The following is a 144179-nucleotide window of genomic DNA, read 5'->3' on the forward strand; positions in this document are numbered from 1 at the left end:
AGATATCAAGGTTACTTTCCATGAGAAGAGGACAACCACAATATCCTTCCTGTTCATTGAGTGTAGGTAATGTGTCTCTCGTTCTCGAAATGTGTTGATAAAGGTAGAAATATTCACCCTACTTTATGTTTTTTGCAGGTGTATTTTAATCAGAGTGGAGAATATTTTCAGATAAGTCGTGGGAGCTGGCAGAATGCTAGATTATGAAATTCACATTTCGCATAAATAAACTGTGAGCAGTTTAAAAGTTGTATTGCACTTTTATTCAATATGTAAAAAAAGCAAAACAAAACAAAACAAAGCCCCAAAAAGAAATAAAATCAAAACATGCAGATGAGTACAACCCAAAAGAGCTCTCAACCAATGAGGCTACATAACACAATCGGTTCATTCCCGTACAGAGCAGCTGAATTCAGCAGCACACATTTAAAATACAGTAACACACAATTAATATTTAAAAGTGAACTTGCTGCGTACGTGACAGAACAGATTTACAGTTTCAGTGCAATGTTTTTGTTTTTTCCATTGTTGTTTTATGATTCCTTTCCTCAAAAAAGCAAATAACTCACTGTGAAAAAATAGAAAATGTTGTTAAATTGAACACTGTGTAATGGTAATTATGGCCCGGTTTATAATATCAGAAGTTTATAGACAACTTTCCTCAAATATCCCGGACTCGTATACCCGCAAGGATGAAGCTAAGCGCCTCGAGTTTGGCAAACTAAATCATATTCAGCAAACAGTAAGGAAATGTTAAACAGGCAACGGCATTAACAGATCTCATTCATTATTAGCGTGACAGTTTAAAGATCAGGCACTATCAGGACTCTTTGTGACCTTTGGATATTTTGATTTCATATGTCCACAAAAGCCGTTTTTGAACAAACAATCTGATGCGCTGCAGAAAAAAAAATATGGAGGGATAAATTGGGATCTGAGAGACTAAAATAAACACTTCACATAAATGAAGGTGACCCATTTTCACTGCAACAAAAAGACGTACGAGTTGCCCGCTGACTGGTCAGGACTATCCATAGTAAAAAAATATGCAAATGAGCGACATTCTGCATAAATACGCACCACAAGTACGCACTTAAAGCCGTATAATGAAAAATGCTTTTCAACATCCTTTTCAACTGGTTAGGTCAGCATCCACAGAGAAGGAAAAGAGTGAACCAGTGAGCTAAAAAAAAAAAAAGAGACAAAAAAAAAACCATACACCTACACATTTTCCGATTGAATGGTCCTTCAGAAAGTGCTCATGGCGCTGGAAGTTGAGCAACATGAGTTCATGTTCTGATTTTACTTTTGTGAAAGTTGTGAGGAAGGTGCGTGGTAAAAAATAACCTTAAAAAGTTTACTTCTTTTTTTCTTTCTTTTCCTTTTATGTCACATGCAATTTCACATTCAGTTGTGTCGTCCACAGTACATGGTTTAAGGCTAGAATAATCTTTTCAGAACATTTCTGTAGAAGTCGATAGAGATTGTCACAATTTAAGTGCTAAAACACTTCGACCTTATTACATTCTGTACAAATAAAAATATATTTAACACAAAATTAAATAATATTATTTTAAAAAAACAAACTGATACAAAGTTACTTCAAATAAGCAATATTTTTCTTCTCTTTAGTCTTTTTTTTTCAACAGCAGCCATACGAGGCAAATGGTATGTCTTCATATCGTCCAGGAGCACAGCCCCGACTCGCTCAAAAAGTAAGTCAACTGACAGCAATTGATTTAGTAACTGGGCTCATCCATGTCTTCATCACTCCAGTCAGGCGGTGCGTCTGTTCCAAAATAACGATCTCCAAAGTTTCCTAAAAAACAACAACAAATGAAATCAATAAAAAATATAAATACAGTGCTAAAATGCTTTTTTTTTTTTTTTTTACATTTTAATGACTTTAAAATTGTCCTGTCATTCCTGCTTCCTCAGCATTGCTCACCTATTCCAGGTATGATGTGAAAGAGATCGTTGACTTTCTTGTCGACAGCCGTGGTGATGATTTTGACCTGCGGGAACGCGTAAGCCACAGAATGGACTCCCATTTCAGCCATGAGCAAAGAAACCAGCAGGATCTTGTCCTCTTGAACATCATGATCCTGAAATTGAAAACACAACTGTGAAAAATGATCTACATGTGCAATGCAATTCATTTGCACAGGAGGCATTGGTATTGTTGTGAACAACTGGGTGCACCCACCAGCAGGACTCGCACGGCCATCATGGCAGCAGCTCCAGTGGACACGGTGCAGTCCATTAGAATCACGTGGTCCTCACTGATGTCTTTCGGTAGACGAAGATAATGGAGCTAAAATTGTGCACAGACAGGATGTGGGTTCACGCTAAAATGTGACACACATGACCTACTGCTATATATATACATATAGAAAACCTCTAATATTACAAACAACTGCTTCATGGCAAACTAGGCCAAAGGAGGTTACTGTGAAAATGTGTAAATGTAAAAACTCATATAACCAAAATTGTTTTTGGTTATACGTTTTAGACAGCATGTGACATTAATGTGGTTAAGTACCTCTGGCTCTCCCGTGTCCTGGTTGGTCTGGATGAGGATCTTGCCGATGCGGACGTCTTTGCAGACGGCCCTCAGAGCCGGCTCCATGGTCTCCCCGGCTCTCAGGATGGACACCCCTGTGATCTAAAGCAAAACAAAGAGGGATACAAAAATTAAGCAGAGGTTAATTGCATCAATTTAGTTTCGAGACAAAAGTCTTCAGAATGTTTTTCTTTTTTTCTCAATTAAAAATAACGCACAGAGAATATAGCAGGAAGTAAATGGAGTTCACTCACCCTCTTTCCGTGGAAAGTCTTGCCTTCGTAATCCTCTCCCTGGGGGGTCTGCACTATGTGGACCTGAGATAATATTAAAAATCATAAGAGCTTTAGCACGATGCTATAGTCTACCACAGTAAGGAAAATATACTGTGACAAGCTACAGTGAATGCTGAATTGTCGGTCACGTGTATTTGTGAAATGCACACTGAATGTTACGATAAAGATATGGAAACTTTCCACTGTGGTGACTTGATAAGTTTCCATACTCATGTGGCAGGCCAATACAGTATGTCTATCTGATTTTCTTTGTAGAAAATAGATGGGGAGATTTTTTTTTTCCATTTATCAGTGCCTTTTCAGATTTTTCCCCATTTCGGGGCCACATACTGTAGCACGCTCTCTGTGTGTGACTTGTCAGCATCTTTCTATTGAGCGGTTATCTCATGCTTTCATTCTCCTACACCTCTCTGTCTGTGGTAGTTTTCCAATTGTTTAATGCCCTCCTTGGTATAAAGAACGTAACTTAATTAAGAAATAGTGAATACAATACTTGAATGTTTTTGTGTTTGTGTTTGTGACCTGTGAGGGGAGGAAGGAGAGGGCTCGTTCAATCAACAGCCGCATCAACCTCTTAGAGTAAAAGATGAACTCATCGCGACTGGTCTCCTTGTTTCTAGATGTGATGGTCGAGAAAAGAAGGATCGAAGATTTATTCGGCAGCTTTCCACCGTGCAGGTTTCCATGAAAACAAATCCAGCTATTAACGGAACAAAAATGTGGTTTCTTAGCTTTTACCTGATGATGGTGTGCATGCCCCTGACTTGAGGTGTGCTCTCCAGAACGCTGAGGGTCTGGGGGAGGGGTTGGGCCTGGTGTGCAGAAGCCAGGGCTGCCCTGTAACCACGGCAACAAATAGTAGCGCGGGGGTGGTACACGCCGAGAGCAGCGGAAAAGAGAAAAGATGGACAGACGCATGAGTGCAACACGTGAAAACCAGTGCAATTAAGACTGCTCTGCACGCATGTGTACAGTATGTGCAAGGTCTCACACACACACGTGCACATACACACTGTAACACACACAGACCTGTGTGTGCATGCAAGAACAGATAAACAAATAATTGCGCAAAAAAACCCACACAAATAATTTTTCAATAGCAGTTAGAGCAAAGTTGATAATGGTAGTGTACCCACTGTAATGGGAGTGCTTGGGAAGAAACACACACACAAAATTGCAGCGCACACAGGGCCAGTTTTGAGTATTTCAGTGGAAAATAACAACACCACAGAGACCGTGATAATGGAAAAATAGATTAATTTGAAAATTATAATTATACAGATACAAATAAAAGATTTAAATGTGCAATATAAACACATGCATAATTAGTTTCCCATGGTAGGGCTGTACTTCTAATATTTCCCCATGTTTGCATGAATAAATATTAGTTCTGAATGCCTTGTTAGCCTCGCTCTACCTTGGACTTCAGGGGAATAGACACGCTGTTACAAACTCTCAGTGATGCAGTGTTGTTCACACTAGACTAACTGCAATGCCACTGAGATACACATTAGCCAGATGCAAAGAAAAGAGAAATCATAGCATGTCTGCTCACATATCCCAGCGAAGTTTCCTCTATGGGGAGGGGTTTTTTCACAACAGAGCGGACACAGATAAACAAAAAAAAAACAAACCAAAAAAAAAACAAAACAACAGATAAGAGGAAGAAAAATGAGAAAAGACACAAAATCAGGTGGATGAAGAGATTATCGGGAACAGTGAAAAGTGTGACAGCCAGAATTGCAAATGTCAAAAGTCCTTGAGCTAAAGGACATCAAAATTGAATAGTAATAATAACAATAATAATAATAATAATAATGCAATGAGAAAAAGAAACCAACCAAGTGTTAGCTCCGATTTTGATATCTGTACCCATGCATCCCTTTGCGTGTACGCGTGGGAGGTGCACAAACTATCGTGTGGCTGTCACTCTTACACTGTGTAGAACAGTAGAGGTTGGTATTTCAGCTCACAGGCCCCAGCACATCCTGTGTCTAAAGACAGACACCAAGCTCACTTCCTCTCTCTCTCTGTCTCAGATACTGTGGCCGACATTCAATGGAAAAACTCAGCGCTTTGTAGTAGGGTATTGGAAACTTTCTCTGTGGCTGAGGTATGCGATAGTCAACAATAGCTGTAGCAAGAGCTTCCTCTCTCTCGTTTTCAGTTGTAGTCACTCTCTCTCTTATTCTTGCTGCTGCTGAAAGGAGGGGTCAGTGACTTGACTCATTGGTGTATTTTTAGACACAGAAGGCAGGAAGAGTGTGAGTTGTCATTTCTTTAAAAGGTAGAGAGAAGGAAAACCAACACCTTTACACTGAATGCTGGCTGCACCACACCACTTTCAAACTTCTGATCAGAGTGCAGCTTTTAAACGTTGACAGCAGTTTTCGCATATTTTGATCCACTTGTTCTTATTCTGAGCTGGTGTGGACCCAGTCTTAACCGTGTATTATGTCCCCACTGACAGAGTACTAATTAGCCATATTTGGTTAGGTACAAGATACAAGAATGCCGCCTGGTGACGTGTCATGGCAGCCAGCACGTCGGTGGAAGGTAGAGGTTGGTTTTGCTCTCTTCTGATTTGACATTTATTCTCGGTCTTCCAGTAAAAAAGCTGGCGCAGCAGGGGAACTGGGCAGATGTTGAGGAGAGAATGATATAAAGGATAAAGGCCACTCTACCTGACGCTGAGTTCCCGCTGCAAGCAATGGAGGGATTTGGTGATGAGGGGGAGAGAGTGAGAGAGCAGTCCATCAGCAGCATATGGGTTACAGTGGGTGTATATTGTGAGGGAACAAAGCAAACTGCACTGTAGGACAAAGTGCTCCGACAGGCAAGAGCGTGCCTTTGGTGGCCAGTGATTAGTGCATGTTGCACAACTAATCGCAAAGTGCATCTAACAGGCCATCAATCGACATTATGAAGTATGAAGATAGGGTGTCTTTTAAGGCTGTGTGACTAATGCTGCATAATTATGTATTAGGATGTAATGTTTCCACTGTGATCACATTTATTCCCAAACTAAATGCCTGGAGATTAGTTTGGTTTGAATTAATGCAGGACAAATAACCACAGCAAGAGGTTAATATGGTTAAAACACTGAAACCTATTTCTGTCAGCAAGCTCCTATTTTCTTTGTTTGAGGAAGCTACTTTCAGCTGCTCCCTTATTCACAAGGGGTCACTACAGTGGGGAGCTCTGCATTAGCCGGATGTCCTTCCCCAAAGGGATTTGAGTCTCCTCCCAGGGTTGAACCAGGGATTGTTTGTTTGTGTAAATAACTAAACTACGGAACGACACATATATGCCATATTTAAAGAGCTATATTCATATTCATTCTTCTTCTTAAGTATGAAATGATAAGCAAAAGAGAAACAGAAACCTTGTTTTCATAGAGCACATTTCAAAAAACATCATTTAGCCTTCTTGCTGTAAGTGCTTTGGCAGTAAATTCAGAAAATGTCTAATAATTACACACTTTTTAAAATCATGTCAAGTTGTTTGAGTGTGCAAATAAGCACATAAGAGAAGAAAAAAGTAGAAGATAAAAAAACAAAGCAACTTAAAATTTATGTTCTTTGAACAAAATAACTACAGTTTGTTACTGTTACTAGGAAAGTTAGCAAAACCAAAACCAGTTTAGAACAGTTTTTTCCATTGAGTGTTAATGATTAAACCTTTCCCCAAAGCACTTACAGACATTCAGCCTCAGTAAATTTTCTATCCACTAGAGGGGGTGATCTGCCTTGAAATTACAGGCACATACTGAAGGTTAGCCTCCGCCTACACCCTCTTATGAATGCAATAACATAACTAAATGTACTGAGCCGGAGGCCATTAAGAAAAAGGACAAATGAAAGGTTATAATTCTCCCCCAAAATTAACTATGTAAGTGGCATGACAGATTTTCTGCGTGTGTGTTTATATTTATGTCTTTAAGCATGACCTCACTTACCTCCTCCAACTGACTGTGAACATGCTGTACGATCAAATCGATTGCCACCATGTTGCCACCACCTGACCGGAAAAAAAAAGCATAGAAATGATGCTTTAAGTCAGTGGTTCCCAAACTTTTTTGCCAGGCCCCCCTTTTTATGTTCTGTGCCACCTAACCCCCCAAATCGATCCTGCCACACACCCATATTTTGTTTACAAACCCATTGCGGTTTATTTCACACTCAAACATTTAGTAAACAATTAAAAAACCTACTATCTTCAGGTTTTACACCTACACGCAGCTGTTTCTAGAAATGAAAACTCCTTTTTGCTTACGTTGGACGAGGATTACAGAGTTTAAATCTTTTAGGACTGCTTGCTGAATTGCAGAATGGCAGATAGAGACAAAATACTGTTTCTGTTAATCTGACTACTTCAGGTTTTACACGCACATATACAACGCAGTTACTGTCCCTCCATTTAGAAAGGCAGAGTTATGTTGGTTGTTTTTTTTCCTGTGTAATAATATTGCTATCAATACTTTCAAAATGTCTCCACATAAACAGCTGTGGCACTGTTTGTCCACAGCCTGATATTATTATTATAACTTTACTGCATAAAGAGCTAATCCATCAGTCCAGCCGCCTTGGCATGAAGTATGCTTCAACATATTTCCTAGTCTTTGGCTTGGAAGGAAGCTCATGGTAGGCTCAATGTATTGTTCAAAAGCTGGCTTAACAAACTTGTTATACTGCTTGATGACCCCTTCGATATCTCGGCCCCTTTCTGTAATGTCCCTCCTCAATCGGCGCACCAGGCGGATGTCAGAGTCTGTGTCCACAAAGATCTTCATGTCCAGCAACTGGAAAAACAAGTTGATTTGATCAACACAAAGTGATAAAACACACATTCACATACAGATGACATGAAAATAGCGAGCTTAAAATACCACACTTTATTCAAATTTTGTATTTTTTAAGGGTTATTGTGAAAGCCTGCAAGAAATTCTAGAAAAAAATTTAATGAATGAATGAATGAATGAATGAATGAAAGATCTGATAGCAAAAAATATCTCTGATAATGTCAATGTAAATATAGATGAAAAATTAATGAATATTAGATAACTAATGAAAATGTTTGCTTTTCTTTTGCTTATAATGACTTCTGATTTTAACATACATTTAAAGGAAAAATCCATTAACTTTACTGTGTTGCAGTTGGTACTGCAGTTATTCAGAATCATTAAGTCTTTTAAGTCAATGACTAACAGTTGAAAAACAAACCTGTCAGCGCCCTCAAGTGGACAAACTATGTAATGCAGATATTTTTTTCTTATCTTTAAATCAATATTCACTTCTTTGCATGTATTAGCTGACACACAGTGCATACAAACATATTAGGCTTTTCAATCTATTTACTTATCTTGGGCTATCATGCATATACTGAATATATTTTAAAAAACTGCAAATCTTGTCTATGTATAGACACAATATGGGAAAGAGAAAAAACTACCTTTGATTTAATAAAGACCTCTTACACCACTTCAGAGTGTTTTCATTAGGTAATACATATTTTTGACAACAAAGCTGAGAGTAGTTGTATTGGTTTGTTCAGGGCTAATGACCTTACCTGCAACAGTTCTTTATCTGCAAAGGCCATGATTCCCTCAAAGATGATAACACTGGCTCCATAAACTGTTTTCTGGGGCAGAGACATGTGCATGTAATAACACAATAAAATTTACATACCAAAAATGAGAACGAGGGCATTAAAGCACTACACACTAAGTGTGCATGAATATTCCAACAATCATCGTAAGCTCTCAAAGTGACTTGCTTCACTAATGTGTGAATGTCTGTGTGTGATAGGATAAATAGAAGTAGACAGATATCACAATAGTGGTCTGTTGGAGACCATCTGGAGATGTACAGCTTTACAATGCAGCTAAATCTATAGAAAAGAGGATTAAAACCCTCTTCGGTAAACAAAAAGGAGGGATTATATGCAAAAGTAACATGCTACTTAATAACTTAAATATACAAAGCCAAATGTTTGGGTCTGTGCATTCATCCTTACCCAGTCCTTTTGTCTCCCGTGAGTTGTAAAGTCATACACAGGGATTTTCACGCTCTTGCCCTGTTTGAGTTTGCGCAAGGTGTGTGTCAGCAAATCAAAGTCAAAGGCATCTGGGTGGTCAAAGTTATAGTCGTTACTGGCAGCCATTGCCTGCTGCTCTGGGGATAGGACCTGAGGATTGCCATGATACTGAAGTTAGAGTATCTCACCACTGCATGCTGCTTTTCAATGCTACAAGATTTCCTGAGAAAATGGCAGGAACACATATTAATATTTGCATATCAAAAGAAAAATCTCTCAGTCAACTAACATTACACACGTGTTTTGCAGTAAAACAAATGACACATGCTCAAATAATAATGCAAAAACACTTTGGCACAGATCGCTGATCGAGAGCAGAGAAGTTAGGGGACCTAAATTTAGGAGGACATCATGTGCCACAGTGACGTCCGTACGAGGTGGTATGTGCACGCACGTATCTGTCCTTAGGGTTGTTGAACATTAAAAACACAGTTCTGGTATTTGGCAGTTAATGAACAGCAACACCCCCTTCTCAAATGAACTGGTAACATACTTATGTAATAAACCAATGTTATACTGGAAAAAAGCAAAATACAAAAATGCATAGATTAAATGAAAATAAATGACAATCTTTTGTAAAATGTGGTGAGCAGACCACCACTTGCTGAGGGCTACAGCGGCACTGGTCACTGGTAAATCCCTCCTACTCTGCACAGTCTGATCTGCCGCTGTCAGATTTTGACAGGATTACACAACTAGAGAGTGGGTGGAGGTGTAGAGGGGCAAGAATGATGGCTCTTGCTATACTGTTCACTACATCTCTTTTTCTCTCCCGATAACACCCATCACTGTGTTTTCATCCTTGTTTTCAGCACTGCCTCCTTATATTTTATCTACTCTGTTTATTCTCTCTCTCTAGCCAAACCTCTTTTACTCATTTTCTGGGATCCAAAGGAAACCTTTTCTTTTCTCTTTCGCCCTGTTTCCTGCGCTCAGTCTCACTTTTCTTTAGCCTTCCTTTAGGCCCCTGGGTGGTTAACAGCCATACAAGACAAATAAATATAAAGTGATAAGAAAAGAGTTTCTCGGACCTATCACATGTCTTAATTATAACTCTAAACACTTATTTAGACATGCAGCGACATTTAAATATTCAGATAACTTTTAACAACTTCACAGATGCAGTGACAAATGTATCACTGCATGCAAAAAGACACATATGGTGTGATAGATACCATAGACATACCTTGTAAAAAGAGTCCATTGAGAGTAGTACAACCCAGGGTACATCTAAAGCTTCTATGATTTTCCTTGCTACAGTTGTCTTTCCTGAAGCGCTGCCACCACACAGGCCTGAAATTTAAAAATTGACAAACAGCCATTGAGTAATAACTTCCTTCAAGTTAAATTACAAAAAACAAAGAATTTCGGCAAGTCGACATGGTCAAGATGACCTGCAGAAGTTCAAAAAGTTCATCAGAATTGGGAAGAAAGTTGAAATGACTAATAGGTGTGGTTTTACTGTAATTATTTCACAAACTGCTTATCTACTGGGATTTTCCCACACAACCATCTCTAGACTTTACAGAGGATGATCCAAAAACAGAAAATATCTGACGCTACAGTTTCCAGGGGTTCAACAAAACCGGAAAAAAAGGAAATTGGAAAAATGTCTGCTGTGACGTTCAGATGGCAGAGTCAGATGTTTTCAGAGCTTAAGGCTATCTTGGAGTGAATAAATGCGTCATGTTAGGGCAACTGTTGAATCTATTATCTGTTGTGGTATCACTACATGGTTTGGCAACCTTTCTGTCAAGCTCAGATCCCAAATTCAAAATCTGATTAGAAGGGCTGGAAAGATAGTTAAAATTACTACGGACAAAAATGACATCCTTTATAATGATTATGAGTTGATGTCTTCAGGAAAAAGGTACAGGGTACAAAACTGTGAGTTAAATTGAGTTACATTTTCTCTGTGAGTGTTTGCATATGTGTGTTATTTTACATGATGTGTTTTCCTCGCTTGTCCAAGGTAAATTTCTCCCCGGGAGGACAATAGAGGCTAATCTAATCTAACCATCCTGCCTTCAGGCCGGAGGTGGTGGTGATATTTTCTTGACAAACTTTGGACTCCTTAGTACCAACTTGAGCAATGTTTAAATGCCACAGTCTAAGTATTGTTACTCACCATGTTCATGTTACAAATCTCAACTCATCTCAAAGTAGATCTTTAAACAAGGAGTTGACCTTACTCAAATTGCCTCCACAGTCACAGATCAATGCAAGAGAGAGAACACCTTTGAGATGTGCAGCCAACAAATCTGCAGCAACTGTGTGATGCTGTCATGTCAATGACAAAAACAAGCACTTTGAGTGCTGAGGTAAAAAAGCGCTATATAAGAATCAGTCTATTTACCAGTCCATGTCAATGTGGACAGAAATCTCTGAGCAATGTTTCCAGTACTTTTTTCAATCTATGCCACGAAGAATTAAAGCTGTTCTGAAGGCCAAAGGAGATCCAACCCGGTATCAGCAAGGTGTACCCTAATAAACTGTCTGGTAAGTGTACCTTCACTTGGTGCAAACATGCTATCACTAGTTTGACAAGACTTGTTTCAGTGCATTCTGAGGTTGCTTTAGGCTAATTTAAAAAGTCATGCAGAAACAGTGACAACAACATTCTTCAACATAAACATTCTCTTTAACCAGTTAACCTATTTTTCACAAAGTCTCTCACGTAATAGTTCAGCACTTCCTGATAGCAGGCCAGACCCAGCTTTAACATACTTAAAGATGGGTCTGCTTTGCTCCATTCAGTGAGAAATTATGAGTTAACGCCCTTTATCACTAGTATAGCAGGGGTTTCCTGTATTTAAAAGCACTCTGCCAAAGAGGAAGCTCTCCAGTTTGTGAAAAATAACGAATTTTAACCAGTGCATCTCTATCTGGGTTTAGGTTTCTCAAGCTTTTTTGCTCATAAAATGGTCAAATACGCCAAGAAAATGCCTTACCTTACCTTAAATAAGGTGATGACAACTTTGTGCCACAACTATATAGGAAGAAATTATGCTAATGTGTGCATTCCCTGAGTTTTCTAAACATTAAATATTTTAACTTATACAAAGTATAAGGTTAGTTTATAAACAATTATTCATTAGTTTCCTAAATTAAAAGGTATAACACTAACATATTTATAATACTTTAGATGAAAACTCACCACTTAATCTACTCTTGGGTTCTGAAAGTTCAAAGTTTGTGATATCTAAATGTCAAACACAGAAAGTTATTCTTCTTACCAATGACAAATGCCTCTTTGGACTGTGTGCCATGCTCGTTGTACCAGGGTGGGCGACCAGCAGTGTAGATCGTTCGTTTGGAGGTGCGTAGCAGAGGAGGCTCTGACTTACACTGGCTGGTTGTCCTTTTCCTGGGCGAGAGGCCTGTGCTTACCGAGGGGAGGAGACGGTCAAGTGATCCCTCACCACCTCCACTGCAGATCAAGAAACATGACATTACTCTCTGGTACACAGGAAGGAACTTTCCTTTTTTTCACTGCATTTTTCTGGGTTTCATAAAAACCTTTGCGTAGCAGTATAACGCCAACACTCTCCATCATTACATCTTCTCCAACTGTATATAGTAAGACACACTGAACCCGAATGTGCTGTGTCATGATTTCAACTTCTAACATCGGTGAGCGTTCATGGAAAGGTAATGAGGTAAAACAACAGAATCACAGCAATAACATACCAATGTAATATAAAGGATCAGTCCCACTGAAATGGCAATCTCTTATTTGGTATAGCCTGTTAAATGGTGTCATTGTGCCCCTTGTATCTAATGCCCGGTGACACATTAGACACAAAGAGACAGACATTGTTTGTGGCGTGTAACCATGCAATGGATGAACAGATTAACTAGAGAAAGGCGTCCCAGTTAGTTAACAATAAAACAGTAGTGCAGCATTTTCCCTCCTGTCACTGGTTAATGTTTCAACCTGTCAACTTTGTCCAGTCTTGTCCAGTGTAACTGCTGCAGGTACTAATGTACAGATGGTATAATATATTACATCTTAAGCTCCCCATAACCATATGAGAATTATAGAGTCAAAGTGATTGATTGTGTTTTCATAGTCCATTGTATTTTACCATTTGAAAGGATCAGGTATCCGCCACTGAAAAGACAGCATGCTAGAAAAGCAGGTGGTTACAGTACCTAAAAACACCTACAGAACATGTTAGAAGTGGAGAAATGTTGATTCAGCTAATCGAATAGAGTCCTGTGATCAGTTTTACGACCGAAAAGGTTGCTGCAATAATGTGCCATCACAACCAGCAAGATAAAAAGGCCCTCATAAACAAATGACAACACGCCAATTCAAAACAGGTACAAGGTGCTTCGGCGAGCAAGGCATGGAGTGAATTTGCATTGACTTATTCAAACTACACCTGATGGTCTCTCATCTGTTCTGTAAGATAGAAGAAATTTAGAAAGAAATTTATGTAATACCCATTGCAAGAGATTTGTGTCTAAACTGCAAACAGCTGCACATATGGGCTACTCTTTTACTATTGTAAGTTACTTAACCTATACTGACTAAGTTTGATGTTGTGCCTTTACAAATAGAAAGCAAAAAGGACTGAGCATTAGCATTCATTCGGCAGTTGTGAGTAATTGGAATTCAGAGCAGAGAACAAACTTGGTACAAAGAACTGGTCGAGCAGATTGGTGAGCAACCTCTCTATTACTTCCTCTAAAACAACAGCCTCACTTCTCTTACATAACTCTAGTTTGTCAGCGTCTCAAGAATCTGCTGTGCCTCTGACGTTTGAGAAACAAAATATTGCTTTTTTAGGAAAATGCCACTCGAAAATCATTAGCTGAGCAATCTGAAGTCGCTCAACGATTACCGCCCACAATCATCATCAAAACAACTGCTGCGTTCATTGTTTAACAAATACAACATAACATCTGTGTGCGGTATGCCTAACCAAGTAACAGTTGCAACACTTACTGCATTATCCGAGACATCCACACTTCACCCAGTGAAGACTGTAAAAAGCCAGCAGCCATAACTATAGCGGCCTGTGTAATAAACAAGTCTTAGATCTTCCTCTGTTTTCCAGTCAACTGTCAGGCTCCACACCTTTATATAGGTCATATACCTGCCCAGGTGGACTGCCAGGAGCTCAGAAGAGGAGCAAACAAGAGAGAACAAAGATTTATCTTATCTCACCAGGGTCACCTGGTTAGACGGAGCCAGGGAGCAGAGTGGGAGACTGCTGAGAGCGTGCGCGGGACATAGCTCACTGAAGTATGGTTATCAGTTAAAACCCAACTAGTGTGCAATAAAAGATTAGCTTAGCTGACTGTGCTGAATCATGCCCTTGTTCTGTGGTTAAACTTATAGTACCCAGTGCTTCAAAACATTACATGAATGCACCTTTGTGATAAGAAGTCATAGTGTGGGGTACCTCAGAAGGCCCTTATGAAGCAGACATCTAAGCCCTGTGGGCAGCAGATTGAAGGATAATATTAGCAGCAAATGAAGACACAACGTCACATCTAACTTCAGTAAAGCGACATGTTTTTCTTTACTTTCTCCACAATGGCTCACACAAAGAGTAAATTAACACAACCTAGCCGCATAAAGTGACTACTGTTTGACATCAGCTTGTTAATTTGTCCAACAAGATTTCATAAAAAAACGATAACAAGTATGTAACACTACTGTAATGTCAGCGGGAAATTCTCAGTTTAAAAAAAACTTTATAGTTCCTCACATCACATTTGCACTTAAAAGGTGCCACATTTCCAAAAGTATGTAGACAAAAACCTAGAAGGTATAAACAAGTGAGCTTCAACTTGGGGTTGTCTTTCCTGTTTATCCAGACTTTTAAAAGCATTAACTATAGACATTTTAAAGACATTTAAACTACAGACAGAAATAAAGTTGCCCAGGTCACCTAAGGAGTATATTAAAGGAAATAAAATGCACTTACCTGCCATCAGATCTTAGCGTCCAACAGCCAGATATTCTAGCTCCTGAGTAAGCTGGTAGAGTGTTCATAACTGGGAAGCTTCCAGTGTTTGTACTCCAAAAGTTGTGTTTTAATCCTATACTATTGTCAGCCGGTATACTCAGTGTATATATTCATATGCACTCAAACACACACTTAACAGCGCTCCTCTCTGGAGCATCACATCCAGAGAGGTGGCGACAGAAGGTGGTTAATATACATGGGAATCGGCTTGGATGAGAAACGAAACTTTAAACATTTGCTTAGCTTTCTATTTCTTCCATTCTCTCAACAGAGCGAGAGAGAAGGCACTGCAGCTTGGTAGAGGAGGCGCACTCAGTGTGAAACTACAGCACAGCTTTTCCCTCCTCTTTCACTAACTCGCTGCTCCTCCCATTAGTCGCCCAGCCAACAAACGTAAGAGGATAACCTGCCCTCCAGATTATGTTCATTAGGGTGTATTAATAGCACCGGGTTAGAACCAGACCTCACCACTCCTGGTACACACATGCACACACCCACATATATATAAACACACACAGACACATGCCAAGCTTGGGTCATCTGTCTTTGGCAGTCAGTGTCGCAGTATGTGGCTGGAGGAGAAAGAGGAACCAGAAGAGAGCGACAAAAGAAGAAACAAACTAGAGGGTGGAAAAAACAACCCAAAACAAGACAAAACAAAGAAATAAATAACAAGAGTGCAGCACAGTCACACAGCCAGCGATTATTCTCCTCTGATGTTGACGCAGTTGGCTGAATTCACAACAGAGACGCCTCAGGCTGTGTTGGGGAGGTGAAGAGAAGGAGAAATTGAAGGGGGGGCGAGGATGACAGAGGGGAAGGGTAGAGGGGAGCTGATGTGCTTTTACCCTGTGGGGACACGCAGTGCCTCTGTGTGCCTTATACCAAGTCTAGAGATGTCAGCACCACAGCAAACACACACACACACACACACACACACACGCCCGAAGAGCAAAGTCCCCTCCCTATTTTCACTCACAGTGAAGACTGAGGAATAAACAGCATGATGAAACCCAACACTACCTCTGTTGCTCTATCAGCTGACGGTCTGGGGAACAGCCCTGGGAAACACACACAGACACACACATGCACGCCATTCCACTCCTCCCGAGCCACAACTTATACAGACAAACAAATCATTATGCTCAGAGTTCAGAGGAGATGGACTAATTGTTTTCCAGTGCACAGAAAAACAAGCCAAACAGCTTAGAGAAGCTACTAGATATAATACAAACCAATATGAAAGAATCCATGTTCCAAATATTTTGGAACATGGATTCTGACCAGACTTCATTTCTCTTTATTCACTTATTATTATTATTATTATACAGGGGACCAACAGAGCAAAGAGAATTTAGTTGTCTCCTCTAATCTGAACTGTAATGCTTTGGTAGTGTCGCTGTTCCTTTAATCTTCACCGAGAGGACAGCTGCAGAGCAAGAAAGCCACATCGAAACAAGAAGCCTGAATTGGTTTCTATGCCAAACATTCAGCCACCTCACTATGGCGACAGTGATGCACAGCAGGCTTACAAAGTCTGCAATAACACTTAACCTAAAACTAATACTGTAAGCACACTATAATAAGAGCTAAACATATTAGTAACAGCATGTAATGCTGACTTTACTTATAAAATATTTAAACTTTGATAATTTAAAAAAAATTCAAATACATTCAGTGATAAAGGGAGGTTGCAGTGCAGAAGGGCCTTTTCCAGAAACCTTTGCCTTGCAGAGCTCTTGATTGGCCTGCTACTGCCTCAATTAACAGTTTATGGTGCCTCTGTGTTAGGTTATATTTTAGTTACCAACTGAGTCCTGTCATACAGCTATATTAATATCAGCGGTCATACATTTAATAATGTGACTATAACTTTAAAGCCTGTGAGTCACTAAGGTTGATGTCTAAAAAGCAGGAAATTATCTCAGCGGACACACCAATACAATACCGCCCTCTTGTGGAACAACGAGGTATTAAACTTCTAAGTCAGACCAGCAGCTGACCAACAACTGGTCCAACTGCTTCAGCTTGAGTCTTGGTCACCTAACCCAAATGTTATTCTGTTCCGTTACCTTATATATTCCATAGGAAGATGACATTTGCCAGAAATACCCGCTTTACTCACGCCGCAGTACCTCCAGAAAACACCAAGGCGCGTGCTTTCCACCTCTGCTAAAAGAGAGCTCTCTTACTCCACTTTCTCTGCTTTAAGCTAGCTCTCTAATTCTCTCTAGCGATTCCCGTTACACGTTAAAATAGGTGAGCATGTTTCAGTTAACAGTGACTGCTTTTGTAAAGACGTGTTTGATGTGATTTCTTCGTTTCAGAAGATTACAATGAAGTAAAGCTACGAGACAACCTCGTGTAAAATAAGATGACAGATCGTAAAGCCAAAGAGAGGGAGAGAGAGAGTGGACAAAAGGAGAGACTCAAAAAGCAGGCCTCGGGTTTATTTATATTTATATAAACTAATAATGATACCGTAACTAATAGACTGCTATTATAGATATTAGACGTATTATATATTAGTTACTGTACCACTGGGGCGTACAGTGTACAGTGTAACAGGTCGTGTTTCCGTAAAGATGCTTAACCCAACTGCCAGGGTAAAATGAAAAAAAAGAAAAGAAATAATAATAATGCATTCAGTAAACTCATAATAATTTACTAGAATACCAAAGGTTTCCGAAGCAATCCACAAACTCTATACCTGTTCGATACAGAGGAAGTTTTCGCTTCGCTGTCCATCGTTGAGCGCCTGTCTTCCACGCTAACCACAGACATTTCTGCCCTGTTGACAATCAGGTGTTAAGAGCGCAGTCACAGCTGAGGCATCATGGGACTTGTATTTCTTCAGTGGACTCTATTTCAGCTTCGCGCCTGCACTTGGACTTCAAGCCCCAGAATGCACGTGATCCGTTTTTTTGATTCACAATAAGCAGCATGTACTTTTATTTTAAGCTTACAGGGCCTTTTACAGGCCACGTGTAGATGGGAGTGGAGATGAATTTTTTAGTTAGCTAGTTAGTTTTGAAATTGTAGTTTTACCTCATATATATATATGTAGTAAATGTATATTTCTATATGACTTTACAGTGCTGTGGAAAAGTCTTGAGCCACCCCTATTTCCTTACATTTTGCTTTCAAGGAACCAGACTTTCCGGTTATTTTTAAAGCAGTCTTGAGCAATAGTTCTCTTAAGGTCATTCAGTGTTTTCCTTTGGACACTGGCTACCTTATAAATGATTTTCAGTTCAGTCCTTGTACCTTAACATTTTCAGAAGAATGTTATTTGCTTGTTAAACCACTTAACACTGACCCACTAATGGAAAACAAACAAACAACAACAAAAAAGTCACCTAACTCAAGGAATGAACCAGTGTTGTGTCTACATGTAACCGAAAAATTTGTTTACATTTCTTTGTTGAATCTACAAAAATGCCAAAGGTGACACAGTTTGACTGGCATAAAATTGTTCTTAAATTATTTTTCATCTTTTACTTGCTGTGCTGCCCTTTGTTCAACGTCTGTTGTGTTCCAGTGTACAGTATAAAGAAACTGGCTTGGCTTGACTTATTTGAGAAATTAAAAGAAAGCTTTCCTAACAGAGCTCAGGCTGTGTTGGTGAATGAAGGTGGACATTTCAAGCTCTTTAGAATTGTTTTCACCTTCTGCAGTTTATTTCCAGGAATGTTTGTACATGTTTCAATAAATCTCTGCCCCAAACTCCCACTTTCCTAGCAAAATAAAAAAGTGAGGGCTGGCTCCAGGCTTGTACAAATATATATTTCCTTTTTTCATGAGCACACTTAGTGACTACTTAGTGGAGCTTTAATTAACTATGCACAAGCATGATAAAAGTGATGTGGGTTTGAATATATAGTCTATTGTCTGTACTTGGCTAAAAGGGCCATTAATCTTATTTCACAGCCTTGTGTTTGTCAAAATATTCACCCCAATAAGTCTATTATATTCCACCCATTGTCTGTATATAACCATCTTCATCATCTTTACACAATCTACAATCCCATCAACTACATCATACATCGCAAAAGGTACAAAAAGTAACTAAAAGGTGACAGAAATGACACATGTTTAGTCAACAAACTTTTATTAATTAGTTAAGGGATACTAATGCACAGGTAATACAACAAGTTTGGGAGAAAAAATTGTAACAGTTCAGACTCAAAGGAGGTGTTGAATCCTCCAATGTTAGGTACTATACAGCTTAATTTCAGATATGGAAATCTTTAATACATCATTAGTCTCATTTAATTTGTTACCTATATACCATAAACAGTTATGAGCTACAACATCATCTCTTAAAACTCATCAAAATGACCCCAACAACAGAGCTGGATGCCATTTCCTGCTTTTGAACTAGGTAGCATACAAAACAAACCACTGTTGTCCAAATAAAAAGGGTAAACTTCTTCAGCTGTCTAGGGGAATTTCTAAGGAATAATCTTGGTTTTGGAAATAACATTGCTGACAAAGGGAAGACACTTGAGCCTGCTGTTCCCCCAGGTACAAAAGTCACACCACACACAGTCCAGGTAACTAGAAAGCTCCAACAACACTCCTATTTCAAGCCTATTTCATGGTATAGTAAGTGCACTAAATACAGAAACAAACACACATACATATGCCTTGTTGTCCCATACTGAATAGATAATAATAAAAGGACTCTCTCAATCTGTTTGCCATCATGTACTGAAAAAGCTCAATTTATGTGCATCGTCAAAATGGATAAAATAACAGTGTATGCCAACACACAGGCCCACAATGTTGTTTGTGGTCTACAAAGTTTCTCAACCTTTTTTGTGTAGATTTCATAATATGTAAAAAGCATTTTTTTTAAAGCAAATTAATAAAAGGAGGGGAGTGGGAAAAAAAGCCATACAATTTCGAGAAGACACATCGATATCAAAATATCAGCAAGCCAACAAAATCAGCTAAATATGGTGTATTGCTGTACTCTCTAAACATGTTGCAGTTAGCTCACACTGCGGGATAGATATGTGTTTTCCACATCGTAGGAAGACAGATAGTAAAGGGTGTGATAAAATATAAAATACCCACTGTTAAAAGCAGTGCTAAACTATCATATTGCAACACCAAAGCTCGTCAGGTAAACACAGTCAATGTGACGTCATTAATGAAACGAGTAACAAGCAGCTGATGAACTGATTCTGTGCCACAGCATAACACTCAACAAAAGTGTTACTATTTCTGACATCCAGTCATTACAAAAAAAGGTGCTAACTGTTTAATACACACGCACACACACAAAGTCTGGACAACTCATATTGAAAAGGTCCGAGGACCACTCAGTGCTTGTTCATCTTATCCTCTCTGTCATCTGAACCTGGGTAGAAGATAAAGGTTCATCCCACTGACAGAGACACGTGCATAATCATCCCCACCTGAAAAAAACTCCATCAGTTGATTAGCAATGGAGGAATTCAGATTTAATCTTTGCGTTACGTTATAAAAAGTCACAGCGTAGGAATGACACCACCTGGAAAAACACACATTTCAAATTCAATGTTTCTTGAAAATGTTCTGCTGACATCAGTGCTTGATTTTAATGATGACATTGACATTTCGGTGCAAAATTCAGAGGACTTGCCAGTAAGGATAATATGGACTTGAGTGAGTTGTATCAGGCCCTTAAGGTAGAGTGGCAAATAAAGCACCCTTATTATCTCACCAGAATATCCTCACATAATTTTATCCAAAGCTATCAGATTGCTATCTAAGTAACACACACCATAGAATATAAAATAGATTTATGATCTGTATTTTTTTACGCAAGCAAGTCGTTATTTTCATGGACATAAACTTCAAATATAAATCAAATATTCGTGGAGTTTTAATTTGCTCAAATTGTTAATACAACTGTGGATTCAAGTATCTACTTTCAACATGTTAAAGTGAAAATATTCTCTAATCTTTTAGATTTTGAAAAGTCATTTAATATTTTGTATATATATTTATATATTTTAAGCTAATCTAACATTAAGTGGCTAAGCAGCCCTAAACTTCAATAAGACCAGTTATGGCTTTGTGAGGTGAATCATAATTATACCATTGCGTTGGATTTCAGATACAATATAGAAAGTGTCAGTCATGTTGCTCATTACCCACATGAAGACAAACTTAGTCTCTTTCTCTAGTTTACCACCAGAGTTAAAAAAATAACAAACAAAAATCCCACTCCTGCACCAGACAGCCACTAGGTTAGGGTGAATAGTTCTGGAGTGCAAAACTACAAGAGGGGAGCAGGAAGGGTTAAAGGTTAAAGTGCAAGGCAATAACTCTGAACGTTCAAGAATTCATTCATTTACATTATTATATGTGAATCTTAATTAGCAGTTTTTCTGTTTAATAAAAGATTATTATCCTCAACCTCTCTATAAAAGATAGTATATTTTTTAAATTCCCTCCTCAGCTTTGATTCAAGCTAAAGCAGTAGCCAAAACGTGGCCTCATCATTTGATTGTGCTGCAATGGTGCAACAAGCTTCACACAGAATTCTTCCTTCTGTCAAACATTTAGCTTTGCTAGACCGATTTTAGAGTGTTTCAACATTGATTTTTTTTCTGTTTGTCTCTTTAAATCAATTAAACGTGTCTTGCTATTTATAATCGCAACTAAGTTGCAGTATGCCTTACAGATGAAAATATCAGTCACTTTTCTGGGTATTCTGCTTCTCAACTTCCGTGTAAAACAAGTCTGGAAATAATCTTTTCACACTTAATTATGGTTGTCAAAGCAGATACTGTTCACAGTCATGTGAAAAAAAAATCCTTGGAAGTAACAACTGTAAAAAATATTGTGAAACATGAACAACTGACAAACATTTTAGCTTATATGACATTTGCTTATGTAAAACATGAAAAGCAAGAAACAATAAAAGTCAAACTAGAAAAAAAACTATATTGAAACAACATTGCACTAAAGCACACACTGCAAAAAATTCTGACTGCTTATGATCCAATTGGATGTGTCAGGCTTGGAAATGACGGATGGCATCATTGCTTTGAGTATATAGATATAGATATAGATATTGTTCATGTACACAGTACAGTATATCTGTGAAAAAATGTGAAAACACTAGCTATTATTAAATGACTTCACCATGCTAATAGAATATCCTTTTTAAAACCTCTCAAACACAACACAAATCTTGCAGAGAAAATGACTCTCCATTGGTATTTAGAATACTAACTCTGATAAAAAAAAATCTATGTAAAGGTCAGGACTTTGACTTTGATTACTACTGACACCCCTGCTGTGAGTACAGAAATTGAAAAATGTGCCTTAAATGGGAGACAAAAGTGGAATGGGGAAATAAAACACTACTGTTCTGAGTACAACAGTATACACATTATCTCGGGGGTTTCAAAACCAAGATTTGAAGACTGGGTTTTACTTCATATTGGTTGATTTTTGGCTTTCTTCTCAGTGCCAAGTTCTTGTAGCGCTAGAAATGTCTTTAAGCTTCCTGGCAGATATTTTAAGAAAGAATCCTCTCTGGCTCCTAGGTCAACAAAAGCAGAGCTAGTCGGACAGTAACAGCCTCTTGGGTTTGTTTCTTCTGGTGGCGGAGGGAATTGGCTGTCTGTTTTGGCCTGAATTATCACTGTCCGTTGGGTCAGGGAACAGAGTTGGGGGCTGTGCTGTGCCAGAGAACAGAGTCGCGGCAGGGGTTGAGTTTTGAGTGGTAAGTGCCTCAGTTTTTGTTTCGAGAGGTGCATTCACAGGGGGGCGCTCTTTTGGTTTACGGCCCCTCTTTTTACCAGTCGTGGCGCCGTTCCTCACTTCGGCCTTTATCCCATTGTTCTCTGGGACTTTAGTTTTGCTACTGGACACAACTTGACTGGCAGCTGCACGGAACCAGTTCTAAGACAAAAACAAACAAACAAACAAAAACAGTAAACCAGTCAAAATCCAAAGAAGGCAAACAAGCAGAATACAACTGCATTTGTATACATTTTCCTCTCTAAATAACTGTATAAACCACCATGTCTGAATACCAAAGGTTAATGTTAACTGGGGACAGGATGGGGATGTTAAAACTGAAAAACAAAGAGGCTTTTTTTTTATAGGGAAAACAAACTGTATGTGTTATCTTGTAACTAAAGTAGTTGTTGTTGAAGAGAAAGGATTAGTTCAAGGAAGATATGTATAGACTTGTTGAGTGCAAGAGTATTATTACAAGGTTAATATACAACCTAGCCGGTTTTACCCACAGACAGCATAATAGGTGGATGTAGCCACCATGATGTCACTTGTTAGTTTAGAAAGTCTCATTATGAAGCCTAAAGTGTGTGGCTTCACTGTCTTGGTGTTTTGAAACTGGACATGACATGACTGACATGTCGTTAGAAAGTCCTCCTATCTGACTGTTAGAAGTATAGCCATAATGGACTTAATGTTCAATTCAAGATGACCTGAAACTAGCGTCTGGTCTCTGAGGCTATTTTCCCATAGACTTGCATAAAACTGCAGGAACTTTTTGGAGCAGTAGACATACTTTTGGATTTGCTTTGCCTTTTAGATAAAAACAAAAAAAACTTTATTCAACCAATCAGAGACATTTGAATGTTTCTCAAAAACAAACAAAAATACAATATGTAACTAGTAAAACAGTACAAATGGGTTCATTACTGTTACCATGTTGGTAACCTGGCCATGAATCTTTTGTGTTAATAACAACATTATAACATTTCATGGCAGCAGGAAGATAAGATCTGTCCTACAGTGCACTCAACCAAATTATTATAGACTGGTTGACTACTATTGCCAAAGGTGGTCTGCACATTCTCCTTCATACACTTTTCCACAACAATTCCCAGTGAGTACCAGTGACCAGCCTCTTAGTGCTCTTTTCTGTCATTCTGGCAACAACAGTCTGATAAAATAAACAGGATCTAAGATTAACCTATCCTCAATGCTGTTTATTATTTTATGATGTATTACCAGAAATGAAATTTACTAAGTGGGTCTTGTTAATGGCAACCTCTAAGTTTATACTGACAGTGACTCACCTGTGAGTGTGTCTTGCTAATATGGTATTTGACGCCACTCTCCGAGCTGAACTCCTTCTGACAGATCAGACAGGTGTACTTCCCCATTTCGCCACCACCCTGTAACAAACACACACAAGAAATGTTGCTAGTACCTGGTTGGACACACTTAAACTTTCCTCTGAGATTTTGGTCTGTGTTAACATGATATCATCACACGTTTGTTCCTGATTTGTGGGTAACGGCATCATCTGGTGAATCTCCTGTTCCACCACATTCCAAAGGTACTCTGTTGGATCTGATAGTTGTGGAAGACACCTGAGCACACTAAAGTCACTGTTTGGTTCAACAAACCAGTATGAGATGATATGACCTTTGTTACTTGGTCAATTATCATACCAGCTGTAGTCATTAGATGATGGGTACACAAAGGGATGGTCATAAAGTGATCGAGATGGTCAGCAACAATACTCAGTCTTTGGCATTTATGACACTCAACTGGTACTAAAATGCGCAAAGAAATTATCCCTCACATCATTACACTACCTGAACACCCTGATTTGTTGACACAAGAGAGAATAGATGCATGTTTCTATGTTGTTTACGCCAAATTCTAACTTTACCGTAGCCTCATTTGCCCATTCTTGACTGCCATGTGGACAGAAATGTTCTTGTTTTGAAATTTAACAAATCATTTTTACCATGTCCACCTGTTCATATACCGATTTTCTGCCACATGACTGATAAGACATTTGCTTTGATTACCAGTTTAAAGTTGCTGCAGCAGGTGCAACTTAAGAACCCATCAAAAACCATACCCTGTCAGCCTTTTACAGCGGGAGGATGTTAAAAACATATTCCAAGTTAAGTTTTTATTTAAATAAGCTTAAAAACGTATTTTAAGAACATACAGATCAAAAACAAAATCTTGGTGGATTCTGATAGTGATCAAGGCCATAATTTCAAATGCTGAGGTGAACTTGCATGCCATGAACGCCTATCAACCAAAAACTCAGGTTTCAGAATATTCGGAAAGTATTTACTATGCTTCACTCTGTATGATGTCAGTGAGAAGGGATATCCTTAATACGAGCGCAGCAGCCCCTCCCACCTGATGTTCAAACCTTTTCTTTCCAGAGCACAGCTAATCTAAAAAGGCTTGCAGTATACAGCGGATGAACTGAGAGACAGTTCATCCGCTGCACCCCACCCCTCAAGAATGATAGTAAATTGTTAATAAGACAAAGGTACTCTAGTAGAGACTGAAAAGTAGTTGAGATGGAAATGAGCATAATAGATCCTGTTTTACAACAGGATCATCAAGTTACACAAGATCATGCTGTGATTCTAATACTTCCTGCTTTCTCTTCATTTTGTATCTTTATTTGTCTTAATTTTGTTTGAACTGTACCATCAGATTCCACCTCTCGCTTCCTTTTGGACAAAGTTAATTTTTTCAGTTTGATTGTATTTTTGTGATGTCTGTTTTGCTTTGTTGTCTGTTGCAATATTACTGTATATGCACATGGAGGTAAAAAAATTGCTTCTTAGACATGGAGTTTTGCAGCAGTGTGGATTTGTACCTTGCTGCAGTTGGCGAGATGGGCCTTTAGTCCTGACACGCTGGAATAGACAGCTTCACAGTTCTAGGACAAAGCAGAAACAAACAAGGATTAAACACACTGACTTCGCATTTATGTTACATTCAACGTTAAGCAAATCCCTTTTGTTTTGCTCAGATATTGTAAGTTATTTTCTGTACATGGTGTACTTGAATATTCTTACTTCGTTTGTGCAGCAGATGAAGCCCTTCTCCTTGACTTGGTTTTTCCAAGCCTCTAGAAGCTCCGGGCTGAAGTTGGGGAGGCCAGGGCGGGTGTAGTTTAACTATGCAGAAGACATTTTTTTAATCTATCAGTATTCAAGTTATTAATATAATTCTACAGTGTAAAAAAGTGTATGTAACATTAAGTCTATTGAAGGATTTTTTTTTTTTATTCAGCTGAAGGAGTTTGTGTGGAGCCTTTGCATGGCCTTTGACATGGACTGCTAATGTACTGTATTTATTGTGGTCACCATGTGTACTTAATGCATCCACTTTTTATTCCTCACCCTCTTGCTGTCAGGAACCAGGTCATCCTTGATGCGCCGTTTTGTGCCCCAGTCTTTAGCCAGCTCATCCTCAGCTATTTCTTGCAGGTGGAACACCGCCACCTGAGCTGACCGCCGTCTCACCCTGCCACTGGGGGTCCTTTCAAAGTCCTCCCCCTGGCTCTCAATCTGTGCTGCTTTTTGTTGATCTTGTTCCCGCTCCCTTTCCTTTTCCCTGTCCTTCTCTCTAGCGTCTCTGTCCTTCTCCTTAGGGTGGCTAGATGGGGCTTTCTCTTGCCACCCTTTCCTTTCAGTTTGGCTTTGCTCCTTCTTGCCTCCTGTTGGAGATTCTTCAGAGATCACCTGAAGGAACAGTAAGACCTTTGAGTGAAAATATAGGAAAACTTTACTCATTAAAATCCAGTAAAATGTGCTTATAATCAGCATAAAAAGGAAAGAAAAAAAGGTTTATCTCTTATAACTGCTACTACAACCCTCATCTATGATGATCTCACCCTCTCCTTGCCAGTGTTGTTGTTGGTGTCAGTGATACTATCCATGAGGTTGGTGGTGGCTGCGGCTGTCATTGTGGTGGTGATGGCCGGGGAGTGTTCGGTGCGTACATGGTAGTCTCTGCCAGCCTTGGAGCGGTAGCTTTTTCCACAGTGCTGGCACAGAAACACAGGCTTCGCATCGTCAGAACACTCTCTTCCACAACGCTGCTGGTGATACTGGTAGCCCATCAGACTGGAAAAGTGGGCTGAACAGCCCTGTATTTGTGTACGTGTGTGCGTGTGTGTTTGTACACAAAATGTTTGTGTGATTGAGTGACGCCAGTGACAAAAATGAGACAGAATGAAAACAAACATTAAGCAAGAGACTGGGTAAGCGGAACAAAGTGTAGGTTTAATGGAACGCTGCATTTGGTCAATACTTTGTGGTTAATGTTAAAAAGACAGAGAAAACTGGAGAAAGATGCTCATTTTTCAATGTGAAGACACGTCACTGTAGAGTTTATTCTTCACAGCTCTTTTTATTCTTACTCTCTCTGCCTTTTGCACTCTAGTGTGAGTAATGCGAAGCAGGGTGTTGATGTGATTTTGGGCAACATGTCAAGAACAAGGCATAAAGGAAAAAGAGAGGGAAAAGGGAAGGAAGCGAGAAAGATAACAAGAGAGAGAGAGAGAGAGAGAAAGATGTAAAAGGAGAAAGGCACAAAAGAAGATCCTGAGGACAGGAGAGAAATGAAATCAAAACTGGCAGATGACGAGGGACATAAATGTGACATAAAAGACAAAGGTTGAGACAAATGGAAATGAAAGACACAGGAAAGCAAGAGTAGTATAGAATGAGAGACAGTAAAAGAGGAAAGGACCAGGGAAAAAGAAGAAGTGCATACCTCACTGGGACACTTGATTCGTCCCATCTGTTTGAGCACTCGGCGCAGCCTTTCCCTCTCCTCGTGCTCGTTGCCCGTCTGGCCTTCACTCCCTGAGGGCTGAGGGGGAACAAATACACTATCACACCACCACACACCCCACTTCCTCATGACTTAAAAAAAAAGCAATCGAAATGTGTTTTCTATCTCTAATGTTCACACGATGCCAGGATCATTAAATGGTTTCCTGGTGAGGCTGTTACTCAAGGCATGTTTATGACAACTGTCAAACTCGTGTTTTCGCTCGCATGTTGGCTGGTGCCAAACACCAGCCAAGACCAGAACAACAGATGGTAGGGCTGCCAGAGATGGGAAAGAAATGCAGGGGACTGGAGAGAGAGTAGACTAACTGAGGGATCCCAGTGGAACACATTTCATGTGCTTTCTCATGTGTTAACACACAGAGATGACTGACACACAACACTACAGTAGCTTTTTGTAAAGGTAGGAGGGAGATACCACTTGAGTACTTCAATAAAGCTACTGCAAAAGCCTGAGGGTAGCAGGACAGGCACCAGCAAGCCTTTGATATACAATGACAGGGCCAGCAACAATGAAACGACATCAGCTTGTATTCTTAATGCTTCTATCAGGGAAGGAGCAAAAGAGCAACCATAAGAGAATGAGGCAGCACTGTCACAGTAGCAATGCCAAGGTCAATCTCAGTGGGTGACCCCTGTCCTTCTGTCAGCCTGCTGCCTTTCCCACACTGCATTTGGATAAAGCCACATGACAACACTTACAATAGCAGAGCAATGGTCAGTGAAGTCTCCAAGTCGTACAGAAACCAAACACAGTAACACAGCTTACATGAGACTGAAGTGCAAATCGGTTTAATATAGGAATATTAATAAGAATTCAACTTATTGCAATAGTGCTGGACAAATTAACATATGTAAACTTAACACCTCTAATAAAATGTAGGAGCAAAAGCTTTTTTTCCATTATATGCTCATTTTTCTATTCTAAGGACACTGTACCAAGTGATTGGTACTGGAAAATACATTAGTTCAACATATTTGCATGAACAAAAGTTCTGCAGATTTGTCGGTGGAACACATGAGTGATGAAAAAAACTACCTTGCAATTCAAAGGCACAAAACACTGGCCTTGTTGATACTTTTGAATGAATAAATGCCTTAATATACAGTGTATCTAAAAGCACAGTAGTAGTAGTGCCTACTTCCTTAAAAACATGACTCTAAAAACGCTACAATGTATAACACAAGCATTAATAAATAACATGATTGATACTGTAGAAAAGTGAATGTCTTACTGTAGCACAAAGGAAACGTTTGCACCTAAACAGAAAGAGGGCTAAGGACACATCATACTTCTAAAGACTGTGATTTTAAGAAATGTGTTATCTCCTCCTGATCTTTCAATTTCCTGCCTATTAAAATTTCATTGGAAAGACAAGTAAAAAGAGTGTGACACAAGTCAAACCCACAAGCTAAAAAAGCCTTCTTTATTAAGGAACTACTTCAAGTCTAGAGCACACCAACACACAAACAGAGATTAACACAATAACGGCTTTCATTCTGTCACAAAAGTTGTAATTATCTAATCAGAAGAACAGAAACAGCAGAAGTTTAGATGTGTAGGAAGACTACCTTGTGCAACCTTTAAGCATTTTATTCTTCACACACACACACACACACACACACACACACACACACACACACACACACACACACACACACACACAAAAATAATGCACTAATGCCTTTTGCTCTGCTGGACTGGAATCCCGCCAATAAGGTCAGGACACAACAGGTCCCCTCTGAAGACAAATGGCAGCATCAAACAGTTTAACTTGGCTGACACAGATGGCACGGTCATCTATCAGAGCCCTTAATCTAGCAAACATTACACACCCAAAGCCTGTTAAACACATACACATGGATTACCATATATTTCATATACTATAACCATACACATTCACACAAAAACACAAACACACATGCCACAAGGTTTGCTGAGTGTAGATTCATTAATCTTTTATAATACTTTTTGAAACGGGTAGCTTTAAATTATTCAGCAAACTTCATAGTGGCACCACTGCTCTAATGCAGGAGTGTCATGATAATATCTTAATGAAGCTCTCTGCTGTCAGACTTAAGACAGCTGCAGAAAGAAATGTGAGCACTTCACTGACAGGAATACCAATAGCTAGTTCAAATGTACAATCACGATTTTTTAGAGACCCCAAGATCAAAGTTTGAGAGATTATCATAGCATCCAACAATACTTTTGCAACAGATTAAACATAGAGGATAGAATATATTTTTGACTCTATATGTTGATGCATATAAATAGATGGGCATCTACATGTAGTGAAAAACTGCCTTCCCTTACAAGGCCCTGTGTAAACCGATACTAGCAGAAGTAAATGTAGGATTTCCATGCATACTGTCACGACAAATCAAACTATTAGCATCATTTTTCAGTTCTTTGGTGTTGTTTGAAACTAATTACCATGTTCAGTGATGATCTGATCACCCAAACCATCTGCACTCATAATGAGTCATAGAGAAAGGAGCAAAGATCCGTCACAGGGTGTCATTTTTAAGTTTAAAGTTTTTAAGCCAGTTTACTAAGTACAATATCAGCGATGTACCTTGCTGTTGTGCTCAGCCATGGTGTGGTAGTTGAGGCCGGCCTTGGACCTGAACTGCTTGTGGCACTGCTGGCACTTCAGGGCATCCTGGAGCTGCAGGGGTTGAAGGCCAAAGAAGAAGCTCAGATAACATTTTTCTATGAGAGCAAACTAACCCACTCCTGCTGCCTTTGCTCTTTATTGAATCCATCAGTATAGCAACATTTCATCTGTAACCTAATAAAGTGTGTTACTAGTGCACGTTCTGGTCAAAGTAAAGGGCAAGGGACACATTAGGAACCTTAACCCCCCCCCCACAATTTATCACATAGTGTTCTTTGTTGTAGCTTCTCTCCTCGCCTCAGTATTGATTTGGAGACAGAGGTGTCTTGATGGTGAGTGACCCAGTGGTAATGTGATGATTCTGTCATTGCTTAACAGCAGACTGTCACTTTAATAGAGTCACACAGGCCACTGGGCTAAGGAGCCATTAAAACAGGCTGCAGGAACACTGTCTTTGAGGGCTGAGGCTACTGCACCACTCAACCTCATTCATAGACTAGACAAGCTTGATATAATACAACTGAAATAACCTTTTTTTCCCCACGCTTTAGCCCCACTTCATTTATTACTGCTAATAACCACAACTGAGTGCATTACACACTATATTTTCAGTAGCTTACAGGGCCTTTTCCTTCCCCTTTTATGACCATACATAACATTATGACCACTGGCAGGTGAAGCAAATAAAACTGATTATCTCTTTATCATGATTAGTGGGTGGGATATATTGGTGGGGGCAAGTGAACATTTTGTCCTCAAAGTTGATGTGTTAAGTGTAAGGATTTAAATGAGCCTGAGAAGGACCAGATTATGATGACTAGACAACTGTCAGAGTATCTTCAAAAACTGCAGCTCCTACGGGGTGTTTCTGGACTGCAGCAGTCAGTATCTATCACAAGTGGTCTAAGGAAAGAACAGTGGTGAATCAGCAACAGGCTCACGGGCGATCCGATAGCTTTATTTTCATTATCTTTACTAGAAAAGGTTCCCAGACTCCCCAGTTTTAACGTATTCAGTGCACAATAACCACAATTCAAGGCTTCTTCAAGCTTTGCTACTACCAGCAAAACAGTTTTACTGGTTTCACAGTTTGCTCTAACAGCTGTTTTGACAGAGCAGCCACCCCGCTCCTAGTCTGATGAACAGATGCATTGACTACTGACCTTCTGACAAATCTCCATGTGTTTCTTGAGGCCATGGATTGTTTTCCTGGTGACGATGGAGCAAGTGGGACACACCACTTCACCTCTCTCTGAGATTGCTCGCTGCCACTGAGTGTCAGGAACAGCTCCTGAGAAGCATTCAGAACACAGTACTGCCAATGAAATTACACTGGTAGGATGTCCTTATGTGTCAGTTATCTAGATGATCAGTAAGCACTTAAGTTTTTAGCTTCCCAAAAGTGAAAGATTGCTGCTTTTCTCAGTTTCATATGACTGAAATGAATATCCATGGGGTTTTGTCGTTTTTATCATATGCATGCATATCTCATTAAGATTTAAGAAATGCTCTTTGAAGAAAACATGATGCAACTTATAAAAGTAATAATTATATGTAACTGATTAATAACTATGTATGTTCTTCTGCCTGCGTGGGGTTTCTCCAGGTACTCTGGCTTCCTCAAGTAGTCCAAAGACATGCATGTTAGGTTAAGTGGTAATTCTACCTTGGTGGCAGAGATATCAGTGTATTTTCTAGTTCTAATTCTAGTTTCAGTTATTTTCCAGAATGGGTTTCTCATTTCAGTTTAGTATTTACTGTTTGAAAATGTATAGTTTTGGTTTTCTTTTAGTTAGTTTAAATGTTCAAACATGCCCATCAATGCCCAATCAAGGAAGCTATAATAACATTTATACCAAACTAACAGATCCTAAAACTAAGGCTACTTCCTCTGTATTTTTATTTTAATTAGTCTTTCAAGTTCACATTTTTTAAGATAGTCTTAATTTTTTTATAGATTTTTTATTTATATATATTTTTTATTTTAGTCAACTAATTTTTTTCACACCTAATTTTAGTTTTTAGTTTTGGTTTACCATAATAAACTTGGTTGGCTGTAGGTGTGAAGTGAGCATGAATGTGTTAGCTTCTGTGTTAGCCTTACGACAGTCCCCCCAAAACCCTGACTTGGACAGGTAGATACGAAAATGTATAGATGGACGGATGGATGTGTGGATGGCTACATAGATGAATGATTAATTTAAAAAAATGTGATCTTGGTGTTCACCAGAGCTTGTTGTGGCCGAGTCTTTTCTGGAGGGCTGGACTGACGAAGGTCTTCTCTGAGCCTCCTCAGTGAACCCACTCCCCTCTGGTCTCTTCACACGGCCTGCCTTCAGCTTCTCCTCTACCTTAGTCATACCTACAACACACATGTGCACACGCAGACACACACATATACACAGACAGTCACGCTACTGATTAAAATTCAAACTGAAAGTATAGAAGATAAAGTGAGAAATGCGAGTGGGACAGATGTAGGGCAAACCAAACAAGAACACGATACTAAAAACAGAAAGTTGATACTGACTATAAATTGAAAAAAGGAGGCTGAAAATGGAAGTTGTTTTGAGCTATACCAAATCAATGACAAGCAGACTAAAAGACAGCAAAAGAGAGCACCTGCAAGCTGCAGATGAATTGTCTGACAAGTGATAGTAAGTAGTTTACAGCCCTCTGTATGCTATGAGTCACTGAGCATTTTCAGCATATATGTGAATGAGACAACGAAAGGCTGGAAAAAATATGCGTATGTAATGTGTGCTTGGTGTGTGAGTCACTGATTAATATAGCCAGATATGAGACATCTCTACAGTTGCTACATTAGCACTGTATAAAAAACCAGCACCATTGATCAGTGGCAGCAGGGAGCAATCTCAGTCACTTACATAACTAATAATGTAATAAAGTTCTTTGGAGTCCCTACTCCCAGCAGTAGCACATTTGTCCACTCTGGAACTCAATATTTAAGTAAATTAGCAAAGGGCTCCTAACGTCTGTTGTAAATCAACCAGCATACACAAAAAAACTATTCTGTCTCATATTTTTATTATATCAGTGCCATGTGAAATTACATCACAAAATTCTTTGTCATGCTCAAGTTTTCACTCAAAAAAACATGTTTTCCTTTTAATAAAAAGGTATCTACCTTTCAATCCAAATGTTCCAGATATTGAGGGCTGTTCTCCAGTGAATTTCTTAGGTGTTTTCTGCTTTCGTCCTAGTGCAGGAGGAAAAACAGAGTGCATAATGGTTATACAAATATACTGGAAGCATATAATTGAGAACATTTCAAAAGGCATGTTGAAATCTTACTGTGCTTCATTCGCTCTGGGTCTTCGTCAGGAAAAGAAGGGGGAAGGCTGCCCCCCTCGCTTTCACTTCCCCCTGCATCAGATGACGTGCTTTGGGAATGAGATTGCTGGGAGTGAGGCTGGACTGGCAGGGTCTGGTGAATTTGTTGTGAAGGCTGGCTGTGGCTGTGCTGTTTCCTCTCATTTTTCTGGTAGGCCAGCTCCCCATTCTGAGAGGGTGTGGACACTTCATGGGTCTTTTTCACTTTGAAGAACACTGGAGAGGGGGGACTGATCTCCATGGGCCTGAATTCACAGAATGAGACAGGACAGTTTAGGCAGTTATCTTTAAGTGACTCAATCTGGTTAGAAATTTGAGCTATATCTCAGTCACCTTTTCTTAGTGTTGGACTTCACAAAAGTCTTTTGAAGCTTAGGCTGCTCGTCCTTGGTTTCCATGCTGACTCTGTCTGGGTGATTCCACAGTTTGTGTTTCTGCAGACGCACTTTTGTGGCAAACACGGCCTCACAGTAGGGACAGCCATGACTCAGCTTTTCAGCTACAGTGGCCTGGATGCAGACATACGAAGAGGAGATTCAAAGTGAGTTCTCTCCCTATCCAAAATCTAATGACAGTGGGTAGCTGTTACAAAAAAAAACCCGAAAAAAAAAAAAACCCCTCCAGCTGACTAATCTTAGTTTTTTGGAAAAGCCTTAATAATTGCTCAGGTTTGTAATAAGGCCATTATATATTCTCTGGAATTATTAAACGGTCCCCTATCGGATGGCTTTCTCCTATAAAGTGGTCCAGTGCTACAAGTCTACTCTGAAGCATAAAGGTATAAACAGCCTTGTGGCAGGAAAGAGCAGAGGCTAGTGACTCACCCCCTGGCAGCGCTGATAGTGGTACTTGACGCCACAGATGCTGGGAAACTCTAACCAGCAGCCTGAACATGGACATTTTACCCTGGAGCGCCGCTTAAACTCTTCCTTCCATTGTACTATCATATGGGCCTGATCAGGGGTGAGGAAGAGAGAGTTGAATGCACGCCAGATTTATTGCTATATAGCGCTGTATATTGTGAATATTCATGGGGAGCTGCCTACTGTGCAAGAAAAATGAAGCCCACTTCAAGTACCCACTCATTTCAAAGAGAAATACTCACAGGGATGCTTCTCAGTTCCTGCATTTCTGCTTTAGGACGACCTTTCCGCTTCCCCTCTGCTGGCTCATCACACACTGGACCTGGCAAAGAGAGAAAGAAAGCCACATCAGAGCTAAAAACAATCTACTGCCAGCACTTCATGCATTTCATATCCATGAAATAAAAATTTCTGTAATACCTAAAATCCTGAAGTTTCATTTGGACCTTCTTTGTTATTGACCCAACGAGCCTAGTTATATTTGACTTGCCACGTCTAGATATGCTCTTGAGATATCACAAAGAGATTTAGAAGAATAGACTTTTATTCACCAAAACTGCAAAATAAGTATGAACGCTAACACTTATGAAGAAAAACAAACAAACAAATGCAAAGTTATACAGTGTTTAGGTTTAACTGTGACCATTGTTCAAATGTTAGCCTCTTCTGTGGAGCGACACAGAATAGATGTCCACGATTGTGTGTGTAAGTGAGGGAAAAATGAGGCAGCCTGGGCAAAGGCCTTATGTAGAGCCAAACAGATCAGCTATAAATCGCTAGTGCCTGTGTGGACCTCTGACACAGCAGACTGCAGACCGACTGCCTCAGCTCTCTATGTGCTCTCTATTGCTCATTCCCTCCATCTCTCATACTGCTGCTTTACTTCTTTCTCACCCCATGTCTACTTTTCTCACTTTTCTTCCCTTTCTTTGCTCACACCCTTTCCAATCTCTCTCTACAGTTCCACTGGCTCATCATTGCTCTCTTCTTGGTGCAATTAGACCTCCACACTATCAGCCCTGCACTCTATTCCCTCTATACACTGCTCCTTGAAGAAGGAGAGAGGGAAGGCGGAAAGAGCTGAAGATGAGTGTATGCATGTGGAAGAAGGGGAGGGGGTTGACAAAGGAAGAAGAGGAGAGCACAGGATGTTGAGGAAGAGAAGAGAATTGCAGAGGTGGATAACTCTGATCAAGCATAACACTGAATCATAGTGCTCCAGGTAGCTGTACTTTGCTCTACAGAATGATATGGCTTTACATGTTCTCTCAACTTACTCTGCATTAATCTGACAAGACCCAACAGCAACAGTAGAAACAAGAAGGAAACAAAGATGCTTCAAGAGATACTTCAGTGACATAAAATCTATTTACAGTAGAGAAGATGGTATTGTGTTGTGAAGTGGAATGCACTTTTTTTTTTAGATCTCTTTCACATCACCATAACATTTTTTTTTCTGCTAACTATTTTCTTCTCCTGCAAATTGACAAGCCAAGGCAGCATGCACATGCCTAGTGCTGCCCATTTGCAGCAGGTCCCAAACTGGATCAGAGCACACCGTGTGCCTACCAGGATTACAAAATGGTTGGATAATTTTTCATCAGATAAATGAATTGACTTAATGCCATCATTTCTCTTACAAAAAACAGCTTGTGTTAGCAAAAGCCACCCTTTGACCCCCTCAAAAACAACTCTCTATATCAGGGATGTTAATGTGTATAAGAAACACACGAGGACTAACCTACTATGGCCTCCCCTGCTCATTTCCCTTCATGTTTTATTACACAGTATCAGCTCTCTCCCTTTTCCCTCATTTGTCTTCTTTTTCCTCTCTCAGTCGGGAAACACAGATACAAACTTATGCAGGCAGATTATATGTAATATTTTACTTCACACTCACAATAATAAGGTAGATTGAAAATAAAGCAAGACTGAATAAAATGTAATAAGAAGTAGCAAAGCAATACTGACTGTGTTTTGGAATAGTTGATGACACAAGGTGTAAACACACACGTCAGGGCACACTGACACGCAAACAAGTACACAAAACCATTACTACCGAGTGTGAGCGAGATGTGGTTGCATGGATATGAGTGTATTAATATTCTCCAGGCGACAGAGCATTTCTCTATTAGCTGTCTGGGTAGCAGCTGGAGAGGTGATGCAGTCGGCGGTGCAGCTCTTATGCTGAGGAGGAAATTGAGCATGCATTCTAATTCCTGTCTTAGAAAATAAAGGTCTTGTAAAAGAAAGGCATAATTAATGAATTCTGCTCTTGGGAAAGATATGTTCTTGTTGCTATGGGAATAAGATCCACTTGTCTTAGTTACCATTATCAGAGGCCTCTTTACAGCAAGCAGAACAATTAGGCCCACATGCAGCAGGCTACAGTGCAAACAGGCAAAAATCACACTGCAAAGCTACAGCAGTGCACATGCTGGCAAAAGTTAGAGCAAAAAGAATTTTTTAAAAAAGCTTGATTTTCTGGGTGAACTGTGCACACACAATAAAATGTTTTTATACATTTTACTTTGTTTGTATGACTATGGCTAGCACACTTGTGCTCAAACATTCAGGCAATCACAACCATTGTCTTGGTAGGAAACAAAGCAGGTCTATTGTGGCAAATCTAAACCCCAGTTCTCAGGCGCAGACCATAGGGATAAAACAGCTGTTCAACTAATGTCAGAGTGTGACTCGCTCCCAGCTGTCTGCAACTGTTGCTGCAGACTGGTTAACACTCACAGAAGCGAAGAGAATGGTTAACACTGACAGAAGAGAAGAGAAGAGACGAGAAGAGAAGAGAAGAGAAGAGAAGAGAAGAGAAGAGAAGAGAAGAGAAGAGAAGAGAAGAGAACCAGGAGTGTTGGCAGCTGTCTAATGATCTCAAATAACCTCTGAGTTCTCCTAGCTACGCCTGCAACTGCTCTCCCTGAGTGCAAGGGTTCACACATTACCCACAAATGTACACACACACATGCACACACAGAACAGTCATTTGTTTTCCTTGACAAACAGTCACACAGGAGCCTTTGTCTGTGTCTTCACAGTTGGTTTTAGACATACTGTAGTTTAGAAAGACAACACACAAACAACATCACTCACCACTCATGCTACTTCATGAAAAAAAGACAAGACACAGTACTTCCTCAATCTCAACAGACGCTAGATGTATAAACGAATACACCTGGACTCATTGCACAGCAAACGCACTAGCAGATGACTGTACAGCATGTGCAAGCTGTGCAGCTTTTATAGTGAATGCAACCACAGGGCCTTACTAACATTTCTGTTTCTGCTATAAATTTTTGTCTATTGTGCTTTAACTTCTTCTTGCTTACTGTTTCCTTCCTTCACACATTTGATTTAGCAACAGTTCACCGCTTTTATACAAGCACACGCACATATTTATATGCTATTTTACATTATGTTCTCTCATTTCCTCCCTCCTTCTTTCTGTCTCTCTCTCTCTCTCTCTCTCTCACACACACACACACACACACACACACACACACACACACACACACACACACACACACACACACACACGTTGTTCCATTTATATACACACCTCCTTTTGAAGACGTTCCTATATTCCCTCACAGTCAGGCCTGATTCCAGACAGTGAGTAAGGAGTGAGGTGGAGCAACACCAGACAAGTCTTACTACCCTGATACAGCTAACTGAAAAAAACCCCAGAGTCTCAGTGAGTCTGGCTCTCACTTTCCGTCTTAGTCTTTCCTCTCTCTATCTCTCTCTCGCTCTCTCTCTGTCTTTTTCTCCCCTCCCTCCTTTCTCTCTCTTGCTTTGTGTAACCATCTAAGCTTAAGCTTTTACATACATCCACTTGTTGAAACACACAAACATTTTTTAACTAATTTGTCGAAATTCATTATTTTTTTAATGGAAAGGAAACAGCAATTCATCAGTAGCAATGTTTATAAGTCTGTATAATTTATAGAGCATTGCAAGAAAACATACCTTTGCTCTGGCCTGCCTTAACTGAAAAGTGGACATAACCACAAATAAAAGAATCTGGTGGAGCTCCACTGGTTTATTTGCAAAATAAATTAGAGTTCCAGTTGGCAGCAATCTAGGAAAGGACCAGAATTTGAAAGTAGATGTCCCGCCTTCCACAGCCTTTCCTTCTCTCTTCTGAGACCTATTCCACCCTGCCAGTTTGATATGTATGTGTTGGTATGTATTAAAATAATGCCAATGTTGACTTATGGCTTTACAAAGAAATCAAATCCAGCTTTCCTCTAAGAATGCCCTCTCCTTAGCCCACTGCAACACAGTGGGGTGCTTTATACCTGAACTTTTTCTTCATACTACACCACACTATTTGACTGTTCTTTTCCAAAAAAGATCAGATTGGCAACATTTTCCTATCATGGGGCAGAACAGAGCCGAAAGCAGTTGCAGGAGTAAAAACTCCTCTTAGACAACTCGATTTATTATATGCTGAAAAGTTACTTTGGATTTTTGTCCAGTGGCACCACCTTCCTAATTGTTTCACCCATTTCCTAATATTAACCCATTCTGAGTGCCCGCATACACTGTGGCATTTGCTATCACTTACATTATTCAGGGAGAGTTGTTGGTCCAGTGGTTAACACTGTTGCCTCACAGCAAAAAGCTCCTGGTTTGACACCTCTGGAGGTCTTTCTGTGTGACATTTGCATCATCTCCCTTTGCTTGCAAGGGTTCTCTCGGAGCACTATGTTTTCCTCCCACCACCCAAACACACGTTTGGTTAACTGGTGATTCTAAATTGTCCATTGTTGCGATTGTGAGCTTGAATGGAAATCTGCCTCTCTGTGTTAGCTCTGTAATAGACTGGGGACCTGTCTGGGGTGGACAGCTGGAATAGGTTCCAACTATGACCCTGAATTGTGCAAGTGGAAGAAAATTGATATATAAAATAATTACATTTATTTCTATACTTGCACTAGTCACTCGGTCTTAGTGAAAACAGTTAGACTGGGAGATTCTTCAGTGACATAACTCTTAAAATTAGAACACCTAGTGTGAGTGAGCAAGTGTCCTAATGAATGCCAATTTTTATTGCCCGCAGACTTACTGTATGGGGAATCACTTTGTTTGAGAGGCCAGGGATCACTACACAGACATGTGGTAGAATATCAGTTTACTTCCACCACTAAACCACACGTAAAGCAGCCAAGAATAGAGCTCAGGCTTGAGATTTCTGCTACATAATCTGGTGACTCATTGTACCTCAACAGCTTCTTCAGGCCTGTATTGATTTTACAGCCTTCCACATCAACAGCATGCTTCATATTATTGGAAACTCAATGAATTACTTGATACTTATTTGGCCCACAGCCAATGCCATGTTTAGTGACATCAAATCGCAACAGTTTTAGATAAAACCTAAGGGATAATAGAGAACTCACCAATCATTGGAGAGTTTACAATTGATGCACAGCATATACAGACAAACTTGGAAGAAAAATAACATCAACAAAATAAGCTTATGCAACAGGGCATCCAGCACTTTATATGTGAGCCAGAGAGACAATGCCTGCTCCAGACTGTTTGCAATACCCTCCTTATGGACAGTGACTCACCAACTCAATCTCTCTCCTCTCCCATTTCCCTGTACTCCTTCTCATCAACCATCCACAAGCCTGCCAAGTGAAGGTGTGACAAAGATGACAAAGGACTCTCCTCAAAACGAGGTATAGCATCAGGCTGAGAATAGCACCAGAATTCAATTTCTACCCAAAAACAGTCTCAATCTATAGCTTTTTATTGATTTTATATTTTGTTATTTTACTGATTTGATGGACTCAGGTCATTATGAGGAAGTCCCTAGAAAATGTAACAAATATGAAATGTGATTAGAGTGAAGACCAGAAGTGAGGCTAATGGTTGGGAACAGGTTGGAGAAGGAATGGAAAGTGGCGGGAATAGTGAGGTTAAGTCACTGCTAATAGGTAAACAAGAAATAGTTGACGAGGCTGAGGAAGGACAGAACAGTGAGCAATGACAGTCATGTCTGGACAACAAGTAAGTGAGAGAAAGCTTGAAAAAGCAGCACATTTAGAGGAAAAGCAAGAGACTGATGGACGGATACTAATGCAGATATACTGGGTCAATAGAGAGCAACTGTGGACCTGAAAAGAAGGTCCCCACAGCCAGAGTAGACAAGTGTGGCATGAGAACACACATGCTAGGGCAAACACAGGCACTAACAGATGCATAAACATAAACACAAACAAATGGCACCAAATAGCACATTATCATTCACACACAGCCACAAGCATGAAACTTATCACGCTCTCAGCTCCCCTCCTAACCTACTTATGTTACCATATAACAACAAATCTGGAGCGCTCATCTCCTCTTACACAGAACATGCCGACTGGATAGTGTGTTCTGGGGTCAGAGAGGGCATGCTGCAACTCTTCATCAAAGAAGGGGGGTGGCCTTTCACACATATCCAAGTTTCACTCATTTAGACTTACGTTAATGTTTGCTGAAAGGTAACTATTTTCAGGGCCTACAGCACTTGGCAAAACAGAATTAGTTCTATCTAAATAGAAAAATGACTTAGCCTTAGAATCAAACAACACATTAATAGGAAAAATCTTGAAGCACAAAAGAGAGAAACAGAGCGCAAATCACCCTCAAGGACCACATTCTTTCCTGTGACTTCTCTGGTGTGGCAAGGTGACAGCTCAACCACAACACTCTAGGAAAGCACACAAACCCAGGTTTTGTTGTCACATATGAAGGCACATAGTGATTTCAGGAAACCACCAGTACAACAGCCAGACGGGATTTCTCCGCTATTACATCATGCAAAGTTTCCAGCTGGAGATTTATGGGCCAACATGAGAACTGATAACGCAACATAACAGGCCAAACTCTCCATGGACATAAAATGAAAAATGAAGAAGTAACCAGTGGGATGAGGGCAGATAATGAGGTTATCAGAAGAGCACACTGTGTGCAATGAGCATGGACTGAAAAACCTTCATAGGGAGCCTTAGATATTGATGCCTTTGTTTCCCCAAACTGAGGTTCATATCCCCCCTGGGACAGACAAGCCAGTGCCAGGTTCATTATATCACCACTGTAGCATTTCTCCTCATCATAACATCTATAAAATTTCTAAATAATAAGTTAAGGAGACTGAAAATCGTAAAAGATTGCTTGGTGTTTGAAACATAATTTGGCACAGTCAGTCAGTCAATGAATATCTTACTGGTTTATGAATCATATACCAAACCGGTTACTGTACAAAATTTAACTATATTCCTAAAATGGAAATGTAGAATTTCTTATACATTTCCCGTGTTGTATATTATGTCTATATTCATCTTTTTATTGGTCAGTACAATCTACATGCGCTCCAGGAGAAGATCTGTCTCTCTCCTTGAGGTTCTTAGAGAACATAAATCTCAACCAGCTGGCAATGTTACCAGCTAAGCTTCCTTAGACATAGTGGAACATAGATTCTTATCTTTTGTGCCAGAAGCTATTCTTAAAACAGACAATAGCACAGACTTGCAACATCAAAAATGATCACTTAGAAGCTCAACATAATTGCAAGTCCAAACAGATCAAGTGTAAAAAGAGAAAATGAAATAGACACACAGAAATAGCAGAATCTTAAGTAACCTGAAAAAGCCCCATAAAAACCAGGACCAATCCATCACCTGTTATAGTATTACTTTAAGACGCGCGCACACAGTAAAACGCGCAGTCATCAGAGTTATTCATTAGTGAAGCTAAGCCAAAAGTGTGTCTCTAATCTCTTGTCTTTAGTCTCACATCGATCAGAGCAGAGCCCAGCACAAACTTTCTGCTGATTGATTTATAAACTCCTCTTATTTACTGAGTAATAAAGTGTAAAAAATGCCCATAAAACACAAAGCTTTAAGAGGCTGCAGAGAAAACCATGTCATTCAAAAAACAAATGTACTTCAACAGCAAAAACAGCCAATCAGCTGCCAGACTCTACACAATGAGAAGTTGAGGAGTGTTTTATTTCTAACTATGGGAAGATCTTGCAGACAGTCATAAATACATGAAAGATCATACAAGAAAGATTTTAGTAAAGGGATTCCACCGTTTTTTTTTTTGTACCATGTGTCGCTGAACTCTCATTTCTTGCAACATAAGCTTTGCATTAATAACCACAACAAGCAAACATACACAGAAACACATGCATGCACAACGGTATGAAACTCTGGCCTACAGGGCTGAATAATAACATGAAAAGAAAATAAACCGAAGCACCTAGTCTAGTGTTTGTGCTCTGTGTGTCTGGGAATGAGAGGCTATTTTGTAGCAACCAAAACAATTGGGTCATATTAGAACAGCCCCAGTTTTCCAAGCCTGCCCAACGCTATTAACAAAGTCATGATGATCTACTGGTTATTGGATTGAAAAATAATTCCCCAGTCTGGCTCTCTCTTTCCAAAATCTTCCATTTCCATCCAGATGGCCTGGGGTTTCACTTGTGTCAGTGCTTGGCAATTCTTGTTTGTTTGCTTTTCTCACTGTAAAGCAGTCTCAGGAAAATTGCTGGAGTTTCCAGGCTCTACTGTGGTGAGAGGGGTAAAATTACACTGAACCTGAAACCATTGATTTCTAATAAAATATAATCCATTCAAAAAAAAAAAAAAAAAGCAGCTACAGAGACCCCTGCGTGCATGGTATGCTAATCAAATCCTTGAGAAAGCACACTAAAGTGCACTAGCTGGAATTACAAAACTTTAGCCAATGCAAACCCGCTGGATCTAAGAAACAAATATGCAAAAACAAAAAATTCAGTCGTCATATATGTGTTAGTATGTCATGCTGTATGCACCCAGTACCTACTCTTCACACTGTATCGCTTCATGAACTTCATCCTAGAATCAGTCCAGGAGCAAACTTGGGTCATACCAACAAAACCTGAACTCACACACTCTATTCATTCAACAAAATGTAGCGGCTCGTCACTCACTATGTTTGCTGTGGTTTTCAGGGCTTGACATGGTTCTAACTTGCTCCTGGGGATGTCCATGCTTGGGCGTTCGGCCCCTCGACAGCCCTGATGAGGACAGCTTCCCAAGCTTGGGCCCACTTGGGCTCTCCATGCCTGCAATGTACAAACGAGGGGGTACAAACACACAGGAGACATAGCTAAAGGTAATATCGGAAATGCTTCTGCTGCTCATTAATCCGAAACCATTGTTTGTCAAAACATTATTAGCAAAGTCTGCTGCATCAATAGCGTGTGATGATGCTGTCTCCTTGTTCAATAATGCAGCTTCTTTATGTTGGCCATCAGTGCTATTGGCCTGAAGGTTATCTGAGCGGAGGCACACGTGTGGTAATGAGGGTGTGACCTTCCATGTTTTCATTTCAAAATCAATACTCTCACTCGCACACTAACTTCATGCTCTGCCCATTAGACAAAAGGTGAGTCAAAGAGAGGGTGGGGATACAAAGCTACTCTCCTGAGCAGCTGTGCAAGCTTTCTTTACTATGAAAACCAGCGATCTCTCGTTCAGGTCAAGTGAGATACATTACATCCATCAATCCCCATGGCTATATAGTACATGTCAAGTTCAGACTCTCTGTGCTTAAACATCATTCCCCATCAGGAAGGAACAGCCTTCTGAATAGAGGCTGACAATTGCTAATTATGGTGAGTGGTACTGATTACAATCCAACATGGTTTCTCTTAGCACACATTCATGTCACTCTCCTAATGAATTACAACGCACACAAAGGGTCACTCAATGGGGGCCACTCAGTGTCCGTTTACATGCTGTGCAATTCACTGCGTGAATACCACAGAGATAAAACGTTCACAGTAGTTGTAAAGTTTTGATGATTTTGACTATGCACAGTGAACTTGCTGCAGGGTGCAACTTGATGAAATCTTTCACACATTAACACTAGGCATCTTCCTTTTCCGGTATGATGTATCAGAGCATGAAGAGATGCGCTACAGATCAGCTCATAACTACTTAAAATAAACAGATGTGGTGAGAAAGATATGGCTGATTGATGGTGAGTCTTGCTGTGCAACCCTATAATAATTACGTAGGATAACCCCCTTTTAGATTTGCCACAGTGTTTCAACAGCATCCTCTTATTAAATAAATAAATGAATAAATACATTGCAGCTGGGGTTTTCATAAACGATTAATTCTACATGTAAACACAAGCCTGCTACAGAAACTTTATTACCATACACTTAGCTAGACACAACAAAACCCCGTGACACCCACTCACATCTCCTCTCACAATCTGCTGAGAGACCAACCTAGAGATAAGTATTTTAACACCGCACGTGGCACACTGCCACGCTGTGTTTGACAACTACAACAAGGTCTGAGTTGCCTATTTATGTGGTTAACTAAAATACTGCTCTACTTTCTTCCTCCTCCCCGGCCACACCTACCTTAACTGTCGAGCAGTCACCCAGCACCAGAGCCCGGGTGGCCCCGGGTCATCCACGTGAGGTAGGAGGAGGTCAGGGGCAGGAGACAGGCACCAAAGTAGGCGTTTTTTTTCCCACCAACGTTATGTTACATGGCAATCACACCTGCTGTGCGTCAAGGAGCGGTCAGGGTGAGCTTGGGGGGCCTGAAAGGAAGCGGACAGTCGTCACCGTCGTCCTGTCCCCCCCAGTCTGCAGACGACGACCAGGTGGACGGTAAAAAAGAGCAGTGCAGGAGATGAGAAATTACAAATTCGTCTGAACATGAAAAGAAATCCAGGATACTTTCACCTTATTTCCAGCTTCCAATTGCCTTGCCCCCCCTCTCCCTCTCCTTTCGTGCATTAATATGTATACCACGAGGCACTTCTCCAACCCGTCTTCTCGTTAAACTCTCCAAATTAATAGAAATAGCCAGGAAAGACAGACAGGTCCTCGACTCCTTGAGAAAAAATATTAGAATACGGGATGGTTTATATAGGCAGTGAAGCAAAATGGCGACTTTATTACGAAGGAGGAGTAAAAAAAAAAAAATCCTTGCGCTGGCTGGAGCTAAAGGGAGGCACAAAAATATGTTTAGTGCAGTAATTTCGACGGCTGTGAGTCTGTTGGTTAGAGTAAAAGAAAACGAAGCGAAGGAAAATCAGCAGAAGCGCCAAATCTCGGTCGGGTTTGGTTCACTCCTCGGGTCCTTACCTCGGGATTATTCGTTTTTTTTATACGGATATTATCTCGGCGGCCGTGTACAGTATTACAGTAATGTGTGTTGGGTCATGCGCGTATCCACTCCACCTTTGACAGTTGCAACTACAGTCTTGAGGCAACTTGCAAACTCTCGCGTTATTATTATCAATTTTCGAGCTGAATAATAGTGGGCTTTCTGGCTAATAAACTCGCTGCAATACCGGTTCGTGCTACTCTTCCGACGTAACGGCGCTCGCTCCTGACGACAAAAAAAAAAGGGTCAGGGCTTAAATTCCGTATACAAACCCTTAGCGAATTATTTTAATCTAGCTGCAGCCAAAATGTTCTTCCCATGCGTCCTCCTGCGCAGCCGATAACGGCTTCTTGTCCAGTCTGTGGCAGGCTGTTCTAGCTGTCACACCAGGCCGGTGCTGTAGTCACTGCAAGTAGCTCCCTCCAAAAAAGCCTCTGAAATATCAAGTATGCCTATAATTTGGTAAAGCTATACATAAGAGCAAAAGGCTCCACATAAAAAAGTGAATTATTAATTGGCTCAGTATTTTGCATTTAAAACCAGACTTTAGTAAAGAATACAAGTCTTTGATGCTGTGTTTTCAATTCAAGGTCAGTATTTAGACATAAGCCATTAGTCCTTTTTTATGTTAATGGAAGCTTAACAGCACACAGGCCTGCAGTCAATAACACTGCTGAGTCTTTAATTGCTGTATAGCTGCAAGCTGGTTACGGGCTATATGAACAGACTGGCATTTCCCCATTTAACACAGAATAATAAATGCTTCACATATGGTGTGAGCCCACATCTTTTTTTTCTTCTTCTCTCTTTCTAAATTAATCATTCACGGCATCACTGCCACGTCACTCACTTCCAGTAAAACAACAGAGGGTCCCTGCTAGTCTTTGATTGGTGCCAGTCATCATGACCCGATATTTCCTATTAGTGGAAATCATCAGGAACCATGATGTAATTTATGTGGGATCGTTATTGCCAGAGGAGGGCGGTAGATCCTCATTTTTATAGCAGGTTTGACTAATGTGAAAGTATTACTGGTATTTCAATAATGCCTAATAAATATTTCTGAGAAGGGGAGAGATTAGCGATTAAAAAGTTTTTTCTTGATTAAAAATAAAATGACCTCAATGCGCTTGAGCATGAGAAAAGGAACATTAGTACACAATGGGACACTTTTCAAAACAAAATGAATGAAAAAGAATTAAGATAAAAAGCAATAATAAATACAAAGTAAAATTAACCTCATCACAGTCTCCAGCATTTTTGCCAACTCCTTTGCTGTTTCTCAGTATGTCCATATATACATCCTTCTAATCAAGATGGACTCCTGGAGTTAAAACTGAGCATCAGACTAGGGAGGAAATGTGATTTAAGTGACTTTGAATGTGGCATTGTTGCCAGACGGGATTTTATGAGTATTTCAGAAACTCTTACTGGGATTTTCCTACACAACCGTCTCTAGGGTTTACAAAGAATGATCCAAAAAAGAGAAAATATCCAGTGAGCAGCAGTCGCCCATGCAAATATGCTTAGCTGATGCCAGGGGTCAGAGGAGAATGGCTAAAATTATTCAAGGCTTTATATTGTAACACAGAGGTCCTACAATAATAATGAACCTCTGTGAGGAAAAAATAAGACAGTTCTCAAGGCAATGAGGTCCAAGACAGTCCAGCCAGTCCAGTCACCGTCAAGGTGTACCTAATAAGGTGATCAGTGAGGGTATATATGTCCCTATCAGGGCATGTATCCAGGAAGGGTCCCCAGGCTAGATCTGGAGCATGACACATATGCGGAACGTGACACTTATAGCTAAAAGCATACCAACTTGGATGTGACCTGGTTTACTAAAATCCACATCAGATGCTGGGAAACCAAGACAAACTCGTGAGAAGTGGGCTAGTGGAACAAGAAATACAACTACTGATACACACATATATATATGTAGATATATATATTTCAGTAGTTGTAGTCACTTTTGTGGTATTTAACACAAAGTGGTTAGGTTTCTATGTGGCTTCATGTTTGTGCATGTGCAATAAAAAGATGACAAGATAAACCCATGTGGGGAGTAGTCATAGATACTCATTTCACACGATTAGACTATATAACATTAAGTTATTACCACTAAAAAGCTTTCATAGGGTTTCATTATTCTTTTCAGTCAAGGGTCATCTGTATTCTTCCACAAGGGGGCAGTGCAGTCCTGTGGGTTAGAAACAATTCTTGTTGATTACTGGATAGAAATATTTGGGTTCCTGCAGCATCGTTGTCAGTATTTAATGTGTGACTGGACTTTATGCTCTGATCTGTTAGGCCAGAGGGGGCACTCAGCTGACAAACCAAGACCTTGTGCAATTGGCAGCTGCCATTCTACAAAGAATATGCAGCTGATCCTGAAATCTGCTTTCCTTAATGGCTGTTAATGAATAGTTCATACAGAGCCTAGTCTGACCCCTGATTAAGACTTCCAACTATGGCAGTGATTTATGTTCCCGCTCCTGCTCTGCTGAGTGAGCAAAAGGCTACTTAATAGTTTATAAAATTGGCCAGGTGGAGTGGTCTGTGCACTTAAAGGCTCTTGAAAAGTTGAACCAGCAGCTTACTGTTATTGACCTTTCCAGGGAAAGTCGGGGGAGCAGACATGCACTATTTCATGCTAATGTGTTTTGTACTAGTTTTCTGTATTAACATCTGGCAGATGCCAGTAAAAATTAAATTCTCTAGCTGTTTAAGTTTATTCCATAGAGGAAATTCACTCAAGCAACCGTTAAAGGGCTTGTCAACAGATATAGCTGATGAGAGAGGACAGAGTGTTTTTCATTCAATTTCAGTGCTGTCATATGACTAAGATCCATCTGATCAAAGTCACTAGCAGATAACGATAAACAATCTGGTAGAAGGGTGTCAGCTTTGGGGTATTTTAGCGAATAATCATAAAAGAGCAGCTTTCTGAAAGGAATTCATTCATCTACAAATGCCATACAGAGAAAGAAAAGACACTTAACAGTAAACAGTATCCAATTAACTGCACCATCCAACCATCTGCGCCAGATTTTTTTTTTTCCTGTCAAGCTTGAGAAAGCTACTGTTCACCGACTCTGTTTATCATACATGTGCCCTGTTATTAACAGGTGAGATGCTTCATGTCTCTCAGTAATTGGATGCCAGTGTGTGTGTGTGCTTGTGAGTGTGCGTGCGTGAATGCGCATGCAAGACACAGACAAAATAATCGTGTGTAGCACTGTTTTGCATTCACAGAGTCAGAGTTGTCACAGATGGACCCACAGTTCAGGAAGCACATGCAACTTCTGCAACAAATATTCAGTAACTAAAATTCAAATTGAGTTTATTTTTCTTAAAAAAAATTATTTCTGAACATTCTTACACACTTGAAATTATAAACACACTCCGTTTAAGGTAATAACGCCAAAGTATAATGTCTAGAAGCACTTTTTGATTCTGAGGGGAAAACTGCTAAGGTGAGTGAGTTTTGTGACCTTTTAAAACCAAGCGTTTGTGTTTGTGACTAATATAAAACCATTATACTTATTACAGAAGAGAGCGCTACGAATTATGCATAATGTTAAATATAGAGAACACACAAATAGTTTGTTAAAACTAGAAGATATAGTGAAATTACAGACATTATTAATTATGTTTAGGGCAAAAAATAAAACATTGCCTCTTAAGTTACAAAGATTATTTGTATTGTGTTCATAAAATGGGGATAGTTGAAAGAAGTTTTATTTTAAGCATCAGTTTGCTCAGACCACACAAAGGCAAATGAGTCCAACAGTTATAGGTATAAGAATGTGGAATTCTCTCCATGATCATCTTAAGAGTTGTACAAATGTTTATCAATTTAAAAGGTGCTATAAGAATAAAATGTTAAACCAATATGAAGAAGATTCAAATAACAGGAGTTAATTGTAGAAAGAATTATCCTTTTTAATTTGCTATTTAGTGGTATTGCTCATTGTTGATTATATTGTTTTGTTTGTTTTGTTTTGTTGTGTGTAGAATAGTGTCAGAGTGTATTTTGGTTGTCAGTGCCTACTTGCACTGTTATAGATAGGTGTTAATAAGAATTTATTCTTCTTCCTGCTTCTTTTCATGCATGGATACAGTGTTATTTTAATTGAAACAAAGGTTTGTGTGTAGGAAATTAATTACTGTTGTACCATGTGTGAAACAAAATAATGAAATGCAATGTTTCTATGCATTTTCATCTTTGCTTATGTGTAATGAATGTAGAAACCCACAAGTTGCATTTCTCTATGTTTAGCAAGAAAATAAAAATGCTATTTCACAGTTTAAGCTACATATTCATTTTTTAGAAGTCTTAAACATTATTTGACCATCATATCAACCTTTTTAAAAGCTTCAAAACTAAAAATGGAACCATGTTGCATTTATTTTTGGATGTGTCTGCTGTGTTTATTCCAAAATACCCAAACCATTTATCATTTCCAAGAGAGACTCGGGTTGATTTGTTGAAACAGAGAGGACAATCTATCATTTGCCTCTGTAGTCAAATTTGATAATGGGAGCACTGCTTGCCAAAAACTGTTCCAATCGATCAGGTGCTGCGTTTAAAGAAGGTTAGAGGAACCGATTGTAGTTTTGAAAATTATTTTAACTTAAAATATGTCTCTATCTTGGAAAAATATTGGATGTTATATTGTAAGATTGACTAAATAAAGGGTTGAATCATAGTTTTTGGCTGTGTATATTAGGCTGAAGTGTGATTATCTTATTCTGGGGCTTGTTTTTTTGTTTCTTTTCCATTCTTTCTTTTATGCCTTCCTTTGTCTTGTCTCCTCTTTTTAGCTTCATTTGTTGTGCCTTTCCCCCCCCATTGTTATTTTACTGTCAAATACATGCATTTCAATGGCTGCCGATTAAAAAGTCAACCAACAATTCATCTCAGTTAGTTTATTCAAAAAACATGATGACAGCTTTCATCATTTTCCATTCCATCCACTTTTGAATCTGTAAAACAGAGAAACATTTTCTCTTTTTGCAGGTCATAAATCATCAGTCAATGTAAACCAGTATTTACAGTACATTGTTTCATCTAAAAATAAAAGTGTGTTTTCTTCCCATTTAACAGTCGATATCTCACATTACTCAAAGCGTCCTTGTAAAAGGACAGTTGGAAGATGGTGGGTGCAGATGTTTTGGAAGTTGTGTTTTTTTTAACGTTTCATTTCACTGATTTAGTCATCTGTCTTGAGCATCACTGTCATCGTCGTTGTCTGCTGTTGCCTAGAAGGACATCAAAGGTGCTGGTTTCGTTCACAGTGGGAATCTCAACCGTATCTTGTTTTCTGACCATTTGACAGTACAGCGTCACATCAGGGACAGAAACAAGATGGAACACAAACAGAGGCTCGTCCTTCTTGTTGTATCTGTGTGTAAGAGGTGACATACAGTATACAGGATCACAGACAAAAGGACTGAAACTACAAGGCTTGCAAATACTGCCACTGTAGAGGGCAAGGTGTATATTTCCGTCAGCAGACACTCATGTCTTTTTCACCTTTTAGCACTTGCATTATTGCTTTATCAAGCAATTATAATCTCATTAACTCTGTGAGCCCCTTGCATCCATTTCATTAATAAAAGACCAAAGAACTGTTACAGTATACACACATTAAAGTGTATGTTACTCTACAATGCTCACACCGTATAATATATATTTCTAAATTCTCACTGAAATACTGCAGATTAGTCACAATACAAAAAACTTTATTGTGGGAATGACATTCAGCCTGAAGTGTTAATGTTCATCTTCCAAGCCTGCAAATTCTGAAACCGATGTCCTGAGAGGAAAATGCAGTGTGACACGTGGGTGAGGAGTTGATTAAACTGGCATTAGTCAAATGCTTTTAACAAAAGCTGTAATTACCTTTGAATAGGCTCATGGTTGTTACTTTACAGTGAGATAGAGATTAAATGTAAGGTTCCATTGTCTAAATTGTAGCTCTGCCTATAAATCTATGGTTACATCCACATTTCCATTGCCACTGGGCCAAATGCTTATTACAAACTAAGTGAAACCATGTCAGTAAAATAATTCATTCAATAACCGCTACTTATGTCAAATACGTATAATTTCAACAGCTTCTGCTGAAATTACTCAATCAGTGCATTCCAGCTGAGAAAGGAAACCAAAAGGAGATTTGCTATGACCGAAGATATACCCGCGCCAGGCAAACATCATCACAAAGATTGTTAATCTTTCATCTTTTCATCTTATCATCTTATCGTATGTTACAGGGGGTAACCCTGCCTAGAGCGGGGTTTTGTCTCTGTCTCAGTGTCTGTAAACCCGATTGGCCGTGTTGAATGAGAATCCTCCAGACTGGTTGGCATGTAGTCTATAGGCTCGTCCTCTCCCCTTTCACTCGTTGATTCTCCGCTCACATATTTGAAGACAGCAGCTCTTCCATGGCTCCTAGAGACGTATTGTGACAAGGGATGAGGGAAAGGGCCACTAAATGGATCCAGGGATGAGCTAAGAGAAATTTCCAAAGGAGGCTGCAGAGAGGGGAGAGAAGAGAGAGGGGAATACATAAATAGGATTCACATGCAAAACAGAGGTTGAAAGTGCAGCACTATTTTGTTCTTACATCATACTCCTTTGTGACCTCAGTAAATAGTTAATACACATTTCCCTCTGTTGGTATGCTTGTTCTGTATGCACTCAGTGCAAGTCTGTGCTGTCCTGAGAGCACAGACGCATCTAAGAGTCTTTCTAATATCCAAATATTTGGTTCATTCGTCACCCTGAAAGACGTGCTGCCAGAGATTTCCAGACCAGTTCTCGTGTAATTTGGAATCCTCAGGCTTTTTTTCTCACTGTTTTCCTTCATTAAGGATGCCTTATTGTCAGCCACCCTTTCATTGTGGTTTTGGTGAACTGTAGATGGATAAATGGAAGGACCAGACACGTCTCTCAAATGCTGTGTCAGATGTTTTTTTCCCCCAGATATTATTAATCTGCAGTGGATAGTATTTAGGCCTGGTTCAGTCTCCTCAGATTTTTTTGGGGGGGAAACTGCACAATGTATATACATACAGCATACTCTAAACTTGACTAATACCTCTTTGGGAATCACCATGTTGGTGTATAACTGCTATTTCATGGCTGTCAAACTGTGTTATCGTTTGCATTTTTCATAGGTTCAACTAAAGAAGTGGGGGGAAAAAGACAACCAATGAACAACAGAATAAAAGTCATGCTTGTTGTTCTGAGTACAATATACAACCACATTTACACTACTGTGAAACTTTTGTGATTCAACTCTGTTGATGTAATAAGCTGTACTCAGTCACAGAGCAACAGTCTCCAAAACAAACAGTAATTTGGACAAGCACTGGCAGACTGAATAAGAAGTAGAATAACGGTACTAAGCAGTGAAAAGGACAATAAAATGAAGATGAATAAATTATTAATAATTAGAGGTAGAAAAGGCTAAAAATCTTTACAAAAAAGTGATTTAATTAGCAAACCTTTTTTTATTAGAATTATCTATTCTTGGGTCTTTTCAAACAACAGATTCAACCAGGTGGTTTCCCTGACAACTAGCCAGTTTGTTGCATCCTAAAACGACACAAGTGTCAGCAGAACGGCGGACTTTTCTTTCCCAGACTGCTGGCATTTCAGCTCCAAGCCCTCCTCTTCTGATTGCCAAGGAAGAGACAATACCTGTCTGTGGATTTGCAGCCAACACAGACAGATGTAACGTAGAACGGTAGTAAACCTCGACCAGGAAACAACAGAGGGGCAAAATGGAAAAGCAGACAGGACAAAGAGGCGCTGATATGACTTGAGGCTTGCACAGACAAAGAGAAAACAGTTTCTGTGATAGAAATTCTTTTAAATGAGCTCCCTATGGAGTCGTCAGAGCCTAGATGAAGCAGAGGAGGGGAGGTGGGTGGGAAGAAGGGGGGATGGGGGTGAAACGCAACTGGGCAAAATTTGTTCTGAGGAGAAATGACATGTTCCTCCTTCTTCTCTGTCTGTCACGCTCAGAGTTTCATTCATATTCTAATTCAGCTGGCAGGCACCATAGGGAGCTCCGAGTAAAGCTGTGCAAGGATGGGCAACGTCACAGAATCGATTCAGAGCAAAAAGGTTACCAAGGCAGTCTCCTAAGGCAGCCAAAGTGCTATTGACAGGGTTTCTTTTTGCATTTGGGGGTGGGAGGGTGGGTGGGTGTCAGGTGTTTTGTAAAGGTTAATTGCAACTTCATCAGTTTTAGATAATTACTGAGAAGAGTCTAAAAGATGGCAGATGGCTGCATACAAATGCACAGAATGACTGATGAAAAATTGATATGTTGAAGAAGAAGGGGGGTTTTCTGACAGTATGTTATAAAGATATTATTCACAACCAGTGGCTAAGAGGAAGAAGGAAGGTGGATCTCCCACTGGGCTCTGATGTGAATCCTCTCTCCCAAAGCATTCAAGATGTTACAACCCCTGCATGGTTTACGTTGCCCTAAGAGAGCTGTGGCTCTGGGCTTTGAAAGACATCAACCTTACCTTTCACTTGCTGACTAAAATAAAGCAACCAATCCTACCGAGAACACTTGAAATGGAGTGTGTAAAAGTACAAATAAAAGATCCACACACACAAAAAAAGATAAGGCACCGCACCTTTCCCAACAGTAGCAGGGTTATATACATGAAGAGCAGTATTGTATACTGCATAGTACTGCCAGGATGGATGTGCTCATGTATAAATTTGCATCTAGCTTTGATGCTGGGATGTAAATCTACATTCTTTCAAATGTTTTGCATTTCAAACACTTACTGTCTGCAGACTTAAAAAGTGGATAAAAAGTTTATAATAGTGGATTCCAAAAGTTTTTCAGTCTAATATTAAACAATATGTGAATGAGTGAGGTGGATTATGCTGCAAGAGTCATATCATTGTGAGCTGGACTTTGTTTTTAACCATGAAATGGACCCTGACTATCAGAACACATTTTATCTCACTGGAATCGGCCTCTCTATGGTTGGATGGGTTAGATAGACATAATTCCCTTATTGTTCATTTGCCTGATCATTACTCATCACTGACAATTACTTGACTATTATTTACATGCCGTAAAACTAAATAAAGCATATCCAATATCTACTAGCTGTAGGCCCCCTTTTTTCCAATACAGATGCAAATTCTATTCCCTGTTTTTTAAGAGGTTTCTGTGAAACTGAACTAAGTCATTGCATGTTGTTTCTGGAGGGTAGGAATTATCATAGTGTAACACATTAAAGGGCCTGGTTTATAGCAAAGAGCGCAACAAGATTTCAGATAGGGGAACATGAATCATTTTCTTGCATGAACCAAACACATCTACCAACAATATGACCGCAGACCCCCTGAAAACAGGGAGAAGAAGCTATCAGGAATGATCTTAAAATCCCCCTTTCTTATGACTTCTGCTAGACTGCGGATGTCAGCAGCCCTCAGCCTCAGCGTGTCATCTGTCAGGAGAAGTTGTCTAATATGAACATGGTGCCAAATAAGGCAAGGAGGCACTTGGAAACCAAACATCCCCTCTGAGAGAAACTTGGCCAATTTCAAAAGAGCACTGGAGGGGAACCAGAAGCAACAAGACTCTTGGACTGCATGAACACATCTTATTAGGTGAAGGAGGCAAGTTGAGCTATTGCAAAGCAAAAAATTTGCAAGTGACTTGTTGTCAAAATGCCCATATATAACAATACAGTCAAAAGAATAACTGAAAACAATATGTAGTCAAAACACGAATAACTGAAAACATGCTGAAAACAAGTTCATCCATCCATATGATGTAGGGTTCTTTTTTGTCATAGGCCGAGAGAGGCGGGGTCAAACATGAATATGTATGTGGCAATTTAGATTATCCAATTAACCTATAAGCTGCATGTCTTTGGACGGTGGAAGAGTTTACCTTGCCTTCTTGCTTTAACCACCGTCAGTGTCTCAAACAAGTTATGTATTTTTAAAGCACAATGATAGGCTGCTTAGCACTGTCACCTCACAGAAAGAAGGTTCCTAGTTTGAATCGCCTGACTTGGGACTTTCTTTGTGGACTTCCTTGCTTTCTCTGATTCAGATGGATTTCTTCAAGGTACACCACCTTCACCCTAGAATCCAAAGACCCGAATTATAGGTTAATTGGTGATTCTTAATTGGCTATGGCTGCGAGGCAAGTGAGTTGTAAAGCGCTTTGAGTGGTTAGTAAGTAAGACTAGAAAAGGTCTGTTTGAATCAGAGTACATTACATGGATCTGCAGTAATGACTGAAAATGAGCTGTGTTTTCTAAAACATCAGTTTTATTTATTTTGTTTCCATTCATGTTTTATATGGTAGAAGGAAAGAGAAAAGAAGTCAATGAGAAAAATCTAGTGAATATCAGGAGTTTAGGGAGGAAAGAAAAGGCTTGTGAGGACTTTAAGAGATTATGTGTTCTTCTGAGGCTCACAGGAAGGGCTGCTATTACAGAAACCAAAAATACCTAACCATCGAAATCACCACAGCCAACCTTTAAAGGGCAGAGTAGCAGTTTAGTCACAGGCTTTCATGAAGTTGGGTGACTTGTGAAAGACACCTTAAAAATGAACATTCGCAGCTGGTGCAGTGGAGGCCAAAACATCCCCCTCCAACCATCCCATCTAGTGTTTTAGTCTATTTTTGCATTTCTGCACCTCCAGTTTTATTTTGCTATTTTCTCAGGGCAAGGAAATATCATGAAATGTTTTAATTTAATAATCAAAATTTCCGGATGGGGAACATCTTTCCACAATTTTTATGGACATCAAATAACAGACAAAATTCCCTTTCATCCACAGACAAGAGTTTTGTTTTTCACTGGGTATCGCATGCAGAAGAGCATTTTCAACCATAATTTGCAGCCAAAGTAATCTCATTCTATGCTGAGTGTGAAATGTTATTACATTGCTTTAAGCAACTGAGCCTGCTTTATGCAGATTAACAAGAAGCAGAAAAGTAGGGCCCCGTAGTCAGAGAATGAAAGTGAAATCAGATCAAGTATCAATGTCCCTTTATTAACCTCTTCACCTGTCTCATTTCTTAATCTCTGTGATCTGTTCATTTCAGTTCCAGTATTTTTCTCTGTTAAACACTTCACCTCCAGTCTCAGCTCTCTGTCCTCCTTTTTATGGCACACTAATCTTGTCTTTTTCACCTCTCCATATTTAAATCGTACCCTCCAGGTGTTTAGGTGCTCTTTTCTATAATTTGTCCCTTTAATTTTGTATCACATCTTTGTATCTGTAAGTTATTTTTTAATGAATTGGAGAGAGACAGAGAAAGTCCGCACTGCTTGTAAAAGCTTAAGAATTACTGAAGAGAGCCTTTTACAATCCTGACATCAATGATGTGAGAGCCTTGTAAGGGTTGCGTTAAAGTGTGCTATCGTGGCTCAGATCAGAGACAAGCTCCCATCAGATTCAGCTTTACTGCTGCATCTGTATTTTCACCCCCCCCCTTTTTTTAAAGTTATTGTGAGATCAATATTTAATTTTTGGTAAATCCACTGGAGATGAATCAGACCTGACAGCTGGTATGACGGCTCTGCTAAATCACCCCAGAATTGAAAGTGTATTGGGCGAATCATTCAGGGAGAATAGTTAGAAGTGTGTGCGGAGTGAGCAAAGATGAACAAGTCTAAATCCTAATATGCATTAACCACTGAGTGAGTCTGCTTCTTTCTTTCTTGCCTCCTGCCTCTACCTTCTGTTTCACCATCAGCATCCTTCTCCACATCTGACTCACAAGCTGAAACGTCAGCCTTGTTCCCTTTTCTCCTCACATCAGCATATTTTTTCCTTCTTAATCCAGCTCCACCTGGTGACTGATCCACAGAAACTTAATTCCATCAAAAATATATTTTACTAAAAACTTTAAATATATATTTTTTGGTAGGGCGAAAGGAAGAGTTATGGGACTTTTGGAAATAAGAGGATAATCTGCAGGCCATAAGTGTCTCTGTGAAGCTTTATGGCAAATGGTAAATGGACTGGTTCTTGTGTAGCGCTTTTCTACTCTACCTGAACACTCAAAATGCGTTTTCACCTAGTCACACTCATTCATACAAGCACTTTGTGCTTTGTGTCTAACATTCACACTCTGATGGATGCATTGGAGAGCAACCTGGGGTTAGTGTCTTGCTTAGTGTCTTGGTTAGGATTTTTGGCATGCAGACTGGAGCAGCCAATGATCAAATGACCAATCTTCTGATTTGTAGGTGACCTGCTCTACCACGTGAGCTACAGCCACACCAAAATCATACAAAAGCAGTGGGATCAGCGGTTTGGATCAAAATGGTCAGTTAAGTGACAGCCATTGGTGTCTTATTTCTACAGCCATGTTACTGAAATGGTTAAGATACAAGTTGGCTGAGGCGCTGACAATAAACTGCAACGTTTGACTTTAGTCTAGAAAACAGCTGTGCCTCTTTCTCCTCTACTTCTGAGAAGTTTTGACAATGAAATTGTGGATGACTTTGACACTGGTTACATGAAGTTGACTGCAACATTAACTTGTTCTTTAGAAAATGACAAGATTGTTATCTTACACTAAACCAGTTTCAGTCCAGACCTTCACCTTTGCCTGAGATCAGCACCTCATCAGCACCTCATCACACCACACCACCTCATAACACTTCTCATTTCATTTCAGCCACTGAAACATCCCCATTATCGCTTCTTCCAAGGGTTCCCACCTCGACCTGCCTTTATCACCTTTGAATACCCTGCAACCCTGTGAAACTCAGGTGTTTTATGAGAGCACCAAATTAGCTTGGCCTTATAGCTTAAAGTCAGAGGCTGCTGAACTGGGAAATTACATTTGCATTGCAATGCATTTTCCAGTTAATAGAAGTTTCCAAAAGCAATTCTGCCTACCAGTAAGTTGCATCACATGTCTCAGTTTAATTCAGCTTAATTTAATACAGCATGCTTGGTTGGCACGAATGCCATCAAATGCACTTTTCCATTCTATATCTGTAAGTGAAGTGAATGAGGCAAAAAGATGAGAGGAAGAACGAAACAGAGGGAATTCTGGTAATGTGGTCCATCCGTGTCAAACAGTATTGAGGAGTGCTAACCTGAGACTGATTTTGTATAATTACCACTTCAAAGAAAGAGCTGTTTGTTTCATAGTGTTTTGAATCTGCAGCACCTTTTACTGAAACAGATTAGAATTTTAGTCTTTAGTAGCCACCCATTTCAGTCCTGTGTGCTGTTTCTTCTCATTCAGTAATTACTGTAGGGGTTTTATACCACTTACAATTCTTAATTCAGCAACTCTCAAGCATTTTCTGCAACCTCAACCTCTCACCCCAAATATATCTACATTAGTGCTCTTTCAGGCACAACCTTTGCTTCTAAGCTCTAAAGAATTCATTTTTATTAATCGAGAACTACAACTCCAATGTTTTTCATTACTGAAACTCTCTTCACTGCTTCACTGTATCTCAAACTAAAGATGATATACGCTTCATCTTCGTTGTTGTTAGTTTGTTGTAGATGTTTCACTGGCAAACCTGTCCATGCCTTGACAACAGTGCACAACCATGCATGATTTTTGTACAGCTTCCTGTTGTAACCCCAGATGTGTAGCTCTTCCGTCTCCCTGGCTCTGTACACAGTTTTATGTATGGGCCACTGAAAGATTAAAATTCACATAAACATATTTTTCCCGCACTTACCTCAAAGTGGTCTGCAGCAAGTAGGAATATGCAGAAAACCAAACAGTAACTTCAGCAGCATGCATGATCAGATACTGAAAGTGGAGAGCTTGTCAAACTACAAGGGGTGTTTCATTTACTTGTTTGTATCTAACTGGTGATTATAAGAGCCCTTGTGCCATCAGTTCACGATGATCACTTGATGACAAAAACAACTTCACTGCTCAGCCTGATTTAACAAAATAATCAATTTTAGACAAAAACACTCATGTTAAGGGAGACTAGGCATTTTTTTTCTTGAATTTTGCAGAAAAAGCTTTGTTCTTCAGGATAAGCTGAAACCTCGAGACATTTTTTGTTTTAAGCTTGAACAATCTAGAAATGACTAAGGCTGTAAGCTTCTTGCAATTCCCCTTAAATGTTGCAGATTCCCTTTTATTCAAGGTATGTGCGCAGCCAGGATGTTGCTGCTTCTTGATATAGGTCATGATCTTGAAGATTATAGTGTTTAAACTGAGTGAAGGTGCCCCGCATTTGGCTCTGAATACAAACTCTTAAACCAAGAAAAACTATCTTATCATCATTATATTTGGCTTTTTGGATGAGGTAATTCTGCTAAAGTTGGAAAATAAAATGTATTGAAAATGTTGGAAGCTTTAAATAACGTTATAATCGTGTTCATACAGAGAAAGGAGACTGTGCACGTGTTTCCCTTTGATGCCTCCCAGTCATCAATGCGCACAGAAAACAATCACCGCAGCAGATAAAAAGAAAAACACTCCTTTTAAGACACAAACCACATCAACGGCTGAATCCAGGTCAGCAGTGCTTGCCTGAGCAAGTTTATTGATGGCTGGAAAATAAAGAGTTTACCGAAGTCACCATTCAGAGGCAGTGCAGCAAATCAAGGGCTCCCTTCAATAAAACCACACAGCCACAAACAATTGCACTTGAATGTCCAACTCCACGTATGTCACAGCAGGCATCAATGGTCTCACACTGCCTCCTCCCAATTTAACCAAGCCCAACTGCTCTTCCCCCGTCTCTCGTGATTGTTCCCTCTCTCACATCAATACACCAGCGCACAATTACAGGCACAAAACAGAAGTGCACAGCAGCGTGGTTATTCGCTCACAAAATCTTGGGACTTACTTCTACTAAGGAGCTGCAGGTTGCGGACCTCTTCTCTGACCTGCAGCTGGAGGACTTGTTGGAGGACCTCCTGCCTCAGTGTCTCCTGGACAATGCCCATCCTCTCCAGCTTCTCCCCATTTAAACGCAGCAATGCCCGTCCTGCAAGGAACAGAAGTGAAATGTCAGGATAGATTTCTCCACTAATTCAGAAAGTAGCCATAAAATAGATATTTCAGTGTTATTAGCTTAAAGTTTTCATTTAGCCCTTGTAAATGAAATATTGTTACATATAACCCTATGGGAAAATACTGACACATTTAACGACTACATATACATTTGATAAAATGTAACAGTAATGTAGCTGCAAGAACATATAAGGGCCCATCTGTTTGTTATAAAGCATCTATTAAATGTTGCAGTGTTGTCGCTGACATAAATAAAATACGAAAAATCTCAATCTCAAAAAAGAAAAAGGCAAATGAAATGCACATTTTTATGTACATAAATTAGAAATGTTTTTTCTTTTCCTGGTCAGCACTTCAGCCACCTGGTGGCTCACACAGGCAGACTCTTTCTATGGTTAAGTTTTACTACAGAGTTTGGCAGTTAACCCTGGGGACACTCACATTTAACATACCATTACCCACAGTAAACAGTTTTTACAACCAAGCCGCACTCCCATGAACACAGACACAATATCAAACACTTGTATGTGTGGAGGTGCAGCACACAGAGAGCTTACTGAGAGTAGGAGAGCTATGTCCTTCACAGGCGCAGAAAGAAGAGGAATCCATCATACCTGCAGCAGCTCTGTACGACGCCCAAATCATAATTAGACTCATTACTCATGCAGCTCTCTATATCACTCTATTCATTTCCATTTCATTGCCCTGCACATCAGCATATCCTCTGTACCTTTGTTTTTTTCATTTTTCTATACCTGCATCATAAGTATGTTCTGAAGAAGAAAAGTCACACAGGTTATATATTGCATGTACAACCAGTGTGTATTTCATAGCTTGTAAACACTTCTTTCCTTTCACACTTCCTTTCTATTTCTTTTGCTGTCACACTTACACTGAGCCCCATTTTTTTTCCTTTATGTACCCACAGTAATCAGTGAGCAAATCTGTAGGACGAGTGCAAAAGCAGAGGAGAAAGAAGAGAACACAATGAAAGCAAGTAAAATCAAAAGAGGGAACATGGATAGAGAATTAGACCCACATGCCCTCTGTCTTTTTTCTTAGCCCATAAAATATAAATACCCTTAAAGGACTCTGTAGTCATATTTTATAACACAGACTCTATGTTGGAGAAGAGATTTGATGGTGTGCTACATTACACTGAAGTAGGTCTGTTGTGACCCAGGCCCGGCCTGAGTGCCTCTAAAACCATCTGTTAAGAAAAATGTAACGTGCATCAACCCATATTCTTCTTTAACATCTTAATCACAGCAATTCAGGTAAGTTATACAGCAAAAACCCTTCATCTAACCTAAAACCAGTATAAAAACACTGATCTGGGATTGTGCAATTTTTCCAAATGAGTCCAACAGCTCTATATTTAGCTAAAGGAAACCTTTTGTTTCCATCAGCTCGTGTAGCATGGGCATCTTGACAGATTTCCATGTTTTTGGCTGCATGACTCAGCTGACTCATTTGCCGTTTAGTACACTCTCGCAAATACAAGCTGCTACTCGTTTGATTCCAGTCTTATTTTTATACTCTACTATGGATGTATGCGTGTGTGAGTGTGGTATGTAAACTGAAATACAATTTCAGACTAGAACAATGCAAAACAGTGAGGAAATATCTCAGCAAAAATGCTCTGTTAAAGCCGATTGATACTTTATATAACAGACAGCTGAATATGACATAAGAAAGCAGCAATGTGTGTTTTTTACACTTCCCAGCTCTCTGATATACGATATACTGCTCTCAATGGAACTAGCCAAGCCAAATGAGGACAGAACTGTCAGCCTGTCTTTTCCTTACTACCAGATGGGCTCCAACAATATAGACAATAGTTGCCTCTTCTGTGGGTATGGCTGCTCTCCCTTGGAGGAAAGGCCATGACAAACCAGTTAGCTTTTATAATGGTTGAATGGATCGTGTGTGTTTGCTGTGCATGTGTGTCTATGCACTTTTTGTTTAAAGGGAGATTATTTGCTTCTCCTCCGAGTCCAGGTGCTCCCTGTTTCGAGCACGCAGAGTAGAATTACCCAATTTGTATGAGAACAACTACCTCGAGGATACAACAATAATTTTCCATTTATTTTGTGCGGTATATCAGTATTTTTTTCTTTTACACACACACACACACACACACACACACACACACACACACACACACACACACACACACATTCTGTCTGCTCGTACACATTCGTCGGCCTCTTTACCCAATCCCCACAAAAGCCCTCTCATGTGCGCTTGCCAAAAGCAGGACCAGTGTGTCCTAGAAAAAAAAAACACTACTGCCCTTGCTCTGTGAATGTCTGTGTGTGCATGTGTACAAATGAGACAAAGCAGATGAATGGAGCTCAAATCAATTCCCCTCAGACAGACTTAATACAGCTCCTAATAATTGCCTGCAGATAGGGAAAGTATGCTGTCAAAGGCAGAAAAGAGACACAAAAACAAAAGCTGTTTCAATAGAGATCGCTTCTCTCAATTTGGCTTCAAAATAAATTGCTTATTAACAATGTCTCTGGGCAAATGGGAAGCAGTTCTGCCTTGGCTGGGACAATAATGACTCTTAAAACAGTCGGAAAAGCAATCCAAGGTGTGTGTGTGCATGGGGGGGGACTTCCTTATAAAAGAGCAACCTTTAGTTTAAATCTGTGATCAAACTGACCAACTGAGTTCATGCAAGCCCCGAGGCCCAACTTAAACTATTACATTTCTGTAAGCTTTTGTGTACTTATATTTATTATTTAACTTTTGCTTTAACTTTGTGCTTTATTGACTACATTCTTTTTGGTCTTTCTATATTACTAATCTATTGAATGTATCTGTTAATCATACTTGGTATAAAATACCAAGAATATTAACATAAGAAATAAATATAGGAATAAATATAGGAGCAACTTCAGGGGCAATCTAGTTAAAACCACATATAGAGGTGGTCTGTGTGGTCAAACTTCAGTCTGAAAATGCAGTCTGTGAATTATACAGCCATGTTATGAGAAAGTAACAGTACATGAGCTTTGGATAGAAAGTATCAATTTATTGGCTTCACACCTCTTAGCCTATTGTACAGTACATACGAAATACTTATCAAAATGTTGAGGAGAGAGTGCGCACAACTAAAAGAACTGGTCTGAATGCGTGACTCATCTGTGACTCAGTCTGACTCATCTCATCTATCGTCATATCAACTTTTTAATGCAATGCAAAAATGGCTTTCTGTCACTAACTCACATGCACATCTGCTAGAATCGAGTGTAATCACATCTATTATTTACTTCTCCAAACAAGAGCTGTCTAATGGAGGAAGTATTCAGATCCTTGACTTAAAGAGACATCATGTAACGTAAGTAAGGAATTTACTTGCTTTCACACTTTGCTTGTTTGAGTTTTATTTGCCCTGTTTTCCTCTCATTTGCAAAAGAGTTGAGGTTATTTTAGCCTAATATGAACTGTAGCATAGTTCTAAATTGCGGTGCAACATGCAGTATAGTATAGTTGCCGCTTGATGAAGCCATTTAAGTCATGAAGGACATGACTTAAACGTGCAGTATTTCTACTGTCCTGCAGGGGCTGACTCCTCTAGTTGCAAAATTGCTGTGCGGAAAACTTTGAGAAAATGACTCCACTTCTCATTTGATTTATGATCTTGATAAATATTTTGCAAAGTTTATGTTCTCAGATTGGAGTTTTAATTCTAATTGAATGTAGAAAAGTATTCACGTTGCAAATTATACTCCCATTAAGAGTAAATCAGATAATTAAGTTGTGTGTGCTTTAGAGTGTGGCTATTCTGTGCATCAAGCGCTTGTTTAACATTCAGATGTAAGCTACTGTTCAGCATTTTTGGTATCTACATGTCCACATTATTAATGGCGCAGGCACACTAGAATAAAAATATGACTACAGCCTCCTTGTGACCATGAAAATTTGCATTGATATTTTTTGCATTCGACAATTGATTGGAAGTACCCCACCACGCACCTATATTTTAACATGGAACACCCTCAGGCTCTGGGCGACCACTTTCAATTGCAAGGTGATTGCAGAGGTCACCTGGAGAGAGGCAAACTCCAAACAAAAGTCTGGCTCAGACTTACTATAATCACTCTCAGACAGATTGGCAAAGCTTTGCAAATAATTGCTGTCTAATTTACCAACACATTGCAATCAATCAGAGTCAGCCTGCACCTATAAGTGCAACTTGTTTGCGATGCTTCTCTTTGCAATAGGAGACTTACCTCAATGGTTGACGGGTGTTATTCATACATGAAAGCAAGGTTGCCTATGTTATTTTGCAGCTAAATTGCCGTACTGTAGCAACTATATCACTATTTGTGGGGGAAAGTCTTTATTTTCTGTTTTATAAGCAATTAATGTGAATTTCTGTAATAGACGCCACAGTTTTTGATCATTTATCACAGCTAAACAAAGCATTATCACAAACAGATTGCATGTAATTTCCAACTTTAACTGTAAACTGATAGCAGACTGATTCCATCTTAATACCATTTTATTGCGATCTTGATGCACTAAATCTGCTTTGAAGATGTCAGTTGACTGCCAGCAGTTGCAGACCTGGTCCCTGTCTTTGAAACAGCAGTTTCAAAGGCAAAAAGATTTGAAGTTTATTGCACACCTTCACAATAATTTGGATTCTGCTGAGGTCTCTAACCACTATTTTCTCCAAAAAAGCTATCCAAGCTAGCTAGTGCTAGCATTAGCTTATCTACACATCTATAGGACATTTTAGCATTTATTGTTGTCCTGTAACTACTCAAGTACTCCATTCAAACTGTTCCTGAAACTGTTCATTAATGGGATCATAAGTTTGACTCTCATTACTATGTGGTAATCAAATTGCTCATGCAGCCTACAGAATATAGATTATATAGAAAACTGACAAAATGCTATGTACTCACTTTTGCTAAAAACAGTAGAAACAGACTAAACGCGCTGATAAATGCACAATAACTCAAACTGCAGGAGAAACTATGAAAGCTACACTGATTTTTCTCAGGTGGCTTTTTCCAGTGCAATGGCATCCTGGCTGAGAGCAGCTTAGAGAAATATTTTCCTTTTGTTGCTTCAGCTAACATACAAACAGAATCCATTTCATGGCTGCTGATGAGAACCAGCATCCTTCAAAAAAGGCAAAGAATTTGTATGTAGTCTTTTCTAATGTTATTTTTTATGCTGACCATATGCATCCACAACACAAACACATATTCAACTCTCATTTGCACAAGAAAAATACAGCAGCTAATAACAGAGCCAAAATAAAATCCAGCTGGACATCTGCAAGTGAATACATAGGGATAATTGAGCTGAAGCCTCTATCTCACGCTCTCTGTTAGAGAATACATAAATAGAAATGATCAGATCAGAGCTGCTGCAGCTATGACGGTGGCAGCATTGTTAACCCTGAAGTCTGTGTATGCAATGCACTGTACGTGCCTGTGTGTGTGTGTGTGTGTGTGTGTGTGTATGGAAATGTAAGTGAGTGGTGGTTGACCCTGCAGCACAGACCAGCAATCTGTTCTCTGAGACACTGAAAAAGAAACTGCTCTACCGTCTGGTCTGTCAAGGACGGGGATGTGTCAACATGTACATGCTCATATGTGTCTGTTACTACCTTGGTTTGTGTATCTAAGCACTCGCATGCATTTGTGTGGGCTTACTAACAAATAAATGTGTGAGAGCGTGTTGTTTGAACTCAAACACGATAACACAGCACTTTTTCCACAGATTTGCCTTTCTTCTGCAAAAATAGGCTGCACTCCTTTCGTTACCTCACATGAATGCCTTTTAAATCTCCTTTGCAGAGATTTGGGTGTAAACCTGTTTCCAGTTGAGAAAGCTAAGCTGTGGAACCACAAACCTAAAAATAAAACTTTGTGTGAGATTTACTAAGCCTTTTATGGCTCTGGTTTGCAATGCCTTAGTCCAAATGAGCATCACTAGTATGCTTATTGAACGGAACAGAGGTCAATGAGAAGTTTAACACAAACAGCACCCTCTAGAAAACTAGATCTTGCGCATTTTACACTATTAGCAGGCATAGTGATTGACGTTATCTGCAAATAAAAGACAACAATCAAAGTCAGCATAGTTTCCGTAACAACTGATGCTACATATTCACATGTTGTGCACTGTACCTGTGATGGCGTGGTGGGAGAAGGCCTCTACATAGGTCAGGTAGTTGTGTGGACAGTGTTTTTTAAGCCACTTGCAGACATCCTGCTGAGTCCACAGCACCACTGGTTTGGACAGACTGGACAGCGTAGGACTGGTGTGGTACACAGTGAATGCTTCACCCGGACGTAACTGAAGAACACACAGGAAGCAGTTTGTCATTATGTGCATAATGTACAATATTGTGCAAAAGTCTTGGATTTCTTTATACTTTGCTGGTTTTGAGAAGTAGTTCTCAGGATTTCTGAAGCTTTTTCCAAGTTTGCCTATGTACATTGGCTGCTTTTTCACCCGTTTTCAGTCAAGTCCTTGCGCTTGACCATTTTTAGAGGAATGTTATTTGTGTTTGTATGTTAAGCTGCCATGAACATGAGGTTTTTGCCTGTGATTTGGTATTTATTTTGTGTTTTGTAATTTTTTCCTCATAATTTCTATTTATGTTGTTTGTTTGTTTTATTTTCTTGTTTCAGATTGGTATGAAGTTACCAGTCTACCTAAACAGTTCGCTTTTTGTTTGTGGTCTCTCTCTTTCCATCTTTGCCTTTAGGTCCTCACTACATCACTCTTCAGCATGACACTTAACACTAACCTATGAATCATTCAAGCACAAAAACACAACAAAATCCAGGGATGGACCAGTGTTATGTATATAGAAACCAGACAGCCAAACATAAAATTTGTTTCTATTTCTTTAATTGAATCTATGAATCTACATGATGTGCAGTGTGTCCTTAAAACTGAACAGCTGGAGGACAAAAGAATAAGTGGCAGGCCTAAAAAAAACTACAGCAGATGAGCAGTATCTGACAGTCATGTCCTTAAGAAATAGGAAAACAATCCTTTAAAGATCTGACACAGGACACATCTGGCCCTTCAGCTGATCCATCTACTTTTCACTGAAGCCTCAGTCTCAGCGGAAGAGTGAAGGGAAACAGGGAGAAAAGGCTGGGGTATGTGAAATTACACAAAAATCAGCGACAATAGCTTATAGTGTGACAAATCAAAATTTCTAGTTTGTAGTTCATATTGTATGAACAATATCAGAAGAGCCATTTAACAGTGAGCATCTACAGCCATCTGTAAAACACAGCTCAGTTGAATTGTGCAAAAATATGCTGCATTTCCTATGTTTATATGTAAATTGCTGCACCAATTTTCCATTTTCCCAGCAAAATATTTAAAAACCAGCTGTGGCTTGAGACTTTCACACATGTATGTGAGCAGACAGTAAGACAACACCAGTGAGTCTATGTTTGCACATTAATTTGTTGAGTTACTATATTATGCAATTTCAAACATTGTTTTTTTTTTTTTATTGCTTTTTCAAATAAACACTCTGTAATTGCTCTAGCTTACTTAAATATGCAGCATGCACGATTTTCTCATTAATGTGAACTCAGCTGGGATGACGCATTCTAATGCCAACAACTGCTACAAAATCAGTTCTGGTAGTAAACCACCCAGCGAGTGCAAATAAAATCATGTAATGGAAAGAAGCTTATTAAGTGTCCATACATTATTATTTAGCCTGCAGTGATACTTCTCTCATGCAAGCCAAACAAAAAAATGCACCTCATTTAAAATTTAGCAGGGTTATGACTTAGTATTGTACGAAACAAATCAAGTCCACATGAGCGCAAATGGCAAAAGAAAAATCAGCAGTTTAAAAGCTTGCAGGCATAGAAGGGTAAGCAGATGCTCTTCTGGATAAATAAACCTCACCTCGACTGAAATTTAGATATTTAATAATTTCCCTTGTGAAATCAATAAATATATCCATCCATCCATCCATCTAAATGTGCTGTTGGCACATAGCTTCAAACAGATTTTATTATTCTAATTTTGTACAATGTGGCATTTTAACCATCTGTCAGCAACACATATTGATAGAGTAATTACATTCCCCATTTTCTATGGGTGTTGATGTGTCTTTTTGTGACTGGTACGATCTTTTTCCAAAGGTAATTTTCCCTGACAGCAGCGCTTCATTATACAGTCAGCGCAGCATTAATATGATTCTGTCAACGTTGTCTTTCAGTTACATGAAAGCATGTCTCGTTTTGTTTCATTCTCCATTTTTTTCCTCTTCTTCTTCACACACCTTCCTATGATCCTTGTAGTTGTCAGAAAGTATATACATATATATATAATTTTTTTTTCATAGGCCATTGCCATATGCGGGGAATTAATAGGAACATTAATAAAGTCACAGCCAGTTCTCACAAGCAAAAAAACCCAACCGTTTCCTCGTCCCATCAACTCTCTCTCTCTCTGTTGTGTGACTTACTCTCATATCTAATCCATTCATTCATGCTCTGTCTGAGCCAACTCTATGACAAAAGCTCTGGCTGATTTTCAACAGAAAAACACAGAAGTGCTGCCAAATGTTCCACTCCATAACTGACCGTATTAAATGGGATTATGTATGCTGAAATGTCACACGCACAAATGCAACTTACACTCGCTCGCTCTTGTAGCTTCATATCTAATGTTTTCCCCACCCCTTTCTTATTAATGATACGAAGAGCAACTCACAGAATGCCTTCGCGCACAAAAAAGGTGACACACACGAGTTTGTCCACAACTTACTAAATTTACATCTTCGCCAGCCGCTGTAATGAGATTTCCTTCAATCAATTTAAACACCAACGAGGCCTATCAACTTCTGGCTGGTCCACTAGCTAAGTGCGTTCTGCTTTGTAGGCCTTAATTGAAAACAACTCAATTTCTCCGCTCCAGTGTGTTTGGTTGTTTCCTAATCACACACATACTTCAACTCTGACTCAGTGGAGTGCCAAAGCCATTTTAATAACCTAAATTTACAACTCCGACCCAATCATTAATTGAGATAAAGTTAGGAGACGTGTAGAAATAGCCTCTCTTGTAGACGATTGAGTGTGGCCAAAAGAGAGTAAAAGCTGCAGCTGAAATCCCCACAGAATCAGTCTATCATTTTTTACTATCTTGTGTTGACATAGTTGAGTAAATATCGAAGTCGCTGGGGGATGCGAACGCTTGGACTATCAATCACTCCTGTGAATTTAACAAGACCAATAGATTTTTTGCCAAGATTAAGTCAGTGGTCTACGATTTGCTCTCTCAAGATGAAAAAAAGGACATAATCACGTGACCTGGAGAGCTGATAGTCTTCACAAAAAGCGAGGGGTTTGATTTTTGAGGGAAGTTCAAAAGCCACTTGTTACAAGTTCAAAGAATTATTAACTCCTGTTCCCCTTTTTTCTTAGATGTTGCGTATTGTAAAGACACAGCATAACAAATAAACTCAGTAAAGACCAAAGATATGTACCTTTTTACACATGCTAATTAGTGACATTAAAGTAATGTAACTGTAGACTGGTTGAAATTTCCGTTATTTCCCTTATCCAAGTCTTTATGCAACACTCAAAGTGCTTTCTTAGTACAAAAAGACTGGTTCACCCATTCACACAAGTGCCTTTTTTCTATGGTAAGCACTTTTAACCTAGCATTCAAACACCCACACTCTAGTTTCAGTGTCTTTCTTAAGGATGCTTTGGGACAGGTGGAGAATGGGTTCGAACCACCACCCTTCTTATTAATAGACAACTTACTCTAACTCTTGGACTACAGATGCCACAGCCACATGAATTCTGGATCAAATTTCAAAATGCAACACTATTCTTTACTAACAGGGCTTTAACGTAGCCTACATAAAGAGTACTACATTAATAAAGAGATGCTAAATGGGTAAAGGTAATACAAATAGCACTGTGGTTTCTGAGTCTAACAGCTTATTACACCATTTTCATTTCAACAGCAAAAATCTTGATGAGTTCATATTTATTAAATATGATAATATACATTTTAATAACTAGAATATCCACGTTCCCAGAAAGGATGACCCCACCATCTGTAATAATGATTAGCTAAGCCACAGGAGTGCTGGCACATTAGAGATGAAATCATAAGCCCTTAAGTTGCAATGAAGGATCGTTTTGCACAATAACAAATCTGGGAAACAGATACAGGTCTCTGTTTGCTTATAAATGCCTCAGCTGTAATAATTAGTTATTGAATATTTCATGACTCACATTTGTTGACATTTATTTAACTGTTCATTATAAGTACTGAAACTGGCAGCGAAAGGCATAGATGCAAAGACAGATGATAGGCAGATGGAGAGGGTGAACAAAGAAGAAAATAAAATGATGAAAAGAAAGAGAAGACAGTGAGCCAGGAGAGTGAAATGCTTATGAGTAATGGCCTTCATTATCAAGGAGCCAGACAGAAGGGAAATGGAATGATCACTCCCATCATCCCTGCTTGCTCTCCTTTTCCTCCCTTGCTCTTCTCGCTCTGTTTGTTGGCCATCCAGACTGTATCTCCTCTGGCCAGTTCTCTCTCGTCCCCGTTCCCCCCTTTTACGACCTCCCTCCTCCTCCCGAGACCTACTTCTGTCCAGCTGGAGGAGGTCCCTCATTTGTTACATATAGAAGAGGAGGGGGGAGACAGGGAGCTGGAGTTGGCGAGGAGGCATATGCAAAGTGGAGGCTGTATATAGAGCAGAAGTGTAAGGAGAAATTCAGGATGGAGAGGAGGAAGAAAGAGACCGAAAGGCGGAAAATATTATACTGTAAATGCAATCATACACTGCAGTTAGCAAGAAGAGTACCGTAATTGTCGGGCTATAAGCCGCTACTTTTTGCACAAGCTTTGAACCCTGCGGCTTTTAGTCAGGTGCGGCTTTTCTATGATTTTTGTCATATCGTAAGACGATTTGTTTTGTTTGTTCCGCTGTTGTACGGCACTACGTTGCCTGGCGGAAGGGCATGTGATCAGACACACAGTATCGGGCTTTAAGAGTGGTATGTTGGTCACGTGTCCATCCACCAGGCAACGTAGTGCCGTACGAAGCAGCGCGAAAAACAAACTTCAAAGTAGCGCTACGCGTTCAGTGGGAGGCGTGGATGACGAGCGGGGATAAACTTGCGAAAAGCAAGTTATGCTCAACTCCACCAGTGGATTCTGACAGCGTGGAAAAGTGTGAAAACATCCATGATCACCAACGGATTTCGAAGGGCTGGACTGCTGCATGATGGAGAGGAGGACACCGCCACGGCCCTTCAGAGGTTGTTCGACTCTGACACTGACAACAAGGATTTGTTTGGTTTTGAAAGTGACAACGAAGGAAAGAAGCTGAGAGTGGATGACGTAGCCATCCTGAGCCTGTTCGTATCCGACACTGGAGAAGAGGACTTTGGTGGTTTTAGTGCGCAGGAAGATGGTGGTGAATGACTGACTTTTCTTCTTGTTAAAGCCGTGTCACTGCACCTGAGCCTAAAAGGTTGGCTGAATCTATTTTTCTGGTGCGCTGTAGGTTATTGTTATGTACTACATTTGTTACTCATTTATGAAGCACTGTACATGTTTCGTACTTGTAATTACCGGTACTTGTACATATACCTAAAAAGTTATGCAAATATGTACCCCTAATTTGTTTTTCAAAATATTAATAAAAGGGGTGTGTCTCCAAACAGCCATCTCTTTCCTGACAATTCCCTTTGTGCATATTCTCTTACATATGATAAGTAAACATTGAAACACCTGCGGCTTTTAGTCAGGTGCGGCTAATGTATGTACAAAACAGGATTTTCCCCTGATTTTAGCTTGTGCGGCTAATATTCAGGTGCGCTTTGTAGTCCGGGAAATACGGTATTTAAATCCCTAAGTGTGGTAAACCCAGCTAACAGATGTATAGCTACAGACCATGTGAAACAGTAAAACAGTTGTCTCGTGACTTTTTTGGACATATTTGGTTCTCTTTTTTACAGCACCCAGAAAAAAATGGATGTTTGAAACACCTCATCCATTAAAAAAACATATTAATACATGTGGCTTCCCTCTGAGGAAAAACTAAGAACTGCACAGACGGCTACTTGTCCATGGCATTTATTTAAACTTCCGACCATTCTTTCATGCAAAACTACTTCAGATATCTTGCATGTACTGTGCATTTAAAATCCCTCTATAACATATCATTGGGATTCAGACTTTGCCCTTTTTTCACTGAATCATTACATAACCCTCCATTGCTTCTGTTCGAGCAAGTCTTTGGTGAACTTGTTTATTGTTAGTGTTTAGTGTTGCTCTAATGGGGTTTTTTAACACACAAGCTTTTTCCTGGCACAGTGTCCATGCAGATGAAATTTGTGCCGTCTCTTTGTTAGACACCTGTACTTTGACAACAAAAGCTATGTCTAGTGGCAGATTTATACCTTTTCCTCCACTTATCCAAATCAGGATTACAGTGGGGCCGGAGCTTATCCTGGCTGTCATGTAGGGGGTGCAAGTTGGACAGGGCTAACACAGTGAGACAGACAACCATTCACACCTACGGCCAATTTAGAATCACCAATTAGTCTAACAAGCATATGTTTGAACTGTGGGAGGAGGCTGGGATACCCGGAGAGAATGCACAGGGAAAGCAGACTCCACACAGACTCAGCGTAGGGGAGGAGCCAAGCCTGCTGGTAGATTCACACCAGAACCTTCTTCCTGTGAGGAAACAGCGCTAATCAGGCTCAGATCTTGCTATGAAAATTGGACATGTTTTGCTCTTGGGACAAAGTTTCCTGGGTGACCAATCTTGGATAGTTAATTGAAGTCTTGTATGTTAATTTCAAATAACTACTGAATAATTTGAACATTCCTTACCAGACTCGTAGGAATTCTGTTTACATATTGATATGATGACTCCCAAGAGAATCTCTAATCATTGGCACCTGGGATCTGATGTAAATTTTATGAATTTGAAAGTATAACAAATATAAGAGTGCCCTCAGTTTCTTCCATTTAACTCATCTGTTCTTTAAGATTTGCTTGAATTATGAAACAAAGTGTAAATTTAATGCATCACTTGTTTCAGATCATTGCTTTTAACAAACAGCCGTTGTTTCAAAGAAATGTTGTTCATCCAAATATGGGATGTGTTCACCTTTTTTTCAAGTTGTATCAGCCTTTTAATGTAACTGTCTTAGTAGCCTAAAATGTACTACTGTTCTTTTAATCTATAATTTATTTTTATGACTTCATCTTTCAGAAACTGCCGCAAGGGCACATAATAAATTCTAATAACTGAGTATGCTATTAGGTGCATTAATATATTCAGCAACACAAGTTCTGTCTCTATCTGTTCATCATTTTTTGCATAATTTTTTGTTACCCACCCCATACTCTGACTTTTTCTCTCCACTTCTCTATTGATCATTCTGTTTGTATCCTCGCACAGCATTTGTCCTCCCAGCGTACTTTGTTCTATCATGTCTCTGATCTCCCCCCTTCTACTTGCTTCTCACAAATTTTATCCACCCTCCCTTCCCCCGCCTTCTCACATGTTCACTCCCTTCTATCTTTTTTCTGCTTTGACTTCTGTGCACTGAGCTACTTTTTGTCCACATTAGTCCCTGGGTTTTGGTGTGCGTGGGTTTGCAAGTATCCGTGCGCGTATGTGCATGCCCTGCCTCTCTGTGAAGCCGAATCGGGGGATTAGCTTAAAGTCAAGGGAGCGTGGGGAATCCTTAAAAATCACTCTTTGTGACCGATAACGCCTCTCTTCCGATCACTGCCTGTGTCTCTGCGCAGCCAGACCCTGCCTGAGATTGATCAATGACGGTACGCCAATTAGCAGTAAAACTCTGGAGGTGGGTGTAAGTGAATGAGTGAATCGACTTTTTATAGGATGCATGTCATGTACTGTATAATCTGTACATGACATGCATACTATAAATATATCACCTGCTGCCCCTCTCTGCTCTGCAGCATTTCCTACCGTCACTTTATCTCATCGCTGGACAGCAAACACTCAACCTCTGTCCTGTATGCTCTCCCCTCTGACCGAACAGCTCTGTTTCTCTTCCATCTACTATACAAATCTAAAACTTGCTGTAATATAATCATATAATTGCATATTTATTCTCTCTTTCCAATCCCAAAGACCCTGACAGATCCTATCCCTGATTCCTTCATGTCTCTTCACACTTCTTATCTTTCATTCTTCTCCTCTTAGTAACAGTGAACCCCATCCCCTTTCCAGAGCAGTTCCTATTGCATCATTTAGCACCCCCGTGTCTCCCACTGCTATGTCTAGTTCTGTGCATTTGTGTGTTTGAGTGTGTCACTGTGATTCTGAAAATGTTTCAGAAGCTTTTGTGAGTGTCTACTTGATTGTTCCTGTGCAAGTAACTTTGTGTGAGTGTGCGAACTGTCAACCTCTGTCAGCTTTGTGAAACTGCCTTTGGTTGTCCTCAGGACACTGAGTGCGTAAATGGCTTGCACTCATGCAAATATGAACAGTCTCTCAGTGGGTGGACAAAGAGCCAGATGGGATTTTCACAAAGCTTTCTATTTAGCATGAGTCAAACATGTGTCTTAGGCAGGGCAACACATCACCGAGTGGCAGGACAAAGACAATGTAGACTACAGTATTTTTGACTCGATGCAAAGCCACTCGTACTTATCTCTGTGTGTTTCGGTGTGAACCACTAGCCTTGACCATCAGCACTACGCCAGTGTACCCGACGGGCTCCAAAGTTATGCTTTACATGGGGAAACTCACAATGTGGTCTGGTTTACTGGCTGATCTACATCCCTGCCCTCATCCATAGCCACATGCTGTGGGTAGTGACCGAAAGTATAAGACTTCAATTACAAGCAGCAGAGATTAGGTTCCTCTTAAGAGTGCCTAGCGTCTCCTTTGCCGGTACAGCAGGTGCTCAGAAGGTGCTCAGAACAGAGATGATCCTCCTTCACACTGAAAGAAGCCAATTTAGGTTCAGGCATCTGTCCAGAATGCCTTCTGCCCACCTCCCAGGTGAGCTGTTTTAATCATGTCCAACTGGGAGGAGATCCTCTGGCATGCCCAGAACATGTTTCTTTGTTGGCTTGGGAACGCCACAGTGTTTCCATATAGGAAGAGATGAGCTTTAGTGGACTTAATAGATAGATGGATGAAACTCCCAATGAAAATACTAACATGCTGGTGATAGGATGGCAAATTGATTGCCATGTCTTTCATCCTGGCTTACTATGTTACCACACTGACATGAACTAATTACCACTGAAAAGAAAGTACAGCTGTGGTTCACCGGAATATCGATATTTCACAAACCTCATCAGGATTCATACCTTTAGACCATGAATATCTGAAAAAAGTTTCATGGAAATCCATCTGGATCAAGCTGTGAACTGACTGACAGACCAACTTTGGAATCTGTAGAACCATGCCATTATCCTGTCTAAAAACCTAGCACTTTAAAAGGAGCCTATGATACACTTTGTACAAGTAGTTTGCATGTGCCTTAACTTATTACAGAAGACCATGATAATCTAAGCAGTCTCATACATGTTTATACATGATAGAAGTGAGTGCGTAATACAGAAACATATGAAACAACAGACATTGGTGGTTTTGGTGCAATAGTTCACACTATTATATATGTGAGAATAGGGAACATACTCTTTTGTATCAGCTCAGAAGGTCAGCCACTGTCTTCAATAAGGATAGAGGTAACATTTTCACTAAGTGGGGTTTTTTTATTTGCCCACCTAGCATAGCGTCAATAAAAGCCTCATTTCCAGTAACTCACTTGGTCCTGCTTTAGAGAAAGGAGACACAGTGGCTTCTATACCTTCCCAGATTGCATTCATTTTATTCCACCTATTCCCCAGTCTCATCTAAAGGTTCACCCACAAGCTGTGAGTCAGACAGCAAAATGAGCCACCCACAAACCCCTCCCTTCACCCCATCTGTCTATCTAAACAGCCAATTCAGGGATGGCACAGAAGGTGCGTCAACTACGCAATAACTAATTATTTGGAAAATCCAGTCTGAAGACTGATCTCTGTAAGCCTAAGCTTAATAAGGAAAAGGAGTATATAACCTCTGTTTCAACATATACTTTTGCTGACTCCTGTTGAGCCAGCTGCTACTGTGTGCAGACAATATCTCACTTGTTTACAATATAAATTGAGCTGTTTTCGGTGCAGTTGTCTACCCTTTGCAACCTTTTTAATAATCATTTCTTGGCGTCTTTCCTTTGCTTTCATTTTAATAAAATTTTTAAAAAAAATCTGGAATATAGTGTGCAGTGGTAAAAATGTTTTTCAAAATTTACATTTTTGCTATATGTTTGTATTGAAAATATTTTAATGCTGAGGGCATCTTTTGTAAAAATGGCCTATTTTGTGCATGCATGAACACCAATAAATATCAAAGATTTCTGTCCTCCCACTCTGCTGTCACTATTTTCTGTCTCCACCGACTGAGTGTTTGGATAGCAGTGCATAATGTGTTATATAAGCTTTGTTAAACAGATCAAGAAAATTCCCCAGGTCCCACCTTATACAGAAGACAAGCTGTGTTTCACTTAACTGGCTTCCTCATTACAGCTGATGTGTGCACAACCAGTGTAATGGAGCATAATCTAATCATCCTGAGAGAACTGGATACATAGAAAACAATCGACAGTAAAAACGCACCAACATACACCAGTGCTTAAATATATAGATGTACGAATGGACTCTGAAACATTTTCTGAATGCGTAGGCACACATTCTCACACACACACACGTATCAGACAGAGCTGGACGGCTCTCCCATTTGTTGAATAATGCATTAAGAGGCTTGTTGCCACAAGGAAATGATAAGCCTTGCTTCTCATGGTATAGAGGAGGTTTAATTATCCGGTGTCTGTGTAATCACATGGAAACAGCTTCCCACTCGTCTTTCATTAGGCCCTTTATAGCCGTTATAGCTGAGGGGGCACTGTTTTATGAATTATTGAACAAATTTTGTCGTGCACATGTACATCTTAAGGCCTCAAGGTTGCAAATTTTCTTCAAACTCGTTGTGAGACAGAGCAAATGTCCTCCACTGGCCTATCTGGTCTCTTTCATTTGAGGAGTAGGAGAAAGGACAGGAGCTGTTGTGTCATGTGCTGGTTTTGGGTAAACACAGACAGAAAGCCTTAAAATAGATTTTTTTCTCTCTCTTTGTTTAGACTGTCTCTGGTGCTGGACAGATGGGATTTCATTTTGCACAAAGTGATGTGTGAAAGAAAACGATGCTCCGGTTGCTGTGCTTAAATGATACTGCTAAGAGCCGCCAGACACACATTTTGCATCCATCAATCAGCAGTGAAACAACTTCAATATGTAGTTTTTATACCAGTCAGTTCCGCTAAAGCTTTGCTGAGCATAAAAAAAGGGGGGGCTGAAAAAAAAAACATGATCTGAGACATTTAGGTCACTATAAACTGCATGCTCCTGGGAATTTATTTCCTGTGCAGTATCTGCTTGCTTGGACTGTACAAGCATAGTTACATCAGAAGGCAGTTCTCACACCACTCCTATATTATATAAGTTTTTCTCTGGTGGTATCCACCACAGTCTAAGATGAGGCGAGCCAACATTATGTACAAAATTAAACAATTAGTCTTCCTCTCTCCCCATAGACTAGAGTGCTTTAGGTGAAGCCCTGTAGCTTGTGCACATTCCTTTATCTTGTCTTATGATACGTTGTGTATCTGGATAGGTTCGCTGCACCGCACTCTTCTGTATGAGCTTAGACACTGTTTTGAAATTACATACATTTTTGTGACATATCCTTTACTTCCAAAGTACGACAAAATTATATGCAAAGAAAAAATATTTTTCCAAATAATTTTACTAAAACATTTCATTATAATGTAATGTAAAATAACACCATGCAAGTGACATGTAACATTAGTTACAGCAAAAATGGACCACAGTTGGCTACAGTATAGTATACATAAAGTAGTAAGAATGCTTTATGTTTAAATGCCTCAATCACACAGGTCTAGAGACTGGTTAGTGATCATGTAGCAACCACTGGTTGGAGAACACACATTTTTCCTCGTGGCCAGTGGTTGTGAGTGGTTGCTGGCAGTTGCTGTGAATTTGATTGTCAAATCCCTCTTCATACAAGTATATCAGAGACCTGCATGTAAGTGCATTCTGTGTCAGATTGGAGAGTGGTGACAGTTCTTAGCCAGCGCAAAATTGAGTGCACAAGGGTATATGGTGCTACATCAAAACATCCTTGCAATTGCTTTGGTTGCTAGCAGGTTGCTAGGGTCGCCTGTAGCTAGCATGGCAGACATCAACTTGGCCGCAAACACCAGCAAACTACTCATCAAGCAACGATGAAAGAGTGAAATATCTGATGCAGTCTGGAAGTAAAAGTTTCACTTGAAATGTATTGGTTGCAGTGGTAAGGCACAACTTTTGCTTTGAAAGCAAACATTCCCTATTTCCAGAGTGTGTCGCCCTTTCTCATGCTTCACTCGCTCACAGTAAAATGGTGAGTATTTGCAGACAATTCAGCATCTTTCGTTCAAACCACATACAACTGTGAGCAAAGCAATCGCAAGAGAGCTCTCGGTACAGCACTCTTTTTGCAACCAGTCACAACTGTCAGCCAGTTACCTACAGCAACCACTAAGAGCCACTCAGGCGTTTCCTTGTGAACAGTGACTGCCGGTCGTTAACTTGTCTCAAGGCCTGTGTGACTGAGGATTTGCTATTTTATATCCAAAGAAAGAGAAGCTTTAAATTTCTGTATAAAAATGTCATTAAACTGAACTGACAAGAGTAAACTATAACTGACTGACTGTGCTGACCCTAAGGGTACTGCAAAGTGTGTTGACGTAGGGGGGAATCTTAAATTTGTTTTTCTAAGATGATAAATTGCCCACTGGTTTTTTTGCTTCTGAAAAATCAAAAAAAAAAATTTATAGGATAAAACACTTCGGAGTTCACATGCACTGAAAACACTCCTCCGCACAGCCTTTGTATGTTTGTATGTGTGGACATCTTCATACCTGGATGCCCTCTGTGCCGGGCTGCTGCAATAGTTTGACGGTGCGTGTGTGTGCTGTCTTCTGGCCACGGCCGTCGTGCCAGGTCAGGTTGCTGCCTCCGGCGTGACGCGGCAGCTGGTAACTCAGCTCCTCAGCAGACACCGTGTGCTCCAGGGAGGCACGGCAAAAACTGAAGCTGGACGCCGCTGACAAGAGAGCAAAGAAGAAGAACCAGCAAATGAAACAGAACGAAACAAGCAGAGGAGAAATAATAGATACTGATAAGCACTCACTTTGTATTTTCTTTACGAAAGGGGTTTTCATAAGGTCCATGGACTGAGAAACAAGAACATCCAAACCTAACAAAAATAAATGATTGATAATCCTCTAGGAGCTTAACAGGAAGCATTCACCCCAGATTACATGCTTTGTGTACTGATTCTAGTACAGCTACAAACAGATGGCTGTTTTGGTGATGGTGGTGGGCAGCAGTGCAACTACAGTGTGATCTCCAATTATGCTGAGTGCATATTCACAGAGGCACTGCATGATTTCTGGAACTGTGTCTCTCTTTCAGATTAGTCCTTGATTATTTAAATCCTACTTCATGAATATTTTATTTTTTTTTATTTTTCTATCTTTACCCCTGTTCCCTGTCATGACTAAACGCTTGCTATGAGACACTGAAGCAGACAAGTTGTCAGTGCGGGGTCAGAGTATAGTTCTGTGAAGGCCAAAGGGCATCTTCTACAGTTCACATCAAGTTGAATGAGCTATTTTACTGTGGTTAGTCATCTGTAGCCATGGATTTATTTCAAAGCGTCGACACGCAGTCATTGCTCAGTTTACCTAAGCATTGATTTAATGTGATGTAATGCAAATAATAAGAGGCTAGGCGGCAGGAGGCGGTAGAGGGGTAAAAAGGTCAAGAGGGTGTGTAAACAGAAAGAGAATTGATGACAGTTAACTGGTTAACATAGTCATTTTGCTGTAATTATTAAAAAATGTGATAGATAAGAAACCTGCTTATTAGGGGTAAATGGGAAACCTTGTAAACATGCAACCACCGACAACTAATATTCTGTAAATCATTTATACACTCATTCTGGATTGTTTTGGTCCAAACAAAAATGAAACAATATTTAAGTTTTGACCACAAGCTCTTTGCCAGCCGAGTATTTGCTTTGTGGTACTAGATGAATTTCAGACAATGAGCTGCATTTAGGCAGTGTCAGAATGGGGAAGAAAAGGTGATTTAAGGGACTTTTAACGTGACATAATTGTTTGTAACAGATGGTCTGGTCTGAGCATTTGATCCAGTGATCTACTGCTACAGGTCTCTGAGTGAAAATGCCTTGTTGATGCCAGAGGTCAGGGGAGAATGGTCAGACTGAGCTGACAGCTAGGCAACAGTAACTCAAATAACCACTTGTTACTACCAGAAGAGCATCAGAGAATGCATATGTCAAACTCTGAAGCAGATGGTCTACTGGTATGTGTCCATTCCTGTCAGCTAAGAAAAGGAAACAGGCTATAATTTACACACGCTCACCAAAATTGAATAACAATAGAATAAATCTTGTCTGGTCAGGTGAGTCTCAATTTCTGCTGCAACATTTGGGTGGTAGAGTCAGAATTTGATGCTTGGATAGACTAGAAGAAAGCCAATGACTCAATGCCTCACATGGATCCTAAAATGTCTATAATTATACAAGATCAACATGGTCTTTTGAACAAGTCACCATCAAATGCGAGATATACCAGGATGTTCTGTCACAACTGTTCAGCAAAAGGCCTAAAAACACCCTTAGCCAGATCATCAACAAGACTGGCTACAGGCACCGAATACAGAATGGAGTAAACATTAGCCACCTCCTCTACATGGATAACATCATGTATGTTATAAATTAAAAACAATATAAATTCTAGGACTAGGATGAGCAACGACATCAAAATGTCGTTTGGACTGGAGAAGTGTAGCTGGATCGTAACTAAGAGAGGGAAAGTAGTCTGAACTGAGGGGAATGCACTACCAAAAGGCAACACTGCAGACATCAAGGACAGATACAAGTACCTGAAAATCCCACAGAAAAATGTGAACCACTTGAAAAGAGACCACATCTTTGCTGCAACCACCAAATACCTGCGGGGAATAAGGCAAGTCCTGAAGAATCAGCTGAATGGGAAGGACAAGATCTGGGCAATTAATACCTAAATCCTATCACTCATCAGATACCCTGCTGGGATAATCAGCTGGCCAAAGGAGGCGATAGAAGCCACCTACATCAAGAGTTTCACCACAAATGCAGCAATCTGTAACTATAAACTAAGTGGAAGGATGGAGGCCGAGGACTAGCGTGTGTCAGATCCACTGTCCAGGATGAGACAACGAACATCCATGAGTACATTAGAAAGATGGCCACAAGTGATCACATGCTTAGTACATACCTGAGAAAGAATAGGAGCAACAACAGGACCCATCATGGAAAGACAGGTCCCTGCACTGTACATACCACCGGCAGATGGAAGAAGTGGCTGCAGCACAAGTATAAGCTCTAAGCACAAGATCGATAGAGGCACCAAACACAACCCCAGGTACAGGCTGTATAAAAATGTCCCTGAGACAATCCAGCACATAACAGCAATGTGCAAGATGCTAGGAGGCAGGGCATGCATGGAACACAATAATCAAGTGACTGACATAGTATACAGGAACATCTGTGCCGAGTATGGCCTGCAAGTTCACAATAGGTCAAAGTGGCACACACCCATAGGGTTGTTAAGAATGACCAAGCTAGGGTCTTGTGGGACTTCCAGATACAGACACAACTGGTGATGGCTATTCAACTGGAGACAGTAGTGGTGGACAAGCACTTATACTTCAAACCACAAGTTTTATCTGACTATGTAAAAACCGTTAGTGAGATGGAGACAGACTTGCTGATGATAGAAGTAAAAGTGGAATGTGGAATAATAAATGTTGTATTCATTACTTATTGATCTGAAAGTCTCTTTACAAGAGAACAACATCAGCACATGCTTTGAGGGAACAACAACAAAAATTCTATCTTCTGTGAATGAATTCTTAAATTCTTTTCCTCATTCCTCCAAAGAGAGAAGGGAGAAACTGAACTGGGCTGAATCTGATCTTTCTGATGTGTTCATCTATCAGTCTACCAATTTTCTACATTTTTGTCTGTCTTAAAGGGACTTTTGACACTTGGTCATCTTGAAAGAACGAAAGGAAGTTCATTAACTAACATAGGATAACAATCTTTCCATTTCCATATTAGAATTAAATAAAGGCCTGCTGAGACCTGCTGTATGACAGCTGAAAATGGTGGGAAACAGCTGGTTGCAGCTCAGCAGAATCGGGAGGGGAGGGGACACTTTTTTCATCCCACACGTTGGTCCAAGTGAGCAGTGGTGAATACAGAATTCACACAGCCATGATGAGAAGACTAAGAAAAGGGGGTAGAGATGAAAAAGAAGAAGAAAGACCTGTCAGGAATCACTGATGTGTAGCCTTTTCTGCTTCTCTCCTTTCGTGTACGGTTTTCTCCCTCTGCACTCTTGTCTTGCACTTCACTCCTGCTTTCCCCATTTCTGTATGCTGCCACTTTTGTGTCTTCTTAAGCAGTATCTTCCTTGTTTCCCATCTTTCTTTTTCTCACTCACTCTCTTTCAGCTTTCTGGTTGTCAGCTCTTTGGGGTTGTCAGGAAAAACTAGGCCCAAACCTGATGTAATTACTGCCAGTCAGACTGAGGGGGAGGAGACAGGAGGAAGAAACACGGGAAGCTAAGTGCCTCACAACCCTAAAGACCTGCCAATCTCACAAAAAGAGACAAGAGAAAGTGCACAAGCAAGAGCAAGACAGAAAACAAAGTGAGGCGGGAGAGCCAAGCTGCAAATTAGCATCAGATTCATGCAAACCGATCAAACTTTATAAAGGTGAAAGAGCTCCAGAAGAAGGCAGGGAGACACATTAATAGACCACAGAACAACTTAATTTCACATGCTATTAAAGAGCAAGCTTTCAAGGTATAAGATGTAGACCTTTCACTTTACAGACATCACTTTTAACAGTATCATGACTTCCCTCTTCCACTGAAATCCCACCTTTGCCACATTGCCAGGCCTCACCACTTCCGTTACGTACAAATGAAGACAAACTGCTTATTCTGTGGTTTAATGGACTTAGTAGGCTCTCCCTCCTGGGACAGGATACTGCAGAGAATTTAAGATCAGGCAAAGATGATTAAATATCCATACCTTTCAACTGACATCGCTTTTGAAATGACATTGCAGCATATCCCTCTGCTGCTTGCATTTAGGGACGCAAAGCTTTAAGACCATGCACGTGCACTATCATCTATCTGTGTTAAAGCCCTTCAGATCTTTATGATCTGGGGTGATTACCACCCTTACCATTGAAAAAAAAAAAAGGTGTTATCAGTCACCTTTACTTGTCTGTCTCAGCTTGAATTTGATCTGGCTCGACAACCGCACTATCTCCACTGTCCTATTTGTCACTATCTGGTGTTGCATTATCTCTCGCTGCCCTTGCTGGTGACTTTTTTTCACTTCCAGCCGAGGGAGTGTTGAGAAGACAACTAATGATGGAGGGTGGATGGTGGGAGGCAGAATGGAAAGACAAAAGCAAGATATGTGTCTTGCGGGTAGCTGAAAAAGAAGATACACCGTGATGGAGTGTAATTTAAGTCTGTACCTCCAGCTTCACATACTGAGAAAAAAGGTATGTGTATAGTGAAGGTGCCAAAATCAAGGGCAAAGTGTCGGACAGGTGTATGCGTCTGTTGTGTATGTGTGTGTGTAGAGGACAGGTAGGTCAATATGACTCAGCCCAGTGAAGTGTAACCTCATATCACCTCCTCTTGACAGAGCAGCATATCTGCTGTGCAGAGTGGCTGCTAACCCTCAGAGGTATTTCCTTTTGAAAAGGTAATTAAGCTGTTAGGTATGGCACCCAGGAAGGTCGTTCCAAGCCAAATCCCTCAGTAGATTAACATGGCGTCACCGAACATTGCTCATTTGACTCTAAAAAAGAGCATCTAAATTAGTCCATGTGGACTCTTTTGCTGTGTGGGCTTTTTGTTGAAGTTTGATTTCTGCATAACCTTGGCTTCAACTTTAGGATGCATCTGAATGTGTGTTTGCTTCATCCTTATGCATGGAGGATGAGGCAAGCGATCCGGTTATCCACCTTATTTCAGGCATCACAGAGAGGGTGCCACAGTGTATTTGAGCAGCATGATATTGGCATCGAGTACCTCCCCACCAAACACCTTTTAGTCAACTCTAAGATAAAATTTCTATTTGCAGTCCAAGTTTTATATAAAAAAAAAATCACAGTTACCCTCATTTCTCTGTAATCTTCAAGCGGGTGAAACTCTATCACACAGTGATTTCATGCCTGTATAACACATTAAACTTGGACTCCTAAATACAGCGTTCAGCAGACCAATGCTGCCAACACGTTTACCAATGATCCCAATTTGCTGGTCCTATAGCATGTTAGAGGTAAAGCATGGGGCTATTTACATCTCATCCATTCCACCAGACCCAGTTTTAACCCCAGGAATGAGCCATGAAATTACTCCATTTGAACAAGCAGGGGGGGGGAGAAGAATCTGGTCGCAGCTTTAAAAATAAATATAAAACCCAAGACCCCAGGGTTTTTCCCATGATGCACTGCAGTCTATTATCCACTCTGACATGAGACATTGTCACAGAGGCTGGGGCTGAGGTTTACTTTTCACAAGCGATCAGTGTCAGGGGAACACGCAAACAGAGAAATGGTAGTAAACAATGGACATCCACGACACAGGCTCCGAGGCCCGTCATCAACTCTCATCAGGGCACAGACGAGAGAAATGCCAACTTAATCTGTGTGTCTGATTGTGGGTGTTAGTAAATGCCAGCATACTCATACATACATTAATGGGACTCACAATGCCAGGATGCATACTCATATATTCACACATCTGTACAATCCCCTGTCTGTATTTGTTTAAGCCAGAGGATCTGAGTCAAGCTGCAGAGAGGCTGGATTCTGGATTCAAACTGCAGGGCAGTTATGGCTTACAGTGCACAGTGCAGCCAAGAACGCAGGTGGAGTTGGCATTTCTGTTATGATTTTGCCAGTGAGAGCTTGCACTACCCTGAGAGCACCTAACAGAGAATAACAAAAGCTGGTATAGGAAATGCCAGGCCAGCCTTGGTCTCCTCTTTGCAAGCAGTGGTGTGAGAGAGAAAAAAAAGCTCTGGAAAGGTCCCGCATTAAGGACAAAATGACTTTTATTCTCTAACTCTAGCCACCACCACACTCTCACAGAGACAGACAGAACTATTGATTATCCATCACTGTTTCAGAGAACATACAATTACAGATCACTTTAGATAAAACAGGCACAGACACAGACCACCTAACTCCTCCAATCGAGGTCACTGCCTGTCATATCCACTCCTGTTCAAAGGAACTTCCTACATGTTTCACACAAGAGGAAGAAAAAGAAGGACTACTAGGAAGAGCAGACAGGATATAAGGGTCTGACACGGTCATGCTCTCTTAAGTGGATGACGAAAAGTAACCCAGAGTAAAGGGAGAAACAGAACGTCAGGGAACTAGGTGAAATGACAATTCACAAAAGAAAGAGAATAGATGGAAAATTAAGCTTTAGAGAAGAGCATTAAAATTAATTGCACCAGGAAACGAAGGGGGAGGAAGAATGAAGGTGTGAACTGCTAAGAAGATGAGTTTGTGGAGATCATGCATGTCTATTGTTTTCTCCCCTTCACAGCCAAGCTCCTGTATGATGACATGGGAGGACAGATTAGATCTCACTGACAATCAATAATCCAGAGTGAATGTCAGAGGCAGAGGGAGGATGAGGAAGGACAAGGGGGAGGAGATGAGCTTGAATAATAGAATTTGAGGCGTGATCAGGGCTGAGCAAACCAGGGAAGAGACAAGATGCTTTGTTATAAACAATTTTATAGTAACTAAACCCTGAAATGAAACTTAAAACTTGACTTTGGCAATGCATAACTATTCTGATACCCGTACTTTTCATTGCAAAGTGATAAAAGGAGCAAAAAACAGCAGCCTGAAAACAAGGATTCTGAGTATCATCAAAATTAGCTCAACACTCAACACAAATGTGCATGAATTTGTTTTCTGTGTATATAGAAATGTAGTTAAAATCATCAAACTGCCTATTTTGAATCTTTAATTCTTATGCAGTCACTGTTTTCACAATGTTGCAAACTCAGGTCTCTTAGTTGTTCCTGGTTAAACATCTTTGTAAGCTGTGCCATCATCACTGCCTCCACCTTCAAATGTGGAAACACTCATGTGTTGTTTCTGTAAACACACCTTTATTATTGTTTTGAGAGTCATTATGACGTATTATGTCGTTGAGGTAAGAGGGCTTGTTGTATGGGTCTCATTTCAAGCCCCATATTTTTACACTTGACTCTGCCGTGGTACAGTCGCTTTGTATCACTTTAAAAATAATCCTCATTTATCTGATACTGGACCTTTCTGCAAACCTGTAGCTGATCACCACGCTGTGGCCCTACAGCATATCCACTCTCTCTGACGTCGTACAAATCCAAGAGTTGAAAAATAAACTTAACCCAAGAATAAGAAACAGTTTGAATTCTGGCCTGACCTCTTTATTTGACCATATGTAGTTCCCTTTACACTATAAAAGGGAAAAGATCCTAATATAAAGGCAACTACAGTAAGACTGTAGCAAACCACATGAAATATGAAGGTAAGAATGCAAAACGGGTTGGTTGTAGTAATTAACTACAGAAAATTATCCTCTGAGTCATTAGCAATTTTCAGTGAAAAACTCAGTGTACATTAACTGCTCTGCACCAAATGCCAGATGGACCCAGCAAGTAACAAAAGGGTGTGATATTAATAGTATACAGCATTATCACATTCTGTGAATCTACTTCATCAAGCTTGTGTGAGTGTGGATTGGTCAGAACTGGCTGACAGAGACCTGGCTGGCATGTGAGGACACGACCCAGCAACTGAAATCACATTACCATGTGAATATTTCAAATACTGAAAATAAAGACATTGTAGATCTACTTCACCTGTATGCTCTATGTATATGTACCGTTTACTGTATGACACATTGACAGTCTGCAGTAGGCATCCACTTACATAAAAAAAAATCCATAGAGTAATCATTACAAGGAATCAGTGATTTTCCATTGAAGCCTCAAGTGTCACATAGCAACCAGTATCAGTGTTTATGTACATGTTTGTGAAATATTATTTAACAAGCTGTAGAGAACTACACAGGTAACACAGATCAATCTGCCTATTCATAACTACTCAACTGTTATCATTCACAATGTGTGAAAGGCTTTGACAAATGTAATCAAATTAGCCTCATTAGGACTCAGAAATTAATCAAGGGAAATTAGACAAGGCATGAAAATTTACATGAAGTGCTCAGACCGAGCAAAGCGTGGTATACATTTTCAAATACTCATGACAGTGGCAGTGGTATCCCCAGGCAGATGTTATAATATTATAACTCAAACATAAACCATCCAGAACTGTACACTTTGCTGATTTAATTCCAGGTTTAGAGTTTGCTTTTTCAGATGTTTCAGAGAGATACCGTTTGTCAAGCGTGCCGTCCTCCTCTGTACGCCACAGGAAATAATCCAAAATAATGATGGAAATGAAATGACATAACTTCTCTGCTAAGAACAAAATTGGCTTCTTAAACATGCAGTGTTTGTTTACAGCTGTTCCCCTGAGTGGCAAAACATCCTCAGTGAGTGGATTAACGGATGCTTGGGTGCAAAATATCAAAGCACTGAAAAACTCAATTTCCTCCTCAACTTACAACCATGTCCTCGATAAAGCCAGCAGGAAATTAGTCATTTAACAGGTTATCGCAAAACAATGGCAGCATTCATTTCAATGTCAAAATATTATCTTTTCATTTAAAGAGCAGTTTAAGCCTATCACTGGAACCAAGAGCTATAAGCCAGATGGTGTGCTAATGAACTCTAAAGTGGTTCAAGCAATGAGACTAATAGGTTTTCTCGTTATTATTGTTTTGTTTTTTCCTCTAAATTGAAATTAAAGAAGCAATTTGAAAAAGCAAAATGCAGTATGGTAGTAGTTCCCAGTTCACATACCTTCAGTGATAGCCTGAAAGGCCGTCCGGCAGGGATTCGCCAAACTTTGTCTGCTGATCATAGAGAAATCGCCTCTTTATACTATTAGACAATAACTCCATACGGAGGTGGCGATCATCCGCAAGGGTTAAAAGCTCCTGGAGTGATACAAGGGAGTCTGTGCACAAGCTGCCACTCATAAACACACACACACACAGTGGCCTACAGTGGTGAGCATGAGCCGCACTTATTTGTGATTGTCATGTGGTCTGTAAATCAATGCAGTGCACTCACACTGTGGTCTGGGTTCAGTACTCAATATGTTATTGACTGTCCTTAAAGCTTTACTGTCACACAAACCCTGCTTTTGCTTATGTATGTCAGCGCACACGAAGCCTTCGCCACATATTAGAGAGGAAACATCGGAGCATAGCGTGGCCATAATAACCAGTCGATAGCACACAATGTACAAGCACACAAACACACACACACACACACACACACACTATTCTGCATAAATAAACACAAAGGTTATTGAACACCAGAGGATTTGCAAACAAAGAGGTGAATAAATGACCATTGTGAGCATTAGTTGATAATCTGCTCTACACCATCCCTGAATCCACACAAAGACACCAGGATGAGGGCATAAAAGATGATAAAGAGGAGGGGGGAGTAGGCTTATCAAAAGAGTGGAGAGCTGGTGTGGGGGAAAAAAAGAGATAAAAGTTAATGCTCTGCAGAAGCTAAGAGGTAAACAGAGAAAGACAAAAGAGCACAGTGAGGCGAAAAGGAAAATGTGCCAATGAATCTGGAGCTGAGATAGACGGGTCAAGACTGAAGGCTCCAGACAGGGAGTTAGTTTGCAAGCAGCATGAATGATTAGAAACTCAGCAGTAGAGGTGGTGATAGTGTTAACACTTCTGTCTGCCAACTGAAATATAACTCAGCGCTTTGAAGTTTTAAAAGTTTGTTGCAATGCTCATGTGATGCGATCCAGGAGGCTTCTTCTAATCTTTCCTGGAGGGGAGGGAAACGAGAACAAAGAGAGAGAGAAAGAGAAAGAAAGAAAGAAAGAAAGAAAGAAAGAAAGAAAGAAAGAAAGAAAGAAAGAAAGAAAGAAAGAAAGAAAGAAAGAAAGAAAGAAAGAAAGAAAGAAAGAAAGAAAGAAAGAAAGAAAGAAGGAAGAAAGGTTGGTAGAGAATGCAAAGGCTCCAACATGGGGCCACACAAAGAGGCTCAGGTAATACCTATAAGGCAGGTGAGTGGAGAATTGCAGCAGAACCACTAGCAAAAACAATCAGACACAGCCATGAAATTACTCTGCTCTTTTTTCATCTGTGCCTTAGTAGTGAGACACAGAGCATGTAAACCTTTGCCCGCTTTCTTCATCCCTTTAAAGTGTACCGTTTGAGCTTTAAAAAGACGCAACAAAACCAAGGTTTTCATCAGCAGCCGCAGCAGGTGTCTTCTGCGTGAACGTGAGCTGTCTGCCTGCGCCATCCAGTACGGATCGCTTGGCAGAGGCCCTCGCGGAACTTGCTTGATTTCAGTATAGCAGCATGACAAATTAGCTCACACCTGGGGGCACTCGCCCATTCTCCGGTCTCTGTCGGTCCTTGTAGTCCCACATGTCTCTGTAAGTCTCTGTACCATGTTGAGCTGATTGGGGGTCTGTCTCTCACAGCCTAATTGCCATGTTATCAGCTCCACTCCGGCACTGCCACTTCGCCCAGGCCTTTCAGTCAGGTGGACATGCCAATTACTGCTCCTCTACACACACACACACACACACACACACACACACACACACACACACACACACACACACACACACACACACACACACACTTGTTCTTGCTCACTCACATGGTTTCCGCAGCAGCTGATACAAAGCGGGTAGTTTGGAATAAAAAAGGGGAAAGGAATCAAATCTCTGCACCACCTCTATGTACACATGCTGAAAAATACACACACCAATACTAATAAAGTCTCAGCAGGAGTTTCTTGCCGGGGCCAAAGATCCCCGGGGTACCTTTCTACTTCTTCTCCTCTTAATCCTTTACTCCAAAACACACATTCTGTACCTATTTCATTTCTTGCCTTCCCTTCTCCTTATGGGCATTGTTCAGCAGTTCGAAATTGCATGTATTCTCTTTGTTTCCTTTCTAGGAATGAATTGACATCAGTGTCATGTCTAGAGATTGGCAGTAGATGGAAATGTCTCTCTCCATCTCCTACTAGCAGCTCTAAAAGGTCCAAAACCAAAAAGTAAAAATGAAAGCAAAGTTGTGGAGTTGCTCTTCAATTTTCAGACTGTGTATTATAACGCATAATAAACAGTCCCTGTTTTATGGCATTTGGATTATTGGTTTCTATGTAGTCTTGCTGACAAATAAACACACACATACACACACACACTCAAACTGCAATTATCACATATGCATTGGTGGAGGAAATAAAACTGTCAAGGATCGAGCCTGTGATGAAAATCCTCATTTACCGTGACCCTCCCTGAAACTGAGAAACAGAAGCACATGGATAATATTTATATTGCATTTTATAGAGAGGCAGTGTAATTGAATGGGCTGAAATCCACAGCTACAATAGTAATAATATCTTGAAAAGAAACCAAATTCTCTGCTGTCGTGCTCTGTGTGTTGTTAGTGTTGCAGAATTGCCTCAGTGTCGAGCCAAGTACAGGCTGTAATGCACAACATCTGCCTAGTATTCAGTATTCTTTTCATTTCACCTGCCCCATAGATGAGGGTGCCTTCGCCTGCCTACACATCCTGCACTATGCACTTTTCTTTCGATGCATTTTCCTTTGGTTTGTTTCACTTATAACATCCACCTCGTCCTAGTGCATCTCAAAGAGCTAGAATAACATGAAAAATGTATCATGTTTTTGCAATTTCATTCAAAATAGTAAATTATTCTGTATTCAAGTGAAGTAACATAAAGTGAAATATTCTCTCTTTTTTAACTTTGTTGATTATGGCATATAACTAATAACTAAGGGACCAAGCAGCCAAGAATGTGCAGGCACAGGTGTAATCTTCAAAAAAGGGTTTTATTATACCCCAAAAAAGACAATAATGGAAACAAGCTATTTTAAGGACTAAGAAGGCCCATAAAAGAGGTCAACTAAACAGAATTCTACTCAAAGAATACTTAGCAACTTATATAGTAACTGAATAAACCATTTTAAACATCAAAGGGAAAACCCACAGAGACAATAGCTAAACACATTGCAAGAAGAAACCCCTTTCTCCTGTGTGGTCACCAGATGGTTAAGTCCTTTTGTTGGCCTCTGCCCAACTCTGCCCTCAGCTTCCTCTTTTAATTAAACCAGGAAGGACTGGAGCAGCAGCCAGGCAACTCAAACATATACCCATAGTATCCTGACAAACTATGCAAACCAAATTGTGCACCATCATTTGAATAATGCCATACTGTTGTCATGTATTGAAACAAACTAATCAGATTAAAACCTTGTGCTGTATAGCTTCAGTGACTGTAAATTAACTTCATGCAAAAGTGAGATAGAGTGAGATAAATATGAATATTACTAGGGTACTTCAATCACACTAATGAAAATCACCAATCCAGCATCTCATTTTACTCGAATATTTCCATCAATAAAGAACTGACTATTTAGAAATGTCTAGCTTCAGAAAAGCTCCTCTGTTTGATCAGGTGTGCTGGTCTCCTCTTCCTCTTCGCAATACCCCATACAGTAAATTCTCACTGGTGTTTAGTTCAAACGAGTTGGCTAACCAATCAACCACACATGATCAACAAACAATTTGGTTTTGGCACTAAGGGCAGGCGCTAATACCTGCTGGAAAAGGAAGTCAGCATCACCATAAAACTTGCCAGCACATAGAAGCATGAAGTGCTCTAAAATCTCCAGGCAGACAGCTATGTTACTTTGGACTTGATAAAACACCGTAGCCCTGCAGCAACACCAGCACACTGCAGCACGTACACACAGTACATCAAAAACCTTGGCTTCTGTGTCTCTCTACGACCTTGATTTCCAATTGTAATGCAAAATTTACTTTTATCTGTAAAGAGGACCAGCGATCAACACTCGAGTTCTTTTACTCCTTAGCCCAGGTAAGATATTGTCTTTCATTTGGGTGTAGTTTGACATTAAAAATGCGTAAGCCGTAGCCTCTTTTCCAAAGACGTCTGTGTGTGGTGGCCTTTGATGTTCTGGCATCAGACCGCTGCTCGTGAAACTTTCCTGAGTTCTCGAAGCAATGATCTTCTGTGGCTTACCCACCTTTTGACGGTCATGATTATCATCTAGAGAATCATCAAATCAACATGACTGTGATTACACATACTGAGCTAAAGCAAGAACCACAAAGTATTTATACTGTTTGAACAATAATTTATTCAAACTCAGAATTAATATTTTGAGAAACTCGTTTTTTTGTTTCTATAAGCTATAAATATAAAAAATGAAAACAAAAATAGTCCTGAAGAATTTTTGTTACATGAATGTCGTGTAAACTTAAGCTCCATCCAATAAAGTCATTGTGCCCCTTAAGCTGAATTCCACTTCAGCTATAAGTTACACTAATTTATACAGTGTGATAATGGAAAACACCCACATCGCCTGTGAGTTACTGAAGTGCAAGCTCAGTTTAATTATTCAGTTCAAAGTAATTTAGTGAATCTGCAGCAATCATGGTAACCGGCATGACTGAGGATGACATCGAGTGGATAGGCATATGCAGGTCAAATTACCCCTCACGTCTATTCAAAAATAGAGTGCTAAAGCATGGCCCTACTCGAAAATTGCAAAACAAATGGAAATGTGTTGAGGATATTGTGTGCTGACAGTCAGCTGTCCTAGTGTGTGATGAGTTCATTGATCCATCTCGGCACCGAGAGAAAATGTCTCTCCTGTTTGTCTCCTGCTTTGCCTCTGCAATCTAACACGGATATTTTTGCACTTTTATAACCATGGCTGTTTTCTCAAATTGTGTATATCCATTTATGGTTGTAATTATGCCTAGCGTGTATAAGTGCAGGCATTTTAAAATGAAAATTGAAAAAAATGAAATGAAAAAAATGAATAGCATTACAAAAAAATTACACAAAAAAACAAAAAGAAAAAAAAAGTTTTCTAGACTAAGACTTGATGGCGTCTACAAAAGTAGGGATTGCCTGATCCAGCTTTTTCTTAGTCCAGTCTGATACTGATATAATGGCTGTGGGTATCTGCTGATACTGAGTTCAATAACTTTTAAATTAATTATCTGTCTCTCACTGTGAGGAAGAGGCTGCGAATAATTCTCTGTGAATAAAGAAACATCACACTCATTTTAAACAGCTTTTGTTACCTTGTAAAATAAAATGACACCAGTAAATAGATCTAGGAATATAAATTTACAGAATTTTTGGTATTTTTTTTAAAGAGAAATGAAAATGAAAACAGACCTAGTAGTGATGTTATTTGTCCAGTATATTTGTACTGGTCTTATCTGGGATCTAAGTGAGTTTCTCTAGGCTGCAAACTGCTGTTATTTACAGTCACAGTATTCCTTCTTTTTGCTCCTCACACACAGGTGTGGAGCTGACAGCAGACAGCTGAAGTGAAATATTTAACGGTATTGACAACAACACATTATGTTACCATAAATATATTGGTCTAGCTTTGTGATGTTCCTCCAAACTGCTGTCTGTCTGTCTGCCATTAGCTCTTTTCTACATTAGCTTTGCCGCTAGCTGCAGCTCTGTGGCAAAGCAAACACACAATAACATAGAACTGAATTGAATAGATCGTGCCAGTGGATCGCCTCATAGTCACAGATATCCTGTCTAGATTTTTGGGCTAGAATTGGACAGCTGGCAAACCCAAATATTAGATCAGTGCATCAAAGTTGGGAACAAGAGATAAAAAGAAATGGGAGAGCTGCCTAGATGAAGTGAATCCAAGTGAGAAGGACACATGTTGAATTCCAGAGCGAGGGAAAGGGCATTGGTTAGAACTAAGAGTAAAGTTTCCAGTAAGAGGTCAAATTGAGGTGCACTAACACATGTTGTTACACTAATTAGACACTTCAGGCTATTTTTTAAAGCATTCACTCAAACAAATATCTTTTTCGAGCTTGGTAAGTTGTCTGTGTGCCCATTTCCGTGGCTAATGCACCACAAAGCTCCATAAATAACAGGTTTTCAAACACTATCAGCTCTCTATTGATAACTCCCTAATGTTGGCTTCTAATGATGCCAGATGTTTCATAGAGAAGCAGAAACTGCTCTGGGCTCCTCTCAGAAACCAGCCAATTAATCACCCCCGTGTGTGCGTACATGCTTGTTAAGCGCCGACACCAGTGCTTCTTGGTCAGAAGTGTTACAATTACTGAAACTACAGTCTCAGTAGTTTCAGTAATTGTGTTCCAAAACTGCAGTGCCAAACCAGCGCTATGCTCTCTTGTACTTCACTGAACCATTTCCATATTATTACCCGGCTACTCAGATGTCACAGTCAGACACTTATGCGAATGCAGGCAGATCTGAATGTTTGAAAATGTTTTGGAAGAATTCTGTAAAGATGAGATGAAAAATACTCAAAGGATAAATTCAATTGGTTTATTATTTAGATAAGTTGAAAAAAAGTTAAACAAGCAAGTAAATAAAGAAACAAGGTAAATGAAGTAATAATGAAAAACCTTAAACAAGTAAATAAAGAAACAAGGTAAAATGAAGTAATAATGAAAAAAGTTAAACAAGTAAATAAAGAAACAAGGTAAAATGAAGTAATAATGAAAAAAGTTAAACAAGTAAATAAAGAAAAAAAAGAAAACCCCAACAATCCCCTCTGAGCAAGCACTTGGCGACAGTGGGGAGGAAAAACTGCCTTTAAACGGGCAGAAACCTCCGGCAGAACCAGGCTCAGGAGGGGACAGTCAACTGCCGGGACTGGTTGGGGGTGAACAGAGGTGGAGCAAGGCGAGGCTACATCAGGTGTGGAAGCAGTAGCGTCTCTCCTCCGGAACAAGCAGAACCAGGCTCAGGAGGGGACAGTCAACTGCCAGGACTGGTTGGGGGGGTGAACAGAGGTGGAGCAAGACGAGGCTACATCAGGTGAGGAAGCAGTAGCGTCTCTCCTCCGGAACAAGCGGAACCATTTTGTCTTCTTTTTCATGCACTTTTCCACGAGCTTTTTTTTTTCTCCAGGATGAGATTTCTCAACTCATCGATTGTTTCTGCGTTTTGCTTTTCAAGTTTCTTACATCTTTGTTCCACCTCTTCTACTGTTGCTTGTTGTTCTTCAAGCTTGTCTTTGAGTTGTTTGGATGTTGCCTCCTGTTTCAGCTTGTCCTTGTGCATGTCTGCATTTCTCTGTTGTACTTCTTTGTGCTCGCTCTTCTAACTGCTCGTTTTTTTCTGGATTTCTTGGAGCGTGAGCTGCAGGTCTTCATGTATTTTGTCTTGTTGTTGTTTTGTGCCTGCATTTCAGTGTTTTCACGCTTCAAGTTATTGAATTCCACCAAAATCCCCTTAACGAGCTCGGAGTTGTTTCTCGCTATCTGATCGATCCTTTTCTGCATCTGTGAGCAGCGTTTCTCCAGTTTGTCCTTTTCTTCTTCCACTTTAGTTGCTTTGTCCTCCAGCTGATTACAAAACTCTTGCAGCTTTAGATTTTTAGACTCAAAGTCCTGGACAATGCATTTTCCTTCTTTCAGTCTTTCCTGCTGTTGCTCTTTCTGTTGAAGAAGGTCTTTATTTTGGCGCAGTGTTTCATCCAGGCTTTCTTTCAGCATTCGGTATTTTTCCTGCATGCTCTTCAGTTCGTGCTGCATGTCTCTTTGCTTTTTGTCCTGCTCTTCCTTCTGTTGGAGGATTTCTTTCTTTTCTTCCACAGCTTCATGGAGCTGTCTTTGGAGCAGCTGATACCTTTGGTCCATGTATTGGAGATCCCATTGTATCTTGTCAGTCATCGTTTTCTTGTCTTGGAGCTGGTTGGTCATTTCTTTTAGTTCCGCACTCTTTGCTTGTTTTCTTTAATGAGGTGCACGATCTGCTCTCTGGTCTGAGCAAACTTGATTCCCCAGCCCTCATTAATAATTTTTTATGTCTGGGCTGGCGCTGTTGTCTTTCTTCCAGCTCTTTATTTTGGGCTTCCATTCTTCTACACTTGTCCTCCAGTTGAAGTTTCTCTTCAATCTGTTGCATTTTTTTCTGGAGAAGGTAGTTTTCCTTCCTACTCTCCTCTAATGCCCTTTGGGAGGATAAGACGCCATTTGGGGAAATTGGCCAGCCACGCCAGGAAGGAGAGGCGGCGTAATCTTTTGAATTGGTTGGTTTTTCTTGGAAACATGTTGGAGTTTCTATCACGATGACTTTGAAAAGCTTTCCAAATGTTTCTGTGGTGAACGCTTGTAGGCTGCAAACACAGATGCTGCTAAAACGAACTAAAACTTGCTGTGCCTCACCCCTATTTAAGGAAAAACATCAAAGGACTTAAGATTCTTAAGATCTCCTTATGACATCATCATCATCCCTTCCCTAAGCCAATGAGATTGTCACAAGACATTTTGGAATGGGGTATTTGTTTTTAAAACTGTTTTCAAACTTAACTTTGAATTTCAGTGTTTCCTAGTTGTGGACTATTGGTTAGTCCAGCCGATTAAGAAATTAATTGTCACAAACATCCCTAATATTATATAACAGAAAACAGAAAACAAGAGGTTTTTTTTCTACGCCATAGAGCTATAATAAAAGTTTTTTTTTAAAGAGAAAAGAAAAGTTTAAACAAAAGTACACGCAAAGAAGAGACAACTATAGATACAAAGAGCGATCTGACTGGGACAAGTAAAACTAACTGGGAGAGCAGTTTTCTTCCATTAATCGCTACCAAAATAAAACAGGAAGCACAGTAGCAAATAAGCTAAATGTAGTCAGACCTGGAAAATGTTAAGCTGGAACAGAACCTTAAAGCAGCAAGATGTGATCCTGTAATTCAAAGCCGACAGAGAGTTGTCGAGGTTTTCAAAGAGCATGTTTCTCTTTTCAGTTTGATTAGAATATTTCCATGTGACAAGAATAAAAATTATTATTCTTTTTATTCATCCATCCAGATTGTATTTTGGATCATCTTCTAAGTGAAAAACTGAAAAAGTTGATTTGTGTGTATTATTAGTGTAAGTAACCACTGCTGGTTGACCAGGATTTTTAATTACAAAGAGTTTCTTAAAAGTTGTATTATTATTTGATTAAATAAATGCTACATTTTGAAGAGGTTGCAGATGCAATCAGTGTCATTAATGTGAAAGTCATTTTGTGAGACGGGGAAGTGTTTTATGTAAGGTGAAAAAAATCAAACAAAAGGTGTGTAGAAAGCAGTAACGTGAATCAGAAAATCCCTACAGTGAATTTTAATATTTTAATATGGGCAGCACGGTGGCACGGTGGTTAGCACTGTTGCCGCACAGCAAGAAGGTCCTGAGTTCAATTCCACCATCAGGCGGGGGTCTTTCTGTGTGGAGTTTGCATGTTCTCCCGTGTTTGCGTGGGTTCCCTCCGGGTACTCCGGCTTCCTCCCACCGTCCAAAGACATGCAGTTTGAGGGATAGGTTAATTGGATAATCCAAAATTGTCACTAGGTGTGAATGTGCAGTGAATGTGGCGTGAATGGTTGTCTGTCCCTGTGTGTTGGCCCCACGACAGACTGGCGACCTGTCCAGGGTGTACCCCGCCTCTCGCCCTATGACAGCTGGGATAGGCTCCAGCGCCCCCCGCGACCCTGGAAAGGATAAGCGGAAGCGAATGGATGGATGGATGAATTTTAATATTGTCTTGTCTTTTCAAGGTTTGAAAAGTGCTTGAATTTCAGATGTGGCTCTTAAACGTGCTTGAAAGTGTTGTAACTAAAAGTTACTGTGACTCAAACATAGAAAAATTCGATTTTTTTATTTCCCACACCTAATTTATTAGAGATTATTTTATTTAAAAGTATTTTATAGCATATAACACCTTTGAAAATATGCTTCGGTTCACATTTAACTCCAGAAAATCATCAATCAAAATATGGATATTACCTGACCACAGATTTGTGGTGACGCAACTGCTCTTTTAACTGTTTGGTGTCTTTGCTTTGTTTAGTGGTTGTAGAAATGGTTTAAATGAGCTTTGAGCTGCGATTCAGAGGTTTCTGTGGACACTGCTCATGTCGGCACTTATATTTCTAACCTTTTCTTCTAACCGATTAAACATGATCTCCTCCCTTTTGCCCCCATTTTTGGTGGTGTAGGTACAAATGATCAGTCATGACATTCTCATAATAAATAAGATACTGCAAATAATTATTTCTGCATTTGTGCGATTGAAGTCAATTGAAAATGTGTATGCAACGACACCGTTTTAAATATTTGGCCTAAATCATTTTGGAGTGAATGAGTCTAAACATGATGACCTAACTAGTGATACCCTGTCACCTGTCACACACACACACTCACACTCACACACACACACACACACACACACACACACACACACACACACACACAAATGAAAACACACTAATTATTCCACAGATACATCACATTAACAATAGGGCATTAATGGCACAAGCCTGAGTGACCCATTTTGCTTCTTTCTCGTTATATCTCCCAGACATACACACACAACCCCATCTCTGGGACATCACATCTATTGATGTTAATGCACTGGCTGATTGTCTACCATTTTCACTTTAGATGAGACAGGCTAGGAGAGAAGAGTTTTATTATACAGACCTTAATTACATCACTTTCTGTCAAATTAGTGCACCTCAAGCCCATCTCACATGATATCCCTACATCTACTGGCTGTGCTTTTCTCTTCTCTCAGTCATTGCAGAGAAATTTAAATCAGTTTTTTTTTGGTCAAATATTCCAAAGATCTGTTTCATCTCGTCATCCATTTCGAAAATCCACTGAAGGCAGAGACTTTCTTACAAGAATTATTCCTGACTTGTGTCAGTTTTTATTTCCAGCATTGTTCCAGACTCGGTGACTCGGCCCATCAGTGCAAACGTGCAGTGCACACACAAGTGGAAGGAAAAAAATACTGTATATACAATACCCCACATAACCACAGCTATATCCCTAAAAGTAGAGTATGTGCATCTCTGTGTGTGCCTGCTTCTACCAAGATCCAAAGCCTGCAGAGCACCAGTGACCTGATATGTAGGGCGAGACCGACACACTGGGATGACAGCTTAGAGCCCGCCCCCACTAACTCTGACTGACAGAGCCATAACCTCGGCTGCCTCCCACGACAATAGTTTGGTCTTGGTTCCATTTTAACGTCTGTCATTCCTAGTTTGATATAACAAACTATTTCTGGAGCAAAATTCTATAAAAGCATAAGACTACAACTGGAGGACAAAAGCACATGAAGTGGAATGAGAGGAAATGTTTTGAGGGAGATATAATCGGACTCTGACAAACTGATTGCTGTTTATTCCTTTAAGCAACTGTTAAGAACTGCAGAAGTCTTAGATTGTTCTAGGTGCTTCTGTAAAAAAAAATATATATATATATATATATATATATATATATATATATATATATATATATATATATATATATAGCTGCAGGATTTTTGTCTTTTATTCTAACAGCCATTATGACCAATACAGCACTTAGGCAATCACTTTCAGCTGCCTCTATCTATAACTCTTACGAGACAAATCCATCCTAATCTAAGGATAAGTTGCAACAGCCGCATGTCTCAGTGGATTCAACTAAATCAGGTCAAAAGGGTGCAAACACTTAAAAGCGTAGTATTGTACACAAAGAGTGCCACGCTAAAGCCCAGTGTTTCCACCATTTGATGCTAGCGATCAAAGCAAAGGATCAAAACGACCACAAATTAATAGAGAACCAGGGCTAGAAGTGGAAATAATATAAGACAGGTGAGAATCTAAGAAGATTTTGATTCAAAATCAAGAGCAGATAAAAACATTTTTTTTGCAACACATGATCTTTATGTGCCGTATGAGAGACTGACTTTGACATAATAGCCCCAAACTCTTTTTGAGAATGAATCACTTAAGAAGTCAAGAAGGGCCGCATGAAGAAGTGGGTTACATTCAAGCTAAAATTACAGAATTTCTTCTTTTCAGCCTCCAGACATCTCCTGTGCTTGGACGTTAAAGTCAGTTCTTATTTGTGACTTAATTGCAGGAAATCGGATCACATATACACACAAACGGGAACCTGAATGTCATATTAAACTACTCACATTTATCAGTGCATTTCGAGCATGTTATAAATCACTGTAATGTGTATTTTCCATGGTCTGAGGCACTTTTCGATAGCGCCATATGGCTTTTTCATCAGCCAGAGCTTCCCTTGGGTTTGGTAAGCATGGGAGTGAAAAAAGGAAAGAAAAAAAAAGTTTGTGAAGTGAAAATGTCACATGTTCAATGAGCATGCAAAGAATTGTTGAACTGACGTGGCTGGGGAGGGGCTTCTTTTTAATGTAACTTCAGAGAGGTACCATAGGGAAGAGAGAAGAGCCAGACAGGAATGTTTCAAAACAATTTCTTTAAACTTCCTGTCATCAACTTTAAGTGCATTTGAGAAAAATATATTGAGAACATATAAAATTATAAAATAAAACACTGTATAAATGTGTGGGGGTAAATGCAGCTAACTAGAGAGCATACTGCTTGGCTTAAAGAGAGTCACTGTGCATTGAGCTGCATTTAAACAACTCTTCCTCTCCACCTTGGCTGACACTTGGCTGCCTATTGACATGGTAAATTGAGGGCCTATTCGAGCAGCACCGTGACAGCCAGAGGAGGCTATAGACCCTGCCAGTGCTGTATATTCAAAGGAACTTTGTAATAATGCACATCAGGGAACAGAGCAGGAAGGGAAAGAGTGGAATATGGACAGAAGGAAAAAGGAGCGCAACATAAGGTGGGCCGTATGGAGGTAGAGCGATTAAAAAGCGTGATTTATAGGCTGGAGCAGAGAAAGAGAGGGAACAGCTAAGTGTCTGATAAGAGGGGAAGACGGAACGCAAAATTGATTTCTATTTTTGGAAGAGGTACGGGAGCAACGAGATTTAAACTTGTTCAATTTCAAAGTCGCGCAAGCACACACTTCAGTGGCTTAATATATACACGTAAACTGATGTAGAAGACACATCTCACATGCAGACGGACCCTGCCACACATCACGCTCGTAGGTTATTATTAGGAGTAATGTAATTGCTTTTCGAGTGGATGAATGGATGTGACTTGTGCTCCTGACTATGCAAGGAGGTATGCATTGTTAGGGTGTAGCTGGAGCCATTAGCCATTTGGTGTAATGGGCAATCTGCTCCACAAGCTTCACTGACCCCCAGCATTTGGTAGGAGGAGCAGGCCAACCTATTAACAAAGAGTAAAAAGCTCCAAGCATACCCTATCACACAAGGCCACACTTAATTAGGCTGTTTGTTTAGCAGACTCTAATGGGAGAGTTAGCGACTGAGGGAAAGGGGTTGACTGCTCTCCTTGAAACTGCAGGCTGAAAGACATCTGGCCAAGGATGAGGCTAAGGACACAAAGATATTAGTGGAACATGGCCTCCCGTTTGCTGCTATCTCATTTTCTCGGGACCGATGGTAATGATGGAGAGCAGAAATAAACAATAATGCGAGTCATTACAACTGAACTACCGCAATAATGGTCAAAAATAAAACTACACAGATGCTTTATCACAACAGCCAAAATTCAGTAATTAAATTGATCAAGTATGCGAGTGAGGGAAAATACAGTGAGAAGTATTAAGTCGGTAAGTAACAACAGAGTGATGCATGGGGGATACAACCACTGTATGAAATTATAGCTAATTAGTGCAATCCTTCAGAAAAATTACATCTCTCTTTTTCTTCTGTCCCTACACCCTTTCAGCTCCTCTCCCTTGATCCTTCTCTGTGTGCAGAAGGCTAATTAAAATACAGAAATTGGATATGGGCCTGTGCGCACTTTAATTCAGCAAGAGGATAGAGAAAGGAAGCAGTGAGGAGGGAGAGGCGGGAGAAAAGTTGGAGCCAGGACAAGAATTCGGGAAAGGTGAGGCCTTGTCATCTGGGAAAGCATTACAGGCATGGCATTGGTAGCAATGAGGGCACAGGGCAGACTCAATGAAAACAGTTGAGGTGTGACGCCTCAGAACAGAATTTTTCAGAAATCCACCGCACTCTGCTCTTGTTAATCCGCGACTTATTTACCCCGAAACAGGCTTCTCCTCTTTTACTCTTTCATCAATCTGTGAAAGGCCTGCAGGATTAGAGCAGAAATGTTTATCCGCTGAACCGTACTGAGTCCATCTAAGTCCTACACATCGGGTCAGAGGTTAAAGCAGTTGGCGGTTGGTCTCACGGAGCCGCTAAAAAGAACGTTACATCATTATCTCAGAAAATGTTTTCCACCAACAGTAACACTCTAATGGATACCTGAGTTTGAGCTAAACTTCCTATTGTGTTACTAATACGAGTGGCTTCACCCTGAGGTGTTGTACCTGAGTTACCAAGTGAGTTGTGCAACTTAAGTCATGTTTCTCTAGTTTTACCAAAGTTCATCTTGAAGGAAGTCTTACCAGTCTGCAGCCATGTTGGGAAAACATCTGAATGATAATATATATCCCTGGCTCAGGCTTAGGGTTTTGAACATTTTTTTATAAAACAGCCAAGAGAAGTTCACTTACCTAAAACTTTAATAAAGTAACAAGTACAAGTGCTCGCCTAATACTTTATTAGGTCTACTTCTTCAGCTGCACTTTAACACAAATATCTCATCAACAATCATGTGGCTGCAATTCAGTGCATTTAGACATAGTTTCAAATGAATGGGAAAGAAACATGTTTTCAGTATCAAGGTTTTTAGTAAGTGCTTCAGAAACTGCTGATCTACTGCGATTTTCCTGTGCAGACATCTTTAAAGCTTACAAAGAGCGCTCCATAAAAGGGAAAATATATTTAGTGAGCAGCAGTTCTCTGAGTGAAAAGGCCAAGTTAATGTCAGAAAGGAGAATGAACAGACTGCAGCAGATTCCAGCAGAAGACCACACTGTTTGTCAGCTGAGAATAGAAAAGTACAGCTCACACAGGCTCACTACAACTGGAGAACAGAAAATTGAAATAAAAAAAATTTCCTGGTCTGATTAGTCTCAATTACTGCTGCAATATTTGGATGGCAGGGTTAAAATTTTGCGTAAAAACCATGAAAAGATGGTTCCATCTGGCCTTGTATCAATGGTGTAAATATGTGGGGGATATTTAATATTTTCTTGGCAATCTTTGGGCCCCTTAGTATCAACTGAGCATCATTTAAACACCAGTCTACCTGTATTGGTGCTGACCATGTCGATCCCAGTATGACCACAGTGTACCATCTTCTGACGGCTGTTTCCAACAGGATAATGCAGCTCAAATCATCTCAGATTGTTTTCTTGAACATGGCAATGTGTTCAAAGTAAGAAAATGGCCCCTTCAGCCACCAGATCACACTAATAGAGCACATTTGAGATGAGGTGGAATCGGACATTCACATCACGGATGTGCAGTCAAAAAAAAAAAACAAAATTTTAGTTTATCAGTTCTGACTGTTTAGGAATATTGGTCGGACAATGCCATCGTTGCTGTTTTTAGAGTTCTCCTGTAGATTTCTATTTGGGATTTCTTTAAAAAAAAAAAGAGAGAGAGATGAAGATGTCATCAAGTATGTAAAAAAGTCTGTGGTTTTGCCCACAAGTTATTCTCACCAGTATAACTGATGAGACCCAGAGAGGCAGAAATATCATTATGAACAAGAACATATAAAAAGGGGCAAGAAGCTTATTGAGGAATTAAAATTATTTTGTACAAAAACGTCTAATTATTTTGAAGAACATAATAGTGGGCGACACTTGAGGCTTCTCGAATAACACACTACAACCTCTAACCCAATTATCAGCAGCTGAATTGGTTTAAAAAACAAAAATAAAATTTAAGTAATGCAAAGATATTTTAGGTTTCCTTTATAGACAAAAATAAATAAAATTAAAATCAATACACATTTCATATTTTTCTAATAATAAATGCTTCATTGGTACTCTCATATCAATATTTTCTCATGAAAGGGTCACTTTTTCATTTTTTTCATATACCATGATGATTTCATACCATATATCATACCTTTCTTTTAAAATACATTTTCAAATGTTTCATGAGGTAATAATTTCCTTCATATTATCCAGCAGATTTAGCTACAATATATGGAAGAGGTGGGAAAAGGACAAACTACAAAATTATGGCCCAACCTTTCTATCATAAACATACATTACTATGTACAGACATAATCATTTCAGTATTCTCTTGAGTGAGCTACAAGAATATCATCACTTGAAAAAATGGTAGCCAAAGCTATGAAGAAACTAATAACAATAATATATCCTTCAGCTGATAAAACAGTTTATGAAAACTTCTCAGGGCTCTTGTTAATGTAGTCTGGGAATTCCAGTTACTGTACAAGATTACACAAACACATCCCCCCGTTTCCTCCATCCCTCTGTCAATTTAGTCTTTATTCCACTCTCTGTGAGTCTAAAATGCACATGCTCGTGCCAGGTGCAGCTGCAGGGCAGCAGTGGATCAGAGAGCTGATGATGGATGACTGGAGTGCATGCGTGTGTTAAAGAGGATTCTCCATGCATTATATTGAGTGGCACACCCTCCTGCTGTGAGGAAGCACGGGATGATGATGGACACGGCAAAGAGGTTAACAGCTTGCACGCTCCCTGACAAGCATAAACACAGGAAATTGCTGTATAACCCCTCCATGCCACTGTAGCTGAGAGGGTTAGCACACCATTACCATATTACCCAACTACAGAGGCCTCAAACACATTTGGCTCCAGCACCAAATGGATGCACTCTCTAGCAGGCGGTATAGCACACACCAGGAAAACAACAAAGTTTGTCTGTTTACAGCTAACACTCCTCCTGCCGCAGCGCCCCACTCAGAGGGGTGTTAGCTTCCCTTATGCTTCATCAACATGTTCACACATACAAACACAAATGGATGCATTGACCAAAGCATGTGCACATATTTGGCGTCTCAGTGGAAAGGGGCAGTTCATTTAAAACCAAATGAGCACACAATGGTGTGACCCGATCTGAAGAAACGCTATGCATTTGTGCTTTGGGGCTTTTGAAGAAAGGTTTAGCCATCATCTGGAGGAAGGACAACACAATAGATTATTCAAGGAGCATGTTGTTCATAATTGTTCATTTTTATGAATTATTTTATGGCAGAACTACGTTTTCAGAGTAATTAAAAGAAAATAATGCTGCAGCATGTCTGTCTATTAGAAGAAAATTACAGTACAAACATTCCTCATGTTTAAGCCCCCATCCTACAGTAGGTGTCCATCATGAACCACGGCAAACAGCAACTATCGACCCTCCTTTGGCAGGCTTTCTACCAACATGCCCAGAGAGAGACACACAAACAAATGTGTTGTTTATAGATTCAGATCCAGCTGTGCGCTTGTCTCTGTGTGGGCCTGTCAGGTTGGTGGTGGGCATGGCTTTTGGCTTTTTTTTTTTTTTGTATGTCTGAGTGCGTGTGCTTATGTCTCGCTGTTTTATGGATGGATAGAAACCATGCTGGAATGCTCTATACTGGCCCAAAATCTTTGGATATCCTGCTGCTGGGCTTGGCCAGGCTTGCCTTTTGGAGGACACACACTGGGCTGCCCCCACGTCTATTCCTAATGTGAACATGGGATGAAGCCTGCTGTCCTCTCCTCTGGAGAAAAAAAAAATCCCTGCTCATCCTAAACAATGAGCACTGGACGACACAGTGGCCCACTTGGATCATTTGTATGGCTGCTTATCTCAGATATGACAACAGAGCCAGATGTCCTGGATGATTTAAGCAAACATCTGATGAATTTCATCCAATCGGAATTGCCGAACATAGAGGGGAATATAATTATATAGCTTCACTTGCTGTGCAGCAGGCAGCAAGGAGGAAAATGTAATTTACATGAAGATGAGGCAAAATGTCTATTATACCATTTAAAATGCAGATCAGCCCTTGTAAATGATAGTGTCACAGGCCGGTTGCCGACAGCCTACCTCACAATAACACTACAGTCTCCTGGCAAATGAAAATCAATGCAATGCATTATCAATCTGTGTCGCTTTGGTTCTGTACGTACCCAACTAAAAGTAATCACAGTTCACAAATTGGATGTTAACTCGGTTAAGAATTATCTAAATTCCTCAAATAGACTCTTAAACTTTCTTTCTAAAAGGTTTAAATAAGAGACAAAATCTTCTTAAATAAGTATCTGTGCCCTATAATTTATTGCAGATGTTAGTGAGTCTTATATCTTGTCCTAGCTGTATAGTCATCCCTATGCATGTCTTCAAGCAGTGATCCAGTCTTTTTGGACCCATATTCATTAAAGTTTAAGTGGCACAGCAGTGTCAGGGTAGCATCAGCGCCCAAGGCTCTGAGTAAATTAATGATGCTTAAGTAAACTATGGATTAATTATGGATTGTCCAATGTGTCAGTATGCACGTATGCATATCTGACTGAGCCTCCACCTTGCAGTCATGCTAATGAAGAGCTAACCTGCTTCAGTAGACAGAGGACAGATGGAAAACCCACTTGGCACTACACCAATGCTCTCACACACGTTATTGCCCTTGAGCAAAGAGAGGCTCTGATTAGGCTTCACTTAAGTTGGTTAGCCTGGAGCTAACACCGACCAGCCAAGCGCGGGAAAGAGAAAGTGGCAGGACAAAAAACAAGGGTACAAACAATTCAAAAAAACACCGAAGAGCTTTTTTTGCACAGTATATTAATGTCTAATTAGTTTTGTCCCCTGAAGCTAGGGTAAGTGGGGTGGGGGGGAAGACAATCAGAGCTCTGTAAAGAGAAATTTGTTTTGAGCTGAGGCTGCATAAAATGTGACCTCACAACAAAAACAAAAGGAAAAAAAAGGGTTGGATTTATTTCAGCATGTTTTCAGAGGAATTTTGGTTTATAAAGACACCGCTTTGATACGCAAAATCTAAATTTCAGTAATGTTTCCAAGCGAAAATACAACTGCTAAACAGCTTTTGTAGTTTACTATCAGTTTCTTTTCTAGCTTTCATAAACCAAACAGTAATTAATGAATGAAGAACAGTCATCAGATCAATCAGCAGAATTAGCCACCGCAGCCTTCTACAAAAAAGAAAAGAGAGAGCTATCGATTGCTATTCTTTGTAGTGTATGCCACCCTTTCAATTCAGATCTAAAAGCAACAAATTCTGTTTTGTGAGGGGTGGGGTTGGTGGTGCTTTGAAAGGGTGGGGGTGGGTTATTGTGCTTACATGACTGATGAAGTCATATTTCATACTTGTGTAACAGCAAAACAAAAGCATGAATAACAAAGAATACAGCATCATTGTTATTCTTCAGCTGGTAATTTATCCAGGTGAGCCAGACGCTGGACAAATACAATCAGGTACAAAGAAACCATGGGTAACACTGAACCTCCAATACAGTCTTCTTTCCTGTAAAACAAAGACTTTGGCTGCTTAACTGCACATTACAGCTGGGTATTTTTACCTACATGCAAGTTTAAAAGTCTTTTTTCTCAAAGGTAAATCTAACCAGACAGAGAAGACCAAATCCACATTTATTTTGAAAAGTTCTTACCTGAAATCCTGTCAGAAGCAACTTTTCAGATTTACTTATTTATTTTTCCTGAGGATAGTGGAAATCTAGAGGCTATTCCACAATAAAGAAAATATATATAAAATAATCTCCATAGAAACATTTCCTGCTACTTAAACGCATTTTTATTTGTCTTTTGCCAAAAAAATTAGCATCATAAATGTTCTATAAAAAATAATAGATGTGGTGCAAATGTGATATGATGTCAAAGAAAACCCCAAAGTAGCTTATAAAGTCCCAGTTAGTGACCAGCTCATGCCCCGTATGAATACCCACAGTGGATCTGGGTAAGATGCTCTAGTAAAGGGAATAGTAGGCGCTCTTACCGTCCACAGCCATAGTCGGTCTCAGCGTGTATCTCTCCGTGGTGTCAACAGGACTCTCTCATTCTTCTGCCAGACGGATAAAATGTAGGCTACTGAGCGTGAGAGATGAAGAGCGCTTCCTGCCCCTTCTAACCTATGTGAGCATGGAGACAGCTCTCACTGCTGTTAGTACTGAGAGAAAAGAAAAACCTAGATCACACTCTTCCTCTCTGTCGGTTCACGGCCATTTGGTCTCCGGGATGCCGGGACCAGTCCGCTATGAAACTGCTCCTTCAGTATCTCCGCCCCCCCTCTCTCCGTACCTGACCGGCTGGAGAAAAAGGTCATTACGCCCCGACACCAGCTGTTATAGGACACAGACACCGCTCTCTCTCTCCCTCTCTCTCTTTCTCTCTCACCCCATGCACAAACACATCCACGCCTCTTTTTTGTTAAATCGCGAGCGACGATAGAGATTCTCCCCCCTTTTTTCTTAAAAAAGCTTAGAAAAACTTTCGTCTTTCAACTATATTATTGTTGTTGTCATTATAAAATAATAATAATAATAATAATAATAATAATAATAATAATAATAATAATAATAATAATAATAATATAGAAGCTTTCTCTGATGTTTGATTGAAACCTTCTAGTTTCCTCAACCTAAAGTTTCTAAGTTCTGCACAGTGGAAGAGTTGAATAGGATATTATTACAATGAACCATTACAGAAAGCAAAGGTTTTCATATATTGCAGTATTGTGGTTCCACTAAGTAAGGGTCCCACAGGAGGAAGAAGAACGGTCAAAATCCAAACAGCATCAGTAGGGCAGTATAATCAGTGCGTTTTGCCTAAATTTAACCTGATTGTTTTGGGACTGCTCCGACATTGATATTACCTGTTATATTAAAGATTTTTCCTCATACCAATTTTGTTAAAGGTTTAAATGTAGTTCAAATATAGTGTGAAGAAGTGCTGAAAGACTTTACAATAGATATGTTATTTTTCATCCATTCGTTGTTTCCCTGCCATTATCAGCACACTTCTTCTAACCATCAGTAAATCTGTCACTGTCCGCACCCCTCCCAAGGGATCTGCGTCTACTCCCAGAACCAAACCAGATCTTTCGCTTGTTAGGCAAATGTGCAAATCACTACATTAGAGCCACTCAAATCAGAGAAGACATTATGGATCTTTATTTGCCTTCACAATAGTATGCTGATGAATGAAGTGTTTCATTTAGTTTATTTGTGTGTCTGTGTGTGTGCAAAAACTGGTCCTCTCCATCGAGTGGAAAGAACAGAAGAAATTTTAAGTACATGTTTTTGCTACCATCTACGTGAGCAGAAGGTCTCAAACCACAAACCAAGAAGCAGAAATGTGGAGAGATCCTCTGGCAGCAAAACCTAAAAACAGCCATCCCCCTGTAGACATCCACGTCAGCTGCTATTTGCCCGTCAAACAACCGAGCTTCACTTCAAAGCGGAGAATATGGGAGAAAGTTGTGAACGTGTCTTTGTCAATATAATCTCACAGCATATCCGACTAATTGATTCTGCTGGCATTCAGATACATGCAGATTGCTCTGCACCAGTGCTTTTTCGTGTGTGTGTAGAACAGTCGAGAGATATGTCCCTGAAAGACTCCATCAGTCTGCGGAAGGAGATGAGGGCCCTCCCTAAAGCTCAGGCACTGCACTGGATCATCAAAGGGTGAACAACAAGGAACAAAGGACTAGCTGGTCCATCAGGGCTTCACCAAAATACATGCTGATTGGGAGTGAACCTGCCAGACACGCCAACACACACATGCACAGATTTACTGTATACATAATGTTAATACACACACACACACACATGCACACACACACACATTTGCATTCACTCCCTCACACTCACAGAGTCAGAGCTTAATTTAGAAGTGTGTTCTCTATGCCTGTAAGGACATTTTGTCATGTAAAAAATTGAGCGGTTGAACCCTTGCATCTTTAATTCAGAGGGTGGTCTGTGTGCTGAATAATGAATAGAACGGGTCCAACAGAGATCAAGAGAGAGACAAACTTGCTAAGAACCACAGGGTCTCAGGTGACAGCAACACAGCAGCTAAAGTATGAGCAACTCTTGCGGGGGAGGGGGGAGAGGTATGTCAGTGCAGATAAAGAAGTGAACAACAGCAAAGGGACATGAAAAGTGTTATTGTTTGTAGTCATTCATTACTTTTTATAATTCATTCTCCAGTCGGCAGCAGGAGCACAAGCTGAGAGTTTTGTTAAAGCATTTTTAGTGAGATAAGCAGTATCAGTGAAAGGTTAGAGTGATGGTGACTAAGAGAGTGTTTGCCTCCATGCATTTTACAGTACGATATTCACTATAACTGATATATGAAGCCATTAATATTTCTCTGATAATGCTGTACCAGCATTATCAACCCCAACTCCATGCCATTTGTTTTCTTTGGGTTCTTTTGCTTTGGACAGTGCAAAACTAGCAAAATCTAAATGCATGCGGCGTAAACACATTCACACATGCCACTTAAACATGCACTTTCTGAAAAGTAGATGGAGCTTTCCAACAACATAAACAACAGCAGCAAGCAGTATGCTTGTACTGCTAACAACCAGATTGCAGCTGCTGATGAAAAAGGAGTGTCTTGGGTTTGTGTTAGAGCTCCCTTCAAAGAGAGAGGGAGAAAGAGAGCCCTTCCTCGAGAAGCACAGAGAAGCTATTGATAGTGGAGTGTGGCATCAGCCTCACCAAAGCTGGTGTCATGGTGAGTGGCTGTCCCTGAGTTGGCAGTGAAGAATAATAGTGCCAAATACAACAGTAAAATGGATAGAGAAGGGCAGCCAAGGGAAGACCGGATAAACCTTGGGTGCATCTAAATGGCTCAGAAACAGAAAAGATTCAAAGAGGTTGGATATCAGTAAAACAGAAGAGTCGTCTTCTCTCTACACTTAATGTGATCTGAAAGGGGGATGCTTTTTTCTGGTGAAAGTGAAAGCAATCTAATGAATTCCCATAGGAAGCTATTTACTCCACTGAGATGAGTGCAGATGATAGAGAGGAATCCACTTTATAGTGTTAAGTTGTGGCCCTGAGCTGCTTTCCTAATCAAAGACTTGGGAGAGTATTTGGCGATTCTGTGTGCATATTGAGGCGAGGCCTCCTTTGAAAGTGTTGCGTCCCCTTTCTAGATTTATTCCGGATGTGGACCAAAAGATGACAGACCACATTTGAGAGATATATTCCCTTTACCACTCCCTGATCATTACCTCTTTTCGCTTGCTTCACATCCAATACATGTATGCACGTATACATTTGCACATATGCAGAAGGAGGAAAGGATGGAACACAATTCAGATGCCACAAACTCTTTCACGGTAGCCACACCCATGCAAATGTGCACAGTGTAACTATGCTGCTTTCTCTTTAATGACCTTCTTGAACTCTGCTGTTTGAATTGACTCTGCTGACCACGTGGGGGTCATGACCTCATTCCACACCACTGCAAAGGTCTTTGAAGTCTGACAGAAGAGCTTTATTCTTGTTTGTCTTATGTTTACGTTAAATACTGTATATGAGGCAAATCAAGAATGTCATCCTTGTGGCTGAATGTCAATGATGCCATTAATGTGTCCATGGGTTAAATACAATGATTTTAAAGGTATTGTGTACACATTTGTACTAATTACAGTTTTTCTCCATTGCTTTGGTGCAGTTATCACATCAGGAACTTCATTCTCACTAACTCTTAATTAACACATTTCCCCACTCACATTAGCCTTTCTATTTTGTCTCTGTCTACACTGTACACTGCTATTGTGTCTCTCACTTTCCTTAATACTCTGCAGCATTGTTGGAGAGTATTTTCAAATTACTTCAAATTACTTACTTCAAACATTTTACTTTTTTCACCGACAGTGACAGACTTACAGTGACATTAAGGAACCTCATCTTCAGCTGAAAGGTAATATAAACACATGTTCTCAGAAAAGGTTCATTTGAAACAAATAGAAATACATACTCTTGTGTCACAGGTTGATGTCATGGCACTGTTAATTACACACAAGCATATACTATGCATATATACTCACTTGCTACTTTATTAGTTACACCTTGCCAGCCTCAAGGTGGAGTGTCATTTGCCTTCAGAAATACTTCAAGTCTTTGTGACATAGATTCTTCAATGTGCTTTAAACATTGCTTAGAAATTTTGCTCCCTATTTAGATGATAGCATTGCACGGCTGCAGAAGATTTGTCGGCTGCTCATCAAATTTCCCCTTCCTCTAAGCTGTTTTGCTGGACTAAGATCTGATGACTGTGGAGGCCACTGGAGTTCAGTGTTTTTCAATCTTTTATTGTCTAATTTTGGGGAATCAGTGCAAAATGTAGCCTCAGTTTCCTGTTGTTAGCTGACAGGTGTTGCACCTTCTGTTGCTGTTGTGCTTTCAGAGATGCTCTTCAACATAGCTTGTTTGTAATGAGTGGTTATTTTAGTTACTGCTCCCTTTCTATCAGCTCAAAGTAATCTGCCCATTGTCTTCTGACATCAACAAGGTATTTTCACCCTGAGAACTGCAGCTCACTGAGTATTTTCTCATTTCAGACCATTCCATGTAAACCCTGGAGATGGTTGTGCAGGAAAATCCCAGTACATCAACAATGTCTGAAATACTCACCAGCCCGTCTGACATCAACAACCATGCAACATTCAATCATCTTTCATCCTTATTCCGAAGCTTGGGTTGAACTTCAGCAGCCTGTCCTGACCATGACTTCATGCCTAAATGCTTTGAGTTGCTGCTGATGTGAAAGGGTGATTAGATATTTGGATTACTTTGATGAGCAATGAAACAGGCGTACCTAATAAAGTGGATGCTGAATGTTTATAGTATGACTTTACTGTTCTATGTTCTCAGATTCTATCTATTTTCTTTGTCTGTTTTCTGATGCATATTGTTTCACAAGTATCATTTTGCTTTTCTCGAATTTCATTTTCAAACAAATCCTTCACATTTCATTTTTGTGCCTGAAAAATGTTCACTCCCCATTCAGCCTACATGATTTTTTAGGACTCTTTCCAAAGTCAGTAAGGTTTTGAGAACTAAACTAAGCATTTTGATGACTCTTTGAAAGGTGGTGAAATTTTTTTTTCATTCATCACAGAGTTGAACTATTCATGTTTTGGTAAATGTGAAAAAGGTTTTGATTGTTGGAGTGTGTTTTGCACAGGTGAGTCTGTGTTATGAAAAATCCCCTAACTGTTTTGAGAATGCATTAAGAGCGGTGAGAATGACTTTTCTGCTGTGAGAACTGAGCCAAATCGATTGAGAAAAACTGTAATGTAGAGTAACATTTTTTCACAAACAAAAATGAAATGTGAAGGATTTTTTTGAAACTTCAAAAAACTGATGAAATGGAGAAAAGCAAAATGATACTCGTGAAACATTATGCATCAGAAAACAGACAAAGAAAATAGGTAGTCTGAGAACATAGAACCAACTAAGGTATAGTCCAGTAAAGTCATGCTACCTACATTCAGCAGTCACTTTATTAGGTACGCCTTTTCCCCTACACTTCACTTAATCCAAATATCTAATCAGCCTTTTACATCAGCAGCAACTCAGTGCATTTCAGCATGTAGACATGGTCAGGACAGGCTGCTGAAGTTCAACCCAAGCATCGGAATAAGGATGAAAGATGATTGAACGTGGCATGGTTGTTGATATCAGACGGGCTGGTGAGTATTTCAGACATAGTTGATGTACTGAGATTTTACTGCACAACCATCTCCAGGGTTTACAGGGAATGGTCTGAAATGGAAAAAATACCCAGTGAGTTGCAGTTCTCAGGGTGAAAATACCTTGTTGATGTCAGACGAGAATAGCCAGACTGCTTTGAGATGATCGGAGGACTATAGTAACTCAAAAAATTGCTAATTACCAACAAGCTATGCAGAAGAACATCTCTGAAAGCACAACACATCTGTCTGTAAAAACCAGATGGGCTACAGCAGGAGTGTCAAACTCCAGGCCTCGAGGGCTGGTGTCCTGCAGGTTTTACATAAGACTCTGGGTGAACACACCTGAATCAAATGATTAGTTCATTACCAGGCTTTTGGAGCACTCCAAGACATGTTGAGGAGGTAATTTAGCCATTTAAATCAGCTGTGTTGGATCAAGGACACATCTAAAATCTGCAGAACACTGGCCCTCGAGGCCTGGAGTTCGACACCTGTGGGTACAGCAACAGAAGACCACACTGGGGGCCACAGCTGTCAGCCAAGAACAGGAAACCAAGGCAAAATTTGGCACTGACTCCCCAAAATTAGACATTAAAAGATTGACTCCACAGTCACCAGACTCCCAAAATTAGACATTTTTAATCTCACCTTGGGTCAACACACCTGATTGACTCCACAGGCCTCTGGAGAACATCAGACATCTTGAGGAGCTAGTCCAAATCAGCTGTGTTGGTTCATCCTTGGGATGTGCTTGAAAGGGAAATTTGGATGAGCAGTTGTGACACAAGACTAAAAGTTTGTATTTCTATTTGTTGCAAGTAAACCTCTTCCAGTGCATTACTGTGTTTCCTCATTCATGCATATTTGAAAAAAATGCATGAATGAGGGAAAAAAAATGAGAAAAAAAAGTAATTTGATAGAAAACACTAATAAAACGCTGGGCAGCATGCAGTAAACTGAGCGAGCTAAAGTCGTTACTGACAAAAACACAAACTGTTTCAATGAGTTGTCAGGTGAGAAGGTGAGAAGTTCATCAACACGGTAACAGATATATTTAGTAGTGAAGTATGTGTAGAAACAAAAGCAGTGTGTGTCTAATATGGGTGGGGAAACACATTACTGAGAACTGCGCTAAGTGAAGTGAGAATGAGTTTTCTGCTGTGAAAATTGCACCAAAGCAATTGAAAAAAACCCTGTAAATCAATTTTCTTCCCTTTTCTGATGCTTGATTTGAACTTGAGCAGGCTGTTTTCATTATGTCTACATGTCTACATGGTTTGAGTAGCTGACATGTGACTGACTGAAAAGATATTTGCAATGCAAGGGTTTTTATTTGTTGATCACCAAGTTGAACTCAGTGACTGACTTTCCATGTTTTTACATATGTGCAAAAAGGTTTTTATTGTTTTAGTGTCTTTTGCACAAGTGAATCTGTGTTGGAAAAAATGCTTGTCTTGAGCAGCGCCTTACGAGTGGTGAGAATGATGTTTCTGATATAAGAATTACACCAAATTTATCAAGAAAAACTGTAATACTTTAAGACCAAATGGTTTTATAATTTTATCATATCTTACTGCTTTTGGTAAGAGTACTGTGAGAACTATGGCCATAATGTAGAGTAAAAGGCATTCTGACACAAAAATGAAATGTGAAAGGTTTATCTGATACTTTCCAAAATGTTATTTCATTGAAAAGCAAGATGATAAATGTGAAACTATCTTCTTTTTATTTTTCCTCTGGACAGTCTTTTAATGGGTTACCACAGCTGATCAACAACCTCCATCTCCCCCTATCTCTAGCATCTTCTGCTGTCACACCAACCTTTTTTCATTACATCCATGAATCTTCTCTGTGGTCTGCCCCTTTTCTTCCTTCCTGGCAGCTTCATCTTCATGCTTTGTCCAATATATCCACTATCACGCTACTGCACGTGTCCAAACCAGCTCAGGCTTACCTCTCTGACTTTGTCTCCAAACCTAAAACTGAGGAGTCCCTCTAGTTTCTAATCCTGGCCATCCTGGTAACTCCCAGTGAAATCTTAACATCATCACCAACTCTACCATCTCCAGCTCTTTTTCCTGTCACTATCCCCAAACTGTAAATCATACTATGTCTCACTATTGTCTTGTAAATCATCCCTTTCACTTGCTGCCACCTCTGACCCTATATGCTTGAGAAAACAGACAGTGATGAAACATGTAAACTTTCACTACTACCACTGACAGTGTGTGAGTGGCCTCAGTGTTCTGTGGAGAAGTAAGAGACATGTAGGTCTGACTGACAAAAGTTGTGAGATTCAAATAGGAAATGCATCGACACAATAACAAAATGTGTTTAGCTGTATGTGTAGACACAATGAGAAAAGATAATGTGGGTGGAGAAATATGTTCCTGAGGTGAGAACTGCACCAATTCAGAATAGTTATATATTAATAATATGTAGTAAGGATATTGGTAACAAATCCAATATTATAGAGGAGTAATTTCTCCTGTTTCTGTTAATGTAGCATGGCTAGATCTACTGCTATTATTTTCAAATATATGAGGACACATGAATATAGTTTAATATATTTTTTAATTGAACCACAATGGATAAAGAAGAGTAGTGTATGAGAATAATCACATTTTAATCCTTTTTTCTGTCACCCACATGTACTTGTAGTGGCTGGTTTCAGGGCAATAAACCAATCCCCCAGTCTCATTGTATTATCATTGTATTATCTCGAACACTATGTCTGTTATTATGCTCACAAGGGAACAGGTGTTGTTGTGTTTTTTGGGGTTTTTTTTGAGCAGACGACTGAAAGGCAATGCAAAGTTGGATTTTGTGATATTAAATGACGAGACAAGAAAATAACATTAAAGTTATCTAATCTCTCTCTCTCTCTCCCTATATATATATCTATCTATATATATATAAAACACTCTTTTGTGTTTGGTCCCCTGACACCTCCACGATCAGAGAGAATCCAGGTTTATTCCACACTTTATAATGCTAAGAAATGGCTGAATCCACACTGCATCTTTCTCTGTCTTGGTCTCTCTTTCTGTCTTTTTCACTATATTTCTTCTCCTCTCCTCTCAAGAAATTCAGCAGCAGAGAAAACAGAAGGCATCATGAACCGATTCACCGTGTCTAAATAACCCCGCCGTCTCGAGCAGACAACAGGCAACATGGCAGGAGAACAGCTTCACTCAATAATCTCATTTATCTATTCACCCATCAGGCAAACAAATCAGTTGTACTTTGGATTGTGTTAGCTGTCAAATGTAATGCAAAAAATATGAGAAACCTCTTATCAAACCACAGTGAGAGTAATTCACATGCTTCCATTCTTCTCCCACACTGAGCAAAAACTAAATGCCTACAAGGAGACATGTAACATGGCATGTGTGCATAGCCCAAACAAGCCTTCTCCCACAGACTCGTGGCGATCCTATTACTGCTTAAGGACAGGAGTGGAGAGGGTCTTTTTCTTTACATAGCAATTAGCCTAATGCAGCATTAACTTTGACCTGCAATGTGCATTTGCCACGACTGCCTGAACTGTCAATGCATTAGTATTCACATCACAAAAACCACCACCGTTTTCCCCTCCTTTTTACAGTGTCGCAGATCCTGCCTTAGACTAATTATTGGACTATCCTCATTCAAAGCCTTGTTTTACTCAGTGGATCAATGAAATTCTATTTGAACATCTGTTGGCCAAAACAGCTGTAGATAGCCACTCCAAAAGGAAAGCCCTAATAGGAATTTACTGTTGTCCTTCCACAAGGACACTTCTCTTTGTTTCAGAATAATAAACAGCCACTAATCAGCTCTAAATAAATCATTTATCCTCCCAGGACTTTCTTCTACGTATGAAATGAGGCATTGTTAAGGTAGACTGCTTTCAGCTAAGACACAGTCATTGAGTTTAGTATGTCTGCACACTGAAAAATGGTTTTGTCTGTGTCCTATTTTGTGTTTTTTTCCCTTTGTCCACACTGTATTGTAAAATATAATGAGCTAATATTAACTCACAATGAATCACAGCAAAATGAATGATGTGTGTCTTTGTGAGTGTAGGTGTGTGCTTGTAGGTGATGCATTAAGCATATCAATAAACCTGTCATCTTGACATATGCCCTCCTGTGCTTCCTTCCTCCAAACAGCAGCCTTCTTTCAATTAGTGGACCGTAAACATGCTGCTTTTGGCTGAGATGTTGCATCTTTTTAATTCTTGGTATCTTCCTATTAACTGCTGTGGACCCATTCTTTTGCATTCACATGACACTGTAGACATCTGGTGTAGCACAGGTTGAGGCAGAAAGTCCACTGGTTTCTCCATCCTGAGTTCTGTGCACTGAAAAAATAGATTAAACTGAGTTATGCATCCATGCAAAATGGCCCACACGTAAATGAATAAACATGCAAGAATGCACACATTACTGTATGCTTGAATGGAAATACACCCATTAAAATATTCACAATTACTCTCTTTGTAATTTCACTTGTTTAGAGCACACTTTATTCTTCCAATTACACTCAAGCATCAGTGTATCACCAGATCACAAATTAAAGTATTTATTATGAAATTAGAGATATTATTTTGTGAATCTCTATAACTCAAAATGCATTTTCTTGCTAATTGAAGTGATTAGTCTTTGTTAAAACAAAAAAATCGGCTGAGCCATTAAATTATTGTCTTTCAGCACTGCTTGGTTCTAAACAATGGCTTTCTATAATAATGACTAGGGGAAAAAGGCTTGCCAGTCAAAATCTTGGTCTCCATTATGATCTGTTCTCTTACAAATATATATAGGAAGTTGTCTTTTTCATGCAGATGAGTTGTAGAGGTCAAATGAGTCCCTTTTAGACTTCTGTGTCATGATGCCAAGTTGTCTATGATGCAGGTAAAGTAGGAAAAAAATGTTTTTTTTGTCATTTTTTTTAAAACTTTATTAATGCAAGACACAGCTTCCAACTCACAGCTGCATTTACAGGAAGCATTGCCAAATGTTTTATGGCTGCACATCAAAGGAAATGATGATAGCATGATCTCTGGCGAGACCGCCGTTGCTCAGTCAGTCTTCCCAGCCCCGGAGCAGATATCCGCTATCTTCTGCTTCCACTGCCATCACAATTGCAGATTTGAATGTGTTTGTGTCTGCATGTGAGGTGGAGGTTTGTGGATTCCTGCTGGGTGCTTTATGCTTATGGAAACACACTTTTGTTACCAATATATAAGTCAGATTATTGGAGACACCTTTTCTATTCATTTAAGTATAGTGACCATTACTCATGCAGCAGAGAATAATGAATCAAAGACAATTTATCATTAATGAGACTGAAGTATTAATCTTGAGACTACTACATGTGGTGTTTTCTTGGATCAGGCTGTCAATTCAGGCTTGACATAATTCTGATTTCTATGTGTGACTATAAAAATCCTCCGGTTGAAATCAAACGATCATTGAAATAATCAGGGAAAAGTAAAATAGGCCATACAATAGCTGGGTGAAATAAAGGCTTGAGTTACGCTCCATGTTTAAATTAGTCCTGCGTGAGCTATATATCGGCTAATGTGCCTGACAGTCCATTTTCATCATAACATCTTCTCCCGGGAGTAATATAATGTCTGCCCTTCAGGCGATGTAAATGAAGAAAAATGTAAAAGCCTAAGCCGAGGCTCAGACTGTGCATCAGTGAAGTTAAATGTGATTGAAGCGCAGTGTTGTAGCCTATAGACTAATTTCATCTTATGGGAGGAAACCCAGAAATGTCATGTTAATATGTAATTACCACTATTACAGTTTCCTGTCTCAAGTTTGAATATCCACATTATATAGAGGATAATGGATATTTTTTCACTCATAATGGTAAATAGGTTGGGACTTTAATATGCTAACACATGTCTAAGTTAGTGTATGCATGTAAGTGTTCCATTTTGAAAATGCCATTACTGCTATTTTGCCACTGTGTGTTTCAGTTAGGGTGTTTCTGTGCCATGTGTCCCATCAGGTGGTCAGGTTCAGGTGGTCCATTTATGACACATTGTCATGGGAAAACAAAACCATAAAATAAATGAATGAAATAATGTGAGAAGTTTATTTCGGTATTTGATTATAAGGAACTGCCAGGATGTTTGTACCATTAGGGTTAAGTAGAATGAAGTACAAATATCTCAGAATAAAAAAATATGTAGCTTTTTGGGGTTTTCACATGTCAGATGATAGTTTATGCAACACCATCCATCCATCCACTTATTCAAACAGGCTTGTCTTTGCACTGTTGGAGGAAGGCACAGAGACGCAGGGAGAGCATGCAAACTCCTCAGAGAAAAGCTCCAGACTGAATTTGAACCCACGACCTTCTTGCTGTGTATCAACAGTCGGGCCCTTGAGTTCAATGAGTTTCCATAGCGGCATTATTTTTCAGGATGTGGTGCCCTCTTGTGACTTCTGTGCAAATTTCAATCTGCTGAAAACATAAGTAAAGAAATAAATTCATCCTCATAGTCTCACAGCAAGTTGCATTCAAACCAAATCCAAACCAATAAATATTAACCGAATAGTTAATGTATAACAGTTTTGCTATAACTAAACTAAAATAGTATTGAATACATTGTAAAATAAAAATAGTAATAATAATAATTAATAACCCGCCAGTCCTGTGGGGGCGCTGCCAGGCATTTCTAGACCTTAGGCCTTTTTTTTTCCTCGGAGCGGAAGTTCGACTGTTGTTTATCCGGCTCTGCATCGTCTCGTCGTGTGAGCAACGATGGCTAGCACTGGTGCAAAACAAGCGCCTAAAATTGTCTCCAAAACTTCTGCGGGAGGCACCGGGGCGGCGGGGGCTAGTGGTGGGCCCCCGATAATGCCCCTCGCCTCTCCGCTCATGGGGAAAAAGAAAAAGCCGTTTCTAGGGATGCCTGCTCCGCTGGGTTACGTTCCCGGTCTCGGCAGAGGGTGAGCTAACTTAAAGCTACATGTTGCTAGCCAGATTGACCCGTTTTTTTTCAGTCGTACTAACCCACGTTAATAATTAGTAAAATTTAAGTACAAGGTAGTTTACAATACATACAGTAATTGGTTAATATATATATATAATTTATACGTGAATAAAGTGCATATCGTTTCACTTACCATGGCAAGTACGCCAGACTATGAAGTTTTTCAATAGTTTAGTGGTTTTATGATGTAATTGCTTTACTAAACGTGAACTATTAAATTGAAATTTAATTCAAATAGAGTTAAATGTCAATATATGCTCTTTCTAAATCCATAGTCATCTAATATGTAATCTGTTTTAGACAAGCGAGCAAAATTTAAGTTAAAAAGTCATAGTGATCAAAGTAGTGTTATAAGCATGGAAACGTATGTCACTGTGTTATAGAGAAGAGTAAAGATCTCGCGGTATAATTTTGGCCAGGCTGTGTTTATTTATGTCACATTTAAATTAATGCTTTTCCCTCCAGTGCCACTGGTTTCACCACCCGATCTGATATCGGTCCTGCTCGTGATGCTAATGATCCAGTGGATGACCGGCATGCACCCCCTGGAAAGAGGACGGTCGGGGACCAAATGAAAAAGAACCAGGATGATGATGATGAAGATCTGAATGACACCAACTATGATGAGGTATCTGATTTGTTGTAGATAAAGGTGTTTTTTTCTGAGAGTTTAAATGATCAAGTCACAATTTTAAAGCCGATTTCTTTTATTATGAGCAGTTAATTTGATAATCTTGTCATACTTTGTTGTTTCTCTTGTAGTTTAATGGTTATGCAGGTAGCTTGTTCTCAAGTGGGCCCTATGAGAAAGATGATGAGGAAGCCGATGCTATATATGCAGCGCTGGACAAGAGGATGGATGAAAGACGCAAAGAAAGAAGGTTACAAAAAAGAAGAGTCTTGTGTTTAATTTTTATCAATGCACAGTGTATTTGTTTTCAAATATAATATGGATTTGATATTGCAGGAGTCTTTTGTTCATGGTTGTTGTTGTATTTTAGGGAGCTGAGAGAAAAGGAGGAAATTGAGAAATACCGTATGGAGCGACCAAAAATTCAGCAGCAGTTCTCAGATTTAAAGGTAATTGACGCTAATATTCCAAACCTCTCTTCTGCATCATTTATGGAGAAAACTAATGTTGTCTTCTTTGTGCACTAAAAGCATGTTAAATGCATTTTGGTTTTATTAGCTTTATTATCATATTTACAGAAGAAAAGGATTAATATTATTCAATGCAATTCTTTGGTTAAATCAGAATCAGAAGGCTTTTTTTAATCCCTGAGGAAATTATGTGATCAGTTTCTCCAAGACTGTAAGAACAGCAGCTAACTAAAATAAATTAAATATGTCAATATACTGCAAAGTTATGCAATATAATAAAATAGCTTTAATATACAAAAATAGCTTTAATTATAAATATCCCAGTATATTACACAAAAGAAATGTATACGGTTGACATTGTGGTGCCCCTCTTGTCTGTGCTTTTTTGTTTTCTCTGTAGAGGATGTGCAAATAGTAAGCGTGTGCAGGTATTACAGCATACACTGTGCTTTAAATGGAAGAATTGTACAATGAGATAGCCACATGCAGGATCGGTTATAGTCTCTAAATTCATGATTTTTAAGCAATGAATTCCCGGGCTAAGATCTTTCTGTGAGATAAGCTTAGTCATAGCCTAGTAGTGAAAAGTGCCTTGCAAGTAGAGCTCAGATATGTGCGATTAAAATTCATATCTCATATTTTTAGCTGGATGGCGATATAAGATATATATCTCGATATTTTTTAAAGCCATAAAGTAAGAACAAAACTGAGTTTGGTACTCAAATTTGTGTCCCAGATGTCACACAGGCACTTTTATCAACACCCATCATAGATGTCCATCAAAAAACTACTGTGTCTAAATTATGAACATTTATTAAATAATGGTGCTCTATAAATATCAAAAACCATGTTCACTTTCTTGCACTAACAAAGAGCACACAATTGTGCAGTCAAAAGTAAACTGATGCTGCTTTGTTCCCAACTCGAACAACAGTGCCAGCAGCCATGGAGTTTGAAGCATCTACAATCCATTCGTCTCTGAACAGGTGCCATTTATGGTCGCTGCCTTCCACTCTTAGGTGATACTGTGGTTCCATCGGGTCATCGTATCGCCCCACGCCGCCGCAACTTAGCGACTTTTCACACTATATTTCCAGCGGTTGGAGTTTTCAGAGGCCTCCGGAATGACAGCAACAGTTCATTTGCTTCAAAAGTCGCTTTTCACATCGGCTGTGAGATGGGCACGCATAGCTTTTAGATCAACAACGATGGTGATGCGGGTGCTGTAACACAGTCACCTCTTCTTTTTCTCTTTCCTCATCCATCCATGCTGTTTTTGCCTTAATCATGAGGTTTGCTGGAAACTTCTTATAAACACAGTCTTTCTCTTAAAAATCACCAGAGTGCCTAGTTTCGGATCACTTTTGGCGGCCAAGCACAACATAAAGGAGCAGGGTTGGAATTGTGACATTAAAAAAAACAATAATTGCTAAAAGAAACTTAATTTGTAGTTCTAAATAAACTCTAAATGCATTTAGGATGTGGCTCACTGGATGTGTGTCTCTTCCACGATGTTATTTCTCTCTCCAACAACATGGCCAGCTTTTCATTATATTAGCTGGACCAATTATGCAAATTAGGTGATGGTCGGATTTAGCGAAAAATGGCGACTTTTTCAGGACAACCAATAGCGATTTTCCTTACTGAGGAGTTGGCAACACTGTTCATCATTTTAGGCTCCTCGGTAGCCGTAACTGCTTTTAGCTTACCAAAGTGACCGTAAAACATTTATTGACAGATTGCTGCTCGATGTATCACATAAAATCAGTTCCGGTCATCAAGCACAACCTCAGAATTCATACAAAAACTCAGCTGTCAACTTTTGAGAAAAAGAAAGGATTTTTCCAGCTTCCTCCATGGCGTTAGCGATGGTTAGCTCGTTAACACGTTGGCGCTCGTTTCCATGTTCCTCCATGCGTAGCTGATGGCCTTCAACTCAAACGGAGATTTGCTGTGTCCATCTTGCCATTTTCTGCAGGTGAAAAACGGGGAGGAGGGGCAGTTGTACCTTCAGTGAAGGAGGCGATGTGCGATTAACGTTGCGTAAAGACAAAAGTTCACCCTTTTAGAGGCAAACTTGGTGTTCTCTACGTAACTATAATTATAACGTAACATAGACTATATCGATATAAAGGATATTGTCACATCTTATATCTAAGACTTTTATGTATCGATATTTTTTTAAAAATCGATATATAGCCTAGTAGTGAAAAGTGCCTTGCAAGTTTGTCTCTGAAACAGTGTTACCTTTTCTTTTTGTTTTACTGAGGAAATAAAATACTGATTAAACTAGAGGTGCTATTTTAATCAGTACAGATATTTGCAGATTCTGTGCAGTAAATCACATTTAGGTTAGTTACTCAGGTATTATCAAACAATCGTAAATAAAAGCAATGCTCACATCCCATTCTTTTCTCCAACATCTTTTTTTTTACCATTTCTCTACAGAGGAAGCTTGCAGAGGTGTCAGAGGAGGAATGGCTGAGCATTCCTGAAGTGGGAGATGCCAGAAACAAGCGCCAGAGGAATCCCCGCTATGAGAAGCTCACCCCTGTCCCCGACAGCTTCTTCTCCAAACATTTGCAGAGTGGAGAGAACCACACCTCTGTTGACCCATTGCAAGGGGTCAGTATAATGTGTATACAAATGGAAATAATTTTTGTAACTCATATTTACTTCCAAGTGCACTTCACTAAACTTCAGGGTGTAGTTTCACTATGGCCCAGCAGGAGTCAGGATATCTCCTTGGAAAAAAACAAAAGTTACTCTCCAGTTACAGCAGTTTGCTCAGTTTTTGTCTGTTTTACAGACTGGACACATGTTGCTACAGTAATTGGTCACATGAACTTTGTTGGCATTTAAAATACATTTGAAAGGGACACTTGATTGACCTGTGCATGCAGGTAGACGTCCATGAATTGAAAATGGAGACACGGCCAGCTGATTTAAAAAGTTGACAGTTGTTTAAGAGGTATAGCCTCTCAACAGAGAAAAAGCCATTGCTTGACTTTAAATTAAAAGATTGAAGTAATTTGTGTCATTTTGCATTGGTTAGAAAAGTGTTACATGATTCGGGCTTTTGTTTCAAGAGCTGTTTAAACGTGCCATGACAGACTTCTCACAGACTGTGTTGCTGCTCTCTGTTGACATTGTTTCCTATCTCTACTAGCTGGGAGGTCTGAACACACCTTATCCAGGAAGCATGACACCTGGTCTGATGACACCAGGGACCGGAGAACTGGATATGAGGAAAATTGGTCAGGCCAGAAACACACTCATGGATATGAGGCTCAGTCAGGTAAATGATGCATTACCTTGCGCAACTTTCACTTTTACTTTCTTCTAGGATTCATGCTGCTGCCATTATGCTGATAGAAACAACTTAACTATTCTCTATCCTGTGTCTGCATGTTTTCTGTATTCAGGTGTCTGACTCAGTGAGTGGACAAACAGTAGTGGATCCCAAGGGTTACTTGACAGATCTTAACTCTATGATCCCCACTTATGGAGGAGACATCAGGTAGAGAGACACTGACGGCATCAGATTGCTATATTTGTGTAAAAGAAGTTGCTGTGTGTATATGTGTTAAATCGCTTATTTGTGGCTCTGCTTGTTCAGTGACATCAAGAAGGCTCGTCTGCTGCTGAAATCAGTGAGGGAAACAAATCCCCATCACCCACCTGCCTGGATTGCTTCTGCCAGGCTGGAGGAGGTGACTGGGAAGTTGCAGGTGGCCAGAAACCTGATCATGAAAGGCACAGAGATGTGTCCGAAGGTAAAGGAGGTTAAACAGTAAAATAAAACTATTAAATGACAAAGAACATAAGGATGCTGATGTTTTCTGGATATTTTGCTCAAATTAACCCTATAATCTCTAAATTTGCATTTCTTAGAATATGGCATTAATATATCGCTAGTATTATAATGTAACAGCTGCTTAAATTTAAGACGTAACATTACTTCTTGAATAAGTTGCAAATGGGGACAATGGTTTGTGCTTTCCTGTTTAAATAAGTATTTTCCCTTTGGATTAGAGTGAGGATGTGTGGCTGGAGGCTGCCAGGCTCCAGCCTGGTGACACAGCTAAAGCCGTGGTAGCCCAGGCTGTCCGTCACCTTCCACAGTCTGTGCGCATCTATATCAGAGCTGCAGAGCTGGAGACAGACGTCAGGGCTAAGAAACGAGTCCTCAGAAAGGGTAAGGTTGTCGTTTATCCCCTCCAATATTTAACAAAAAGCTTTTTGTGTGCTTGTGTTTATTTATTCACAGATTACCAGAAATTCATCTTCCTGTTATGATATGAGCCGAGGTTCATGCGCCTTCCCAGCAATGCATATCAGAATGAACCATTTCTGCCAAAAGAAAGAAACTTAATTTCTGCAGGGCCAAAACTCAAGACCAGTCTCAATCTGTTTATCTTCTTATAAAATCACCCACACAGATCTGCTCACTTTCTTTACTCATAAGGTTGCAACAAAAGATTTTATCACAGTTACATTTGGCAGCTGTGTTTCTGGCTTCTTGTCAAGGCGAGACACCTTATTTAACCATGGTGTCAATGCTCTAACTTACGCATGCATGCACACACACAAACGCTTATTAACACTTCCCAGCAGCATACCCCACTGACAGAGATGGATCAGCGTTTCCTCTGAGGAAGAGCTTACTCCGCCTCTACATGTTCAGTTGCCTCTGCTCTACTTTTCTCAGTTACATACAAAGCACACTCCCATCCCAGCTGACACTGTTGCTATTACAGATAATATGTTATTTAGTGTTAATTTTTGTTGTCTGTGCTTGTGTGTTCTCTGAGCTCTATAGGATCTTTGTTAAATAGTTTTTATTTTCTTGTTTTTATGAGTTCTTGCATTGAAGTTATTCAAAATAAGAAGCATCAGCAAAATGACTTAGTACTTATTTAACTGTTCCCTGTCATAGCGCTGGAAAATGTATCCAAGTCAGTTCGACTGTGGAAGACAGCTGTTGAACTGGAGGAACCAGAGGATGCCAGGATCATGCTTAGCAGAGCTGTGGAGTGTTGCCCTACAAGTGTGGAGGTACTTCACCAACATGAACATTTGGAAATTGGACTGAATGTCTCAGAGTGCAGCACAATATATGAACATATGCAATGAACTTTATAACTAACTCTCTGTCCTCTCCAGCTCTGGCTGGCACTGGCCCGGTTAGAGACATATGAGAACGCTCGTCGTGTCCTGAACAAAGCTCGAGAGAATATCCCCACCGATCGCCACATCTGGATCACTGCTGCGAAGCTGGAGGAGGCCAATGGGAACACTCAGATGGTCGACAAGATCATTGACCGAGCCATCACTTCTCTGCGTGCCAATGGTGTGGAGATCAACAGAGAACAGTGGATACAGGTTTGTTTCTGGGGCTTTCTGTTTTCTCTGAAATGATTGAGAAGATAAAGAGAGACCAAATTGCTTGTTATTTTTATTCATAAATGAGTGGCTTCCACTTTGAACTGTGATGTGCTTTAAACCTGCATTCGATTTGAAGGCCAACAGACGGTGATAGCTGAGGACTCAAAAAGTCACATTTTAAAAATGGAAACAAATGGCTTTAGAATTTAAATTTTCAACGTGATTTAATGGGATCAGTCACTCATTTCAGGACTTACTGAAGGAAAAAAATTGAGTATGTTTCCTAAGTCTTGCTCATGAAAAAAAAAAAGCAAAAAGAAAAGCAGGATATGCTCATTGGCTAACAACTTGTGACTGACCAGGCAACAGCCAATAAGCAAGCCGTTTCACAGGCAAGCCCATTCGTCTTTGTCACATCCCATTTTTTAACCAAGATGGCAACAGTAAGATCACTACAACACACAAAAAACACTAACACAAAAGTGAGTCATGCCTGAATGAGGGAATCACTTTATCTAAGTGAGGAAGCCAACAGTGTGATGTATCTTGTTTCTGAAAAGGCCCAAAGATTCACGCTGAACTGCCTGCTGCACTTAAGCTTGAAGCGAGGATCTCTTTCTGGAGATTTCATACGAACTTTCTTTTGCGAATTGTTCATTGGTTGTTGTTGGACGTACTCTTTTAGAGACTTTGCTGTGGAGTTAAGTTTGCAAGTCTGCAAAAGCAAATTAAAACCTTACAAAGACAAACTACTGATTTATTTTACATTTACACTACTAGAGTCCCCTAAAGACTCCAGAGAATTGCCTGTTTACACATTACCTGTCTCACTGTTGTGAAGAGAAAACAGCTTTTAGCCAAAATATGCAGAACACTTATCCAAACGACTTTGAAGTCAACCCTGCACTTCCTTGGGTCCCCAGCAATCCACTTGCCAAGTGTGGAACATGTTAAATGAATGGCTTGTGAGAACAGCAAACAATTCACACAAGATCTTCAAAGAGATGCCAGTAATGTTTCATCTGGATGCAAAACAACACAGCACTGTGTCTAATGTTTTGCTTAGTGCAGTTCACAGCTGCTTTGCAATCATTGGCTTTAACTGAAATTCCTCTTTTGCATAGTTGTTTTGTTTTTTGCTAGTGGCATTTTTTTCTTGTCACTGCAAATATTTGCTTATAAATGTCCGTCAGCTTTAATTCTCTGATGCCTCATTTATCTGTGCAGAGATCACAAAACTGATCATCTATAAATCTGCAGGTGTTCTGATGTCAGTTTTAAAATTTCTTTCTAATTAATATTAGAATTATTTTCGTGTTAATCACTTTATCATTTCATTGGAATGACTTGCTTAGAATTGATACCAGCAGTTCATCCAGTAATTTTTGCACCCTTCTTCTTCTTCTCCCAAAGTGTCTATCCTTCTAAATGCTTGTTCATACCCTGCAGGACGCAGAGGAGTGTGACAAAGCAGGTAGTGTGGCTACCTGCCAGGCCGTGATAAGGGCTGTCATAGGGATTGGAATTGAGGAGGAGGACCGCAAACACACCTGGATGGAGGATGCCGAGAGTGTAAGTATAGAGAGATTAGTTTGGGTTTTTTAAAATAAGTTTTTTACATACTTGTTGTTGTAGTTAAAATTAACAATGAGGTGGTTGTGTGTTTGTGCCTCAGTGTGTGGCCCATGGGGCACTGGAGTGTGCCAGAGCCATCTATGCCCATGCTCTCCAAGTATTCCCAAGTAAAAAAAGTGTCTGGCTTAGAGCTGCCTACTTTGAGAAGAACCATGGCACCAGGTGACAAGCTTTAATTTCCAAATGAAAACATTAGCAGTCAGAAGGTGACAGTTGCTGTTTTGCATCACTATACTTATTTATTCTTTTTTGCTCCTGTGCTTTATGACCTGCTGCTTCGTCGCCGCCGCATCCATTACTCTTCCATGGCACATTTCATTTCTCAGAGAGTCCTTGGAGGCTTTACTTCAGAGGGCTGTGGCTCACTGCCCCAAAGCAGAGGTATTGTGGCTAATGGGTGCCAAGTCCAAGTGGCTTGCTGAGGATGTGCCAGCAGCCAGAAGTATCCTTGCTCTGGCCTTCCAGGTAATTAAAAAGCATTCACTTGTCGATACAGCATGTCAAATATTAGAGTAATCTATGTATACCTATGTCTGACTCTGTTATCCTGTGTCTTCTGCTTCTCCTCACCCTCTGTCCTCCTCTGTCTGTTTTCCTAGGCTAACCCAAACAGTGAAGAGATCTGGCTTGCTGCTGTCAAACTGGAGTCAGAGAATAATGAGTATGAAAGAGCCCGTCGACTGCTAGCCAAGGCCCGCAGCAGTGCACCAACAGCCAGGGTAAGTGTATCTGTGTGAATTTGAGAGTAGGGAACTATTGTGAAGGTTACTCCGTAGAAAAGGATAAAAGTTAAAACTTGGTCTTCTGTTTGAGCTTTTAATACTTGGTTGAATTATACAATTGCTTAAAAAGCTATTAAAGGAAACTGAATATTTTCATAAGAAGATTGATGAAATCAAGTTCTTCAGGTTATCTCCCGTCACTTGCACAGAGTCTGACTGCTTTTGCATTGAATCAATCCTGTCCTTTCACTTTGTCTGGCCTTTTTTGAACTGTACTACATTGTGTTTTTCAAGTAGTGTTATTAATATTTGAACTCTGACACGTTTTGGATGAGTGATTTAAGTGTTAGTTTATTTTTCTGTTTTGAAACCACTGCTCTCTACATAATGGTGCAATTTCCTCGAGGTTGTTTCTGGGAACACTGTCAGGTTCAGGCTTGCAGGTTTTCCACAGATTATGACGTTCAGTACCACATAGGCTGACAGATGTTGTTAGCCAAGCTTTTAAACCACCACTCTGTCTGTCAAGTGACCTGGCAACACTCCCCTTTATCTTTGTTGTATGCTGACAGATGTGAGTAAGAGAATCTGCCTTAATGTTTGCTGTACTGATTGTCCTATCAGATAACACAAAGTTTTAGTGTTAACCACTTAAGCATTTAGGCAAAAACCAAGCAAGTTGGCATTTGATAAAACTGATGTATAGACTTGCAAGTACTGGGGTGCAGTATGAGCATTTTCCTTGTTTTACATTATTCTGTTTCAGGTGTATTACAATGCATTTGCAAATTTAAAACTTCATAGGTCTCATTTCATAGGAATACTTCGAGGACCTCCTTAATCCCACTGACACGTCTTCCGAGGAGGAAGCAGAGTCTGGGGATGAGGGAATGACCCGCCAATTTCTGGGGTCGAGGTCACTGAGGCAGTTAAACAACTCCTCGGTGGCAGAGCCCCTGGTGTTGATGAGGTCCGCCCGAGTTCCTGAAGGCTCTGGACGTTGTAGGGCTGTCCTGGTTGACACGCCTCTACAATGTTGCGTGGAGATCAGGGGCAGTACCCTGGATTGGCAGACCGGGGTGGTGGTCCCCATCTTTAGAAGGGAGACCGGAGGGTGTGTTCCAACTACAGGGGATCACACTCCTCAGCCTCCTGGGAAAGTCTATGCCAGGGTGCTGGAAAGGAGAGTTCGTCCGTTAGTCGAACCTCGGATACAGGAGGAACAATGCGGTTTTTAGTCCTGGTCGCGGAACACTGGACCAGCTCTTTATCCTCTCAAGGATACTTGAGGGTGCATGGGAGTTTGCCCAACCAGTCTACATGTGTTTTGTGGACTTGGAGAAGGCATTCGACCGTGTCCCTCGGGTGTCCTGTGGGAGGTGTTGCGGGAGTATGGGGTGTCTGGCCCATTGCTACGAGCCATTCGATCCCTATACAACCGTTGTAAGAGTTTGGTTCGCATTGCCGGCAATAAGTCGGACTCGTTTCCGGTGGGTGATGGGCTCCGCCAGGGCTGCCCTTTATCACCGGTTCTGTTCATAATTTTTATGGACAGGATTTCTAAAGCAGCCAAGTGGCGGAGGGCTTTCACTTGGTGGCCTCAGAATCTCATCTCTGCTTTTTATGGATGATGTGGTTCTGTTGGCTTCATCGGTGAAGGCCTCCAGCTCACTACTGGAGTTCGCAGCCGAGTGTGAAGCAGCGGGAATGAGGATCAGCACCTCCAAATCTGAGGCCATGGTTCTCAGCCGGAAAAGGGTGGAGTGCCCACTCCGGGTCGGGGATGAGTTCCTGCCCCAAGTGGAGGAGTTTAAGTATCTCGGGGTCTTGTTCGCGAGTGATGGGAGAAGGGGCGGAGATCGACAGGCGGATTGGTGCTGCGGCTGCAGTGATGCGGACGCTGCACCGGTCCGTCGTGGTGAAGAGGGAGCTGAGTGTAAAAGCGAAGCTCTCAATTTACCGGTCGATCTCGTCCCGACCTTCACCTATGGCCACGAGCTGTGGGTAGTGACCGAAAGAACGAGATCGCGGATACAAGCGGCAGAAATGAGCTTCCTCCGAAGGGTGGCTGGCCTCTCCCTTAGAGATAGGGTGAGAAGTTCGGCCATCCGGAGGGGCTCAGAGTAGAGCTGCTCCTCCACATCGAAAGGAGCCAGTTGAGGTGGTTCGGGCATCTGACAAGGATGCCCCTGGGCGCCTCCTGGGTGAGGTGTTCGGGCATGTCCCACCGGGAGCCCCCAGGGCAGACCCAGGACGCGCTGGAGAGATTATATCTCTCGGCTGGCCTGGGAACGCATTGGTGTTCCCGATGAGCTGGAGGAGGTGGCTGGGGAGAGGGAGGTCTGGGCTTCTCTGCTTAGGCTGCTGCCCCGCGACCCGACTTGGATAAAGCGGATGAGGATGGATGGATGGATGGATGGATGGATGGATGGAGGTCTCATTTATATTTGTAATCTCTACAGGTGTTTATGAAGTCAGTAAAATTGGAGTGGGTGTTGGGAAACATAGAAGCTGCCCAGGAGTTGTGCACTGAGGCCCTGAAGCACTACGAGGACTTCCCTAAGCTTTGGATGATGCGAGGCCAAATCGAGGAGCAGTGTGAAAATATGGATAAAGCTAGAGAGGCCTATAACCAAGGGGTGAGGATGGGGTTATTTGGGGCATGGGTTTGTTTTAGTATTGGATTGACCACAAATGCAAAGGAAGGAAGTGTTTTATTTTTTGATGAAAATGAGTATCATTAACTACCAGAGTAAGGGTTAAGGATTTTTTTTCTCATTGGTACAGTTAAAGAAGTGTCCCCACTCTGTGCCACTGTGGTTGTTGCTGTCACATTTGGAAGAGAGAGTGGGACAGCTGACCAGAGCCAGAGCAATCCTCGAGAAGGCACGGCTCAAGAATCCCCAGACCGCTGAGCTGTGGTAAGAAAATACACGACAACAAGGAACTAGGAAGAGTTTTAGTTTGGAAAAGGTCACCTGCACAGCAGTGTATTTTAGCATATGCATGTTTTTTTTCTCTCCTATCCATGAAAACTTGTAAAAAGTTACAGCTGGAAAACATTATATTTGTGCCTCCAAACGAGAAGCAGGCTTAATTTGCTTTTGCAAAAGCACATCAACTGAAACTGGCATTACTGGCGAATCAAGAATATATATAACACTAACACCATTTGTTGTCATAAAATCTGAAATAAAGGCATCTAAAAGTACATGTGATCTTATTAATCAGGCTGGAGTCAGTCAGATTGGAGTACAGGGCTGGACTGAAGAACATTGCCAACACGCTGATGGCCAAAGCCCTGCAGGAATGCCCAAATTCAGGTGTGTATAAAATGCTGCTATAGATGGAAAAGCCTTTGTTTTTCTGAACCTGTATTAGTTGAATGAGTTTTATTTTTTATAAGGGACCAAGACTATAAACAGTATATTGGTTATATGCTAAGATGTCTATGGATAATTTTAACACTTTGGCCACGCACAACCTAGTTTGATTTGAAGTAGGCTGTGCCAGATTGGAGTCTTGGCGGGCCGAATCTGGCCCCTGGGCCTTAAGTTTATGATCCCTGCTTTAGATGGTTTGGTTTCCTCTGTGCCCTTCACGTTTATGCAGACTTCACGTTCGTTCATTGCACTGGCACTATTGGACTTTAATGTACAAATTTCGATCCCCTTTTATTTTCTTCCTTCAAAGGTACCCTGTGGGCTGAGGCAGTGTTTTTGGAGGCCAGGCCCCAGAGGAAGACGAAGAGTGTGGATGCTTTGAAGAAGTGCGAACATGATCCACACGTCTTGCTCGCTGTAGCCAAGTATGACTTGAACTTTTCACTCCCTTTAGTAATAGCTATTACTTTTTGTGATAACCTACAATATAAAAAGGTGTATTTTGTTGGTGTTTTATATTCAGCAGACCTTTCTGTATGAAACTCTTAACATTCTGAGATGTTCTGCATATGTCAGGTTGTTCTGGAGTGAGCGTAAGATCACCAAAGCTAGAGAGTGGTTCCTCAGGACCGTAAAGATTGAGCCGGATCTGGGGGATGCTTGGGCTTTCTTCTACAAGTTTGAGCTGCAACATGGCACAGAGGTAAGAGTCTGGTGTCTAGACTTGTGCTATTTTGTTCATCCATTAATAAGTTGATTAAATCATTTGAAGTTTGATTCAAACCTGCTGCCTGGCTGGGGGCTTTCTGTGTGGAGTTTTCTAGTTCTTCATGTACCTGTGTGAGTTTTCCTCGGTACTGATTGCATTAGTGCAGTTTTACTCCAGGCGTTGGTTGTGAATCAATTGTTTGTTATTACTTAGTGTTATTGTACAGATTTATGTTCAGTTGTTAAAATGTGCTGTAAAACATGTTAAATCATACATGATAAACATGTAATTAGTTTTCCCAGCTCCATGATTTATGGTATGCATTCTTGCTTTTTTTTTTCTTTCTTCACAAAGCTGGTAGTCACTTACTTGTTTGTGTGGCCGGTCCATGTGTTGTGCTGTGATTGTATAACATTTCTGCTCTGTATGCTTCAGGAGCAGCAGGAAGAGGTGCGAAAACGCTGTGAGAATGCAGAGCCCCGTCATGGAGAGCTGTGGTGTGCCGAGTCCAAACATGTACTAAACTGGCAGAAGAAGACAGGAGAGATCTTAGCACAGGTAGCCAGCAAGATCAAGAACACATTCTGAGAGTGGGGAAATTTGGACTGAAAACACCTGGAGGACTCTGGCAGTCACCAGTATAGAAGTGAACAAATATTGACATGCTTATTCTGTACCAGGACTTGCCCATCTCTGGCAGATTTAAAGTATTTACGCACGCCCTTACATTTTTTTGTTGTTGTATGTGTCAGGAGAAAGTAATGATTTGACGTCAAAATGACGAAATCTGTGGATGTTTTAAAAAAAAAAAAAAAAAAAAAAAGTGACTGATGGTTACCCTCTTCATCCTGATATGCAGTAAGGAGATCTTTGGCTGCGATGTGAGATTTTTGTGGATACCTTTTTGATCTGTCTGTGTGTATGGGGTTTCAAGGTGTGGCCTCAGCTATTGTTGTGATTTGGCTTCTTTGTTAAAATCCTTGTCTTATCCTCTCCTAAAAGTGCTAGAACAGTACTCTTAGGTGTCCTCTCGGATTTCACAGCATTTTTCTGTTATTATTTAAACCTCCAGAGTCATGCTCTGCTTGATGTTGATGATCAGAGGTGGTGTGTTTTGTTTTGTTTTGTTAAAACATTGAATTTTTTTAGCTTCAGGTCCCACACGCCTTCTGGCAAATAATACATTGTTTTCCCTTTGCAACTCTGCTGTGAAGATGCAGCCGATGAATCATCTAGTAAGCAGCTGTCGCATGTGCATTGAATAATTAAAGAGAAAAACACCCATTCTAGTGATTCATTCATTCCTAAATCCACCTTTTTAGCACATTACTGAGTATAAAAGGTTACTTTCAGGTTTATGAAATAAATGATTATGTCATAGTAAGTCTGCCGTTCTCTTCTCTTTGGTTTAGAGTTATGCAGAGTGTCTCCCATCTTCTTTACTGTTAATCCCTGCTGTTATTTTATAGTTCTGCCGTGTTGGATCATTCAGCATAATCTAAATTTTAATATGCATTACCACAGAATTCTTCCAAAGGTTTATTTGTCCGCCTAGTTCAGCTAACAACCTGACTAACCTTACCGATGTTGATCAGATATTACTGTCTGCACTCCCATTGGTCAGTGTTGGTATTCTGCTTGTTAGGCAGAAGAAGGGCAACAAAAGATAAACAGGGCAGGCTATAATAGCTTTGTGGAGTTGGAATAATTAAAACATTACCGGTAACATTCAGCTGTGTGTACAAGTAGGAAAATGGCAGTTTTTTGTTACTAAAAATGTAACAAAAGCTACAGTTATATAATCAATATGGACTTAAAGGACAGACTTATAAACTTTAATTCAAGGGGTCTCCAATACCACTGATGAGTTAGAGCTGGTCCAATGTTTTTACAGTGTTACAGTTTTATTTATTACTTTGTTTTGTGAGCTGCTTCTATTTTTTTTTCTTCACAAGTTAATGCGGTAAAAGGTCGTGAGATGTTTCCAAGTGACATGTTTGGAAAGCAGCTGTGAACCACAACATGCCATCAAAAGAGCTCTTAAGTACAAGTGTAACAGACCAAATATCAGCTGCAAAACAAGAAAAAACACAGCTCCTTCAGCGTGATAGCGAGTGCATTAGAGAGACCAAATCATTTAGACAGGAAAAAAACAAAACCAAGGCACTTTGCAACATAACAAAGTCCACATTTCCATGGATGACAACACCGGTGGATGATCCTGGGATCCTTTCCATTGTAAATGGAGCCCGACTGATATTTAGGACGATACTGATATTTGGTTATTTTAAAAAATATGATATTGCGATATATTTGTCGATATCTTTTTTTTTTTTTAAGAAGACATAAAATAAAACATAAACATTTGTTACGTGTACTTTTTTTATCCCCTGCCCGAAGCTGCACGGATCAGCTGGTTGTTGCGTTTGGTCAGTTGCGAATAGGGAAGTTGCAGAGTGCCCTCTGGTGGACGACCTATGCAATACCAACACCCACAACATGGTTGAAGGGCGTTTCTCTCTTCTCTGTCATTTATGAGCTGTTACAAATGCAGATACCAGTAGACTGGCATACAGCTAAGTCAGTCGGGCTCTAATTATAAGGATACAGAGGGTTAACTACAAGGTTCAAACCATACCTGAAAGTAAAAGGAAAGATTAGACTTTGCCAGAGCAGTTTGGAAACACCATTCTTTAAACAAATAAAACTGACATCAACCTTTACTGGAATGACAGGACAAAAAAAGATTGGCACAGCCATCCATTGGCTCATAACTCAAGCATACAGCATCTAATAAAAAAAAATGGACTGTAGACAGTATGATGCACAGACACGCATGCTTTCCAGTTTCACTAGTCACTAGTGTTGTGATGACACAAGGCAGAAAGAGTCATGAAAAACTTAAATGTTGGGCTAAACACCACAAAGTAGGAAACTCATTCCACGTTAATTTATTAAGTGACATTCTAGCTGCTGAAAATAAGTGACTGTGAAAGATGGTTGTGATTTTTCAACAGTTTATGCAATATTTTTGTTTAACTCAAGCTGAGAGTATGTACTTAACGTCCATATTCACTCTGTCACAATTGAATTTGTTTTTGTGAAATCTTTAAATGAGAAAACATATTCTCTGGTGTGTTGACAAGCACTTATTTTGCTTTCATGCTGCTTGATCTGTTCATCATTCTTTAGCTGCCTGTGACCAGCCATTTCAAGAGAAGTTAAGTCATCTCACAGCAAAGCAGCACTCTGTCAGCTGGATTTGGCACACATGAGAATTCTGTTAACTAATTATATTCATATGTCGCATTGAAGGTGGTAAAAATGTACTATTAAATCAAAAATTATGCTTTATTGTTTTGATTTGTCTAGAATCAGTCTAGAGTTCAGTCTATGTGGTTGTTTCAATTGTGAAATAAATGCATATTTCAGGCATTTTATACAAGAACTATCTAAAAAGGGCGTTTTCACATTTACAGAATGTTTGAACTGAACACATTAAGGTGTTTTTATCTGTAGCTGTGTTTGTTAAAAACTTTACATTTTTGTGGAATTATATGTTTTATGTCTTCTCCAGATTTGGCTATATCTGTTTACAAACACATGACAGTGTATATAAACTCTTTCTCAAGGATTATATCATGATATGTTATGTAGCCATGAACTATCTTTTGTGTTTGTTAAAAACTTTACATTTTTGTGGAATTATATCTTTTCTGAAATGTGTTTAAAGGAATATCATTATGTTATGTAGTCAGGCATCTTTTCAATAAAAATACTTTGCAGTTTATAAATAAAGTTTATTGCAAAATTCACTGTTTCTCCCAAACAAGTTGGTTTCTAAGACTTTTTTTTTCTTGTGCTGTAAGTTAAATGTCAACTCAAACTCTGACTGCACACTTTGTTTGTGAGATGTGATTTCCCACACTTTCACTCCAAGAGTGACATTCATCCTCCCGAGCAGTTCCCATGCAGGGTCATAGTTTGACTGCTCTCTCTGGTATTTAATTCCAGTTTTTTACGTTGTAGGCTGACTTTTTTTTTTTTTTTTTGCTATCACAACAAGCTTTTAGAAAGTTTAAATCGGCGCTTTGGATAAATGCTGCGTCGTGTCTTTCCAACGAAACCGAAAGGATGGAGGCAAATGATTGATTGCAGAAGTTGTCCTTGACTTGATCGGACTGGAGTTTGGTGAAATCCTAAGCCCGGCGTCAGCAATCCATGACGGGGAAGGAAATAGGAGCAGCAGTCAGTTTGGTAATGTTGGAAGCCACGGAAAGCCACATCGGAAGTCTACCCGTCGCCGTATTAACGTCTCCGCCACAGGTAGTGCAAAAGTACTGAAGGGGAGCCAAAGAAAAAAAAAGTGAAAGTTTGGAGCTCACCATGAGCGAAGACGGTCACGACTAGAGATGGGTTTGCTCGTCTGAAGATCCCGCAGAAAAACATGATAAATGGTAAGCGCAGTTTGAACATCTGGTGCGTACTTACGCAGCAAATGAGCTGCTGATGATGAAGCGTGCACACCGACGTATATTATTGTGGCTATTTCGACTTTGGTCGAGATGTCAGGTGGCGCAAACAGCTGCAAACTGACAGATGTTTTTAACGCACTGTGCGCCTCAGTGGGAGCCAAATTGAGCGATGATTCATGGCCTGTTTTCCGTGGTTGCGTGTGAAGAGTTGTAACACTGCTCTCTTTTCATAGTGTCTGACTGGAACTCTGCTCCGTAGTGTCCTGGTGGCTGTCTTGTTGGCCTACTCCTGTGGGAAAAGTAGATGTAACTATAAAGAAATACTGGGCTCCTACAGAGAAGTCATCTCCGTTGAACTACAGAATCTGGTATGATAACAAAGTTTATCATAACTGCGGGATTAATTAACTGTGGTAGATTTTTAAAAATGATTGTGTTTTAAGACATCCCCACTAACTAAACTACTATTAAATGCTAGTTCACTGGAATCAGTTGCAGCTGTCATAAAGCTTGTGGAAACTGAGTTAATAACATGTGCTAGGCTGCCCTCCAGTGTTTGCTCTTCAAGTAAAGTTCTTTTCCCCCTCTCTCTTTTGGATCACAAGCCAAATAAATGTCTTAAATAACTTAACACTGGGCTGTTTCTTTTGCAGAATCTGACTGTTTCAGCAAATAAATTTAAAGAGAGAGACCCTTGTCCCTCAGGAAAGGTAAGTGGCACTACATTATATGCACTTTCAGCACCATGGACAGGGTAAAAATAAGAACCTGCGTGGCACATGTTGTACATTTAAGTTTGGGTAAATACAGAAGAAGTTTTCAACCTTTGACTGACATGCTAGATGGGCTATTTCACCTTTTTAATTTTCTACACGTTTGGGCTGTTATCTCATGGCAGGCACGTCGCATCCTGGTTTCCATCTATGGTATGACACAGCAGATGCGGTGTCAGAGAAGTGGCAAAAAGCAATCTGACCTGGAGAAGCCAGTTGAAAGCATGGAGCAGCTAATTGTGCAAAACTGCAGTCCCCAGTATTTGGTAAGATTACTTTAATGTGCTCTACTGAGCCCCCAGTACCACCACCACCAGCACCACACAGTGAGAAAACAAGCCAAACAGCTCTTGTGGTATTTTCTTTTTCCATGTTTTTCAGGGAAAGAATGCCTCTTGTTCAGCTGTCCAGAAAATACGAGGAAAGAAGAGAAAAAGGATGAGGTTAATCCGAGTCATCAAGGCACTGATCACTTGCTGGCAAAAACTTCAAAGTGTCTCTGTGCTTTCAAAGTAGGAAATGTATCTCCCTGGTTCCTATAAGCCTGTGCTACTTTCTCATGAAGACATAAGGTGAATTTACACAGTGTTCCTTGCTACAGAATATTACATGTGACCAATCACTGACTGTATTTAGACAGCTATTTTTCAAAAGCAAAGTCATGAATGTTTACTGTTGTCAAGTTCTCAGTGTCTTGTGTATTAAAAGCTACACCAGCATCTGCATGTCAGCATTGCTACTTGTTTTATGGAATAGCTTTATAGTAAGCAAAGATAAGCTAAAGATCGATGCGTTCAGATACTTTTAGAACATTTTAAAAGTTTCTCCTGTTGTACAAACTCTTATGTTTTGTGTTTGCAAGCCACATGTCATCATACCCAAAAATGTTCTTATGTCGGTTATGTAGTTGAGTATATGCCACATAATAAAATTTGTTTGTTTGATTTATACTATTCTGAAGTGACCCTATGCGGTTATTGTAATAATGATAATTATTATTATTAGGGGTGCTATAGGTGTATCAGCTACAATAGACTTTTGTTGCAAGATATTATATAACCATCCTTTTTTCATTATTTTGATTAGGGAATGAATGTTAGTGTTACAAAATGTCATTCAATAAATATTGCACAATGTCTTTATTGTAAAGAATGGAAACATATGGAAGCTTGTTTCTGTCAGTCAAGATTTTTTTATTTTAATTTAATTTTTTTTGTTAGTCAAAATTTTCAGGTGATGTCTTGAAATTTTCTACTTATGAGAAATCACTCAATTCTAAAACATTTAGTCAGTAACTTGACGTTTTGAGAAAAAAGTTCTAACTTAGACTAACTTTTTTTTTTTTTTCTGAGTGATGGAAACAAGCTTCCATAAAGAGGACACAAGAAAAAGCAAAATGTGAATAAAGCAGATATTAATACATGCTGGCGAAATCATTATATTTTAAATAAAGTCTAGCAACAAAAAAACCCCAAAACAACCAATGCACTATTTATTTATCAGTGATTTGCTCTTAGCCACTTTGTTGTTATGGACAGGCTGATAGATGAGGTGAGGCAGGAGTCTCTGTGTACTGTGATGTTTGTAAACGACATTGTGATCTGTAGTGAGAGTAGTGAGCAGGGGGGTGAGAGCCTGGAGAGGTGGAGGTGTGCACTGAAGAGGAATGAAAGTCAGAAGAAGCAAGACAGAATACATGTGTGTGACTGAGAGGGAGTAAAGGTGAGGATGCAAGGAGAAGAGGTAATGAAGGCGACAAATATAGGAGGTGGCAGAGAAAATGTTAAGATTTTCATTTGTGGTGACTAGGATGGACAAGATTAGAAATGAGTCTACTGGAGGGCCAGCTTACGTTGAGTGGTTTGGAGACAAAGTTAGAAAGACAAGGCTGAGATGGACATGCGCAGATACAAGAAGGAAGAGGAAGGAAAGAGGAAGACCACAGAGATTCGTGGATGTAGCGAAGGAGAGCATGCCTAGGTTTGGTGAGACAGAGGACGATGCTGGGGGAAAGGGTGAGATGGAGGCGCTATGGCGACACCTACAGGCAGCATGCAAAAGACGAAGTGCAAATATAGATAATATACAATACTATACACATACACAAATCATATAATATATCTATATAATTATTCTATTATACATAAACAATTTATAACATTTTAAATATATTAATTAATGTAGTTATTTATAGAGGGGAAATTAAAAGTAGACGGACACAAATGTGTTTCATGGTACTGTTTCCGTCCGGAGCAAGAAATTTGTGGCACAACTTCCACCATACGAACGACTCGAAACGTCAACAGCTGGATGTATGAAGTGTGGCTGTGAGAAAGGCTATTACACCGAAGATACTAACACAGTGTAGCTTTAAATGTTTTTGCCATGTTTTTCAGTCATGGAGATTCGCATCTATTGAAAGCATTAGCGTCAAAGCAGCAGCGGCTCTCTGTGTTAGACCTTTTGGGGAAATCCGTTTGAGTGATCTGCATTTAACAGGTGAGAGCTGAGTTTAGTTATTTAATTTGTTAGTAGATTCACGTTAAGTACTCCTTAAAAGACATGGCCAGCAGCAGCAGTGGTAGTGTGGACATGGATCCAGATGTTGCCCTGAGGCTTTTCGAGGAGGGAGCTACCCTCGTGCTGCTGGGTGTTCCTCAGGGTACAGAGCTCGGAATCGACTGCAAGAGTTGGCAAGTGGGTCCTCGTTTCCGGGGTGTTAAAATGATCCCCCCTGGTCTGCACTTCCTCCACTACTGCTCGTCAGGCTATGGAGGACAAATTGGCCCGAAGACAGGCCTCTTCCTCTCTCTCAAACCCAAAGAGATCATACTGGCCAACTGGGACGCCAAGGAAGAAGATCTGGACTTCTCAGCCTCCAAGAATGAAGAGGAGTTGAGTCGGGTTCGTGCCAGCTTGCGAGAGCTGGATCCTTACCTGGGCCCCTATCCCTATGAGGTGATGAGGAAGTGGGTGTCCCTCACTGACCGAATCAGTGAGGAAATGGCCAAAAACTTGCAGCCTCTCTCAGGTCGGGTATGTGCATTCAGTGACGTGATTCCCGAGCTTCAGTTCACACACACCAAAGACAGGGCGGAGCAGCCGAGGAATGACACGGCCTGTCAGAGCATGAAAGAGGGGCTTGACAGGCTCCCCAAGATGAAACAGAGGGAGGGTACGGAGTTGCGCTTCTCTGTCATCCCTAAGAAGACCTACCCTCCCGGGGCTACGCCGGCTGAGATCACCAAGTGCAGCATGGACCTGAGCTACGCCCTGGAGACGGTGCTGGAGAAGAACCACATGCAGGAGGCTCTTAACGTGCTAGGTATGTATCACATTTGTTAAAAATGGGTTACTCTTGGATTCATTATGCAAGAAAAAGTACTGACATTTATCCCCTCTCTCAGGTGAGCTGCAGTTTGCCTTTGTGTGTTTTCTCTTTGGAAATGTGTACGAGGGCTTCGAGCACTGGAAGTGCCTCCTCGCTCTGCTGTGCCGCTCAGAGGAGTCCATTCTGAAGCGCAAGGACCTCTACCTGGGGCTCATCGCCGTGCTCTACCACCAGCTTGGAGAAATACCTCCTGATTTTTTTGTTGACATTGTATCTCAGAACAACTTCCTTACCTCCACGCTGCAGGTACATGCACAAATCAGACTATAGTGTTTGTCACTTGAGGCTTCTTTATATACAACTAAATAATATATATATTCATCTCACTGGTGCAAAATTTATTTTAGATGTCCACCAAGATGTTGTGATATTAAAAAGTTGAAAAAATGTGTTGTGCAAACTAATCTTAAGTAATTTAGGTTCCATTAACCAGTATCACACTTTTCAACCACCAAGCCAGAAGATCAGGCTTTTACTTGCTCCTTGTGTGACTTTATTGGCCCACAAAAATGACAGTTTAATTTCAAGATTATGCTATAGGAACATATCATCATTTATTAGTAGATTCAAGCTTTGTATTCTGACTACATTGTGATCTGTGGACAGAATTAGAATAAATAAACAAATGGAAGTCAAAGCAGCTTAAAAACATTGTTTTTCTTTGCATTCAGTCGATCATTTCAGTCAGCTCTCTTCATGGGTAAATCGGTCATTGGAAACGCCGTCACTGGTCCAAATGGGTCAGCAGCTGGGCTATCAACTTGCCCAGCAGAGTTTTCTGCTGGCCTTGGGCCATTGGCCTGTTGGTTATGTTGAACCCTGCATTTGTGCTATTTAAACCCCAGTGGGGATTAAAGTGCACAGCAAGCCCAGGTTAAAAAAATTATAAAGATAAGATATCTTTATAAAATTATAAAGATAATAATTCCCATGCAATGAGAAAGGGATGTTTTAATTGCCAATGTCTTGAATACCTTTCACAACACTATTTTTATTTGGCTGATATCTGA

The 144179-nt window shown here is 40.1% G+C and overlaps 5 protein-coding genes across 14 annotated transcripts in view; 2 read left to right on the top strand and 3 right to left on the bottom strand.

The window, feature by feature from the left end:
- Nucleotides 1-240: 240 nt before the first annotated feature.
- uckl1b (uridine-cytidine kinase 1-like 1b) lies at nucleotides 241-17757 on the bottom strand. Its single transcript, XM_039604447.1, has 15 exons — nucleotides 17650-17757; nucleotides 12192-12385; nucleotides 10142-10248; nucleotides 8875-9045; nucleotides 8428-8499; nucleotides 7485-7660; nucleotides 6818-6881; nucleotides 5544-5560; nucleotides 3598-3696; nucleotides 3382-3475; nucleotides 2818-2880; nucleotides 2543-2665; nucleotides 2207-2314; nucleotides 1949-2105; nucleotides 241-1819 (listed from the first exon to the last, which is right to left on the bottom strand). Exons 1-15 carry the CDS (start codon nucleotides 17721-17723, stop codon nucleotides 1740-1742), a joined length of 1599 nt encoding a protein of 532 aa, XP_039460381.1. The 5' UTR covers nucleotides 17724-17757; the 3' UTR covers nucleotides 241-1739.
- Nucleotides 17758-19033: 1276 nt separating this feature from the next.
- Nucleotides 19034-45939, bottom strand: znf512b (zinc finger protein 512B). 10 transcript variants are annotated; one of them, XM_039604425.1, is made up of 18 exons: nucleotides 45844-45939; nucleotides 44815-45295; nucleotides 43366-43500; nucleotides 34625-34704; nucleotides 34344-34472; nucleotides 33853-34028; nucleotides 33481-33764; nucleotides 33314-33385; nucleotides 32393-32527; nucleotides 31329-31456; nucleotides 30124-30216; nucleotides 27465-27563; nucleotides 26581-26835; nucleotides 26087-26428; nucleotides 25760-25861; nucleotides 25558-25620; nucleotides 23996-24094; nucleotides 19034-22847 (listed from the first exon to the last, which is right to left on the bottom strand). In XM_039604425.1, exons 3-18 carry the CDS (start codon nucleotides 43496-43498, stop codon nucleotides 22506-22508), a joined length of 2532 nt encoding a protein of 843 aa, XP_039460359.1. In that variant the 5' UTR covers nucleotides 43499-43500; nucleotides 44815-45295; nucleotides 45844-45939; the 3' UTR covers nucleotides 19034-22505. The 10 variants fall into 10 exon arrangements, with proteins under 10 accessions (XP_039460359.1, XP_039460358.1, XP_039460361.1 ...); XM_039604424.1 differs by lacking the exon at nucleotides 45844-45939 and adding an exon at nucleotides 45550-45836; XM_039604427.1 differs by lacking the exon at nucleotides 45844-45939 and having other exon boundaries at nucleotides 44815-44999; nucleotides 45145-45836.
- A 4549-nt stretch (nucleotides 45940-50488) lies between these two features.
- Nucleotides 50489-109194, bottom strand: samd10b (sterile alpha motif domain containing 10b). The gene is made up of 5 exons (XM_031745508.2): nucleotides 108878-109194; nucleotides 79674-79858; nucleotides 66759-66927; nucleotides 60431-60571; nucleotides 50489-52111 (listed from the first exon to the last, which is right to left on the bottom strand). Exons 1-5 carry the CDS (start codon nucleotides 108888-108890, stop codon nucleotides 52089-52091), a joined length of 531 nt encoding a protein of 176 aa, XP_031601368.1. The 5' UTR covers nucleotides 108891-109194; the 3' UTR covers nucleotides 50489-52088.
- Nucleotides 109195-121322: 12128 nt separating this feature from the next.
- On the top strand, nucleotides 121323-137874 carry prpf6 (PRP6 pre-mRNA processing factor 6 homolog (S. cerevisiae)). Its single transcript, XM_031745477.2, has 21 exons — nucleotides 121323-121548; nucleotides 122058-122220; nucleotides 122355-122473; nucleotides 122594-122672; nucleotides 125142-125318; nucleotides 125863-125991; nucleotides 126119-126213; nucleotides 126313-126469; nucleotides 126729-126891; nucleotides 127633-127751; nucleotides 127860-128078; nucleotides 129531-129653; nucleotides 129757-129878; nucleotides 130043-130181; nucleotides 130316-130435; nucleotides 132901-133077; nucleotides 133226-133359; nucleotides 133670-133761; nucleotides 134132-134246; nucleotides 134398-134524; nucleotides 134966-137874. The coding sequence occupies exons 1-21, from the start codon at nucleotides 121361-121363 to the stop codon at nucleotides 135116-135118; spliced, it is 2910 nt and encodes a 969-aa protein (XP_031601337.1). The 5' UTR covers nucleotides 121323-121360; the 3' UTR covers nucleotides 135119-137874.
- Nucleotides 137875-142032: 4158 nt separating this feature from the next.
- aar2 (AAR2 splicing factor) overlaps nucleotides 142033-144179 on the top strand; it is a 3381-nt gene continuing 1234 nt past the window's right edge. Inside the window, exons 1-2 of the mRNA XM_031745524.2 lie at nucleotides 142033-143103; nucleotides 143186-143415. Coding sequence (XP_031601384.1) covers nucleotides 142341-143103; nucleotides 143186-143415 — 993 coding nt within the window. The 5' untranslated portion in view covers nucleotides 142033-142340. The remainder of the gene's footprint in view (nucleotides 143104-143185; nucleotides 143416-144179) is intronic.

The sequence above is a fragment of the Oreochromis aureus genome, linkage group 20 (genome assembly GCF_013358895.1).
Source record: "Oreochromis aureus strain Israel breed Guangdong linkage group 20, ZZ_aureus, whole genome shotgun sequence".
Taxonomy (NCBI): domain Eukaryota; kingdom Metazoa; phylum Chordata; class Actinopteri; order Cichliformes; family Cichlidae; genus Oreochromis; species Oreochromis aureus.

Coding starts and splice junctions, on each gene's coding strand:
- uckl1b (XM_039604447.1), bottom strand. CDS start 17,723: ATGTCTGTGGTTAGCGTGGAAGACAGGCGCTCAACGATGGACAGCGAA. Junction 8,500..8,874: donor ACGGGAGACAAAAGGACTGG/GTAAGGATGAAT, acceptor TCTCTGCCCCAG/AAAACAGTTTATGGAGCCAG. Junction 3,476..3,597: donor GGCATGCACACCATCATCAG/GTAAAAGCTAAG, acceptor CATCACATCTAG/AAACAAGGAGACCAGTCGCG.
- znf512b (XM_039604425.1), bottom strand. CDS start 43,498: ATGGAGAGCCCAAGTGGGCCCAAGCTTGGGAAGCTGTCCTCATCAGGG. Junction 34,705..43,365: donor TGAAAACCACAGCAAACATA/GTGAGTGACGAG, acceptor TCTCTTTGCCAG/GTCCAGTGTGTGATGAGCCA. Junction 22,848..23,995: donor TTAGCAAGACACACTCACAG/GTGAGTCACTGT, acceptor TTTTTGTCTTAG/AACTGGTTCCGTGCAGCTGC.
- samd10b (XM_031745508.2), bottom strand. Junction 66,928..79,673: donor CCGGCACAGAGGGCATCCAG/GTATGAAGATGT, acceptor TGTGTTCTTCAG/TTACGTCCGGGTGAAGCATT. Junction 52,112..60,430: donor CCTGCAGCTCCTTAGTAGAA/GTAAGTCCCAAG, acceptor CCCTCTCTGCAG/CCTCCTTTGGAAATTTCTCT.
- prpf6 (XM_031745477.2), top strand. CDS start 121,361: ATGGCTAGCACTGGTGCAAAACAAGCGCCTAAAATTGTCTCCAAAACT. Junction 126,470..126,728: donor GCACAGAGATGTGTCCGAAG/GTAAAGGAGGTT, acceptor CCTTTGGATTAG/AGTGAGGATGTGTGGCTGGA. Junction 130,182..130,315: donor TCCTTGCTCTGGCCTTCCAG/GTAATTAAAAAG, acceptor CTGTTTTCCTAG/GCTAACCCAAACAGTGAAGA.